This window comes from Lepidochelys olivacea (genome assembly GCF_965140295.1).
Source record: "Lepidochelys olivacea isolate rLepOli2 genome assembly, chromosome: 2".
Classification (NCBI taxonomy): Eukaryota; Metazoa; Chordata; order Testudines; family Cheloniidae; genus Lepidochelys; species Lepidochelys olivacea.
This window is the reverse complement of record NC_140412.1, coordinates 198,047,254-198,191,432: the sequence shown is the minus strand read 5'-3', so window position 1 is coordinate 198,191,432 and position 144,179 is coordinate 198,047,254. Positions and strand designations below refer to the sequence as shown.

Genomic DNA, 144,179 nt, shown 5'->3' with positions numbered 1-144,179 from the left:
CACATTAATTACTGCGGTGGCTGATTGCCACACTACCCTCCTCGGGTCAGTGGGGTGCACCCTCACCCGGAGCTCTTCCACCGACCTAAGAGGGGCAGTGTGGGCAGCTCCCTAACGGGATCCCAGCTGCCCCACAGACTCCCAGCAGGACTGCCCTCCTCCCCCGCATCTCCCTGTTCCCGGTGTGCGGGGGTGGAGAGGAGAGGAGGAAGCCGCTCAGGGCAAGGTCCAGCTCTCCAGGGAACAGGGGCAGCTGGGCTCTACCTGCCCGGCTTTCTTGTCAATTTCATGGCGGAGCCAACAGCCGGTGTAAGGGGCGCAGTGTCTACAAAGACACTACGTCACCCTAACTACACCAGCACAAGCCCTATGCCTCTCATGGAGTTGGTTTTATTATGGTGTGAAACCTGGCATGGATTCCCAAGGGGAATCTACTTTGTTCCTTCCAGCTATTTAATGTTAAAGAGAAATTGAAAAATAAAAATTAAAAATGCAAGCTGGGGAGATACATCGGTGGGAGGAATATTTCAGGGTACACACCTCCATTATTTTTGTCTGTGTAATGTAGACAAGGCCTTAGTTGGAGCCAATAATCATCTCCTTTTCTACTCACTCGTCTGCAAATTACCTAGCACACTTTCGGACCTAAACTAAATAAATATCCAAATCAAACCTGAAATGAAAACCTTTGAAGGTTTTTCTATCACTCTCTGTAACTTCAGTACTCAATCACAGTCAAAGAGGATTAAAAATGGCAAAATTTGGTAAAATATATGCTCAATGGAGTCCTCACATGTAACAGAGAGGGGGAGACTGCCAACCACGGATTAGGGTGGCGGGGGGGACGACGCAGGCCCACCCGCTTCACTGCGTCCCGGCCCAAGGCCCTAGCAGTGGCAGAGTGGTCTGCCACTGGGTCAGCGGGGATCCTGATCGCAACATGCTGACTCAGTCGCTGTCAGCACTGCAGCCAGACAGGGGTCGGCTACTCCTGGACCACTTCCCAGCTCCCCCTCTGGGTGTACCTGGCTCTGTAGAGGTCCTGGTCATCGGGGAAGAAGGCCTCTGTCAGCGCTCCCTTGGGGTCTGCAGCAGCCGCCCAGCTCAGGAGCTCACAGGAGGCATCTGGCTCCTCTGGCGGCTGCTTCCCAACTGAGTTCTCCGGCCCACCTTTGTATTTCCAGTCCCACCCATTAACTTCCAGAGGGAGGATTGAGCATGGCATGACTCTGCCCACCAGGGTTCAATGAGGGACTCCTCTCCCTCCGGGTCTGGGCAGCCAATCCGCCCCACTACACCCCCATAAAATTAACTGCAAAGCTGAACACAGATACAACAGCCAATACAAGCTAAATAAATATGAGACTTTTAAACTGAAAAGAGTGTCTACACAAAGGGATTGCTTCAACTGAGCTAACTCAGTTTCCGAGATGATTTAGTTGCATTGGTACAATTTTCTCATGTAGGCAAAGCCTTATTGTTGTAACTAGCACCAGTCAAAAAATGGGTCTTTGTTTTCCTATGGAAAATTTTGATTTTATGTCGGAAAACTGAAAACCCAAAATGTTTTTGGGAATTTTTTGACCAGCCCTAGTTGTAATCCCATAGGGGTAGATATCCCTCACAGGGACATTACCAAAGAGCATTTTCTCCTGCCCTGGTGGTGCCCAGCCTCTATACAGGATGCAAGGGTCAGTGCGAATGTCCCTTGCACTCTTCCCTCCTTGTTATGAGCTGAACGCAAGTTAAAAGAGGACTATACATTCTACTGTAGACAAACCCTATGTGTTTGTGCAACTTCTAGCACAACAGTTGGGGCCTCTAAGGGCTGGTCTACACTAAAGCTGTAAATCAATCTAAGTTACACTAGTTCAGTTATGTAACTTAAGTCGACTTACAGCAGTGTCTACACTGCACTATGTTGACAAGAGACGCTCTCACATTGACTTAGCATGTCTTCACCAGACCTGCTAAACTGACACTGCTGCATCGATTGCAGCAGTGCCGATTTAGCCAGTAGTGTAGATGTGGCCTAAGTGTTACCACAGTATAAATAAGTCTAACAGAAGGGAAGCGTTAGATGAGCAGTATGGGAATTAGCTCATGATATTGATGTCACAGTGCATTTCTGTTTGCAATAGTATCATTATAGGCTCCAAATTGGTAATACAAAAATAAATTGCAAAAATATTCCCCCACATAAGCAATCAGTGTACACTGTGAGATTAAAGCTGAATAAACGTCTATGCTCCTACTATACTTACACCAGGTTATGGCCAGACATGCCAAACCTGTGAAAAAAATGCAGAAATTGGGCTTGTTTTTGGCTTAATTGGCTTGTGAGTTGCTTGTTGGCTAGTTTTTGGCTTGTAGCTTGTTTGGCTTGTAGCTTGTTGCTTCTCTTTTTGATCGGCTCCCAGCAAGCAGGGGCAAGGAGGGGAGAGAGTCAGGGGTGCACAGTGGGCCCACCACAGTCCCAGACTACATGCCATGGGGATCTAGTTACATAAAGTGTTGGGGTTCTTAGGGACTGGCTTGTTTTGGCCCTGTTTTGAAATGGGATTAGCTTGATTTTTGGCTTATTTTGAAGGTCGGGTTGCTTATTTACCACGTTAAAGTTGGCAACTGTGGTTATGGCCCAGAGTCCACATCATTAGCAGTTTGCTCAAAGCATTCTAAGTGCAGAAGGGGGCCTACACGGGTTTACCAGTCTCTCCCTCTCTTCCAGTAAAAGAATCATTACTGATGACCAACAGAAGGTCACATGCTACACTTGTGCGGGAGAGGGCCCCTAAGGTAATCAGATACTCAAGTGTTATGAAAGCAGACATCTTATAAATAATTATTAAAAAAATCTGTTCCATTCTTTTGCACTGACCCCAGATGGGCAAGTCAAGCCCTCAAAGATGGTTTTTTTTTTATGCTCAGTCATCAATGTTAAGAAACTTAGCATTTAACTAAGAATCTGTTTGCCTTTGCAAAATGCATTTTTAGTTTCTAATCAAAATTAGCTGCTTAATAAAGTGTTTGTGAGCATAAGATCCAAGCCAATCACTAACAACTATCATACAAAAAGGTCATTAATTCTCCTTTAGTTCTCACTGTGCAATCAATGAGTCTTGCCGTAACAGATTATAAGGCCTGGTCTACACTTAAAATTTATGTCGACATAGCTACAGTGCTCAGAGGTGTGAAACATCCATACCCCTTAGTGCTGTAGATATGCTGTAGCAACCCCCAGTGTAGAGGCAGTTATGTCGACAGAAGAATGCTTCTGCTGACCGAGCTACTACCACTCAGGGAGGTGGTGTTCCTACTGTGACAGCAAAACCCCTTCTGTCGCTGTATCTAAACCACGGGCTTATGCCGTCACTACCACACTAGTAGCTATGCCACAATAGCCCCTGGAGTATAACAGATATGGCCTAAGATAAGAAAAGAAAGGGTGAATCACACAGTACGAATTACTACAAGCCAAGTGCATATAGAGTATGGTCATTAACAAATCACTGAGGGCTAGATCCTGCAACTGAATCCCTGCGTGGGTGATTCTATTTGCAGGATCCATCCCTGAGTATTTAGGATTTAATCCTGCAAAGTGCTGAGCACTCCTAACTGACAATGAAGTCAACATTGTTGAAATCCAGGTTGCTCAGCACTTAGCACGATGAACTCAGCAGCCTGTGGTATCAGGCCCTTAAAGGAAAAAGGCTCCCCAAATAGGTGGAAGGCATATTTTCTCACTTGGTATCAAAAGGACTGAGATCAGTTTTTCATTTCTGAATTTTGATTTGTATGTTTTTTAAAAGGTACATTCACCTCACATACCCTGCTGTGGTCTTGCTTTTAGTAGTAGCAATCCTAAACTTTACAGCTAGATTGTAGCATTTATGCATTTGGGGAAGCAGGCATAATCTTTCAAGGGCTGCTCTGGAGAACAAAACATTTAGGCTGCAATTGTGCAGTGGGCTCACATGGGCAGAAGCCTGAGCCTGCATGGAACCCTACTGAAGAATCAGGGTCTTAAACAATAAAGATGTCAGCCTCTTCCAGGAAGAAAGTTACTGAAGGCGAGAGCAGATCCAATGCATGGGATCTACCCAGTTCTGTCTTTCAACCTTGTGAAATTATACTATGGGACAGTTACGAGGCTTGGCTTTGTCAATCTCAAGCACTGCACTGGGCATAAATGATCTCTTAGACTGGCCCAACATAATTTCAGGTTTCATAGTGAAAACTTGATGTTCATTTGCTGCAGTGTGAGTGGCACCCCATGTGCAAACTTTAGAGCACTTGTGTGGCATCATTTCACACTAGCTGCAAGAACTCAGGAGTCTTTGAGAACACAGAACCACAAGTACCTTTTATTTGAGGAAAAATTTTTTGTAAACAATACTAGCAAGGCAAAGACACGTGGAAAATATTTGTTTTATTTATAACTTAGGGGTTAAAAAAAAAACAAATATAGCCCAGCACAGCCATTGTTTTATCACACCATGTTGTACTCACTCTTCTGCCTCTCAAGATGACAGTCCTGGGACCCAGATGCTAACCTGTGGAAGATGGATTTCCAGACAGAGCATCTGGCTCCTTTTGAGAGTCCTGAGGCGGTTGGTTGTGTTGGTGTCTGTGGAGTTGCCTCTGGCTTTGACATGTGGATGGGTTAGTCATTTGACGGGCTTTGCGGCTGTGTTGGCCTCTTGAATGCAGTCTGATTTTGATTCACCTTTCAATCTGTCAGTTTGCACTTTTTTAATGATTTTTTTATACATTGTTCTGTTTATGAAGAATTGTTTTTGCACATGGACACAGTAAAAGTGATAGTATAAGCAGCAGAGAGCACCTGCCTAGCACAAGCTTTTTGCACACCGTGCTGTTCCTAAGCCTATCTTCTACATAGGTTGTCTGTCTTTTTTTTTTTTCTTCCATTTTTGATTTGTGCAGGAAGCATTTGTGAATCATTTCTGCGTAACTGAAAGACCAGTTCCTGCAAACATTCACCCCATGTACCCTTCCCCCTGTGTGAAGTCCCACTGAAGTCAAAGGAACTACACATGGATGTAAAGATAGATATGCAGTATGGAGCCAATGGGACTTACTTGTCTGAGTAAAGCGAGAAGGATTTGGCATGTGTAGTAACTGTCATTTGCTAGTTAGGGTACAGCTCTGGGCAGGGGATGTTGTGATAACTGAGCCTACAAATTTACCCTAATTGTGAGCTCAACTGCAAAAAGTATGTAAGAGTTCATAAGGTGTCACAGTAACCTGTAACAACAAATATTGATCGGAAAAGGTTCAAAAGGGAGACCAAAAAACTGAATTAGTCCAAACGAAAAGGCCTACTGATATAGCTGAAAGACTGTGTTAAAATCATGCTTAGTAAACAAAAAGAGTAATCCAAAAATCAGTAAACCAAAATTAATGTGTCAAAAATTAGGCCTAATGAGTAGACAATGTAATGAGGGGATGGGTTATTCCACCCATCATTTCCTTTGCACGTCTTTAAAGAAAAAGACTTTGGGGAAAACAACTGGCTACTGAAGCGAGCGTCACTATCATAGCAGCCACCCAGCCATCTGCTGGGACACTGGACTTTTTTCATCCTAATTCTGAGAGATGTCCTGACCAGTTTAGACCAGAGACAGAGACCCAGACGACATTACCACTTCTCCTGCCTCCAGCTGAATCCCAACCACCACCTGGGATGAAACCGGATCAGACTTTAATATCAACAGCTCCAGCCCATCTCAACTAGCTTATCCGCTTTTCCCCAAAAGGACAGTTACCATCTTTGATACTATCTAAGAGCCTGTCAAACAAGGGGGTTCTTCTTCTCAAAATTCTCTCCAGTTAAAAACAAAAATAAAAAATGTTGTTAAAATGAGAGCCTTACGTACTATTTTACATTTCAAATGTAACATGTTTGGAAGTGTTGTGGATTAGGATAAATTGTATGATTCAGATTTCTTGTAACTGTGAATATTCTAAGGTACTTAACGAATAGTTGATAGATTAGATAGATAAACTAGATTAGATTGATAAAATTAGACAGACAGACAGGTGTGTGTGTGTGTGCACGTGTATGCGTGTGTAAAATGGGTGAAATCCTGACTCAGTTGAAGGCAATGGCAATACTCCATTCATTTCAGTGGAGCCAGGATTTCACCCAGTATCCTTTTTATCTTTGTTTTTGTTGTGGAGAAAAGATGGGTGAGGACTGTTGGAAAGGAATTATTGAGGGAGGGAGGAGAAAATACCATATATCATTTGTCAAATTCTTTATCATGAAAATATCCACAGATCTCAAGGTACACAGACTAGACAATAGGTACCATGGTAAAAGGTAAAGATAAAATGTACCAAGTATTCCTGAAAAAGGAAATTTAATTCTCCCACCTATGCCTCACCTCATACTTTGGAAGTGACTGGAACATTTATTTCAGGTTTCAGAGTAGCAGCCGTGTTAGTCTGTATCCACAAAAAGAACAGGAGTACTTGTGGCACCTTAGAGACTAACAAATTAAAGCTTATGCTCTAATAAATTTGTTAGTCTCTGAGGTGCCACAAGTACTCCTGTTCTTTTTTTAGAAGATTTATTTGATCTGAGTCAGGAACCCACCTGAGCCAATCACCTGTACAGTAAGTAATGTCACAGACACAAGCAAAAGAGCAAAGTGACAGAGAGGGATACAGGTGGTGCTTAAGGCAAACTTATTGGTACTCTAAAAAAATAAAAATCAGCCACAAGCTGTTGCAACACTGATTGGAAAAGTGACGGGGCGGGTGGGGGCAAAGAGATTGAGCATTCTCTGTGCACTCGCTGCCCACCCATCCACCCCCATTATCTCACATCCTTCCCATCCCAAGACCAGTCAAGAAGAGAAACAGGACGAAGAACAGAAAGAGAAAGCAGGTAAAAACACAAAGATTCAGGGTGGGATTTTCCACAGCACACGTTGTTGACCTAAATTATTATTATCCCCCTGGCGAAGAATCACACTGGGGCTTAAGGGTGAGACAGGACAGGCATCAGATGCCCAGAGTTGTGCACATGTCCAGGGCTGAAATGTAGGCAGCTAGAGGAATTTTTACAGTGAAAATTTGGCACTGAGAAGGTCTAGGCACCTACAGGATTAGGCGGCAACCAAGCAGGGGTTTTGTGGATTGCAGTGGTGCCTAAATCTTGGGTTAGGCACCAAAGTCTGGGCTACTTTAGGCACCTAAGCCACCTCATGGATCTGGCCATAAATGTTTATATGCGTATAAATAAATAGGAGATTTGAAAAATCAAGATCTGTTCATGAACAATTCACAAATAGAAAGAGGGCTATATCTGTCACATTATTTGTGTGCAAGGAATAATTTGATACTTCTCCTTGATAAATACAGTATTGTGAACTATAAGTCTTCAAAAATCAGAGTCAGGCCCCTCAAATCATGAGATTGTCTTAAATATCATGAGATTTTCACATTTTCAAGCTCTTTTCCACAACCATCAGGGCTAGAAACTAACTTGTTTAAAAATAAAAGCTGAGAATCTCGTGTAATCATCTGACTCTGGGAGCAGGAACTCTAATATCTCGAGACTCACAATAACTTCACAAGAGCTGGCAACATTACAATCCAACCCCTAATTCCATTCATTTAAAAAACCTAACCCATTCTCCTAACAAAAAAATAAAATAAAATAAAATTAATGTAATTTAAAAGGAAAGAAAAAATAGAACTAAAATGTACGCAAGAGACTGTCACACCCTCACCTCAGAATGTCAGCTCAGTGAGTACAGTACATATCTATACATCAAAAATAAGCTAGAGATATGATCACTAATAAGGACCAGCACCTTATTTGTAAATTCAATCCATAAAAAGGGTTCCCAATATCCTCAAAAATACCCCTTCTGTTATTTGATCTGAATAATATTTCATAGGAAATGGGACCAGCATGTCTACAGCTCCATTGACTCAGGATGCCATGCTTTATTGTCAAGAGCCGCAATTATCCAATATTATTTATTATTATAATAATTATTGTTATTGCATGGCATTTTACAGAGATATAAAAAGACAAGTTTCCTGTGCCAAGTAATTTACAATCTAAAGCCTTGATCCTGAAAAGAGAATTATACAGGCAGACCTCCATGCCTGCACAGTTAGTATCTAAATCAGACTAATACATAAATCAACCAAGTCTTTTCCTTCACAATCAAGACAGCAGTGTAAGAGTCATAATATAACAAGAGGTTTGGCTCTAAAGAGAGACTGTTTAAAACTGGTATCTTGATACTGTGCAAATCCGCTTCAATTTTGTATTACATGTCAATTTTGTTTTACATTTGCATTGCCAAATCATGTGATTTTATTGCAAGTCTCACAATATTAAAGTCCAACTTCCTGGAGTAAACTGATAATGTGAAGACTTCAGCTTTCATTAAAAATAATAATAAAAAAACCCCTAACCCTCAGCATGCTGAGAAAAAGCCTAAATACATGAGCCACTCACACCCTTAGAAATTAGAAGACATTGAAATTACCCAAATGTATTAAAATCTGATGATTTGGGGGCTTCACTCATGATTTTTAAATATTTGGGGTTGTTATTTTAGTAACAAAAATGGAGTTACTACTTTTCACTACTTAGAAAGCCCAAGTGAGCCAATCCACCTTTGCAAGAGTGAAATAAGTTATCATATAGGGAAGGCCTGCAATTTCTTTCTCCTTGTTTTTGCCTCAGAAATATCAAAAATATTAAGTCCCAATTTTCGTTTGACATCTCATTTTCCATGACTGAAGTATTTATCTTCTGGGCCTTTAACCAGCATAACCGCAGGAAGAAACTGCACATTTGGAGAAAGAAGGAAAAATTTATTTATACAGTAAATTCTTTAGAAGGAAATATTTTTGTGGTAGATTAATTTCAAATATTAAGGCGGCTCTTTGAAACAGTTTAGAGATTTGGAATGTTATAAGAAGGCCCAGAGGAGATGGATTAGTGGCAGAGTGCAGGTGAGGCAGTCAAAGGTGCTCAATAAACGCCATCTTCCTGAAAGTTATCACTACCCCAGATGTGTGGCATGTATTTAGAGTTCCAGGTAAAATCCTGAAATCAATCGGAGCTTTGCTATTTAATTCACTGGAGTCAGGATTTCACCCATAAGGTTTTACTTCTCTAACTTACATTTATTAGCAGAAAATAATAACTCTCGAGTTTTTCAGATTGGGCTTGATCCAAAGCTTATTGATGTTAACGGGGATGTTCCCAATGTCCTAAAACAGCTTTGGATCATGCCCTGTGGGCTTGCTTAGTCTCCTATTGAAGTCAATGGCATAGCTTTCATTGGCTTCCCTGATGCAGGATCAAGCCCAAACAAATAAATTCAATAGTGTTTCTTTAAAGATTCTGCACAAATAAACATACAGTGTAAAAAAGTCTGAGACTATTATGTTTTCAAGTAAAGTACCACTACCTATCATTTTTAAAGAGTGCCTCAGCCACATAATTTTTTAAAAGAAGAATCAGGCATATTCACACTCAGTAATATGATTGCATCTTGCACACCCTGGGTATTTTTGAACTTTTACTGAAAGAAGCCAGGTAATTTCCTATAATCACCAGTCCCAATTATTTCACTAGTATGCTGCATCTCTAGCGTGCCAAATCTCAACCTTTGCTGCTCTGATACCAGAAGTATTTAACTAGATGTTCATGGAGAGAGAGGAATAGTTTGAAAAGCAAACAGCAAAGAACAAAAATATAATAAAGGACAAAAAGATGACAAGTGTTTTGTGCAGAGGCTGAACTGCCTTCAAACCACGGATTGGTGTTAAATCCTGAACTTTAGTAAGCAGGAGATGAACTGGGTTCATCTAATACCAACAAACATGATACAGCTAGGGGGCATTTCACCCTGGTTAAATACCAGATGAATTAAAGGCCGTTGCCGGCAGCTGTGATGAATGTCACTCGGATGCAGTCTGATTGCTCGCTGAGTGCTATGAGTGAAGTATGTCGGCTCCTTCTTCGTTAAGGTCAGCATGTATTTCTAATGGTTCATCTGCAGGGCTTTGCTGGAGGCACCAATGAGAACACAGGTGCTGGAAAATGTCTCTTTCATGCAGCTAGTACTTGAGCAAGCAGGATTGAATAGTGTCAGATGAAACTTAGCATCAACATGTTTGCGGTTTACAAGCGGGACTCTCAAATCCTGGCATTTGAGGAGGGGGCAAACTAACCTCAGAACAACAGACCTTATTTAACAGGCAAAAGCAGATTATTGCCTTCTTCCTACCCCCAGCCACTCCTTTGCCCTCTCTGAAATTCAGCAAGGGTCACACAGTTCTTAGATAAAGGTGTTAAAAATGTCTCTGTTTAAGAAAGCACCAAGGTTTGATTCTCTTCAGTGCAATGGCATTTGGGGAGGGAGATTCAGAAAGTGGGTTCGGCTCTTTTCTAGCCTGGTTCGTCCATTCCAGATCATTTCATAGATTAATCTCCGTGTTCATGTTCTGTTGTCCCTCATTTCTAAAGGCTCAAGTGAAGCTCAGCAATGTGGCATTGTGAAATGTCAGGTCACCCACTTTCCCACTTAGGATAATCCCCACCCACTCTCAGCTCCTTTTCCCTCGTCCCATCTTTACACACTACTAACAGAGGAGCATTTTCCATATCTTACTTGCAGTCAAAACAGTTATATAAGTAGGAACAGCAATGTACCTTATTTCCTCCAAACAAATAAATAACCAGCTTGAAGTGCTCAGTTCCCAGAACCTTTTCATCTACATAGTTATTTAAAGGGAAAAGGTAGGGCTTATGAAACATTCTGGATTGATCATACCACTGAATGAAGCCCTTTGTTTATCCTCAACAGGAACAGCACAGGCATGCCTCCCACTAACCTACTAATAAGCCACAATCCTTTGGTTCAGGGACCACCGCTCCACAATGTGAAGGTGTGTCTGTACCATGGGTAGGCATACCTGTGCTAGCTTTACCCTAGCTAGCCTGGGTAACAACACCAGTGTAAACATGGTGGCATGGGCTTCAGCAGAGACTAGCAACCACAATACGTTCCCAGCCTCCCTAGAGGGCTTGTACTTTGATTGCTAGTCCATGCTAAAACCTGTGCAACCATATCTACACTGCTCTTGTTACCCATGCTAGCTAGACTAAAGCTAACAAGGGCTATGCCTATCCACATTGCAATCACACTTTCACTTGCAATGTAGACGTACCCTCAGGATAAGAGGGTAATTGTCTATACTCTGGAATATCCCTGAGCCACAATCAGTGGCTAGCAACTGCTGTAGTGGCACCAGTGTTGGCCCCTACGTGCAGACAAGAGCAAGCTGGGGTTTGCATTGGTTGAGGTAATCGAGGATCCACGCCACATGAGTCCTTGACCTCTCTGGTGAGACTGTTAAAAAAGGGGCCAATTTTTGTGGCATGCTCACTTGGCCATTAGAAACATTAGAATGAGATCCCTTAGCCCATTTAAAAATTAGCCATCAAGTAGCCATTATACGATAACAACTATAATCTTGTCCACAAATGGCTGCACTGGTGTAAACCCGTAGAATGGACAGGGCAAACCAATATAATCCACCACATAGGTGGGTGAGCTCCACTGGGGCAATTAGCAACTTGGCCTGGCTACACTAGGCATTTGCATTGGTGCAGCAACACCGTTGGCTATAACCCCCAGTATAGACAAGACCTATCAGGATATATCTACTCTGCAATAAAACACCCGTGGCTGGCCTGGGTCAGCTGATTTGGGCTCGAGGGGCTATAAAATTGAGACTTTCAGGCTCAGGCTGGATCCAAGCTCTTGAATCCTCCCCCCGCCCCGCAGTGTCTCAGAGCCCAGGCTCCAGCCTGAGCCCAACTTCTACACTTCAGCTTTACAGTCCCATGGCCCAAGCCCCGTGAATCTGAGTCAGCGGACATGGGGACTTCAATAGGCATATCTACTGTCAACCTCAAATCCCAGATGGTCTTTATATGGGGCCAGCCAGCTGCTCTTCCACACATATTGCACCACAGGAAGCGGCATGAAGCTGCTTTCTGCTTGTGTTTCCAATGTATTTTTTAATGTCTGTCTCACAATGAAAGCAAAAACCACAGCCATTCCCTGTGAGAAAATTAATCAAAAATGGCTTCTTCTACACTTCCTGACCATTTAGTGTACGCACAGCCAATCAAGGATCAAGAACCTATACCAAGTGACTATGTTGACACTGTAAATACTAGAAGCCCCATTCTCCCAGCTGACAACTCTCAATTAAATTCATCTACTGGTGCGGGAGCAGAATCCCAGGATAACAGGCATTTTAGAAATACCGTAGACAGATGTTATCTGGCCTTGTCAAATACAATCTTGCCCCACTCATAACCATTCAGAATGTGGGTAAGAAGATCATTTTCCTAGCCCTGTTGCTTTGACTGTGCCACCCCTTTCTTTGCATCCCTCTGCCAGCTCCTCCTCCTTTACAGCATCAAACATAAGCTGCTTGTGTGTGCTTTCAAGGCCCTTCATGGCCTATTCCCATCCTACCTGTCATTTGCTATTGAGATATTGATGCTTGCCTGCAATTGGTCCATGATGAAACTCCCATTGCCCACTTCTTAAATTTTTAAACAAGTACTTTTGAGCTTTTTCCCATGCTGCCCCTCACACCTGCGAGGAGCTCCCCATAAAGATCTGTGAAGTTACCTCATTATCCACCTTCAAATCCCTATTCAAAACTCTCTTTTGCCATGATGCCTACAAAATGTTGACAAGAATTAGGCTGCTGGTATGCTAAGACCACTCCCTATCATGCTGACTCCTTATAATCCCCTGTCTGTCTATATCCATCTGTTGTCTCTTATCTTAGTCTCTACCCCCAGGAGCTCTAAGAATATCTTTTTGTTCTGTGTTTGTACATCGCCTAGCACAATGGGGTCCCAGTCCTGGTCCGACCAAAATTTATTTCACAAAAAGTCACCATATTTATTTTTAAATTGCTCCAATTACACAAACGTTTTGTAAATTCAAAACTGGGCAAATTTAAATGGAAAAAAACGTAATGGCTCACTTTGTATTGAAAAGGGAACAAAAGGCGAGGCTAAAGTATATTTAGTTAGAAATTGATGACCCACTTTTTCCCCAGTTCACTAAGCTACCTAAGCATATGCCTAGCTTTATGCATGTGAGTAGTCCCATTGAAGTCAATTTAAATACCTTTCTGAATCAGGACCTTCCAGTGAGGAACTATTCCCACTGCATAAAGTTAAGCATGTACCCAAGTCGCAGGAGTAGAGCCCAAAGGCCCAAATCCTGCAGTCCTTAGTCTAGTGAAGCTTTAACTAAAACCAGTGGAAGTTCAGAAAAGAAGTTGAGAGATGCGAAATTCACCTCATGATTCCCTAAGCCAGTCAGTCACCTTTTCTTTCCTAAATTTTGTGTGGCTTTAAAAAGATCATCTTACTTTCAATTTTTCTAATTTAGCACACAATATCTAAGATTTAAGTTTAACCAATTGACCTGGCTACGACAGGAAAATCACGTTAGTAGTTTCTGTAAATGTCTAATCATTTCGATTTATTTTTCAGTGTTTAAAATGGGCATAACTCAGTGAACACACAGCATGGACAAAAATATGCCTTAGTCACATTTTCAAAAGTGTTCTCGAATTTTCAATGTCTAAAGATTTTGGATGTCCAACTTTAGAAACCAGGGCTGGTTTTCAGAGGTGCTGATCACCCATAACTCCAATTCAAGTCAAAGGAAGCTGTGGCTGTTCCACATCCCTATGTGTCAGGCCTCAGGTTTAGGCACTTTGAGTCTAAGCCCTGATCCAAGAAATTCATATATGTGCTGAACTTTAAGCAAGCGTGTATTGCCACTGACTTCAAATTTGACTCCTCACACACTTACTGTTAAACATGTGCTCAAATGCTCTCCTGGGTCAGCTCCAGAAGTGTTCACTCAGGATCAAGCCCATAGTGGGTAAAGCTAAGCACACACATAAGTCTTTGCAGTCTAGGGTCCTTTGTAAATAACACTAGTGTAAACTACAGTGTTTTAGACCTTTATGGTGAAATACATTAGGTTTTAAAAATGAGCTGATATAAGATGCTCCAATCTTGTTCCACTCATATGAGCTCCATCTTGTGCAAAAACATTTTTTGTGCACAAACACAAGTTGGCAAAGTTACCATTTTCTCATTTCCTTGAATTAGGGTGACAAGGTGTCCTGTTTTCGACTGGAACACCCAGTTAAAAAGGGACCCTGGCTGCTCCGGTCAGCACTGCTGACTGGGCCATTAAAAGTCCTGTTGGCAGTGCTGCAGGCTAAGGCAGGCTAGTCCCTACCTGTCCTGGGGCACCGCACTGCGTCCCGGAAGTGGCCAGCAGGTCCAGCTCCTAGGCGAGGGGGGGCCATTGGGCTCCGCATGGTGCCCAAGCAACAGCTCTGCACTCCCATTGAACAGTTCCCGGCCAATGGGAGCTGGGGGGTGTTGTCTGCAGGCGAAAGCAGCATGTGCTGCGGCGCCTCCTGCCCCCCACCCCACCTAGAAGCCGGACCTGATGGCCGCTTCCGGGGCACAGCGCGGAGCCAGGACAGGCAAGCAGCCTGCCTTAGCCCTGCTGACTGTGAGGCGCCCGAGGTAAGCTCGCGCCCCAACCCCTGGCCCAACCCCCTGCCTCAGCCCTGAGCCCCCTCAAACCCAGAGCCCCCTCCTGCACCCCAAACCCCTCATACCCAGCCCAAAGCCCCCTCCCGTCATCCCTGCCCCCCACCAGAGCCAGCACACCAATGCCCTACCCCAGCCCAAAGCCCCCTCCCACACCCCATCATCCCTGGCCCCATCCCAGAGTCAGGATGCCCCCTGCACTCCAACTCCCTGCCCCATCCTGGAGCCCCCTCTCACACTCGAACCCCTCACCTGCATTTTGAGCCCTCACCCCTTCCCACACCCCAACCCCCTGCCCCAGCCCAGTGAAGGTGAGTGAGGGTGGGGGAATGTAGTGAGCAGGGGCGGGGCCGAGAGGAAGGGGCAGGGCTGGGATGTTTGGTTTTGTGTGCTTAGAAAGTTGGCAACCCTACCTTGAATGGCAGGAGGGGGAAAATCACTTTTTATCTGGTGTCCGTTTGGCTGAGCAAAACTACAAATAGTTCATTACAATTAGACAGAGGAGATAAGATTGAAGTTCAAATAAAAGGTCTTGTAAGATGCTGGCTGGTGCTCACATTGCTGGGCCTAAAACCTCCTGCAATCTTCATTCTTGATCTGAATCTTCCTTGTCTGCTAAGCATTGTCAAAAAGGGAAGAGCTGGACAGGGGAAGTAGATCATAGTAATATCAATGAAATTGTCAGAAAGACTCTGGTTCATAAAGTTCCCATGGAACAAAGACCAAAGTTACCTGCTATTTAAGTCATTGTTAGCCACAGAATTATAGTTTCATTTTCTTTTCTCAGTACAGCTCTCTAGTCGCCTGAGTGTTGTAAAGAGAAATACATTAATGACTGTGAAGCACTTGGATAGTATAGTGATGGGGTCAGATAAGAAGATAGATTAGATAGATAAACTAGTTTAGATTAGATAAATAAGATTTGACAGACAGAGTCAGATGAGCATGTAAAATGGGTGAAATCCTGGCTCAATTGAAGTCAATGACAATACTCCCATTCATTTCAGTGGAGCCAGGATTTCACCCAATATCCTTTTTATCTTTGATTTTGTTGTGGAGAAAAGGTGGGTGAGGACTGTTGGAAAGGAATTATTGAGGGAGGGAGTAAGGGAAGGGAGGAGAAAATAAAATACCATATAATTTGTCCAATTCTTTATCATGAAAATATTGACAGATCTCAAGGTACACAGACTAGACAACGGGTACCACAGTAAAAGGTAAAGATAAAATGGACCAAGTATTCCTGAAAAAGGAAATTAGCATTTAATTCTCTCACTATATGCCTCGCCTCATACATTGGGAGTGAGTAGAAGATTTATCTTATCTGAGACCGGAACCCATGTGAGCCAATCACCTCTACAGTAAGTAATGTCACAGACACAAGCAAAAGAGCAAGGTGACAGGGAGGGATACAGGTGGTGCTTGAGGCAAATTTATTGGTACTCTAAAGAAATAAAAATCAGCAGCAAGGTGGTGCAACACTGATTGGAAAAGTGACACGGTGGATGGGGGCAAAGAGATTGAGCATTCTCTGTGCACCCGCTGCCCACCCATCCACCCCCATTATCTCACATCCTTCCCCTCCAAGACTAGTCAAAAGGAGAAACAGGACAAAGAACAGAAAGAGAAAGAAGGTAAAAACAAACGCTAAGAGATTCAGGGTGGGATTTTCCACAGCACACATTGTTGACTTACTTCTGTTCCCATTGAAGTTAATAGTAATACCCTCATTGACTTCAATGAGCAAAGTTTGGCCAATCCTGAGCCCTTTTGAAAACTCAGCCCTCAGAAGAAATCCAAGTAGAAGATAGCTATGGTGGTATGATATTGAGAGTCAGAATTGGAAATAAGCTCAGAAAAAACACTAGTGGCTCAGTTTCCAGGAACTCGATGAGTTACTTGTGTCTTGTGGGGGAACAACTAGGCCCATGAAAGAAGCAGTGGAAGAGGAGGTTCACATTTATGTGGCACAGTTGCTAGGCAGCCCGAAAAGAGAACCACCACCTTTGCTCTGAGACTCTCCAGATTAAAAAGACACTTGCTGCTATCTGCTGATTGTTTTGAGACCGTGCTGCTGGAAGGATATACACTTCCTCTCATGAGGACACCTGCTCCAAGAAGCCATGTTAAATTAAACATGCAAAACATATAAGAAGCATTTGCAGAGTGTGAAGTAAACCACCCAAAAAGCAGTAAAAGAGAGATTGGAAGAGGAAGAGGAAGGAAACAAGACAAAACAACTCAGGACACACAGAAATTTGCCATACTGAACATACAGATCAATATTAAAACTAGTCAAACATTTTCTAACCAAAAATTTTCCCATCAGAAAAAGGCATTTAATTGAATTTTTCCACAGGTAAATGTCAATTTTAATGAAAATTTTCAATTTCCCAAGTGGGTGAATTGAAATGAAAAATTTTGCTGCAGATCAAGATTTCAAAATGAAACAAAGGTTTTCATTTGAAATGTCAAATTTTCATTTCGACTTGTGCAATCATTTCATTTCAATTGAAAATGCTGAAATTTTCCACTGTAACTTTTCCAGTTTGAAGCTTTTCTGAATTGTCCATGACACAAAAAGGTTTGCTATTTCAATTTTTCATCATAGCATCATATTCCACCAAGTCAGAACAGAAAGCAATTTTTTTCTGAAAAAGAAAACTTTTTTGGAATAGCTCTAATCAGAGTACTCCCTGTAGCAGTGATTAGTATCTGGTGCCTGAGCGAAATGGAGTAACACCTATAATGTAGCATGGCTAATGTTGCAATGTTATAATACAGATTTGGGGAGGCTTCAGAGATTTTATAGCCAATCATCTCACACCCTGAAACATGAGATTTAACCAAAGTTATGTACAGAGTGTTCATTTTCTTTGGAATACTTTGTGTGTCCCTTTCCTGTTTGTCACAGCCATAATTAATGTCAGTGGAAGTAGTCTGAGAAGTAAGAGCCCAACACTGTAAAGTGCTAATTATTTTGCCGAAGATACTGAGCATCCTCATCTTTCATTGATTTCAATGGGAATAGAGGGCAGTCAGCTCCTAGCAGGATTGGACTCTAATATTACACATGGGTCTATCTATGACACATGGTACAAACAACAAAGAAGCACAAAGAAGGGGTACACTGCACAATGCTTCTTTGGCCATAACAGGAGTTATTTGTTCCCCATTTTTATGTGCACCACATTCATTCATTTCAAAAATAATGTTTCCTCCACCCAACTCAAGTGCAGACAATCATTTTTACTGGCAGTCTGTTTGTACTTTGGTATGGGAGCTCTAGCCAAATGGCGTCTGCATCAGTCAATCCTCTTGTCTTTATAAACCACTGAAAGAAAACAGCCTCACACGCTAAGGTAAAAAAGTTTCAAACTTGACACCGAAATTTAGAAACCAAAATCTACAGGGAGGAACCTAAATCAGGTCAGGTCTAGACTAGGAACTTTTGTAGATACAGCAACGTTGGTTATGGGGTTGATTTTTTGTGACATTTCTATGCCAGCAAAAACCCTAGTGTAGATGCAGTTTCATTGGCATAAAGTGCTCTTACCAGTATAGCTTATTTCACTTGGGGAACTGGTATAAGCTGTATTTTCACTTGGGGGTTTTCCCAGTAAAGCTCTACTGGCCGAACTTTTAAGTGTAGACTAGGTTTTGGGTCAGTGGCTTGATTGTTACCAGTACTGCTGAGCACTTAAAACTCCTCTTGAAGTCAAGGGGATCTATGGGTAATACATACCTGTGGAAAATCATGCCACTTTTTAGATGCCAAAATATGGATTTTGGTGCCTAACTTTAGGCTCCCAAGGTTGAACAATTTCTCTTAAGCCCTTAGGACTTTAAGTTTATCCACAGTTTAAGTCACTGGAAATATCTTCATTGTATTAAAATAAAGAGGACTAAGGTTGAACCTCCCCTCCCCCCCCCTTTTTTTTTTTTTATTTTGGCTGAGATCCTTTTCCATGTAAGTGTGAAGGAAAGCTACCAACATACCACTTCACATAAACGTCACGTTAAACCCTATTGCTGTCAAGGCTAATTGAAATATACAGGCCTGATACTCCTTGTATTAACCAAAGAACTGTCAGGCTTCATTATTTCCAGAGAGGTCTGACAGTCCTCTCTTAACATTATAAAGTGTCAGCCTGTTTTCCCTTGATGACAAGAAAATAACATCTGCATTTCTCCACCACAAAAAGCTAGGGATGAGTGACTACTATAACTGTGGCCAGTATTTTACTGTTGTCAAGAATAGGAAGGTCTAGTCATTGTAGTGATCAAGAACCTTAAGAAGAAAAAAAGGAAGTAGGTCTGCATATCTTACAATAACTATCTTGAAGTTTAGCTTAACGAATGCTGCAATACCCCCTCAGTAGAAAATGTGTAACATTTCTGTTTAAATAGTGTGTAGAAGAGCCCTTCCTTTCTTCCTTCACAACTGACAGGAAGGGTTGGGGATAGTGGAAATCTGACTTAACAAATTAGTTTTCTTCTCCTGAGATCTAGGTTCAGCTAACAGAGTCGGAATGATGCAAAGGTGATCAACTAGAGGGGGAAAGGGTGAGATGTGGTGAGAGATGCCAGAGCAGTGCTGGAGAGCCAGAGCGGTAGTGAGAGACACCAGAGCAGTGCTGGAGAGCCAGAGCCAGTGAAAGATGCCGGAGCCGTGTCGGAGAGCTGGAGTGGTGGTGAGAGATGCTGGAGCTGTATTTGGAGTTGATGGACTGTTGGGACTTGAAAGAATGAACATACTGGTTGGTCTATGCTGGGGAATTCAGAATTATAGCTGTTGTACTTTTTAATCCTGTAAAGGGCTATACTCTGAGATCTTGCATGGAGTTTACTGAGGACTCCAAAAGGAGGGGAAACTGAGGCAGATGTATCAGCCATGCTGCGGTCTGCCACAGAAGGTGCTCTACGTGGGGCCACTGCCTCACAGAGAGTATTACATATGCAAGTTAAACCCTGCCACATAGTAGTGAAATCCACAGCATGGTTTTATAATACTGTTGTCAGAAAAAAATACCTGTTCAGGTTAACCAAGGAAGCCAGTCTAGAATAGTACAAGCAGCAGCCATGTTTAAACACAGTTTTTTCCAGCACAAGTTTAACTGTAGTGTGGAGTGACTTTATTAGGCGTCTATTTTCAACAACCTTTCACAGAGCTGAACTGAGGGGGCATAATTTCTAGGAGTCAGACTCCACTTCCTGCCACTGGTGCATGAAACTAAGAATACTGGAGGGTGAAACAACATACACATCTTAAAAGCAACCAACCCAAAATAAAATAAAACCTATGAAGTCTGAACAGACATTTGCCCTTTTCTAACAATCAGACGCAGGAACTTTCACATTTGCTTCCTTCTTCCGTTTCCCCCTCTTGTTATTAGCTTCCTCAGCTCACAGCTCTCCTAAGGTTCTAGTTAAGTTGGGCAAGACACAAACTTCCTAGCAGTTTAGATTCAGCATAACAAGAGTTATTGTTGGCTCCAGAAAGTAGCACTCACCTTTAACTCTATGCTATGGCAAGGCAGATGGGGGCTAAACAGCCCATTCTATATCTCACTAATGTCAATTCTCTACACATTGTCTATTGATGGTGTGTACACGAACGACTGATCATTTAAGTAAGTACAGTATATGAAGGCCTCCAATACATGTACCTATGTGTGTGTAGAAAACATTACAATCCAGGGGGCCAATTTATCATCATTTAGTCAGATTACCTGCAATATCAGTTAGATGTAAGTTATTAATTATTAATATGTATTCCAGACTCTGATGCCTAGTTAGAAGTGTTAGTTTAAACATGAGTGGGGTTAGCAACTATTTTCACATTCAGCAGATCAATGACAAAAAGAATTATATTCACTTATGTAATCTTAGCCCAATAGAGCTCATGTCTGTGTTCATAAGCATTTAGAATGTCGATGCTTTCAAGTTTCAAACACTGAAAACTTTCTGAACCAGCAATGGATAAAGGTTCAAGGTAGGAAATTATAAATGATTTGGTGCATCTGAAGGAATATACATGGTGCTCAGCACCCTCCAACCTCATTAACCAGGAATGGAGGATGCTCAGCATCTTGCAGGATTAGGCTCTTAGTCTCTAAAAATCTAATCTAGCTCCCATCAAAACCAATGGCATAATTATTCCCATTTGCTGATGCTGCCTCCACTAGGACCTGGTCTGTACTCCAAAGTTAAGTCAACCTAAATTGAGTTGCTTCAGTGTAGTTGTTGTGTGTCTACACCATAATTTGTCTCCTGCCAATATAATCACCCCATTACAACAATGCAGTAAAACCACCTCCCTGAGTGACAGAATCACAGTCAACCTACTTAGGTTGACACAGTACAAGTGTAGATGCTGCATGATCTGCGTTGACCCTAACAATCCTCCAACAGCTGTCCCACAACTCTCCTGTCCCTACAAAAGTGGCCACTCCAGTTACAATTTTGAACTCCATTTCCCAGGTCACAGAGACCAGAAGCCCATTCCCCTTTTAAAACCCCCTATGTGTTTCTGAAATGCCTTTTCCTGATTGCCCATCTTGGCAAGCACATCTACCAGGCTCACACATAAAGAGAGCTACTAGATACTTTCCTGGCTGGAGCAAAAGGAACTTCACCAGTGCTACCAGAAGGCAAGGTAGGGCAACAAGAAATCTGTTGTCCTGCCAACCTGATGCTTTTATGACAAACTGCATGCCATATTTCACAGGGACTCCACCAGCACCCATATCACTGTGGACTGAGGAGCCCGGGGCTTTACTGTATAGTATAGCAGTATAAGTCTACTGGCAAAGCAGTCCTATCGTAGATGTGGTCTCAGTAACATCCATAATTCACACAACCAAATTTATAAGTGATATACACCATGCTCATTACTGAAGACAATAACTGGAGCTGCAGTGAACTGCCAGATGGTCAAATTCTGGTGAACAAAATTACTTAAAAGTTCTGGGCCTACATTTTTTGTCATCCAAAAGGCTTATAACCTCTAGCAAATCAGAACTTCCTTTTTGGTTGGTGAAAAACATTGCCAAGATAATCAAGCTCAGGAAATGCCACACTCACTCGACAGTCTCTGAACAGCTGAACGTTCCGCTCTGCTATGCCAAATCAGATTAGCTTGTTTCTTTTAAAAACCATCTTTGATAATAAAAATTATCAACATACAGATTTATGCACTAAGGGCCAGATCTGCATTACACTACAAACAGTCCAGTCATAGTCATACAAACATTGACAGTGGATACCTATAAGAGCTCCACTAAAACATGAATAATACCTAGCTCCTATCACTTTTCCTCAGTGATCTCAAAGCACTTTACAAACAGATCATGACGAAGTATCATTAACCCCATTTTTCTGATGGGGAAACTGAGGCATAGTATGATTGCGTGACCTGCACAAGATCGCTCAGCAGACCTGTGGCCGAGCCAGGAACAAAACACCTGAGTCCCAATCCAGTACGCTATCCAGTAGGCCACATTGCAGCACAAGAACATGTAACACAGGTTACATTTCTTCAGCTCTTGGATGTTTGTTAGAGAGTTTATCACAGTCTCAACACTACATAAAGTAAGTCCAGGACTAGGCCAGTACTGTCCTTATCCTTACAGACTTGAGGCTAGGACAAGATTTTGACAGCACAAGTAATTTCAGATAAAATATTAAATTTAAAGGGAGATTTCAATAAAATGAGAATGTTAGTCAAAAAAGGTCCTAAAGTTAAAAATAAAGGAAGTAAAAGTGTTAGAGGTAGCACAGATGCTACTTAAAAAACCAACACCAGTCTCAGAAGACTATTGAACTGATGAATAGAAAAGAAACGAGGGAGGCAAGGAGTCAACCAGTACGGCTAAACGGCAAGGCTCAAGAGGCTATCTGAGCCAAATACAAATCCTTCAGAACCTGGAAATCTGCTCTGAGTGAATCCAACAAATTAGACAAAAATATGTACATTATATAAGCATAAATTATGGAAGGCAATAAGTAAGAGGGAAATTAGAAGGGCCAAAACGGATTTTGAAGAGCAAATAGCTAAACATGTAACAACAGAGAACAAGAGATTCTTTAAGTATATCAGAAGCAGAAAGCCAGTGAGAGAATTAGTGTCAGCTGAATCCCCAGGGGTTAAAGGGAGCAAATAAGGACACAGCTGAGAAACTAAGGCCATGTTTGCACTACGGGTGCTACAGCGGCACAACTATGGTTCTATAGTTATACTGCTCTAGCATCAGTATAGATGCTTCCTACAGCAACAGCCGGAGATTTTCCTGTAGCTAGGTCAACAGAAGCATTCGCATCCCTGTCTTTACTGCCAAGGATGGTGTGGTGTTATGTACTCCAGTCCTGCTCTTTTCTGGTAATAAAGATGAGGTAATCTCAGTGAGTGAGGTACCAGAAGAAGAGGTGCTGAAGCAACTCTGATCATTTAAAAAACAACAAGATTGTATAAGCAATAAGTCACCAGGCTCAGATGGTACACACCCAAGAGTTCTGAAGATCAAATATGCGGTGACTAAGCTGCTATATACAATCACTCATTAAAAACAGTCACTGTGGCTGCTTAAGGAATGGGATACATAATATCATAGAAGATATTATAATGCCATTATATAAATCAATCGTGTAGCTTCATCTGAAATACTGTCTGTAGTATCGGTCACCACATCTCAGAAAGGATATTGCAGAATTAGAGGGGACTCATAAAAGGTTGATGAGAATGATCCAGAGTCTAGGCAAATCTCATATGAAGAGAGACTGAAAATATTGGAATTGTTTATTGTAGAAAGGACATGTATTTGAGGGGGCATGATAAAGGTATATAAAATAAAGAATGGAACAGAGAAGGTAGATCAGGAACTTGTGTTGTGGGATAAGGAGAACACAAGAATAAGAGGGACATTCAACGAAATGAAAAGGTGGCAAATTCAAAACTGATAAAAGGAGATTTTTTTTCACGTAGCATGTGATTGGACTGTGGAACTCAACGGCCCAGAAGACACTAAGGCCAAGAATTTAGCAAGAGTCAAACAAGAATTAGACATTTATATGGATAACAAGAATATCCTGAGTTATTTCAAATTATTTTTAATAATGTTGGCAGGGACATTAAACCTCATGCTTCAGGGAATAAAGCAATCTAACTATGAGAGATCAGGACGAGACCAAATAGGAGGGGTAGATTATACCCTTTCCACCAGGGTTCTTACATCTTCCTTTGAAACATATGTCTGGCATTGTGTACTGTACTTTGTACAGGATATAGAACTAGGTGGACTTTGAATCAATCCATTATGGCAATTCCCATGTTCCTAATGAAGTCAACGATTAAAGGGACCCCCCTCCCCCAAACACATACCATTTATTTTACACCTGACTTTTCACCCTCTCAACAAATAATTTAAACCAATTCAAGTCATGTTGACTTCATGACATGGAATTTTTACCACCCTTTGCATCACCTATGAATTTGGTCCTATTTTTTGACTGACTATGCATCACCAATGATGTTATTGTAAAAGACAAATAATGACTGTGTGGCTAATGCCTATAATTCTGGGAAGACGTAGTTCCCTTGGAATGGATTGCAGGAGAACAGTTACTATGCCCATTGCAAAGCAACACTGTTTAACGACTTAATATAAAAAAAGCAGTAAAAATCACCAACTGCCCTACCAAGGTCTCCAACAGCAAAAAGACTGTACCTGTGCCTGTCTAACTCTTTAGTCTTTCCTAGGCCCCCATCTTCCAAAATATATAACTTGCATCCTGGTGAAACGTTTAGAAGATCTGAAATGAAAAACCACACAGGTTTAGGCTGGCAACTTTATTTTGTAAAAAGCAAAAAGTCTAGGCAGAGGCTGAAGTCTATTTACACTTGAAACAACAGAACAACTGGTCTGGAAAATAGACCCTAATGTGTGATCTGGCAGCTGGCCAACAACCCTAGAAAGATGTTCATTTTCTCTGCTTGCAAACTTCCGAGTTTCTTCCTGCAGGCCACTGTTTAATATGACAGCAAAGGGCTACTCAGCCTAACCTCTCAACAGGTAAAGCTGTTTTGGTTAGGAAAGTGTCCTTAGCTTGGACTCCCCAGATAGGGAGTGCATGTCCTGTTTTTGGCTGCAGAATAGTAAGATCTTTAATTATTGGAGCAAATTGGCTGTGAAACTGCATTTATGTGTCAGTTTTGCCTATCCACCTTCAGATGTCATCCTTTGTCTTGCCTTCACCCTCTTTCTTTTTCTCTCAGTGAAGTGTGTCCCCTCCTCCCACACCTTTCACATGCTTATGTTCTCTGACACTTGATTAGGATTTAAAACCTGATACTGTTCGTAGTATTTCTTTAGCAGTTAACCTGATCTGTGACCTAAGCTTTCCTAACTCCTATTCCTATGAATTTATAATGTGCTCACATTATCGTACATTTTCAGAGTGGTAGTAAACCTATTTGTCATATATATTATACCTACACCTCTTCTGCTAATACAGCATCAAATTAACCTCCTCTTTTACACTATATCTTTTATGTCCCAGGGAGCTATTCATGAAAACTATGTACTGGACAACTAGGTTAACAAGTATTTTCATTCCTGTGGAGTTAAGCTACTCGCCGCTCACAGTGAATTGGCTTCCACTAAAAGTAGAGCAAACATTTGCTGAACTCACCACTCTGAAGATATTAATTTGAGTTCCAGTTGACCTGACCTGGCTAACACCAGCTGAACCCAATAAGCAGCTGCACAGGGCTAAGATCTGTAGCATGCTTTCCTAAAGGACAAGTGAGCATTTAAACACCAGATTATTCACCAGCTCCAGTGGTAGCTGATTACTAGAATAGGTGGTAGAGTTGTATGTGCCAGATTCTTTCCCTCTTCATCTCGTCCTACAGTCTCATATTCTTCTTCTCATCACTCCCTTCATCCTTTTAGGTGGCCACATTTTCAAAGTGAAAGACAAGTACATGAGTGAGCATGGGAGGGGAAGGCTTTTTGTGGGGAGGGTTTTGGAGGTTCTCTCTCTCTTCCCATCCATCACCAATGCCCCCCCCTTTTCCATCCTTAACACCCAACCTGTCCCTCCCTAGCATCCAGTCAACCACATTCCCACTTGGGCATCTGCTCACACTTTCAGTCAAAGCTCATTCACTGAACATCAGGTAAAGTGAATAAGAACAAGAAAATATACCAAAGAGAATGGGAGAGATTTTCTGCTCCTCCCTGCTCAGTGGTGCACAGAGAGTAGAGATCAAGTCTACTGCTGGTGATTCCTCCCACGAGGCAGCCCTTTGTGGGCCCATGGCCCACAGAGCCAGCTCCCTCTCTGCATCCCTCAGAGTATAAGGAATGGAGAGGAGGAATTGCCATAATGTGATGCCCTCTGAAAATCCACAGCAGCTGGATAGTCCTTTGGGGACCGTTGCCAGTTGGGGCATGTTAGAGCAACCCCAGATTGTGCCAACCTGCACCCAGTGCCACACAGAGAATCACAGAACCATAATTGGCTCCCTGACAGGCTCCTGCTATCATCAACCATCTCATTCCCATCCCTTTCCATCAGGTGTCTAATGATATTTGATTAGCTCCAGGATTTATTTGGAAAGCTCTCCATTGACATTAACAAATCAAATAAAATCCTTGATTATTTTAACGTCTTTATTGGCTAAATTACTGCCACTTTTTCCTTGTATATAGGTGCCTGGGTTTATGCTGTCTTACAATAACACCATGCTGGCACAGTAGCTTCATGCTATCGAAAACTCCAACCAACATAGGAACAATGCCTCAGTACTACCACACAGGGGACCATCACTCCTGGGGAGTATGCGTAGCGCCAACACAAGCAGCCAAGTATGGACGCACATGAGCGATATACTAACTGTGGCAGTTTTATGCCAATGTAACTTGCATCGACCAAAGTTTGTAATGTAGACATGGCCTAAGTGACTTGTCCAAAATCATAGAGGAAATCTGTGGCAACAGAGAAACTGAACCCAGATCTTCTGACTCTCAGCCCAGTGCCTTAACCAGAAGGCCTAACTTCCAATGACATAGCGGACAGCAGAACTGATCCCCAATCATGGGTAGAGGAGAGAGGCTGGTGAAGTGAGGGGACAGCTGGGAGGTGTTACAAAGCAGGAGCCAGAATGAATGTGTGTGCTAACTTTTTCTCTTGCCTAAGTTTTAAAATAAATCTCCTGGTAGTTTTGAAAGTATAAGTGATGTGGATGATTACAGGAGATTCAATTGTATTCCCTGAATTGAAGGCTTCAAAATATGTTCTATTTAAATTGCTTTGTGATTGAGCCAGATGTCTGTGGCCTGATCTAGTCAAACACCACCAGGTTAACAGAGAATGGAAGAATTATTCAGCTAAGCACTTGAGCACGTTTTATTTGAAGCACATGAAGCTTACCATTTGAAGACAATCTGAATAGGCATGTGCTTAGCATTACGCAAGTGCTTTGCTGAATCAGGCTCTTAGTGAAGATTTTGATGTATTCAGTTACTGTTTTATTGCATTTTTTTACTAACTTCCCTAAATACTTGAGACATCAGCTCAAGTAGAGACCAGCAACACCTTTAAGTCCAACCGTTATTTAGCAGGAGATTATTTAAAAACATAGTATGTGTCTTGAAAGATCTATTGACAAGATGTTCCCCAGACAGCCTTACACTAACATCAGGCTGGCATGGTAGCATCATGCTATCGAGAGCTCCCACCAACATAGGAACAATACCTTAGTACAACCATGCAGGAGGCTCTGGGGTGACCGTTGAGTGCACTCTGATTTTACAAACTGTCATATGGCGAGATAGTGGTGGGTTTCAATGCTGTCACCTATTCAGTCAGCCCAGATGAACTAGAATCACCATTTCAGTTATATCATAGCTCGGGGCGAGAACATGTCACCCTCTTTATTTCCAGCTCAGAACAAGCTGCTTAGGCAGATGCTAACTGTGGTCCTCCCTGCCATGTTCTGTAGAGTGGCCTTTGTCTGGGTTAATTGAGCCCCCACTCCATTTAATAGGCTGTTGAAGTCTTATTGAAACAGAGCTAGTGCCGCAGGTTAAATACATTGCAGTGCTCTTGTTAATCCCCTCATTAACAGAGCTGTAAAGCTTGTTGAGAGCTGTGAGTTTGCATATATTAACAGAGAGTTCTTCACTCAAGTGCTATCAATAAATTGACAAAGCCAGTTTGCAAATAGTGAAATCAACAGTGACACAAAGCTTGATACCATAAAAAAATAAACAGCTTAATAACTGATAAATCTTATTTTCACACTTGGAGGATAAAAAAAATAGGTTTGAGAGGATGTCTGTTATTGGATGAACTTAAAACATCCAAGCGTGATTTAAATTTTTTTTTTCAAGCAGACAGAGCAAAGCAAGAGCGAAAGGTATCACTTCTTCAGCAGAAGTTAAGGGCTGAGGCTGGGCTGTAGCTTTTTAGAATGATTTAATGAATCATGTAAGCTAGGCTGCAATTATGAGACCCAAAGAAAACAAATGAATCAAAAAAACAAAATAAGATATGAACTTAGATATGAAATACTATGGCTCCTACCGAAAGAGCATAGCATGGGCTCCAAGGAAATAAAGCAAAGTGGGCCATGGAAAAGAAAAGTGCATGGCTACAAAAGGGATCACCTACATCATGGCTTTAACACACCAGCCAGGAGGGGGAGCATAAGAAAGATTTCCTCCAACATGTGCAGAGTAAAAGCTGCCTGGATCTATGGAGCAAGAAAATAGGGAAGGGGAGATCAGGAGAATATACAGGGGGAACTCAAAGAATAGCCCCAAATGAAAATAGAGTCTGTGGAGTCCTAATGGGAGGACCACTTACCAGCCGTAGGGTAAGGGCAAAGCAGGTTTGGGGCCACCCGGTTACCATTAAAGTCAAAGGGAATTTTGCCATCAACTTCACTGGGTCCAGGATTCAGTTTCAAGAGCAGGTTTTTATTATAGATGAACTCAAACAACAAGCAGTCTCTATTACTATATAAGGAAGATACAACTACAAGAAAAGTATTTTGGTTGTGTGTATTTATTTTTAATTTTAAATCTGTATATAAATTTGTTTCATGTTAGTTTGGCCCGCATACTATGGTGACAAATGCCTCAGAGAAGCGCACAAATAAAAATAACCAACAAAAAACCCCCAAATTAAACTGAAGTCCTGGCAAGCTACTAATGTGGCTCTCTGTGGTATAGAATTGGGGGTGGGGATGTGGAAGATTAACAGAAATTTCCCTCTCTGACTCTGAGTAATATCATCATCTTGCATCTTCTCCACCCCCTCAGGTGTTTTAATTTAAGAGAAAAACAAATTAAAGTCTTGAATGGTTTCAACGTGCAAAAGTCTGAATAAAGAATTGTTCTCCAGAAATGTTTGGTCACTGATGAGAAATAAAATTCCTGATGTCTTTCTCCTGCTCATAGAACTATTTGAATGGGAAGGGACACTTCTCATGACAACATGGACTTTAATTTCCTTCTAACCCATCTCTGATAGATGGGTGTGCATAGCTTAGAGAATCTCCAGGGAGGATGAGTTACAAATTTAATAATTAGTTTAATTGCGGAAGTTGTTACACATGGTTTTTGCAATGTGTAACTTGAGTTTTCCCTGTTAGATGACCTGGTCCATGCTCTCTTCATAACATCCCTTTGTTTAGGGTTGCCACCTATCTGGGTTTTACCTGGACAGTCTGGTTTCTGGCTTCTGTGTCCGGGTGCCATGTGTAGCCAGTTATGTTTCTGTTTAGTCCTCTTCTCTCTAGTCTGAATGTGCCCATTTAAAAAAATAAACAAAACAACACTTTACTACATAGGTCTTTTCCTCCAAACTCCAACCCATTACTCATTTTTGTGGCTGCTCCCTGAATTCTCTCCAGTTTGGCTACGTCTTTTTTAAAATGACTTACCCAAAATTAAGCCAACTGAAAAGTGTTCTCTAAAGTGAATGTCTCACCAGTCTTAGAAGCTGTCCATGTTCCTGAATCTTGCACCTTATGCAGCATCATGGTATGTAAAAACAAGCTGTCCAGATGTAGGTGTCTTACTGAGTCACCATGTTATCCTATTATTGTTACCGCTTTCTTCCTCCTTATTTCCTCTTTTCTGTTTAGGATCCTACTTGGGCATGTTGTGTTAAATTTAGACTTTGACTATACTGCTGATTTGCCATGATTACAGTCTTCTGTAGCCAGCCAGAGGTTTAGATGCACTTTTGCAACCCCTAGCATACACAAACAGTCACTATTTGTACCATTTGAACTCGCCCCTGCTTGAAACCATGATAAATCCCACCTATGCAAATAGAGGCTTTACCTGCCTACATTGGAAGTTTGCAGCAATGCAGCTAGTGGCTGGACATTAATTGGTATAATTGAGGCAAATTCCCAATCTATACAAGGCCTTAGGGCAAGGACCACCTCTTGATTTGTTTTGTGAAGTACATAACACAACACAGTTATACAATTAATAACAATTACAATTTACTTCTGTCAAATGAGGCCAACATTTTCATGAGCAAGTAGTGATTTTGGATGCCTCAATTTGTGGGTGCCCAACCTGAAATACTTTGAACAGGCCTGATTTCCAGAAAGCCCTGAGCTCCCTTTCTGAAAATCAGACCCCTCTAAGGTGTTTCAGGTTGGAGACCTAAAACCTGAGGTACCTGAAAAATCACTGGTCATTTTTGCGAATCTTAGACTGAAAGATTTTCTGAGGCATGGATCCATGGGAATGGATGCCATATCCTTCGTGATCACATGTGTAGCTAAAAGGTTTATATGATTATTTTATTCTAGTTTGAGTTTGAAGTTCTTTTTATGTTTGGAAACCACTAAAAGTATTTTCTGGACAGTATGTGAAATGAATATTTTTTCAACCTATTCTCATTATAGTGGTTGTTATAAGCTGACAGTTATCTTACACCGTTATGCTATAGTATGCTGTGTCCAGAGATTGGCAGAAAGTGGTTTTTTTAGCTGTATCTATTTCAGTTCTTCCCTCTTGAATGCCACAGATTGTCTTTACTGTGGTTTTTATTTCCCTTATCTTTAAAGGAACCCTTATAGCAGTGTGAAAAGGAAAAACTTGAGGGTGGGAGTTGGAGGAGACTGACCTTTATATTTATTTATTTCTCATCCTGGAGAGGTACCAGAGCCAAATAATGCTTAGCTCAGGTTAAGGGCATGTCTATGCTTGAGAGCTTACAGCAGCTCAGCAGTACCGATGCAGATGCACCGCTGTAAGCGCTCTAGTGTAGTTGCTATATGTCGATGGAAGAGTGTGACTGGATCCCTGGGGTGCAGCCTGGGACTGTGGGACCGCTGTGCTCTCTTAACTCTCCAGCCTGGGCTGTCTCTCACAATGCTTTGCTAGTAACAAGCAGCAAACCTCTCCAGGCGCTGTTATCACTCAGCAGAACCGCATGTGGCGCTAGATGGCATGAATGCTCCCAGAGCCACTCATGAATCACACAGAGGAAGGCACCAGCCACATCCTCCGAGCTCCCAGTCTTGTACTTCAGGAATATACTGTCTTGCGCTGCTCAAGAGCTTTTCTTTAATTGGTTCACCACTTCATCAATGGAAAGTGGATATATACCAGCCTTTGTAAACTTGGGCAGATTTACCAAGCACTTCAGGCAAACTCAGTGGTAAAGTTAAACAGTAAAACAAGTTTATTGATTACAAAAGATAGATTTTAAGTGATTATAAGTGATAGGCAAAAAGTCAGAGTGATTACCAAAATAAAATAAAATATAAGCACTCAGTCGAACCTTTAACCCTTATCACACTAGACAATATTGAGCTGAAGCAATGTTCTCACCCCACTGGATCTTAGAGTCTTTAATATACAGGTTTGTCTCTTAAACCTGGGCCAGTTTCCTCTGTTGGAGTGTTCAGTCTTCTGAGCATTCTTGTTGCTTGCAGCGTAGATGTGGGGAGGAGAAAAGAGCAAGGAGGGGGCCACTGTGTTCTGTTTTACACCCTTAGTCCATGTGCTTGGAGAACACAAGTCCATGCATGTCTGGTGGGCATTGCTGAGTCACCAGGCAAGGTTGAGCAATTCCCCTGGTATGGCCTTGTGCAAGTGAGTCATTGAATTTATAACTCCCTTGCTGGACAATAGCTGTTGATGGTTGTTCGACACCCACCCGAGCGTTGGTTACCTCTCTTCTTGTTGCCTTGGGGGAGCTAGTATCAGGCACTTCCCAAACCCATAGCATATTTTAGTGACAACCATACAACACAATTCTCATAACTTCATATGCATTCATGATATACATATTTAGATGGAACAATGGGTTTTAGCAGATCATAACCTTTTCCATGATACCTTACATGGCATGGTTTATATGCAATGTCACAATTATACACAAATGATGAATATGGGGATTACAGGGTGTTCCCCTGGGGTGTAGAGTGTCACAGAGAGCTCCCATCGACATAATGAACCCACCCCCAATGAATGGCGGTAGCTATCTTGGTGGGAGAAGCTCTCCTGCCAACATATCACTGTCCACACTGGCACTTATGGTGGTGTAACTTATGTCGCTCAGAGGGATGTTTTTTTCACACCCCCGAGCAGCATAAGTCATCCTGACATTAGTGGTAGTGTAGACAGACACCCATTAACTGTAGTGGGTTTTGGATCACACCTATAAAGGCAAAAGAGATTTTAATATACTGGGTGACTTGGACTGGTGTAATTTATCACAAACAGTTCCGAGGGTGGAGATTCAGAAATACGGATGTATTATTTTCTAATCGGATTGCAATATTATATGTGCTGTAGATTCTACTGTGAGGTTTTTTTTTTCAGTCAAAGTATCAAAAAGTTACCTGTGTCTTCTAGCATCCAGTTGTTTGTGCCCTTCCCTACAGAGGCTCCTCCCTACTTCATATGTAGTTTTGACGCTCAGGCTTTGGTCAATTGCTTTTCTTAACTGCAGGTGCCTTTTCCATTAAATGAATACCTTGAGGCAGACTCTAGCATAATGCTTTCCCATTTAAATATCCAAGCTTCTAGCTCTGTCTCGGGCTGTGAAGGAAGCTTGACACATGAAACAAAATTGGCACAACATTGTCCATTTATGCCAGTTTCACACAAGAGCTTAAAGTAATCACATTTTTTTACTTCGCTTGTAGCAACAACAAAAACAGTAATTTCCCTCCTCCGCAACCAGCTCTGAGCTTATGTTCCCCTCAATACTGTTTATAATCTCATTTATTGTGTCACAGCTAAAATGCAGACTAAGCTCTTTGGGGTATGTTTTCCCTGAAGCATGTAAGATGCTTTGTGGAGCAATAAAGTAAGAAATAATATAATCTCTTTGGGGAAAGGATGCCTTTTTGTTATATGTGTACACAGTGCCTAGCACAATGGGCTCCTGACTGCTGACTAAGGCCACATCCAGTGTGCACTGTTTTTTAATAGAAAAAAAATCAACCATCTCTCTGCTTACATGTTGCATCCCCTTCTCCCACCCTTTATCTGTCTTGTCTGATTAGTTTGTAGGCACTTAGGAGCACATACATCTCATACTGTGTATTTCTACAGTGCCTAGCACAATGGGTCCCCAATTACATTTGGAGCCTCAAGGCAGAAATGTAATACAAATAATCAATTAATAGAATAATATCAGTCCAATATCAATTCAGTCCTCCATATACTCCCTCATTATCAATCTAACACAAGGCAAATAAATTCCTAAAATCATCAAGAATATAATCCTACCACTTCAAAAGCACATAATGGGAGTTGTTTCTATTAAGTGCCTTTGATTATGCACTATCAACACAAAGTAAAAATCAGTTCTCCATATAAACTCCAACCATACAAAGCAAAACAACGGGATAATTAATGAAAGGTTATATAAAACACAAAGAGAAATCCACCACCAAACAGCTGTAAATAACCCCTAATGAAAAACAAAAGCCAACATTTAGTTCAATGATCCACCTACAATTCATCTATGTCAGTTTGGAATCGTGAGTGAGAGAGAGAGAGAGAACATGGGCGTGCTGGCTGCCATCGTGGCCAGCACCACAGACCTTCAGAGCTAGTAGCATGAGTCTCTACTGCATGAGCTGAAGAGCCAGGATTTATAGCTGACAGCTGTAACAGACTAACATCCTCCATGGATCAGGCACAGAGGGGAACATGTGCGCTCTGAGTTTCTGCACTGGGCAGCATGCCAACTGCAGGCAGTGCCAATATAAGTAACAGCCTCAGATGCAGCAGCTTGTCTATCTGTCTACACATGTGTTGCTGCTAGTCCTACTGCATTAAAGGGCTGATTATCATTTACACTACAGGTCTCTTTAAGGCCCCTTTATATGGACAGAATGGTGTAAAGTGTGTACACATTACCTCACCTTGCTTTTATAGAGATTATACAAAATTCATAGGATCATTGAAGATTCAGGTTGGAAGAGACCTCAGGAGGTCATCTAGTCCAACCCCCTGCTCAAAGCAGGACCAACACCAACTAAATCATCCCAGCCAGGGCTTTGCCAAGTTGGGCCTTAAAAACTTATAAGGATGGAGAGTTGACCACCTCCCTAGGTAACCCATTCTAATGCTTATCACCTTCCTAGTTAAAGAGTTTTTCCTAATATCCAACCTAGACCTCCCCCACTGCAATTTGAGATCATTGGTCCTTGTTCTCTCATCTGCCACCACTGAGAACAGCCAAGCTCCATCCTCTTTGGAACCCCCCTTCAGGTAGTTGAAGGCTGCTACCAAATCCCCCCTCACTCTTTTCTGCAGACTAAATAATGCCAGTACCCTCAGCCTCTCCTCATAAGTCATGTGCCCCAGCCCCCTAATAATTTTTGTTGCCCTCCACTGGACTCTCTCCAATTTGTCCACATCCTTTCTGTAGTGGGGGGCCCAAAACTGGACACAATACTCCAGATGTGGCCTCACCAGTGCTGAATAGAGGGGAGTAATCACTTCCCTCAATCTGCTGGCAATGGTCCTACTAATGCAGCCCAGTATGCTGTTAGCCTTCTTGACAACAAGGACACACCGTTGATTCATATCCCACTTCTTGTCCATTGTAATCTCCAGGTCGTTTTCTGCTGAACTGCCACTTAGCCAGTCAGTCCCCAGGCTGTAGCGGTGCATGGGATTCTTCCATCCTAAGTGCAGGACTCTGCACTTGTCCTTGTTGAACCTCATCAGATTTCTTTTGGCCCAATCCTTTAATATGTCTAGGTCACTCTGGACCCTATGCCTACCCTTCAGCATATCTACCTCTCCCCACAGCTTAGGGGCATCTGCAAACTTGCTGAGGGTGCAATGCACCCCATCATCCAGATAATTAATGAAGATGTTGAACAAAACTGGCCCCAGGACCGATCCCTGGGCACTCTGCTTGACACCAGCTGCCAGCTAGACATTGAGCCATTGATCACTACCCGTTGAGCCTGACGATCTAGCCAGCTTTCTATCCACCTTATAGTCCATTCATCCAATCCATACTTCTTTAACTTGCTGGCCAGAATACTGTGGGAGACCATATCAAAAGCTTTGCTAAAGTCAAGGTATATATATTTTCCCTCTATCCACAGAGCTAGTTATCTCATCAGAGAAGGCAATCAGATTGGTCAGGCATGACTTGCCTTTGGTGAATCCATGTTGACTGTTCCTGATCACCTTCCTCTCCTCCAAGTGCTTCAAAATAGATTCCCTGAGGACCTGCTCTATGATTTTTCCAGGGCCTGAGGTGAGGCTGACTGGTCTATAGTTCTCCTTCTTCCCTTTCTAAAAAATGGGTACTATATTAGCCTTTTCCCAATCATCTGGGACCTCTCCCAGTTGCCAGGAGTTTTCAAAGATAATGGCAAATGGCTCTGCAATCACATCAGCCAACTCCCTCAGCACCCTCGGATGCATTGCATCTGGCCCCATAGGCTTGTGTATGTCCAGCTTTTCTAAATAGTCCTTAACCTGTTCTTTAACCACTGAGGGCTGCTCACCTCCTCCCCATATTGTGCTGCCCAGTGCTGCAGTCTAGGAGCTGACCTTGTCTGTGAAGACCGAGGCAAAAAAAGCATTGAGTACTTCAGCTTTTTCCACATCATCTGTCACTAGGTTGCCTCCCCCATTCAGTAAGGGTCCCACACTTTCCCTGACCACCTTCTTGTTGCTAACATACCCATAGAAACCTCTCGTGTTACCCTTCACATCCTTTGCTAGCTGCAACTCCAATTGTGCTTTAGGCTTCCTGATTACAACCCTGCATGCTCGAGCAATATATTTATACTCCTCCCTAGTCATCTGTCCAAGTTTTCACTTCTTGTAAGCTTCCTTTTTGTGTTTAAGCTCACTGAAGATTTTTCTGTTAAGCCAAGCTGGTTGCCTGCCATATTTGCTATTCTTTCTGCACATCAGGATGGTTTATTCCTGCACCCTCAATAAGGCCTCTTTGAAATACAGCCAGCTGTCCTGGACTCCTTTCTCCCTCATATTAGCCTCCCAGGGGATCCTGCCCATCAGTTCCCTGAGGGAGGCAAATTCTGATTTTCTGAAGTCCAGGATCCATATTCTGCTGCTCTCCTTTCTTCCTTTTGTCAGGATCCTGAACTCGACAATCTCATGGTCACTGCTGTCCAGGTTGCCACCCACTTCTACTTCCCCTACCAATTCTTCCCTGTTCGTGAGCAGCAGGTCAAGGGGAGCATGGCCCCCCAGTTGGTTCCTCCAGTCCTTGCACCAGGAAGTTGTCCGCAACACACTTCAAAAACTTCCTGGATTGTCTGTGCACTGCTGTATTGCTCTCCCAGCAGATGTCAGGGTGATTGAAGTCCTGCATAAGAACCAGGGTCTGAGATCTGGAAACTTCTGTTAGTTGTCCGAAGAAAGCCTCATCTACCTCATCCTCCTGGTCTGGTGGTCTATAGCAGAGCTTGTTGCTCTTGCCTCTAAACTTAACCCAAAGACTCTTAACAAACTTTTCTTCAGTTTCATACTGCAGCTCTGAGCAATCATACTGCTCTCTTACAGTGCAACTCCTCCACCTTTTCTCCCCCGCCTTTCCTTCCTGAACAGTTTATACCCATCCATGACAGTGCTCCAGTCATGCGAGTTACCCCACCATGTCTCTGTTATTCCAATTATATCATAGTTCCTTGATTGTGCCAGGACTTCCAATTCTTCCTGCTCATTTCCCAGGCTTTTTGCGTTCATGTACAGGCACCTAAGATAACTAGCAGATTGCCCTACTTTCTCAGTATGAATCAGGAGGCCTCCCCTGTTGCACCTCCCTCCTTGTGTTTCCTCCTGGTATCCCACTTCCCCACTTACCTCAGGGCTTAGGTCTCCATCCCCCAGCGAACCTAACTTAAAACTCTCCTCACTAGGTTAGAAAGCCTGTCTGCGAAGATGCTCTTCCCTCTCTTTGTTAGGTGGATCCCATCTCCTCCTAACAATCCTTCTTCCTAGAACAACATCCCATGGTCGAAGAATCCAAAGCCCTGTCTCTGACACCACCTGCGCAATCACATATTTACCTCCACAATTCGATGGTCCCTACCTGGACTTTTTCCTTCAACAAGGAGGATGGATGAGAACATGACTTGCACCTCAAACTCCTTTATCCTTCTTCCCAGAGCCATGTAATCTGCAGTGACCTGCTCAAGGTCATTCTTGGCCACGTGGAGAAGTAGGAAGGGGTAGCGGTCCGAGGGCTTAATCAGTCTCGGCAGATACTCTGTCACATCCTTAATTCTAGCTTCAAGCAAGCAGCACACTTTGAGTTTCCCAGATGGATGACTCCGTCCCCCTTTGGAGGGAGTCCCTGACCATCACCACCCATCTCCTCCTCATGGGAGTGGTGGTCGTGAAACCCCATCCCTAGGACAATGCATCCCATGCCTTCTGGTCAATGGGGTCTCCTTCTGATCCCTTCCCTCAGATGACTCTTCCAAACCATTCTCCGCTATAGTACCTTGCAGAGAGCATGAAAACGATTTCTTACCTTTATCTGCATTGGGGATACACGGGTTCTCCTCTTTCTTCTTCTGGAGGTCACATGCTGCCAATTTTCTTCCCCGTCCTGCACGGCCGTCTCTGATTCTTCAGCATGCCGTGCCTGCAGTACCAAACGCTGGCTTTTATCCAGAAAGTCTTCCTTTTCTCTGATGCAGCGCAGGGTTGATACTTGGGTCTCTAGTCCTTTAACCTTCCCTTCCAATATGGAGACCAGCTTGCACTTCGAACAGACAAAGTTGATCCTATCCCCTGGGCGAAAGACAATTTCAGCAGGCAAATACTGTAATTGTTATATGAATCACTGAACTGTCACTGTGAGTCAACAGATAAGGAACATTCCCCACAGGGACCACCACAGTCAGGTACTGCAAGGAACTTGTAAATCCACAAGCGTGAGGTACAGGACTATGGCAGCAAAACACTAGTAGCCAATGGTCTCTGACTCTTCCTAAGCACCACCAATACACCGTCCACAACTTCAGAGATCACACAGCTGCTTTTCTAAAGCTGCAGCAAAAGAATGAGAAAGTATATACTATTTACTTGTGTCATACTGTCTGGAGTGGCTCACAACTGTGAGTGCCTACCTCAGGGCAGACTGTCAGAAAACAGGGCAGACATCCCAAGCTGGTGGTGTGTTCTATAATTCGATTTCACCAAGCCACTGACAAATGTGAACTGGATCACTATACCAGTCTTACACAGAGTCACAGACAGTCCCCTTAGACTCTTCAGTCTATCTTGCCACTGAGACAAACTGGACTTTGTGATAAAAGGTCACTTAAACCAAAAATCACACCACATCAGGTTGCTCCCAGTCCCAAGAGACCAGTCACTCACCTCAGATCAATTGGTACTCTAGATCTTACACCAAAGACAATGCTGGTAGCCAATTTTATTGTAAACTAACTAAAGGTTTATTAGCAAAGAAAAGGAAGTGAAAGTTATTGAGAGGTTAAAGCAGGTAAACTATATGTACAGATGAGTCTCAGTTTGTAGTTCCAAATGGTGGGAATAATGTTAATAAGCTGCCAGTTTCCCAAAAGTCTTTTCAGGGACTCAGGTTGTCTCTGGGGATCTCCGCTTTGCATCTTGTACACTTCCTTGTAAGAATCCAAATAGTCCAGAGATCCAGGATCTTTCCTTGAATCTATACTTATAGGTTTTTCTTACAGAAAACAAGCTGACAGGGTCACTACCCATGTGGGATTTTCCTTTGACAGAAAGTGAGGAATGCATTTTGAGTCTTTGACCTCCAATCACCACACACAATGACCACTTGTCAAGGTTGATTCCCCACTCTGGCACTTCAAGTGCAGAAGGTGGGGGCCTGCAAGAATTCTAAAAATTAATAATGGCCACTCCAGGATTGTATTAAACTCCCAAGCTTACAGTTTTTCTCTGACCTTGGCTGGGGAGATGCTGCCACCACCCAAATGGAAAACCCCTTGGAACCCAGGAAGGCACACTTGGGAATTCCTTCCTATGGGGCACCCTCAAGCCCTTTCACACACACCGCCCCACCCCGGGGAAGACCTGAGAAAGGAAAACAAAGAAATTAGCAGTTGCCACCAGTTAATTAAAAAAATATGTGCACAAACCTCTTAGAACACCAAAAATCCAATCCTGTTCTTCAACAAAAATAAAAAATAAGATAAATTTTATTAAAAACAAAAAGAAAGAAAACACATCTGGAACTTAGGCTTTTTGTTAGATCTTAAAAAAATATATATTACGAAAATTAAGCATCAAGATAGCTCTCTTGAGGTTCAGCTTAAAGGTTACAAGCAAACAAAAACATCTGGCGTTAGCACAGAGAAGTTCACAAGCCAATAAGAAATAAAAGAAATAACCCTAATTGTGTCTTCCTAGACATTCCCTGATTTACTTACATATCTGGGGTTTCAGATAGGTATGTTTGAGGTATGATTTGATGTTTTTTCATACCTGGTTTTAAAGCTTTTTACAGTATAGCTCCAGTCCTGTCCTGCTCTGTCCCCTCTCTCCGGAGAACAACAACAAGCACAAAAGGAAAGTGTTTTTCCCATTTTAAAAAAGTTCTAGCCTTCCCACTGGCTCTTTTGGTCAGGTGCCCGCTCCCTTCTTTTACCTGTGGACTTTAACCCTTTACAGGTAAACCAAGTAGAGAACAGCCACCAACAGGGATTTCATAGCTAACTGGTTGGCTGGGTGACCATAAAAGGGAGCTACCCCCACTTCATTTATCACACAACTTGCTTTAAAATTAGCACTTTTCTGTTAATGTTCTTCATTTGCATTCCACAAGGCTTGTTTCTCATTTGATGGGTTATTTAGTTACAGGGGTATACACAATGTACATGTTTTCTACTACATTATAAGGGGCTACAGATAAGTGAAAACAATGTACACTCGTATAAATTTAACAATCACTTTGATCTATACTAATACACAAGTGAATTGGCGTGGGGCTCTGACATGAGTTGGCAGCTGGACTGCTAGTGTCATATCTGGCTGGAATAAAAATGCTTTCCAGAGGCTAATATTTTAGTAACCTTCTGCAAGAAGCCCCTAAAAGTAGTTTCATTTTAGGTATAAAAAATCCACGTTATGGATTCAAAGCTTTTGAGGCCAGAAGGGATCTCTATGATCATCTGGCCCTCAGCCACCAGCTAGAGTGTGGAGGAGCTGTTAGTTTGCCTCCATATCAGCACAACTGGCCTTCTGCCCTACCTCAGGAGCAGACTTTCTGATTTGCCCAGTGGTGCTTGACCCACACTCCACCCTGGCCCTGCGCCACTCCACCCCTTCCCCCAAGGCCCCACCCCCCTCTGCCCCATCTCTTCCCACCCAGTTCCCTCCATCCCCGAACGTGCTCCACTCACTCCGCCTCTTCCTGCCCCGCTCCTCCCCCTAGCACCTCCTGCCTGCTGCTGAACAGCTGATCAGTGGTGGGCGGGAGGGGGAGGAGATGATTGACAGGGCCCCCTGGTGAGTGCTGTGCACTCACTTTTTTTTCCCTGTGGGTGCTTCAGCACTGGAGCACCCACTGAGTCAGTACCTATGCTTTTTTTACCTTAATAAAACAGGCTTGCACATTGCACTGAAAGAACTGTGTGGTACTTATAACTGTTGACAATCACTCTGCTACCAGACTCTGATGAGAATGCAAGTAAACATACTTGGACAACATGTCTTTGCAAAGAATAACACAGTGAAGGCAAGGAGTTGGGCAGCCTGGAAATATCCCGGTCAGAAGGGAGTGAGACATGGTGTCACGGAGTCCCTGGGCGATGCTCTGGAACTGCTCCCCATGAAGCCAGTCAGGACTCTGGGGCAGTCGCCTTTCTGTGAGCAGCCTGTCTTCAGGACACACAGCGCACCCGGCTTCCACCTTCCTGGGTCTGACCTCGGAGCGTTCGGCATCCTCTGCCCCTCCGTGCGCTTCCCACAGCGAGTCCGCCCAGGCGGGGTCCTGGGGAAGCCAGAGGGTCCTGCACCCCAACTCCGCAGTCAGACGTGACTCTCAGCCAGCCAGTAAAACAGAAGGTTTATTAGACGACAGGAACATGGTCTAAAACAGAGCTTGCAGGTGCAGAGAACAGGACCCCTCAGCTGGGTCCATTTTGGGGGGCAGTGAGCCAGACAACCACGTCTGCACTTCACTCCATGTCCCAGCCAGCCCCAAACTGAAAACCCCCTCCAGCCCCTCCTCCTCTGGGCTTTGTTCCTTTCCCGGGCCAGGTGGTCACCTGATTCCTTTGTTCTCCAACCCTTTAGCTCTCACCTCGCAGGGGGGGAAGGGCCCAGGCCATCAGTTGCCAGGAAACAGGGTGTCGGCCATTCTCTGTGTCCAGACTCCTGCACACACCTGCCCTCTAGGGCTCTGCAATGATCATACACCCTTACTCCAACCCCCTAGATACTTAAGAACTGCCTAGGGGAAACTGAGGCACCCCCACACTATTCAGAGGAAACATTAAGAACAGTCCCACTTCGTCACACATGGGTCTCCACATGAGAAAGGCATCTGCTAGAGAGATGGAGGCCTTAGAGTGGTGCCCTTGCTGGACCACTGAGGGACAATACAGGTGCAGTTGCCCTGGACTGTGACAGAGAGTCCTTTGGTGGATTTTGCTGATCAGAACACCCAGGAAAGTAAAAACCCCAGGAGAGGAACTCTGCCAATCTGGTATTTGAGATATTTATTCAGATAAAATTTGAGCAAGATGAACTTTTTAATTATCATTTGCTCACTATCTGACAAACTGACCTGAGATTTTACCAGAAGAGGCATATGTCTTAATCAATTTTAATCAATCAGTTTTAATCAATACATCAGAATAACCTGTTCTACAAGCAACTTGCCACTGAGGCTATGGGCAAGCAAATAACACTGTCTGTTCAGCTTTATCTAAGCTACATTGCCTTTCCGGTCTAGAAAAGCTCATGTGAGATGCTATCACTTGAGTATTATGTTCTGCTGTCATACATAGATGCTTTATTGCTCAGCTTCTACTCACTCACCCAATTAGCCATTGAACACAGTTTCCATAATCTCACAGGTAGACACAGTGCAGCTATATGCACCGCAGTGCTGTCAGCTCAATAATACTCATTAACTAAGCAACAGGAGGCATGTCGTTAGGAGGAAAGGGGCATTTGATCCTTTTTTTTTTTCTTCTTTCAAAGAGCTTAGTAAGCCTCAAAGCCAAGTGAAACCTTTACTAGAAAGAATTGGACTGCAGGAAAATAAACCAACACTTCATTCTATACTTCCCAAATGTAGCCTTTTCAACATCTTTATTCATCTCCTTTTTGGTAGCTCCCTAATTTTCAGCACTACTTCTGTTACACTAGACTTAACTATTATTTCCATTTTAGCAAATCAGGACTACTAGGTCTCATGTAGCTCCCTCACCTCTGAATTTTCAGCAAGTTTCTTCCTAGTGACTATTGGTGCCCTACCTCACCTTCAGCCAGAGATACATATCTGTCCCAGAGCTGGCTTCACCCTATTCATCTCCTGCACTAGAACGGATTGAACAAAAATTCTGTATAAAAGTTGTGGTGGTGGGTAGGGTTCAATTAAAACTTGAAATATTTTTTCAGGAAAATTATTTCTGATTTTCAACTGGCTTCAGCCACAATTTGATTCACTTCCATGTGTTTAAGAGGGAGTCCCACTTACATGCTCAGACACAAGCCCAGAGAGTGAGGGTTTGGATTCATTGTCTTTGGAACCTGGGACGTACCATGTGAGTAAACAGTTCCACTGCTACAGTATTTGTCTAGTCTGTTTTATTCTCCATGGGGCTTTTTTTTTCTTCTTCCAGTTTTGAAGATCATTTGCTTCGAAGAATTGTAAATTGGCTCCAATGCTGACAAAGGCAATGTCATTGTAGGGGTCCAGAGAGCCTCTCCCACACATCAGAGGGAGAGAAAATCCTGTGTTTTATTGAAATTTGCCTCTGCTGTTTATTAAAAAAAATATCTACAGCATCAGCACTGTGATCATTAAAAAACAAACAAACATGGAATAACCTTAATGTAAACCTTTGAAGTTAGAGCAGAGTTACTTCCATAGCCGTCCAGGTACAGCTAAAAGAACATATAGCTCTTTTCAAAATGAGTCGGGGATACCCTTAGTGTCTTGTTCTAAATTCCCTCCTTCAAGAAAAAAAAAACTTCTCATACCCATAGCTGTGTGTGAGCTGAGCACGTGGACTGGGATTTTAGAGGAGATGTAGGTATCCAGATCTCATTGTCTAACTCCTTTGAAATTCCCTTGCCGAACCAGTCCTGGTAATTATTTGCTTTCAAAGCCCTTTAAGTTACTGAAAAGAAATACAGGAAACTATCTCTTCTCTGATATGAAAAGTAAAGTACATTTTTTCATTTAAATTTTCCCTGAATAGCACTAACAAAGGAAACTCACAAATGTGGGTAGGAAAAGGTTTTTCTGGTGGTATTCACAGAGTAAATTCCCATAAATCTTTGTCCAGAGTGAAGAGGAGATGATGCTCAGTAGGAGAACCATTCACTAACACATTGTGCTCTCAGACCAATGCTCTTGTGCTTGTCATCTCTGATCTCTCCATAAAGTCACCAAAGAGTTTTCGCTGGTAAACATTGAAAAGAACAGCTGAAAACAAAATGAAGCAAAGAGAATTAGTGAAGCACCAGGCCTTCACTTCTGATATGCTAGTCACTGACTCTGAAGTACAATCTATGTTGACCACACACACACAGGAGAAGGTCATTGCAAAATTATTTTCCTTGTCACTTTTTGAAGAAGCCATAAAATGATCCATATTGATTGCAGTGCACCAAAAAGGGATAATAAAGTTGGGATTTTAGCTGACAATCCCAGGCTTCTGTCCCTCTTCTGAGAACTGCTGCTGAGTATGTGATTTGACAGTTCTAATAGCCCATGGCCAGGTTCCACTCCAGAAGCCCGTGGGCTCCAGCAGACACTGTTGCATCAGTTTGATGCAAAACATGACAACGCCTCAACCCCTCATCTCTCCATTTCACTTGAGCAAATGTGTTAATAGATCTAACGCCATCTTATTTTCTCACTTTGGTTCGATAAAAGGTGACCAGGCACAAGTGTGAGGCTGCTTTGGAATGAGGAAGATATTGCTGAGGTGAGGGTGACTGAAGAGGCAAGGTGCAGAAGTTCAGGAACTTGCCTGCTGGGAAAACTGAAGTTCACGTTCTGATTTGTATATTTTGATAAGTTTCTGCTAGTGAGTTATGCCTCCACTTTTCAAAGCTATCATCTCTCCCCAGGTCCATGTACAATAGTGGAGTTTTCTTATATTGGATGACCAAAGTTTGCAGTGATATCCTTAGTTATGTTGAGTGGTGGCAGAAATGTATGACAGAGGTGCCAAATGTCACCAGTGCTGTCTTTACTTTTAATACATAGGGCCAACTGAGTGCTCATTGCAGCTGAGGAGGCAGGATGCTCAAATGCCCTTTACACTGTCACAATCCTGGTGTTGCTCTATGCTGGGCTGATCGCCTGTCTCGGGCTCAAGCAGCTAGAAATGGCTCTAACCTGCACCAGCTGCTGACAGCCCCAAGAAGCCAATGCAGCCGCTAGATATGAGTCATGCTCCCTAAGCCAGGAGCAGTTTGGAGTGCACTGAAGACACTATAGAAGTTCTGTGCCACCTGCGATCCTCCAGGGGCTAGATCTGTTTGTTCCAGGAAAGCCTTTCAGCAGTGAAGAAGTTCAAAATGGCCATAGTACAGCCCAGGCTTGAGGCCATGCATTCACAAACTATCATTTTGCATCATCCCAAATGCTATATTTGCATAAGACTGTTTTTTCATCTTATTCCTTGCAGTTTTGCTTAATACACCTTGTTTGCCATTATTTTGGGACCCAGAGGTCCTGCATGGAGGAGTGTGTGCACTGACGTGGTGGGATGGCTTCAGTTCTCCTCCACCCACCTCCTCCGGGAAAGAGCTCTACAACTCTATTTCGCACCTTAGCTGAGATGACAAACCAAACTCTCAACTGGAATTAAACTTTGTGGCTATGCAAATATACACCAGCTGAGGATTTGCCCCTCTTATCTTATTTAAGTCTAAACATTCTTGCAGGCAAGGAGGGAGTCATGAGGGCAGTGCCCAGCCTCCATGAATTAACACCTTGCTATCCCATATGCAGGGGCAGCAAGATAATACCTGCCTTTTTGTGAAAATGGGAGTGCCACAGAGGCAGAACGCCAGATCTTCTGTTGGTGTAAACTGGCATAATTTCACTGAAGTCAATAGAGCCCTGCTGATTTACATTATCAGAAGATCTCTCCCAGAGCGCTTAGTCCTTCTAGTGTGGAAGAGATGAAATGGGTATGTTAGGTTGCTCCCAGTGATCTTTGCTGGATGCAAGAAGCATGTACTGACAAGCTGTATGAGACACGGTTATCAGCCTCCACTGAAAGAAAGCTTGCTATTATGGGAACATAGACAGTTAGGAACAGGATGTAGAAAATTGATTAGACCCCTATTTAGAAGGGAGGATTATAAAAATTTCCATGATTGTGCGTTTCAAAGTACTCCATTGGATACAAATTCTCTGGGAGCACAACTATTGACTTCAGTAAAGTTATGCAGCAGAAAACTTTGCCCTAAAATTTCAGTTTCTGTTGCTAGTAGTAGCCTAAGAGCAGTCCATCTGTTATAAAACTAGTGTCACAGGGAACAGAGGAGTACCTGAGAATCACCAGAAAAGATTACTGTTCAGAGAAACATATCAATGGACTGACTTTTCTCTCACACCAGCGTAAACCAGGAAGTCAACATACACATGGGTAAGAAGAGAATAGGCCTAAAACATTCATTTTTACATTAGTTAGATGCTACTAATACAAAGATAGAACTACATGTTTCTACAGATAATCATACAAGTGTGGTAGATGGTACATCCGTCAGACAGAATATATCATCTTCTTGTCTAGGATGACCAAATCAGCCTCTATAGTGGAGCGATAAAGGATGGGAAATGTGGTACCTACGTGTAATAAAGGTGATAGGAGTGATCCAGGCAATTACAGACAAGTATCTGGGAAATTGCTGAAATGAGAGTTTAAAATGGAATTATAAAGCACCTAGAAGATCATACTATGATGGAGCCCAGTCACCACAGCTTCTGCAAAGGACAATTGTACCTTGCTAATCTGTTAGAATTCTCTGAATGTGTCAATAAAATAGTAGATAGGAGAACCAGTTGACATAATTTATCCTGACTTTCAAAACGACTTTGTCAAAGTACCTCACAAGCAGCTACTAAAGACACTAGTCATGAGGTAAGAAGTAAAGTATTCACATAGATCAGAAACTGGCTAGGAGATAACACAAAGAGCAGGGGAAAATAGTAAATTTTCATCATGGCAAGAGGTTAACAGTTGTGTGCCTGTGACAGGGCACCATCCTGCTCTGATCTTCTGCTCTGCCCACACAGACTCAGAGACCTTGTTAAACACGCCAGTGTAATTTATTTACACTTGCTTTTCCCCACATCTTACTGACCCATACACTATAATTATTTACAGCTTCAGGTTCTCCTCAGTTCTCTGCCAAGGAAAGGAGAGGGAAAAGCTCTCTCTACCCAGAGAGCCTTTCTGATTCCAGGTCTGCTAGCTTGCCTTTTTGTCCTCTGCACTTCCTTCCTGTGCCTTCTCATACTAAAGGGCCAATTTGCTAATTAGTCCTCCCGCCAGCCCATTCTAATCCACCAAGTAGGCCCCATCATATCCATGCTGGGGGGAATTAATTGGTGTTTAAGTAACCAGAATGCTGGCTCAGGTGTTGGTCCCCAGCACTCTGTCACATACCTCTCCCCCCTTGCCTACTGGTCCTATTTTTGATTTACTTTGGCTCTTCCTCCCTTGCTGGAGGGGTTACTCTGTCTGTGTCTCTCCTTACCCCCAGGACAGTTAACTAAGGTCCACCATTCTCCACCCACAGAAATCATATTTGGTGGGCAGAGGTCGCTCTCACAATTCTGTTTCTGCCCACAGGCTACCTAGGGTTCTAGTTTCCCTACCCTAGACCCCTTTGTTGTGGGGTCTGGAGGCTCCTCTCTGCCGCCTGGTCCTCCTATCCCTCCAGACTGTGTCTGGGCTCTTTCCCATTGGTGTTCAGGGGCGAGGGGGGGGGCCTGATGACCCCTCAACCCCAGCTACTAGGCTCAGGGAATTTACATCTTATTTTCCTTTTCCTCCCCCGCCCCCACCATTGATGGCTTGTTGTCCTTGGTCCAGTGTATACCAACTATTTCCTCTCCATGGGTTTTATTTCCTCCTGCATGGGTTTCATGTCCCACTGCTTGGCCACCTCGGCACTATACTGCTTCCCAAATGGGAATGGGCTTCAATCTGTGCTAATACAATGGAGTGAGGCAGCCTGTCTATTACCCAAGCTGTTTCCACCCAAACCTCCTTTGGACCGCCAAGTGTTGGTCACTTCTTAGCCCCATGTATACTCTCCAGTTTTACCTCCCTCCTGGAATCATCCAGTGGGATTTCAGCAGCTCCTGTCAGACAAGTTAGCAGGCCAAGGCTATGTCCACAGGGCCTCTCGACCTCCTCCCCTTCACTGTTACAGGCACGGTTGACAGGTTTTTTTCCTTTCTCTGACCAAGAGGCCTAGAACTCGGCCCAGTCACATTCCATGTATGGGCACTCTTATTATATGCCCCTGATGCCCACACTAGTAGCAGGAACTGGCCCGAGCCCATGCCGTCATTCTCCTGGGCTCTTCCTTTTATCTCCACCAGGCCTTTTCCGATAGCAAGTTCCCCTGATCTGACTCCCTAAATTGTCAGTCCTCTTTCCTGGGGAGGTCTGGCCCTATGCATTCTTCCTTTTAATAGCTATGTGTGGTGTGGCAGGCCTATGTTGCCTGACCCATACTCAGGTGTTCTCATAGAGGCTCTGTAGACAATGTTCAAGGATCACAAAGTGCACAATCTCCTGCAAACTCTGAGTGTCTGACTTTAGCCAGTAGTTGGTTCAGTCCACCAATGTCTGAGCAAAAGCCAGGGGCCAGACTCCTACAGTCCATCTTGCAGTTCAAAATTTCTGTTTATATTCTTTCGTGGATAGCCCCACTGATCCAGGGTTGCCATCTTTACCAACTCAATCTCTTGCTTGCTCGTTTGTTAGAGCCTGTACCAAAGTTGCTTGGAGGGACAAGCAGCCTAGTAGTTGGTGTGCCTGACCTCCAGCCCCTTGCTTCCCTGATCGAGGTGACTCAGTCTTTTAGGTGATGGGGTCCTGGGCTCTCCATCTCCACCAGGTTCCAGCCCAAGGCTCTGTCTGAGTCAACCCCTGGACAGCAGGGAGTCTAAATCCCCTGCCCTGGGATATTTCCTACCACTGTCCCTTCAGTTTGGGGCATGGTCCCTATAGTACAGTTTGCTTGGATGGCTTGCCTCCTGTAGAGCAGCCTGCCACAATCCCAGGCTTCTTTGTGCAGGGCATAAGTTTGGGGAGGTCGAACCCCACAATGTCTCTGGGCTTCAGTCATCCAGTTACCGGAGGTTCCTAGGTCTCCTCTGCAACATCCCTTTGCCAAAAAGACAGAGCTTACTCCCAGGTGGTTGCCTTGGTTGGCAGGCTAGTGACTTCCCCTCTGGTAGTGAGGCAGCTAGCTCCAGCCTCCTCACCAGTCAGCCTCAAACTGAGCCAGGCGCTCTCCTTTTCTCCCCCCTCCAGGCCTGGTATTGGCTGCAGGTATAACTTTGGGCTAGCTGGGCCCAATTGCTCTCTTTAACCCCTGATGTGGTGGTGGGCAGTTTCTCTGCTTCATCACAGAGCCGCATAGGCCACCTGCACATCTCCAGTCAAATAAAGTGCTAGATGCAGCCCACAACGACAGCTATGCTTTCACATGAGCCTAGAACATGTCTGGGTCATCCACAGGGCCCATCTTACACAGACCCATTTCCTGTGCCTGGTTACCATTCCCTGTCATGGGAATTGCCATACTTTGGAGTAGCTACTGCTGCATGCACAATTGCTCCTTTATAAAGTACTATAGTCTCTTTTGTTGCTTGGCCTGCCAGGTGAGCAAAGACTGTCTTTCCAGGAGGTGGGCCTGCTGAAAGGCTTGTATAGGGTGACCATACATCCTGTTTTGGCCGGGACAGTCCCTTTTTTTAAAGCCCTGTCCCAGCAATCCCAACATTTTTGACAAAAGTGGGCATTTGTCCTGTTGTCTCTTGCCAATTTGATCAGTCGACAAGAGCAAATGGGACAAATGCCCACTTTTGTCAAAAAGGTGGGATATGGAGCAGTCGGAGGCATGTGCGGGTTGTGTGTGTGAGTGTGAGCGTGGGCAGAGATGCTAGCCCCCTGTGAGGGGAGAGGCAGGCAGGGCTCGAGCAAGAAGCAATGCCAGCCTCAGCCTTTGGGAAATATGGTCACCCTATCTAGTATGTGCATCGCTGCTTGCCCGAGCCCTGCCTGCTCCTTTTGTGGGGAGAAGGGCTCAGTCGAGTGGCTTAGGCCAGCCCTGTGGAAGTGCAGGGGCTCAGGCCAGCCTGGTGTGGTGTCCCATTTTCTCTTTGGGAATCATGGTCACCACAGGCTTGTAGGGCCTTTTGCATTGCTTTCTGTTGCTCAACCAGCTGTTGAAGGGTCTCCTCTATGGTCCAAGCCACCTAACCTTCACAGACTCCTTCGTGAGATCTTCTGTCTGCACAGATAAAGGCAGCTCCTGGACAACACCCACATGTGATAGGGCAGTATCCCACTCTGGTTTTCTGCTCTGTCTACACAGCCTTGGAGACCTTCAGTTGTTAAACACCCCAGGGCAGTTTATTTACATTTGATCTCCCTCCACCACCACCACCTTACTGACACATGCACCATAATTATTTACATCTTCAGTTTCTCCTCAGTTTTCTGCCTAGAAAAGGAAAGGGAAGAGATGTCTCTACCCAGAGATATTTCCTGATTCTAGCTCTAGAGCCTGCTTCTTTCTCCCCATCTGTGTTAATGGGCCAGTTTGCTCGTTAGTCTTCCCCCAGTCGATTCTAATCCACTAATTAAGCCCGTCAGTTCACCCTGGGGGGAATTAACTGATGTTTAAGTGACCAGAGTGTTGGCTCAGTTGTTGGTCCCCAGCACTCTGTCACAGTACCACAAGGGTATATGTTGTTTAATAACTTTCTTAATGATCTGGAGAAGAGGGAAGGTAGATCTGCAGATGACACTGAATTATCTGAGCTAGTCAACATCAGACAAGACTGTGAAGAACTTCAGAGAGACTTAAGCAAGCTACGTGAATGGACAACATGATAGCTGATTAAACTAATTGTTGACAATTGGAAAGTAATATACATTGCAGAGAATAAAGTGAACTATTCAGACACTTCACTGGGTTTTAATGTAACTGTCAATTCAAGAAAGCTGAACTTCACCATGGCCAGCTCAGTTCAGACCTCTACTCAATGTGCAGCATTAATTATAAAAAAACTAACAAAATGTAAGGATGCCTATGTGACAGTCTATACCTTGGGAGAACGTCCTGTAACCCCCACATTCCTCATTTTTATATGATCTTGATCTTACATATAAAATATGCGTTGTAAGGTAGCCGGGGAAAGGTTATGATATACTGAAAGTAATTTCTCTATGTATGTATATGAAATATGAGAGTTGTGTTGTATGGTTGTCACTAAAACATGCAGTAAGTTGGGGAATCAGCCAGATATTAGCTCCCGAGAGGCAACAGCAAGGAAAGTAACCAACACCCAAGCGGGGTGTCAATCAACCCATCAACAACCACCATCATCCAGCCAGGGAGCTACAGTGCAATGACTCACCTGCATGAGGCCACACCAGAGGACTTGCTCAGCCTTGCCTGGAGACTCAGCAATGCCCACCCAGACATGCCTGAACTTGTGTTTTCCAAGTACATGGACTAAGGGTATAAAACTGAACATGGGGGCCCATGCTGGGCCTTTCTCCTTCACCCGCCTACACTGCAAGCAACAAGGACACTCTGAAGACTCCAACTGAGGGGACTGGCCCAGATTTCAAGGGTGAAATCTGTGTACTATGAACTGCAATATCCAGTAGGGTGACAACAACTGCTTAATCTAGATATCGCTCAGTCTAATAGGGTTGAAAGCTTAGACTACTTGCTTATATATTTTATTTTATTTTGGTAACTAACTCTGACTTTTTGTCTATCACTTAAAATATATCTTTTGTAGTCAATAAATTTGCTTTACTGTTTATCTTTGACAATCAGTCTGTGTGAAGTATGTGTGACAAATCTGCTCAGGTTTTGCAAAGGCTGGCATTCCATGTTCCATTGATGAAGTGGTGAACCAAATAATAAATTTGCAGTGCCCATCTTGAGCAGTGCAAGATGGTATATTCCTGACGTGCATGGCTTGGAGCTGTGGAGATTGGGCTGGTGCCTTTCTCTGGGTGATTCGTGAGTGGCTCTAGGAGCATTCATGCAATATAGCTGGGTGTGGGGCTCCATACACTGTTGTGCTGAATGATAACAGCACCTGGAGGGGTTTGCTGCTGCTCACTAGCAAGGCATTGAGAGAGAGAGAGAGCCCAGGCTAGAGAGTGTTCAGGGAGGCAAAGCAGTCCCAGGCTGCACTTTGGGGATCCTGCCACAGCCTAAGAAATGGGATGGAGAATAGTTACAGAAAATATTGTAATTCATTATGCAAATCAACCGCATGCCCTAACTTGGAATACTACTCATCCCATGTCAAAATTGAATAGCAGAACTAGAGACGACTTGGAGACAGGTGACAAAAATGATTGGCGCATTGAAAGACTCATATGACAAGAAATAGGGACTGTTACCTTAGAGGGGAGTTGAACAAGAGGGAATATGATAAAAGTATGCAAAATAATGAATGTCATATTTATCCTCTCTCATAGTACAAGAGCAAGGAGACATTCAATGACACTGAAAATTTAGTGGTAAATTCAGAAGTGATAAGAGGACACTTACTTTCCTCAAAAAGCAAAATTTGCCCATGGAACTCACTGTCACAAGAAGGATTAGAAAAGGATTAGACATGTATATGGATAATAAGATTATGTAGCATTATAATAGCAAATATTAAATATAGATGTGTGTTTTAGAAGCCTAAAGCAACCTATAACTATTGGGTTTAGAAGTATACCCTTCCCCCTGGGGCAGGTCATTCCATAGTTGCCTAATGCACTGTTTCTTGAACTTTTCTCTGAGCTATGTATTCTGGCCCCTGTTGGAGGCCAGATATTGAACTAGATGGACCACCGTTCTGATTCAGTTTGACAACCCCCTATGGCCAATCAATGGAAATAATACAAATGTATTTACATAGTGGCAATATATATATTGAACTTTCTCCATCATCAGCCACTTATTGAAACACTACTTTAATACTTAGGACAGCTTGTTTATAGCCATCTACTAAAAACAGAAAACATGGAAATTGGTGGCATAAAACTCCCTCCTCCACTCTCATGTTCCTCCTCCACTGTAGGACAAGTACATTAAAAATTATTTCAAGTGTTCCCACAACTAGCTTTTATGCTGCTGTTGCTGCTCTGTAGAAGAGCAGTAATCTCTCTCATTAGGCTACTGACTGCAGAACTTGCAGGGATGGCTCCACCCACTGAGTGACTGGTGCTGTCCAAGGGCTATATCCTTAGCCTGTAATTCTGCATTGGTTTGGTTCTCCAGTATGATTTGTTTTATTTCAGTAATTGAGGAGGATTTCTGAGCAGGAACATTTCTCATTAAAATCTTAATTATATCACTTCCAAACGGCTAGTTAAAGACATAGGGCCCAATTCCGCTATGGCATAAAGCAGATAACCCCACTGACTTCACTGAAGGTGGGTTTGCCTCTGGCAGGGCTGAATTTGACTCAGTGTCTCTAGGCAGCACCATTTTTTTCACTGTACATCAGAAAATGAGCCCAGAATGTATGCCGAGTTATACTGCAGGCAATGTCATTGCTTAGCTCTGGCAGTTCATTCAGCACACTTATGTGAGTCACCATTAGCTCAGTATGGACCTGATTCAACTCCCATTGAAATCAATTTGCAATGATTTAACAGAAGTTGAATTAGGCCCTATGGTCTAAATTCTCTGCTGTGCCTCTTCAGAGATGTAACACAGAAAACAGACCAAGGAGATGGGGAAAATGCGGCTTTATGCCATCTTTGTGCTCTTCAGATTCTGAGCTACTGCAGAGGGTGAAAGGGACCCTGGCATGAATTGCAGTAGCCCTGGAGGCAGTTCCAATTTATAGCTGTCGCTCTGGGGCTGCCCATGGGCTGTGCAGCAGCAGCCTATAATGCCTGTAGATATTAGAACTGAAGTCATACCCCCTTTAGCCCCTTCCCACTGCCAGCCCTAACCCTGGCATGCCCCTATACTAAGGCTTGTGAGTAGGGGCAGCATAAGCCACTTCTGTTGGCTGTGCTCTGTAGCTGCATGGGGGGTAATTCTCCCCAGCCTCTTGTTGCCCCCATGTGGTCCATATACACTGATGAAGTGCTATAAGGGCCTGTAATTGTTGGGATTTCTATGGGCCATTGTATACTAAACAATTTTAAGTCAATTTTCATTCCATGTGGCTACAACGTCATTTAAGGACTATCTGTCACATTATATAGTAGATTTTTTTATTGCAGTGTTTGTGGAATTCAGGAACAACTCATTAATTGAGAATCTTCCACTCTTGTTAAATTTCCTAATACTCTAATTCCTTCCAACCATTTGGAGTACAGGATTGCCATACTACAGCACATCAGACCAAGCCCAAGATCCTGCTCCCAGTAATGTCAAGTTCCAAAATATTTTGTTACCATGCAGAAGCCGTGGGATTTTTGAGGGTCAAATCCCACAGTGCTTTTGCATTCAAAACTCCCATTGACTTTAATGAGAGTGTTTTCTCTGAATGAAGACTTCAGGATATGAACCCAGATGTGAAGACAGCAGCCAAAACGGCCTCCAAACCAGCAGAGACACTGGATTTGCATCTCAAAAGCATAAGGCCTGCTGAGGGAAAGGGAACTACTACAGGGTGCTGTACTGTATTGTGTGAAAAGGTTTGGGTTTGACCGATCTAGCTGAAGATTTAGGCTAAACTTCAGGCCATTTCTTATTCTTCCCGTATCACTGCACTCATTTTTAGCATCTGGCTATGGCTGAAGCTGCAAAAGAAAAGGATCAGAGGGGTAGCCGTGTTAGTCTGGATCTGTAAAAGCGGAAATTTCCAGAGGCAGGTATAAATATGCAAGCAAGAATCAGGCTAGGGATAATGAGGTTAGTTCAATCAGGGAGGATGAGGCCCCCTTCTAGCAGTTGAGGTGTGAACACCAAGGGAGGAGAAACTGCTTTTATAGTTGGCTAGCCATTCACAGAAAAGGAATCACCCTTCCTCACAAAATATAAAAATTTAATCTGCATATTGATAGCCGAAAAGAACTGAAACTGCAGAAAATGGCTCTTAGAATAAGGCACGTCTGTTTCAAGTGACCTGGCTAAATTATTTATGCAAAGTTTTGTTAATGTTGAATCTTTCAAATTTGTGATACTGGCAATCCTACCAAAATAGACTGTTGTCCAGTATGTACTCTCGTATCCAAGGGGGTCACCTCACGTATACATTTAGAGATCACACTGCACTTCTTTGGAAGAACAGTGTAAACTGATAGCAGTCAAGCCACGCTTGGACATGGAACACACCAACTGTCCAATATTTGGTCATCTCCTTGCTCCATACATATAGTTGTGCATTACAAAAACAGAAATCATACTGAAATAAATTAAAATCACTAGCCTTGGTCAAAAATTAAGTTGCCATTTTATTATCTTTTGTCTGTTCCCAGGCTCTCCACACTGCAATTCACCAACTGACGAAGGGCCCAATCTTCAGTGTCCTTCACCTTGTGAAGTCACCTACACCTGTGCAAAGTAACTGCAAATCAGCCTTCTCCATTCACCTACACTCCTGGTAGAATTTTACATCCAGTTTACTCAGGTGTAAATGACTACACAAGACACGAAGCAGTGGAGAATCAGGCCCAAGGTCTCTCTCTCAGCCCACAGGTAGCCACAGAAGTTCACCCTACCTACTTGACTGTAGAAAGCATGTATCTAGTTCAATGTTATAACATGCATATGTACTCCAGTGAAGACAAATGTAATGTTACAGCTTTAAACCCACTAATAGTTCCCCCTTTTGTGAACAAGCTACAGGAGTGAAGAAAAAGAACCAAAACAAATATTCAAAAGCCAGGACTGTCCTGCAATATACTTGAGATGTATTTGAGGAGAAAATCCCAGAAATATGCAAGGACTCAATGAAGCAATTGTCTGGGTCCATCAGGCAACAGGAGACCTAGTGGTCCCCTTTAGGAAATCTACAGATAGTGGGGAAGAATCAGGGGCCTGCAAGTTTGCAGGTGAAGAAGAGAGTGATGCAATCTGCTGAAGTTGCAGACAGGGAAGGACTAGAAATCAGCTAAGGCTGCATGGGAGAGAGAATGCAGGTGTTCTTCTGTGGTCATGTAGAGGGGAAGACTGAAGGACCTGTTGAGGCTGCAGGGACAAGAGAGAGGAAAGGATGCACATCTAAATATCTTTGGCATTGGGGTTCCAGAACAGAGATCTGAAGATTCTGACCTTTGTTCTAATTTGGTATTTATTATCTGGAATCAGGATGTGCCGCTCTAGGGATTTAGAACTCATGGGCAGGAGGAATGTGTGAGTTAGACAGAAACAGAGGCATTCTCAGGATTCCAGTAAAGAGGTTGAAGGTGAAGTGGTGACCAAAAAAGATACACAATATTAGTAGAAGAAATTTGTACCTATAAGATTTCCTGTGCCATGTGAAAATCTGAAGATGTACATATATCAGGCTAGCTAATGGAATCTTTCCTAAGGCACTTGAAAACTGAGAGGAAGAAAAAACTCTCTCTTCACACACACACAGTGGTAGACTTTCACTCCAACTGTGATGCAGTTAATGTCTCCAAATAATCTTTTGATGTAATATTTGAGATGAAACCTATAAAGTCAGAGGCTAAATTGTACAGCACCCATGCAACACAAATACTTGCAAATGATTTTTTCATTTTTTTCCTACCCTCCCCCGGGTTGCAAACACTGTGGCCCTGCTGTTCTTTTAATTCCTAGTGAATAACTCGAAGAAATCAAACCCGAAGGGCACATTTTGTCTTTACCAATGGCTGCTTTAACCAGTGGGTGCCACTGTGTTCCAGACATAAGTACTAAAAAGCAAATAAAAAGAACAAACTGAGAAAAGAGAACAGTAGAAAAAAAAATCTAACCTAGCTAGATAAAATGTATATTTTTATTCTGTTAAATAAATGTTTCAAACTTTTTTTTAAAAAAAGTTAAATCTTTTCTCAGCATCTCTGACAAACAGTGGTCAGCAATCTGTGGGCACTAAACTGTTAGACATTTCAAATGAACACTCCCCACCCATTTCCATTTAAGTATTTTCTTTCATTGGACACCTAGAAAATCAAAACACAGATATACTCATAGAATCATAGAATCATAGAATATCAGGGTTGGAAGGGACCCCAGAAGGTCATCTAGTCCAACCCCCTGCTCGAAGCAGGACCAATTCCCAGTTAAATCATCCCAGCCAGGGCTTTGTCAAGCCTGACCTTAAAAACCTCTAAGGAAGGAGATTCTACCACCTCCCTAGGTAACGCATTCCAGTGTTTCACCACCCTCTTAGTGAAAAAGTTTTTCCTAATATCCAATCTAAACCTCCCCCACTGCAACTTGAGACCATTACTCCTCGTTCTGTCATCTGCTACCATTGAGAACAGTCTAGAGCCATCCTCTTTGGAACCCCCTTTCAGGTAGTTGAAAGCAGCTATCAAATCCCCCCTCATTCTTCTCTTCTGCAGGCTAAACAATCCCAGCTCCCTCAGCCTCTCCTCATAAGTCATGTGTTCCAGACCCCTAATCATTTTTGTTGCCCTTCGCTGGACTCTCTCCAGTTTATCCACATCCTTCTTGTAGTGTGGGGCCCAAAACTGGACACAGTACTCCAGATGAGGCCTCACCAATGTCGAATAGAGGGGAACGATCACGTCCCTCGATCTGCTCGCTATGCCCCTACTTATACATCCCAAAATGCCATTGGCCTTCTTGGCAACAAGGGCACACTGCTGACTCATATCCAGCTTCTTGTCCACTGTCACCCCTAGGTCCTTTTCCGCAGAACTGCTGCCTAGCCATTCGGTCCCTAGTCTGTAGCTGTGCATTGGGTTCTTCCGTCCTAAGTGCAGGACCCTGCACTTATCCTTATTGAACCTCATCAGATTTCTTTTGGCCCAATCCTCCAATTTGTCTAGGTCCTTCTGTATCCTATCCCTCCCCTCCAGCGTATCTACCACTCCTCCCAGTTTAGTATCATCCGCAAATTTGCTGAGAGTGCAATCCACACCATCCTCCAGATCATTTATGAAGATATTGAACAAAACCGGCCCCAGGACCGACCCTTGGGGCACTCCACTTGATACCGGCTGCCAACTAGACATGGAGCCATTGATCACTACCCGTTGAGCCCGACAATCTAGCCAGCTTTCTACCCACCTTATAGTGCATTCATCCAGCCCATACTTCCTTAACTTGCTGACAAGAATACTGTGGGAGACCGTGTCAAAAGCTTTGCTAAAGTCAAGAAACAATACATCTACTGCTTTCCCTTCATCCACAGAACCAGTAATCTCATCATAAAAGGCGATTAGATTAGTCAGGCATGACCTTCCCTTAGTGAATCCATGCTGGCTGTTCCTGATCACTTTCCTCTCATGCAAGTGCTTCAGGATTGATTCTTTGAGGACCTGCTCCATGATTTTTCCAGGGATTGAGGTGAGGCTGACTGGCCTGTAGTTCCCAGGATCCTCCTTCTTCCCTTTTTTAAAGATTGGCACTACATTAGCCTTTTTCCAGTCATCCGGGACTTCCCCGGTTCGCCACGAGTTTTCAAAGATAATGGCCAATGGCTCTGCAATCACAGCCGCCAATTCCTTCAGCACTCTCGGATGCAACTCGTCCGGCCCCATGGACTTGTGCACGTTCAGCTTTTCTAAATAGTCCCTAACCACCTCTATCTCCACAGAGGGCTGGCCATCTCTTCCCCATTTTGTGATGCCCAGCGCAGCAGTCTGGGAGCTGACCTTGTTAGTGAAAACAGAGGCAAAAAAAGCATTGAGTACATTAGCTTTTTCCACATCCTCTGTCACTAGGTTGCCTCCCTCATTCAGTAAGAGGCCCACACTTTCCTTGGCTTTCTTCTTGTTGCCAACATACCTGAAGAAACCCTTCTTGTTACTCTTAACATCTCTGGCTAGCTGCAGCTCCAGGTGCGATTTGGCCCTCCTGATATCATTCCTACATGCCCGAGCAATATTTTTATACTCTTCCCTGGTCATATGTCCAACCTTCCACTTCTTGTAAGCTTCTTTTTTATGTTTAAGATCCGCTAGGATTTCACCATTAAGCCAAGCTGGTTGCCTGCCATATTTACTATTCTTTCGACTCATTGGGATGGTTTGTCCCTGTAACCTCAACAGGGATTCCTTGAAATACAGCCAGCTCTCCTGGACTCCTTTCCCCTTCAAGTTAGTCCCCCAGGGGATCCTGGCCATCCGTTCCCTGAGGGAGTCGAAGTCTGCTTTCCTGAAGTCCAGGGTCCGTATCCTGCTGCTTACCTTTCTTCCCTGCGTCAGGATCCTGAACTCAACCAACTCATGGTCACTGCCTCCCAGATTCCCATCCACTTTTGCTTCCCCCACTAATTCTACCCGGTTTGTGAGCAGCAGGTCAAGAAAAGCGCCCCCCCTAGTTGGCTCCTCTAGCACTTGCGCCAGGAAATTGTCCCCTACGCTTTCCAAAAACTTCCTGGATTGTCTATGCACCGCTGTATTGCTCTCCCAGCAGATATCAGGAAAATTAAAGTCACCCATGAGAATCAGGGCATGCGATCTAGTAGCTTCCGTGAGCTGCCGGAAGAAAGCCTCATCTACCTCATCCCCCTGGTCCAGTGGTCTATAGCAGACTCCCACCACTACATCACTCTTGTTGCACACACTTCTAAACTTAATCCAGAGACACTCAGGTTTTTCTGCAGTTTTGTACCGGAGCTCTGAGCAGTCATACTGCTCCCTTACATACAGTGCGACTCCCCCACCTTTTCTGCCCTGCCTGTCCTTCCTGAACAGTTTATAACCATCCATGACAGTACTCCAGTCATGTGAATTATCCCACCAAGTCTCTGTTATTCCGATCACGTCATAGTTCCTTGACATCACCAGGACCTCCAGTTCTCCCTGCTTGTTTCCAAGGCTTTGTGCATTTGTATATAAGCACTTGAGATAACCTGTGTTTGCTCTGCAGATTTTAATAAGCTCCAGTGCAGATCATGTCAAATATGGACATAATTCAAAGAGTGAAAAAATATCACATTTGATCAGGACTACCAGGAAAGTAGTGTGGGGGTGGGAGGTATGCTACTCAAAAGTTGTTGGAACAAAATTACATGTACATGTACATGCACGTGGCTTTAAAAGGCCAGATTATGATCTCAGTTGAACTGGTATAAATCCAGAGCAATTCCATGGACTTTAATCTAGAGAAACTGAAATCAAAATCTGCCCAAGTTCTTTTTTGTAATTTGTAGGGGATCATTGGTTGCAGTTAGTTACTTAGGGTATGTCTACACTGCAATTACACAGTTGTGACAAAGGGGCTGTTTAACTGCCGTATAGATTCAGGCTCTAGGACCCTGCGAGGTGGGAGGGTCCCAGAGCCCGGACTACAGCCCAAGTCCAAATGTCTACAGCACAATTAAACAGCCCTGAGAGCCTGAGCCCCATGAGACCAAGTAGCTGGCATGAGCCAGCCCTGAGTTTTTAATTGCAGTGTAGACAGACCCTGAGGACCAGATTCTGGTGTCAGATACACTGCGAAAAAATCAGGGAATAAATCCATTTGCTTCAGTGGAATTATTATTTAGACCCATGTAAATGAGATCAGAATGCTGTTCTTAGAATTACAAACATATCTGCCAAAACTCTTTGGCTGGCAGTGAAATGGAGTCTGATTCATCAAGGTCAGATTCTGACCTCAGTTGCAATAGGATAAATCTGGAATAACTCCACTCAAATCCGTAGAATTAGTCCAAATTTACAATAGCGTAATTGAGATCAGATGCAGGCTTTCAGCATTTCCCAGAGCACATTAGCATCAAAAAGATATACTTACACTTTAACTTTAAAGGGCAATCCGTTACAATGGTCTAAGCTCAGAACAGTGCATCCTATGCCATCCACATCCCAGGCACGGGTGCAGTGGGTGTGGTCAGGGCATCAGTCTATTCAGATAGTTCCCAGCTATCCAAATGACCCCTTAGCATAAAAAAAAAAGAACATTCAGGCTATGGCCTCCAGCTGCCTCTGGGATCAGGAAAGCATAAAGGTGTCTTGGAGTCACTTCTGTTCCCCACACACCTCTCTCCCTACCCCACCGATGCTACACTGAGCACAGACCCTCAAATCACAGAATCTGACCCTTTATCTTTATATGTTTAAATCAAGGCAATATCTGCTGACTTAAAGAGTTTATTTTCCATCTACAACAACCTATTCAAAAATTGCTGTCCACAACTTTAACAAGGTGACTGGAATACATATGAATAAATCTGCACATGTAACTATGTAAACCCACTGAAAATACCATTATTGGTACAGTATACAGTATAGTTGTAACTGTCAGTCCCAGGATATTGGAGACACATGGTGGGTGAGGTAATATCTTTCAGTGGCCCAGCTTCTGACTGTTGGGGAGAGAGACAAGCTTTTGAGCCACACAGAGCTTGTCTCTTGCACCAACAGTCAGAAATTGGTCCACTGAAAGATATTACTTCATTCACCTTGTCTCTCTAATCATCAGTACGGCAAAGGTAAAGTAATTCATTCTTCCACCCCTAATTTAATTACAATTAGGGAACACTACGTCAAAGCAGTCATCAACTTCTAACATTAAATTTCTGTTTTTCCTATTTTCATTCATGCCATAGATGTAATGACTAACAAGTGTCTAAACTTGCGCTCCTAGTGGCATTTAATTTTCTTGGCTTACTGGTCAGCTGCATCAAAACTGCGGTAAAACCATCTTTCACTAGTTACTGCTTTCAGTGGGATTCCATCTATCATATCATTAAAGAATTGAATAGGATCTAATCAAATCAAACTAATCCAGAGATAGAACTTGTTTCTCTCGGATGACTCCAAACTCATGTTTTAAGCAACAACAAAACTGATACATCCACTGACACTTCCTTAAAATCCTTGAATATACTTCATTACCTAGAAAAGTAAAGTTATATCCTACTGTTTAACGGAGAACTCTTCTGAACTGTCCTCTGTCTTTGACACCTTTTTCTTTTATACAAATAAGCAGCTTTTCCCTATTTTTATTTTAAAAAGTAGCTGTGATTATGACTACTGATATCTTTCCCACCCTGCACATTGAGATTTAGAGCATTTCATCACACTTCTAAAGTCTCTAGGGCATATCCTTATCAATAAGTAATCTCATCCATTTGGTCCTGGAGCAGACAGAGACCTTGCTCTGCTTACCACATTGGAACCCCAGTCCACGTGGATTCTTCTACAATAAAATCACATGGACATCTATTTTCTATACCTGGGTTGTGAGTTTGATTTTCTCTGCTTTTTATAGTCTCTCAAGGGTACTTCTGTTCCTGTATCACTTTTTTCTTCCCCTTAAATATTTCACCATAGTTTTCCTGTAGCGAGGAAAGTGTGGCTCAGGGCCTCTCTTTTCTGTATCATCTTCATACGTACAAACATCTTCTTAGAGATCTTAATCTCTCTGCTATATCTACAAAATGAACTCAGATTTGTTCATCAGCCATCTTTATTCCATTGCTTCTGATCCAGCCTCACCCACAGGTGGCTGTATAGCATTGCATCTCCTCACTTCAGCATTTAAACACTATGTTACAAATTGTTTTTCATTTATATTAGCTGGAATGCCCTAACAGTAACATTTAAACTAGTTTGTAAATCAAATCACACATTAAAAGTGCTTTCTTTGCTTTTTATTATTGTTCTGGTCTTTTATTGTCACAAAGAGAGAAGTACCACAAACAATTTTTAACACATAAAGATGTAGGGGTTTTTTTTGTTGTTGATTTGTTTTCACATTACGAGCGAATGTAATTTATTCCCAGGTAGGTGTTTAAAGCCAGACTGCAAATAATAAATACAGTCTCAGGGGCTGATTCTCCTTTGGCTTTCACCTTGTTAAATCCTTTACCGTAGTGAAAAATGGTGGCAGTTAGAATTCCCCAAGCTATCAACCACTCAGGACACCTCCACCATGCAAGACTTTGGAGGAACTCTGATAAGGATAAAGAAATCCTTCTTTATCTCCAACACAACAATGGCACATGATCTTAAAAAATTGAATGCCACAATTGGTCGGACTCAGCATGAGATTCCTGTCCATTGTTGGCTTCTGAAGTCCTTGTTTATACTTGTGCTATCATTGATATAACTTTTGGTCATGGTTTCCTAGATAAATTCTTGCAGAAGAAAGGATTTTAATCTGTATTAAACATATCCGGTGTACATAGGACTATGAATGATAACTGTCATCCTGATAGTAAAATGAAACCTAATGAAACCAATTTCTCTATAAAGTCAGTATTACATCTCTGATTGCTCACCCTTTGACACTCTGCACCTTCTCCCCAGCACTGCTGTTCCTTTCATTTGTCTGAGTCATAAGTTGTGGGCGATGCTTTGCATACAAAAGTACCTTCAGTATCACAGCATCTACAACATGAAACCACAAATATGCCCCCCAAACTTCCCCCTGGTTAATTTTTACTTGGTGCATATTGGTCTATGTGACAAAATCTGAGGGAACATAAAGCCTGGTAATTTTACAGTGCTTTAGCACATTTATAAAATAATACTGTCTTTCAGCTGCAATGAGTCTTTTAAAATTCCTTTTATTTTCTATCAGGTTTTGTACTTGTCAATGATGTTAAAGAACATTCATATAGTTCTCCACTTACCAAGCACCAATGGCATGCAATAGGTAGTAGTTAAATAAGGAACCAAGCAAAGAAAAAAGTTCTTGGCATATCCAACTGAAAAGCATTTCCTTTGAGCTGCTTCTAATTTCGAAGAAGGCCAAGCACAAATTATGAAGGACTAACTGAATCTGAATATCAACAACATGTATTACAGCTAAGGAGGAGTTTAATGTCTCGCTAATGCAAGATGCTATCACATTTGTGACCAGGAGGTAACAGAGGCTGACTCCCTACTTGGGTCACATCCACCACACCACATGGCAAATGCACATTTTCAAACCAGGTGGGTTTACCATGTGCCAGCCTTTCTAGTAAGAAAGTCATAAATATCCAGCTCACATCATATAGTCAAAAGCTTCTCTCATGCCTTCCCAAATGACGGGGATGACAGGAGGAAAGCTCAATGCCTAAACACAGATGCAGGGTCTCACTGCTGCATAATTCAGTGAGGCAAGGTAGAGGGATACACACTTCTACATCGGGAGCCATCTTCTTTTTGGGCACCATGTCATACTTCCATATCTCTCAGGAAGATTTCTGAGCTCTTCCACTTCTAGGAAATTAAGCATGATCATTAATAAACTCAGAGGATGCAGCACTGAACCACCAAACAGATCATCCCTGGAAAAGTCCGCACTGTGGAGACACTGGGATTGGTATGAAATATCCTTAAGTTTGTGTGGCACAGTAGCAGGGAGGGTCTTGACAACCCACAACCCTATGAGCCAGCAGCTGAGGCAGTATAGTACAGCTTGCCCCGATTTCCCCTGAATGCATGAATACCAAACAGGGCTGTCTGGCACAGGCAGCGTGGACAGCCATACACAGCTGACGCAAGGCTGTGATAGGTGTAACACCCTAAAGCATATTTGCTACAAGTCGGCCAAATGAGTGTGTCAGAACGCAGGCTTTCACCTGTATTGTAGAGACTACTAAAGAAAAGGAGTTCAAAAACATTTTCTACACATACATGGCTGGATGTGGCTATGAAGTCCCACTTTTATTAATGGACGGATCAGTGGTGAAATCCTGCAACCAATGAAATCAATTTGCTGTGGACTTCAAAGGAGCCAACATTTCACCTGAGAATATTTTCTTTCTTGAAAGTTTTGTTGAAATCCAAGTACAGCAGAGGTTTTTAGGCCCAAGCTCGTTCTCTCAAAACTTTGTTTTCGTTCTGCAATAAGTTAGACCTGGTCTTGTGAAGGATCGCAGCCGAGGCACGCTGTTGGCAGCCGCACACTGCAATTTCTCACTCTGTTCCACTGATAATCTAAAGAGACCAATTCAATAAAACATTGCTCAACAATTACATAGGTTTCTAAGGAATTTACTTGGAAAAGGTGTGAATTGCACAAACAACAAGTCAAGACCATGGTTGTGCTATTCACAAACGTCTTTCCCATGTGCTGGCTCGGCTTCATTCTGTATTGCATTAGCAAAAGAGAAATTAATCTTCACTGCACTGTTTTCTAAATATAAACTTGCCCTATATCCTTTCATTTTAATTTATGTCTGTGGAACTCGCACTACAACAAGGCAGCGAGGCAATGCAGTCGGAGAAATATGAGGCTCTTTTTCCATTTGCAAGGTGAATCCAAATATGCAGTTTTCTGATATTAATTTTATCTTAATAGGACACTCAATGATTTTAGAACTTTATTTATATAGAATACTTTATGTTAGCAGGATCACTTTTTCAGGAAATGATGTCAGCATCTTTTTGGTGTCCTTGTGTCAAGAACATGGAATATATATATATTTTTAAATCCTGTGATCTTTTGTGTGAGCACACTGCTGTTTTTATGTAATGTGAATCCACATAATAAATAATAATAATAAAGAATTACATTGCACTCAGCAATTATACAATGCTTTATATTTTGAAAGTGCTATGCAAACATTAATTTGGGCTGCATGATCATCAGATTTTTCACAAGTTAAGCAGGGTCATGGCTGGTGAGTACTTGGAAGGAAAGGAAAACCCAGAGGAAAACCTAGATTGCAGCAGTAAGTTATTTTGCTGATTCAAAAGATGGCACTGGTTTAAAAAAAAAAAAAAAAAAAAGGGAAAGTGGGGGAAAAATGATCTCTCAAAAACTTCAAAATTTCAAAGATATTTGCATTAGGGCTTGGAATGGATCCTATTTTCCCCATTTTTCGCAATATTTTTATCATATTTTTGAAGTCTTTACTGAAATGTTTAGTTTACAAAATAAAACATGTTTTCTTACTGAAAACTGGGGTTTCAGTACATGAAACAGTTCAATAATTTTGAAAATGATTGATAAAAAGTTAATAAAATATTGATCAAAATGGGGAAAATGGAAAAGTCAGTAATGTCAAAAAATCGTTGTGATCCTCTGCGTGGCTTGGTCCTCCAGCCATGTCACTGTCTGTTTTCCCCTCTTCCAGCAGATGTTTAACTCCTCAATAGTCCTAGGTAGCCTTCCCACTCACTGTCCCTGTGCCACTCACCCAGTGGCTGGTAGGGGAACCCGGATCCACCCTCTTCTCCAGGTTCCAGCCCAGGGACCCTCAGCTCAGCAGTCTGGGCCTTCTCTCTCTGGTGTCACTGCTCTATCCCTAGGCTTCTTCCTACCACTAGTTCCCCTTTTCTTCCTGGACCTACCAGTTCCTAAAGCCTCCTCCCTCTTTCCAGGAAGCGGCTGCAGTCTCCACTCACGCCTCCCTGTCTCCTGGGAATGTCTACCTATTCCCAGCCACCCCTTCTCCTTGCACCTCCTGTGCTTTATAGTCCCCACCTATTCCTGCCTAGCTGAGCCTCCTTAATCAGCTGCCTAATGGCTTAATTGACCCATCTGGCTTGCATTAAACCCTGCAGTGTGAATGGGGGTAGTCACCCCATCACACACCCCTTAGTCATCCCTTTTCTAAAATGAACAGTCCCAGTCTTTTTAATCTCTCCTTTTGTGGAAGATGTTCCATACTCCTAATAATTTCTGTTGCCCTTTTCTGTACTTTTTCCAGTTCTAATATAATCTTATTTGAGATGGGGAGACTAGAACTACATGCAGTATTCAAGGTATGGGTGTACCATGGATGTATATAGTGGCATTATGGTATTTTCTGTGTTATTATCTCTCTCTTTCCTAATGATTCCTAACATTGTTGGCTTTTCTGACTGCTGCTACATGCTGAGCAGATGTTTCCAGAGAACTATCCACAATGACTCCAAGATTTCTTTCTTGGATGGTAACAGCTAATTCAGACCCCATCATTTTGTATGTATAGTTGGGATTATGTTTTCCAATGTGCATTACTTTGCATTTATCAACACTGAACTTCATCTGCCATTTTCTTGCTCAGTCACCCAATTTTGTGAGATCCCTTTGTAACTCTTCACAGTCTGCTTTGGTCTTAACTATCTTGAGTAGTTTTGTATCATCTCCAGACTTTCCCATCTCACTGCTTACCCCTTTTTCCAGATTATTTATGAGTATGTTGAACAGCACTGGTCACAGTACATATCCTTGGGGGTTGGCTATTTACCTCTCTTTACTCTGAAAACTGACTGTTTATTCCTACCCATTGTTTCTTATCTTTTAACCAGTTACTGATCCATGAGAAGACCTTCCCTCTTATCCCATGACTGCTTACTTTGCTTAAGAGCCTTTGGTGAAGGACCTTGTCAAAGGCTTTCTGGAAGTTCAAGTACACTATAACCACTAGATCATCCTTGTCCACATGTTTGTTGATCCCCTCAAACAATTCTAACAGATTGGTGAGGCAAGAGTTTCCTTTACAAAAGCTGTGTTGTCTCTTCCCCAGCAAATCGTGTTCATTTATATGTCTGAGAATTCCTTTCTTTACTATACTTTTAACCAATTTGCCTAGTACTAAAGTTAGGTTTACCAGCCTGTAATTTCCAGGATCGCTTCTGGAATGTTTTTTAAAATCAGCATTATGTTAGTTATCTGTCTGTCACCTGATATGGGGCTGATTTAAGTGATAGGTTACACACCACGGTTAGTAGCTCTGCAATTTCATATCTAAGTTCCTTCAGAACACTTGGGTGAGTACTATCTGGTCCTGGTGATTTATTAATGTTCAATTTAGAAAAGAATTTCAAAGGTTCCTTTTACAACTATAAAAGCTATAAATGTAAGGCCTCTTTATTTCATTCTATAAGTGTAAAGGGACCTTATTGCAAATGAGAATTAGGCCTTGAGGATTGGCTTTTATTTCAAAGAAAGCTTAAATTCTGGAGCACAGATGGCAACTTAAAAAAAGTACCAGTTTGCCAATCAACTTCCAGCCCGCCCATTTCAATTCTTGGAAACAGTCATTTTAAACTGTTTTCTAGTGTTGCTGTGTACTGTTAACAGCTGCTACGTTCCACATGAGAGGTGGCTGAATTTCATTTTGTGCACTGGGTATAATTTTCAAAATGCCCTGAGATTCTTCAGGACGAAAGGTGCTATATAAATATAAACTATTATGCCTGGAGTGTCCTAGATGTTGCAGGTTTTATTTGGTTAAGTATGTGGCTGCTGCAAGGACCAAAAGAACATCCTGACTAACCTACAACATGAAGAATGCTCCCTAGTAAATAGCTTAGGGGTGTAAAATCCTTGAGAGCATCCCTTTAATTTCATTTATATAATTTTATACTGTCACACTATTAAAAACAAAATGGCACTAAAGGAATATACAAATTATTCACCTCCTTCGAAAATCTGAAATAAGAAATGCCAAATTCTACAATCCTTACTCTATTGTTACCCATTCAATACTCTCAAAGCTCAGTTTTTGCCTTGCTTCAAAAAGCCTGACTTGTCTGAATCACTTGCAGTCATTAAGTTTTCTAACATGGATCTCTGGGAAACTAAAGTGCTTTTAGCAGCTGTGTCCCAAGCTAAGAACATAGGTCTCTGCATACCCTCTCAGCCCTGAGGAGGGAACCAGGGGCCTCAACATTTTGGCTAGATTTTATATTGTTTGTCTTTTACTGTCACAGAGGCGGCTGCTGCTGTTGCTAAGGATGACATCTGATGTTGACATAGGGGATCAGACATAGGGGAGATAGGTATTGAAAGTCTCTTCTGTGTTCTGTCAGTGGGAGAAAAAGCAGTGATAAGAACCTCACAAATGGCAATAAACTACACCTCAAACAATGGAAAAATCTTTAGAAGAGGGCATGCAATTCAGTACCTGAAGAAGGTTATAATGATCCCTCTCACCCTACCTTTAATTCCTCCATACTCTACTTTACATGAGATGCTTGACAAACAAACCAGGTTATGTAAGAAAATAACTTAAATTCTGCAAGAAATATCTATTGTAGTCCCTGTAAGGACCTCTGTTGAGACTTGCCTCTGGCAGCCACATGGCAATTTCTCATTCTGTCCCACTGACAAGCCATCCCACAAGAATACAATGTCCCTTAAAACCTTGTCAGTTTTTTAAAAAAAAAAAAAAGGAGTACTTGTGGCACCTTAGAGACTAACCAATTTATTTAAGCATAAGATTTCGTGAGCTACAGCTCACTTCATCGGATGCATACCGTGGAAACTGCAGTAGACATTATATACACACAGAGACCATGAAACAATACCCCCTCCCACCCCACTGTCCTGCTGATAATAGCTTATCTAAAGTGATCATCAAGTTGGGCCATTTCCAGCACAAATCCAGGTTTTCTCACCCCCCCCCCCCCAAACTCACTCTCCTGCTGGTAATAGCCCATCCAAAGTGACCACTCTCTTCACAATGTGTATGATAATCAAGGTGGGCCATTTCCTGCACAAATCCAGGTTCTCTCACCCCACTCCAAAAAACACACACACAAACTCAATCTCCTGCTGGTAATACCTTATCCAAAGTGACCACTCTCCCTACAATGTGCATGGTAATCAAGGTGGGTCATTTCCAGCACAGATCCAGGCTTTCTCAGCCCCCCGCCCCGGGGACACACACACACATAAACTCACTCTCCTGCTGGCAATAGCTCATCCAAACTGACCACTCTCCAAGTTTAAATCCAAGTTTAACCAGAATGTCTGGGGGGGGGGTAGGAAAAAGCAAGGGGAAATAGGCTACCTTGCATAATGACTTAGCCACTCCCAGTCTCTATTTAAGCCAAAATAATAGTATCCAATTTGCAAATGAATTCCAATTCAGCAGTTTCTCGCTGAAGTCTGGATTTGAAGTTTTTTTGTTGTAAGATAGTGACCTTCATGTCTGTGATTGCGTGACCAGAGAGATTGAAGTGTTCTCCGACTGGTTTATGAATGTTATAATTCTTGACATCTGATTTGTGTCCATTTATTCTTTTACGTAGAGACTGTCCAGTTTGACCAATGTACATGGCAGAGGGGCATTGCTGGCACATGATGGCATATATCACATTGGTGGATGTGCAGGTGAACGAGCCTCTGATAGTGTGGCTGATGTTATTAGGCCCTGTGATGGTGTCCCCTGAATAGATATGTGGGCACAGTTGGCAACGGGCTTTGTTGCAAGGATAGGTTCCTGGGCTAGTGGTTCTGTTGTGTGGTATGTGGTTGTTGGTGAGTATTTGCTTCAGGTTGCGGGGCTGTCTGTAGGCAAGGACTGGCCTGTCTCCCAAGATTTGTGAGAGTGTTGGGTCATCCTTCAGGATAGGTTGTAGATCCTTAATAATGCGTTGGAGGGGTTTTAGTTGCGGGCTGAAGGTGACGGCTAGTGGCGTTCTGTTATTTTCTTTGTTAGGCCTGTCCTGTAGTAGGTGACTTCTGGGAACTCTTCTGGCTCTATCAATCTGTTTCTTCACTTCAGCAGGTGGGTATTGTAGTTGTAAGAAAGCTTGATAGAGATCTCGTAGGTGTTTGTCTCTGTCTGAGGGGTTGGAGCAAATGCGGTTGTATCGCAGAGCTTGGCTGTAGACGACGGATCGTGTGGTGTGGTCAGGGTGAAAGCTGGAGGCATGTAGGTAGAAATGGCCCAACTTGATGATCACTTTAGATAAGCTATTACCAGCAGGACAGTGGGGTGGGAGGGGATATTGTTTCATGGTCTCTGTGTGTATATAATGTCTACTGCAGTTCCCACGGTATGCATCCGATGAAGTGAGCTGTAGCTCACGAAAGCTCATGCTCAAATAAATTGGTTAGTCTCTAAGGCGCCACAAGTACTCCTTTTCTTTTTGCAAAGACAGACTAACACGGCTGTTACTCTGAAACCTGTCAGTTTTAACTAAGTTAAGTAGATGGCTACCTCTATATTTCCTTGTACTCCCCTACACTTCTCATAGGAAATGCCTATAGTATGTCTCCAACAAATTCTGGAGTTACCTAGCTTCACATACTTACCAAGAGCCTCACTCTTCAATCCTTACTCATGTATCAACCCTACTCAGATGAGTAGCCCAAATGAGGGCTAGAGGCTACTTGCATGACTGCTGTTCAACATAAAGGTGGCTGATTTAATTGATCTGTTATCCCTTAATAAGTCAAGGCAATCAGAAAGTTTTTCTAAAGAGCAATCATTGTAAAATGCCTGCTTTAATTTACTAAATATTATTTATGTAATTAGATTTAAAATGACAAAAAGATGCATCTCTTTAGGCGCCCTGCACTTTCCTTGAGTATACAACATAATGCGATCCCAGCAGCATTGCAATAATCATCCTAACAGGAACTAAGCCAGTTGGATACCCACAGAAACTCATTTCTACTCCTTTATCATTATGAGAAGCATACCTGCAGCAATCTCCAAAGACCCTTAATATGGGCTACTTGGCAAAGATAAGCCACTGCTGGCTGAGCTTTTATTTGGATTTCAAAGTTATGTCAGTGGCACCCATAAACTGGGATAGGTAATATTTTTATGGACATAAATTGAAACAAAGTAGTATATCAATATTTTAAATTACTAAACTTTCCCCATCTTTATAAAGGGTTAGACGAGTTTCAGCAATGGGCAAATGTTCAAGTCTGGTCAGATTTTGTCCAAACTAATCCATCTCTCAGTCAGCAATGGCACATATATTGTTGTTCAAGTCTGGTACACAAGAGCCTGATGATGTTGAGTTTTCTAGGCAGACAAGGTCAATTTTTTCTGAGGCATCTCCACTGTTTTTCAGAAAGTGCAGGAATTGAAAGGGGAGTCCACTAATCTCCCTTCACAATTAGTTCAGCGCTTGAGTTACTATAGCACTTTCACTTTCCCACTCCTACCCCAATCACTCAAATCTGAGTCATAACAACATACCTAACCTTCTGTGCATCTGAGTGGGAGGTTGTTTTGGTTGGAGGCAAAGCACAGCTACTGTGTGACACATAGTGCCTTTGTGGTGACATCTACATGTCTTTTAAAGCTGTATTTATACCATTTGTTAATATTATGTAATAACAGAAGATGACAAGATTGTGAACCTTGTGTTATTCAATATTCATAGTATCAGAACAATTAGAGAGAGAAAAGTCTATCAAATTTCTAACCTAATCTTCTGCCAATGTTGACTTGTTCCTTACGGTTTCTTTTTCCAGAGCTCCATCCATAAATTAAAATATTATTATAACAGAGTGGCCAATCCTTGGAGTAAGGTCATCTGTTAAGACGCTTGAATCCTGCATGAGGACACTGTAGAGTTATAGCTGAATCATGCTAGCAAGTGGATTCAGTTAGCGCCAAATTGGATATAAAAAGGGTCAGAGACATTCTCAGGAATGAAGGGAACTAGAATCCAGGCCAGAGAGTTTCTGTAGGGATAAATCTAGGAATCCTAAGTTTGTGAAGAAAGTTTAGTCTGAAGTTTATGTTTGCTTGTAATTTAACTTACCAGTAAATCCAAAACCCAGGAGAGGGAAATTCTGGATGATCTATGATATGTTCTGCTCAGAGTAGGGGGGGGAATGACACCTGTGGATTTCAGCCTAGGGAAAAAAAGGGACATTTAATACTTTCACAATCCAAGCTTCTTATGGACTTATTACGCATATGCAGTCACATCATTTATTTTCCACACAGGTAGAGAGCTCATCAAGCAATTTTGAACCTTTAGAAAGCTCCTGTTCAAGAATGGGCTAAGATGCTGTAAGGAGAAGAAATCTTGTTTTCCAAAACTGGAATACCCATCCTGTTGAGTAAGATGCTAAGCATGGTAAAATTAGGAAATAAACAGGAGGCATTATTCCACCTTATTCTGTTCTACCTTCTCATTTATGGAAAATTGGTCATTAACTAATTGGAAGATCTTCTAACACAGCTGCTATTTTTAAATTTCTTTGGAATCTGTACCAACAATCCTCTTGAAAATAGTTCACACCTGGTTTGTTAGCTAATGTACCAAGCTGAGACCAATTATTGCTTATGTAGTTATCTATTAAATACACTAGTTTATATTAAAACATAATTCTAAAATCATGTTTTCTAAACCCATATATTTATTGTTTCCTTTTACTAGCATTGTCTCAAAGCAAGTGCAACATTTGTAACTTGAGTAATTAGAACCAGGGCAGTTCTTTCTAAATTGTAAGTGAATATCTCTGTGCCGTCCTTTTGCTTTGCATCCAATTAATGCTAATGCATACTGTCCTACAAGAATCTGCAAGCTGTACTGAGAAAAAATGCAGTGTTAGTTTTGTAATTTAGTGCACAGAGTACATTTGTGTAAAAGCTTTGTAAACTGGGCCCATGGTCAAAAGGAGCAATTAGCACTTTGTTAGTATGCAATGATGTACTAATCTGCACAGTCCCCAAAAGCAATTGTCTATTCCATTTTGCCCTCATGTGCAAATTTTCTACAGCATGTACAGCGCTGCTTCCAAAATAACCCGTCATAGTGTTATAAATTGGGTTCCCTATGATTAGTACCTACATATCAATTAGAAATTATTTGTTTGAAAAACTCACACTGTACTGTTAACCCTTCTGAGTGGGTCAGGATGTGGGGAGAAGAGACCTTATTCATAGTTTACTGAAAATGGTAAGCAACTCTAACTCTTCTGTCAGGTGTTTCAGTGAGTAATGAAGGTTAAGTTCAGGTGACATAATATTCCCTTCTGATCAACCTTTAAAGATACCTCCTCGCTACATTTTAAAATAGACCCTTGCAAGCAGTGACAAGGTGGGTGAGGTAATATCTTCTACTGGACAGACTCCTGTTGGTGAGAGAGACAAGCTTTGGAGCTTAGAGCTCTTCTTCAGGTCCTTGCAAGTAGTGTCCTCCAAGAAAATAAGAAAGCCTAGGTCACTGTATGGGTACTTCCCAATTCTATAAGTCATGGACCTCATGTTAAATGCGGTCTTGTAATAAAAATCAGAGGGTTTACCAATAAGAGTGACAATTATAAGAAATAGTGCACATACAACATACTGTTCCATGCTGGGAGTGGATGGGTCACTGCAAAAACTAATTTCCCCCTGCTTATATTCACACCTTCTTGTCAACTGTTTGAAATGGGCCACCTTGATTACATTAACCTCATTAGCACTACAAAAGTGATTTTTCCTCCCTTGGGATTCACCCCTTCTTGTCAACTGTTGAGAATAGCCCACTTCCACCTTAACTGAATTGGCTCATTAGCACTGACCCCCCACTCGGTAAGGCAACTCCCATCTTTTCATGAGCTGTGTATTTTTACCTGCCTACTGTATTTTCCACTTCATGCATCTGATGAAGTGGGTTTTTGCCCAAGAAAGCTTATGCCCAAATAAATTTGTTAGTATCTAAGGTGCCACAAGGACTCCTCATTGTTTTTGCTGATACAAACTAACACGGCTACCACTCTAAAACCTGTTCCATGCATATTACACATCCCCCTCTAGTGGCCGTTCCACGGAGGATGTGAGTCTAATACAACTACTAAACAGTAGAGTTACTCCTTTAACTTAAGTGGTAGAGATTCATGCTTTTAGTGCTGGAGGTCTTGGGTTCAGTCCATAGTGATGATCAAAGGTGGGGATTGTTACACATGGAAACGATTAAAAGAGGGATACAGTCAAACATATAACCAGTATTTTCAAAAGTGACTAGTGTGTGTGGCTCTCAAACTTGAGTCACCTTGCTGAAAAACTGGCCCCTTAAAAGGTGTCTCAAGTTGAGCACCCAAAAACTGAGGTACTCACAATCACTAGCAAATTTTGAAAATCTTGGCAGTGGAGCCAGGTTGTGGTTGGCTCTTTGCATGTTCATAAAGTTAGGGAAGGTACAAGCAGCTCTCTCCCCTATGCCTTCTGTCAAAGGATCAACCATAGTTGCAGACTTGTGCTCCCCTAGAACAAGGGTTGTTTAGCATTATACCCCCTGTCAAGGATTGGCATTTCCAAAAGGGGTATGAAGGATAATGGAGTGGCACAGTGGCTGCCCCACCTCAGAGTTTACAGAGACATTCTTCCTCACTGATGCCTTCTGGAACTCCCACTGGGGAAAAGCAGCTCTGCAATATCACCTTTATGGCAAAACCTGGATAATATTCACCAGCAACTCCAAAGCTGTAATCCAGTTGGATACTATAAAAAATCCAATCCCTGGAAAAAAGAAAGTCCCTTAAGTTGACAGTACAGTTGGTGAATGTGATGAAACTATCTTTCATGGGGTCCTTTGAATAGAAAGACTGTTGTTTATAGTTGCTGCCCTCGTAACTGTCTCTAACAGTGAGCAAGACAAATTCACCCCATCCAGACAGGATCTGGATGTTGGCAGTAGCAACTGGGAAACAATGAAAGAAGGTGGGTGCAGCAGTAAGAATCTGACAGCACAAGATGCTCCTCTCCTCTCCAGTTTACATCTGCGACTGGCATAGTAGATGGCTAATTTTTTAGTGTAGTGGGAGGATGCAGTTGTTGGAAGAGGTGGAGGCAGTGCACCAAACAGGACCCTTTCCCTTTTTGCAAGAGCCAACTGGAAAGTGGAAAATCCTTTTCATTAAAATCTTCAAAGTCATTTTTATTCCAAACGTTTCAAAAATGAACAATTGCTTTTAATAAAAAATGTCAACAAAAGTTTGATCAGAACTTTTCATTTCCCCTCCTCCCCATTTAGCCAGCTCACAGTGTAAGGAATTTCCATCTGGCCTCTTTGTGGAATAGAAGAGCAATAGGCCTTAAAATAGTTCTTGTCGCTTCCAATTTAAGGGGAGCTACCAAACACATGGCCCCAAGATGGACTTTTAGTTTTTTGTTGCTCCTCCCACTGTAATTTTTGAAACCTTTGTGTTTCTCAGTATCTGCCATTTTAGTGACAGCGACTGAACACTGACTACTGTTTTTCAACAGCAAAGCTACTCTGACAAGCTGTTAAAAACACTGTTTAACTACTTTCAACTGTTTAACTGCTTTTCTCTAATTTTCTCTTCTTTTCATAACGTGGTAAATTATAAACAGAGCAATAAACAGAGCTGGTGTGATGACTGCTTGGCTGGCTGAAAGCGAGGAATGGAAGATGGTAGTTGGAGAGGAGCTGAGCTCCTTATAACTGTGCATGTAAATATTTGGATCTATGGTTTCTGTGTATGTATTCCCTAATAGTTTTATTACTAATAATGGCTCCTGTGGCATAGCAATATGAATCTGCAGAGGCAATTCCACCTACTTGCTCTCCTCATCCACTTCCTTACACAAGCAGGAATACTTAATTCAGTTGCTTGCCTCCATCTGTCTTTCCATTTTCCTTATTCATCTATCCAGGGCATCACATTTTGCAAAGAACACTTTAAATGGGTTCTGAAAGGAACACAGAGTTGCTTGGATGCTACCCAACCTGGTAAGGCACATACAGCGTTTGAGAGTTGTAGTTAGCTTATAGTAACGTGGATGTAGCTGTCTGAAGTATTTGTAAAGATACTTGGTTACCTCTCAGATAGTTCATTTAGATTTAACTGTCAATGAATTCTGTACACAGAGCTGTGGTAGGTGATCAGTGGCTAATATGCTAACCGGAAGGCTGTTTCTGTCCCTACTTAGTCTTAGCACCTGCCACTTGGGAATCCCTCCAAGATTTGCTTTCTGTTATTGAGACTATGAAAAGTGACCAAGAAATGTTATGATAACTCTAGATTTGCCTATCTATGCTTACATTTTCAGACTTTGCAAATGAATAAACCACAAAATAAGTGCATACAAACTGTAAAATGTTGTGAGATATTATCCAAACTAGACGGATATAGTCTCCCAAAGATACGGGATTTCTGCAGAATACTCAATATTTGTCTATTGTATAAGATTAACAGCAGAAAGATTTTTTTCCAAAAAAGAGCTTAAATATTACTTAGCTGAAAATTATAAACTACTGATATGTTATTTTAACCTAAAAGAATCCATTTATGCATATTTTAAAATATACGTTGCTGTCATGTTGCTATAAACATTGGCAATGATTAGCACTGAAAAAATATTCAAAATGTAAACTGTTTCACCATCTGTGCTGTTTGTTTATTTTTCATATTTCACTCAAGTTGGACAGTGAAACTTGATTAGTCTGTTTAGCTCTCATGCGCTAGCCCAAGGATGCAGCGTTTCTGTGGCAAGCATCACTGGGGAACATTTACATCCAACCCTCCCATCCCTAGTCACTGTGTTTTCACTGAAACATTATTTAAAATTACTTATTTTTTAAAAAAATAAAACCTAAATAACTTGACCTTGTAAAAATTATTGGATAATTATTCCATGCTCACAATTTCAGATGTTAATTATTCCCTTGGCCATAACACTGTCTTACCCTGGACTTTACTCTGCTGAGGATGAACCCTGTTAAGTTTGACAAATGTGCACCTTGCAGTAAAAAGATATTGATCACCAGCTAGCATAAAAGGTGCCTGAAATACCTTGATAAGGAGCACTCAACTCTGGGTAATGCAGTTGATGCTACTTTTATGCTGTAGGCTAGGCACAAGTGTGTATATTTTTTATAGGTCATCCTCACATAAAAAGTCTTGTCCACTTGACTCTCTAAATTTACAAGCATCAAAGTTCAAAGTAATTGAAGATGACATTGAGGTTAGATTGTATGATTTAGTTTCACCTTTGAAGATGTTAGATCCATCTGCATGATCTCATTAGAATTCTGCGAATCCTTGATGCTTCTTTCTTCTTTATTAAAAAGGAAGAAAGATCTGAAGCAACTGAGTTCTAAGGTATGGAAATAGTCTTCTAACTCGAGATATTTGGGACTGCTTTCTATTCCTAACAGAGAGTTCTGGAGCTGGGTATATCTCAAGGTGATTTGGTCTCTCAGTATTTGACAGTAGGGGCATCCTCACTATTGGGACACTCAGATTAGTGCTTCAACACCAAGAATAAAAGTTTGGTTTGCACCACCAGAGCCCTTGGAACGGACACCTCATTTGTTCCATTGAAGGGATATCTGTAGGTACTAGAGGAAGAACTGACCTCGGGCTCAGTGTAATCTGCAGGTCTGAGTAAATCCTAGGTAATTCTCTAATTAGAGGGCTTTGGAGAGAGCTAATATAAGCAACCTATTTATTGGCTCCAAGTCAGATCTACAAATCTGATAGTCTTCAGATATGAATGACAAAGATGCCTTAGCTCCAGTTCTGAGATCCATATTTCTTCTCCCAGCAAACATCCATCAAATAAGGAACAACTTCAGCCAAGGCTGCTAAATTTCCTTACCTCTTGGTGGCGACTGCTCCTAGCAGTGGATTCCCACATTCTAGGCCACCACTCCCACTAGTGCTCACTTTCTGTGTTTCTTCTGATATTCCAGGGCACACAAAATGTTCACTATTTGGTGAAAGGATAGTTCAAAAAAAGAAGAGCGTTAAAACAATTATCTCCACATCACCTCTCCTTTTCTAAATTCTTAGCAATTTGCCCTCTGCTAACAAGAGTGCGGCACATGAACAAGATGCATCAGGAAGTCAAAGAATAAGAGAAAATGGATGAGAGAAGATAAGGATGAAGACAGTTAGCAAGCAGCTGTGGTGCTGGGTAACATTCTTTGTGAGAAGTTTTATTTTGAAATAACACTGGTGAATGGCAAGAAGGAAAAATTGCAGAAATAGGTTATTATAGAAGTATTTTGATAATGCCACTAGGAGAGCTGAGCAGAGAAAGAAAGAGCTCAGAAAGAAAATAGCTCAGGAACAAAGAAAAAAATCAGCAAATCAGAATGAAAGTGTTAAAGGTCTTGCAGAAAAATAGAGAATTGGCGAGGTTTGGAGGGAAAGGAGATAAAAGTCATAAAACCTGAGACATTTTTTCATATGAAAAAATGGAGAATATATATAAGCAAATGGGGTTTGTCCACCATAGAAGCCTGACCAGATAGATTTGTTGTTTTTATTTTCCTTTTTATTTGTCCTCTAATTTTGTCAAGCATTCCCTTACATGCAAACTGCCTGACACTTGACGTGGCTGTGATACAATATACATGACAGTCATCTACAACAGTAGTTCTCCATTCTTATTTTTCAAGTATAAAAATGTCACACTTGTTGGAGACATAATTTTCTTATTCATTTTCTCACATAGGATTAAAATATTAAGTCCTTTATTCTGTAACTTTGAATCCGGAATGGATTGTGAATGTGGTATCACAAATTGGCAGAAAGATCACATTTTGTCTGAATTTTTACATCAATCACTCTCAAAGACAGACTAATCAAGCCTGTCAATCTTATGAAGACTGACATGGCCAACAAGTGTGCCACTGCACTGTAACCGGTCAGACTTTATAGAATCATAGAAGATTAGGATTGGAAGAGACCTCAGGAGGTCATCTAGTCCAACCCCCTCCTCAAAGCAGGATCAACACCAACTAAATCATCCCAGCCAGGGCTTTGTCAAGCCGGGCCTTAAAAACCTCTAAGGATGGAGATTTCACCATCTCCCTAGGGAACCCAGCCCAGTGCTTCACCACACTCCTAGTGAAATAGTGTTTCCTAATATCCAAACTAGACCTCCCCTACTGCAACTTGCTCCTTGTTCTGTCATCTGCTACTACTGAGAACAGCCAAGCTCCATCCTCTTTGGAACCCCCCTTCAGGTAGTTCAATGCTGCTATCAAATCCCCCCTCACTCTTCTCTTCTGCAGACTAAACAAGCCCAGTTCCCCCAGCCTCTCCTCATAAGCCATGTGCCCCAGCCCCCTGATCATTTTTGTTGCCCTCCGCTGGACTGTCCAATTTGTCCACATCCTTTCTGTAGTGGGGGCCCCAAAACTGGACGCAATACTCCAGATGTGGCCTCACCAGTGCTGAATAGAGGGGAATAATCACTTCCCTCGATCTGCTGGCAATGCTCCTACTAAGGCAGCCATATATGCCATTAGCCTTCTTGGCAATAAGGGCACACTGCTGACACACATCCAGCTTCTCATCCACTGTAATCCCCAGGTCCTTTTCTGCAGAACTGCTGCTTAGCCAGTCGGTCCCCAGCCTGTAGCGGTGAATGGAATTTTTCCGTCCTAAGTGCAGGACTCTGCACTTGTTGAACCTCACCAGATTTCTTTTGCCCCAATCCACCAATTTGTCTAAGTCACTCTGGACCCTATCCCTACCCTTCAGCATATCTACCTCTCCCCCCAGCTTGGTTTCATCCGCAAACTTGCTGAGGGTGAAATCTATCCCATCGTCCAGATCAGTAATAAAGATGTTGAACAAAACTGGCCCTAGGACCAACCCCTGGGGCACTCCGCTTGATATCGCCTGCCAACTAGACATCGAGACTTAGCAACTCCTACCATAAAAGCATTTGGAAATTTGGATTTTGTATTGATCCCAATTTGGCTTTGCTACACAATGACTTCTGTAGCTGCACTGCATCAATACTTCACGGAGAAAGGTTACCCTGCATGAGTCGATCATGTAAAATTTACAGATATGTTGACATGACAACATGTGAATTATTTGAAACTTTATTGCTATCAATGGTAAGTGATGCATTTGCTGATGTCAAGGCAGCTCTGAAAGTGCTGAGGTAAAGGTAAAGGTAGAAGCCATTTATCTATCTTTCTACAACAGCTTTTAAATAACATTTTCATTCCCTGGGGGCAGTCCCTTATGCTTAAAAGGTCACATTTCTGCCTAACTCCTCCATTTTTGGTGACTGATATTTACAAAAACAATGATTTAATATTCTGAAAATTAATACGACAAAAGGAGTGATGTTTTTCCCTTCATCTGCACAGGGACTCCTTATAACCTTATGCAACCCTGACAAAGTGGCCAACATCTCTCAGCCCTAATGATCCAAGACAATAAGCTGTTAGAAATGGCTTTCACCCAGTGTCTTTCATTCTGGCCCACCTGTTTTGTTCCTTGTGGATCCCCTATTCTCCCTCCTCTCTGTGAATGTTGCACTCCAACTATGGAACTTCTGCCCACAATACAGCTAGTCATCTGTATGGCAAACATCTTTCTGATCCCTTCACTCTGGGACTAATGGGGAGATTTTTAAAGGAGCCTAAGGGAGTTAGTCACCCAAGTCTCACTGGAATTCAATAGGACTTGGGCACCTAAGTCCCTTATCTCCTCTGAAAATCACAGCCTCCAGGCCAAATCCTAAAATCCTTACTCTGAAAATACTCCTGTTAATCTCATTGGGAGTTTTGCCTCAGTAAGGACTGCAGGACTGGGCCTTTAATGTTTCAGCCTTACTTAAATCCAAGGTGTATCAGACTTGTTCAAAGGTCTTTTTTATTACATGCTACTTTCCAATTATAGCTAAAGCATGATAAATGCTGCTGTGAAAGGTAAACATCTTTAATGGCACAGAGGCTCATGAAGTGTCTTTGCGTATGAAGGCTATAACAACATTTAAAAGCTGAAGGTTTGACTCAGTCTGGTCAAGTGCCTCAAAAACAAAAACAAAAAGATCCCTCTTTTTTCCTCAGCTGTGGTGCAGCACCTGCCATTAGCTGTGGTGGTTCCTATTTTCATATTGTCTGACAGTAGCAGTTGGACTGAGCCAGAGCCAGTGAGGCTGAGCGGCAGACTCCCTGCTTCCACAAAGCTGAATTTAATAAGATGAGAACAGTATGCCAAGATGGTGAGCTCCCTCCCTAGCACTTATCATGACACTAGTCACTCAGCAGGGCCCTTATTGCAGCAGTAATCTGGGTGAGCCTGGCAGAGCGTCCTGCTTACAAGTTCAATATAATAGAACAGCAGGGCACTGGGGGTCTGGCAGAAAAGCTTAGCAAAGTTAAAGCCTATTACTCTATGCTTGAAAAAAAAATGGCTCTCAAAATATTATATGCCGAGTACAAAACCAAGCCATGTCAAGTGCAGTGATATGCTCAGCCTTATCCATAATGGTGCATTCTTTAGTCTATAGACACAGGAAACATGGGTTTAAATATCCATAATTCTGATGGAAATGTATATGCAAATTTGTAATGTTCTTTTGCTCTTTTTACCTATTAAATACAATGCTACCACATAATATATAGATAGCTAAAAGAAAATAACTTTAATCTGCTTTTAGGTGTATGAATTGGTGAGAGGTTGGAAAAATCTATCACTTTCATTTTATTCCTTTCCTCTCCTGCATCCTTGTATTTTTCCAAGTGACAAGAATCAGTTGGAGCAATAGCACAGCTTACTGTCTTTTCCCTGTAGGTGAACATACCTATCTAGGCCTAGCCTTTGACAAGGATGGTAGCACGAAAGTTGGTAAGGTTTAGCTTGTAAGAATTAACAGTCAAGGAAAGGGAAGCTTTAATTCTGGTCTGCCTACAATAGTCTAAGATATCTTTAAAAAAAGTTGGATTTTTTTCATATGGATAATTAGTTATCTGAGTTGAACATCTTAAAAATACACTTTCCTCCCCTCTACACATCAAGCTTCAGCAGGCGTCTCTTATTGTGTGGACTTGAGTTCAAAACAGTAGTGTGCTGATTTATCCATAAAACAGCATCAGTTACTGCTATGACCAGCAATTTTGAAGGCACATTTTACCTGTTGGCCACTGTCAGCAAAGACTTTCCTATCCATTTGGGAGGCCACAATGTTAGATTTCTTGGAAGGCAATCCTAAAATCATAGATCAGGTAACAGGACATATGGAAGAAAAAAAGAGAAGCAGCAATCTTCCCTATTTCACTGAATATGCTACACTTATTATGTGTCTAGATGTCACCTGGATGGATGCCAGAGTCAGCTTTTGACTGTGTGCTTTAGGACAGTGGTTCTCAACCAGGGGTACACATACCCCTGGGGGTATGCACGCAGAGGTCTTCCAGGGGGTACAGCAACTCATCTAGATCAGTGTTTCTCAACATGGGGGTTGTGGGATGGGTTTAGGAGGGATCACTAGTGGAGGGCTGGCATTAGAGTGTGGCAAGCAGGACAATTGTCAGGGGCCCTATGTCACAGGGGCCCAGCAAAGCTAAGTTACATGCTTCAGACCCAGATGGTGGGGCTCGGGCTTCAGACAAGGCTCACAAGTGAAATTTAAGTACAATATTTATATTCCAATTGATTAATGTTATAATTATATGGTAAAAAGAAGAACGTAAACAATTTTTCAGTAATAGTGTGCTGTGACACTTCTGTATTTTTATGTCTGATTTTGTAAGCAAGTAGTTTTTAAGTGAGGTGAAACGGGGAGTACACAAGACAAATCAGACTCCTGAAAGGGATACAGTAGTCTGGAAAGGTTGAGAACCACTGCTTTTTTGTTTTTGTTTTTTTGTTTGGTGTGTGTGTGTGTGTGTGTGTGTGATGTGTTTCTGATCTCCTCCTACTGGTCTGTAGCATTTCAGTGACAATCCCAACTAGATAGATGGAAACTCAAACACTGAATTCTCCATTCTCTTGTCTCTGTGGACAGGCCTGGATACTTTTGACACCTGTTTTGTTCTGGGAAGAAAAGTCTTTCTGTGTAAATAAAAGCTCATCCAACTTTCTGTTCAAAGCTCATCCAACAAAACCAAGCTGAAAAAAGACATAGTTGTGACACAAACCCATTAAAACAAAGGGAATGCATTTAAATATAACCAGCACCTAGCGTGTAGCAGAAAGCTGTGAATGTTAAAGTGACACCCCACTTCAAATGGATATAGAGGGTTTAGTCCAATTGTGTTGACTTTTGAATTTGTCTTATAATTATAAGGTTCTTTAAATGTACAGGGTCAAATTCTGCTCTGATTACCTCCAGTTCAACTCCATTGATTTCACTGGGATTGCACTGGTTGTAAAATGACGCAGAATCTGGCCCAAATTTTTTCATTAATTTCATTATTTTGTTATCTATAGAAAACTCATCACAGTTCATTCAAGAATGTCCTTAAGGAAATATCTGTGCTTCTATATAAAGCTAGTATTATTAATTTTGAAGTGCCATGGCTTTGCATGGCACTTTACAAACAAAAGGCCTGATTCTTCTAGGTACTATGCATCTTCAGGAGTTGAGGGTGCTGCTCAGGTCTTCCTGGATCAGTAGCAAACAAAGACAGCTACCTGTCCTGAGGACCTTACATTCAGAGGATCCAACCGATTATATGCTGAGCCCTCATTGTGAAACAGTGAGAGCACTTGAACAAAGTTGAGGGTTATGAGCCACTGTCAGTGATGAATAAATGTGGGAACCTTTTAGAGACCTAAACTGGTTTAGTTTCAGTACTTCTCCAGAGCTTACATGAATTTTTCAAGCTCTTTGGTATGGAAATTGTGCTAAGAAATCTTATGGGAAAAGGCTTTTCTTTGAGATTTCTCGTACTTCTTGGGTCCATTCTGGCCACCAATCCCATGAGCATGGCTCTTATGCAATTGCAGTACTGATACTTCACAGGAAGGACAGAAAAAAATAAAAGTGAAAATGAACGCTGAATTTACAGAAACATTTATTTTGTGTTAGGGGAAGGATGGACTTGTGGTTACAACACAGGCCTGGGACTTAAGAGATCTTCCCTTTCTCTACCTGAGCTGTGCCATAGACCTTAGGCTAGCAACTCAATCTCTCTGACTCAATTTCCACATCTGTAAAATGGCAACAATACATAGATACCTAACAGGGATGATGTGAGGCTTAATTTGGAAGTACAAAGTATTATATTATTATTTATTGAGCAACAGCAGTGCTTTTCAAAACTAAAGCTGGTCCTTCTCCCAAGGAAATTACAATTAGTCTGAATTTCAAGCTTTGGGCTGATTCTTATTTTATCCAGTTCAATTCATCCATCTCTTGCCATAAGCCTGATGTTTTCAAGTTGCACCAAAGACAAATTGGAGAAACTATTAGCGGATTTCACACTTACCACTTCAGACAGGTGAAAAGTCAATGACTTATAATAACTGTACTTAGACAGCTCCTTATTGGCCACACAATGCTGGGTCACATGCACAACTTATTGTGGGGCAGACTGGCTGTAATTTATACTAACTAAATTGGCTTCAAAACAAATCCATTCTGTCTTCCCCAATCAGTAGAATATGAATGTATTAATTTTGCTAAATCTTACTACTTTTAATCTATTCACTGCCCTCTTTGGAGATCTGCCATCACAAATGTGGGACTGTTTTGTAGGAAAGAAGAATACCACTCAATCAACAGATAAATGTGGAGCACCCCTTCAAATTCCAGAGGCCAGCAATTGAGAATTGAAGGCAGAATTAAACTGCTCAATCAAAAAAGAGAGCCAAAAATCAAAAGTGGCCTGAATAACCTGGGCATGATAAAGTGCTGAGGATCCCAAGAAGCATACAGCACCACGCTTATTCAGTATCGTCTAAAAATTAAGAAGCAAGCTCTACTGCTAGCCCAGAATAAGAAAAGATACACCATCTTAGTAGGGGTATCATAAAATGTGACAAGGAAAACTTAAAAAGTGTTAACTGAGTGACCCTGAATCCCATTATCAGTGAGGTCCATTGGAGCTGGTGATATGGGACTATTTAAAAACTGGAACGTAATGTCTCTACAGTGCCTAACGTGATGAGGTCCAAAAGAAAAAATAATCAATCTGTCAATGATGTCAACTAGTTGGGTTGGTGGAATGTGGAAGCTCAAATGGCATGTACTAAGGATCAGACAGCAGGAAAAAGAAATAAAAAAGCCAGAGGCAAATTAGCTACAGCATCAGCCAAAAGTACAAGACAACTGGAAACTTTTCTGAAGTTAAAAACGTTGGCACCCTAGGAGGCCACCTGGAATCCATTCACTTGAGCATGTCTCATCAGCTCACACCAACATTTTAGCATAAATAAACGTAGACAGAGTTTGCTCCTCACAAAGGGAAAATTTGTCACTGATTTGTCACATATATAATGATCACAAAGGACTTTCCTCCAGTGGAAGAGTTTTTGCAACCAAAAACAAAATTCTGACAAATTAAAAGTTTATTCCTTCCCTCACAGTGTGTGCAGTAACTGCAAGCCAAACTCAACAAATAAATTGGTAGCTAGCACTTTAGATGATGTGAAGGTTGGCCATATGGTTCCCACAAAAGAGAAGAGTAGTGAGTTAGTGGTAGTCCCTCCCCCTCTGGGTCAGTGGGAGGCCACTCCGCCTCACTACATCACTGGGTGTCACCCACAGTTTGGGTATTAGCTGAGCAACACACAGCCTATGGCTTTGGCCAACAGTTCGGGCAGAGCAGTAGTTAGCTAGGGGCTCTAGCCTGCATTCAGGGCAGTGGAGCAGACAGTTATGGGTCCAGGCCCGCAGTCAGGGTGGGGCAGTAAAGAGTCTGTGGCCCAGGCCTGTACTCAGGGCAGAGCATCAAACAAACAGTTATTAAGCCAAGCCCTTGATCAGGGTGGGGCAGTCGAGGGGCTATGGCTCAGGCCTCTATTCAGGGCCAAGTAGCAAGAGGGTCGGGCATCCTAGCTCTGGTGGATGGCTGAAAAACGCTGGCGCCGTGGCCTAGAGAGGGAGGACTGCCACCCCAGGGGTGGGATGGCAGTGGTAGGGGGATGTGGACCCTCCCAACTTCACCATGTCCCAGCCCAGGGCCCTAACAGCGGTGAAGTATTGCACAACTGGGTCAGTGGAGAATCCAGAAACACGCTGACTGGGTCTCCACCAATCTAATGAGGAGAGGACTTCTTGCAGGTCCTTCATCTTCTTGTCTTGCCTGGTGGATATACTGATTTCAACACCCTTGCATGGAGCACAGGTGAAGTCTGACATGCTGAGTGACATAGGTGCAGTAGGCCATGTGATCCAAGAATCTGAGACATGAGACATCTCTGGATGAGCTTGCAGATGACTGATGAGACTCATTATGGTCTGGAACCTCTTCTGTGGTAGATAAGACCTTATTGACCTTGAATCTAACACAGCTGCTATGAATCCTGTACTCAGAAATGCAAAAGTGTGGATTTTTTTCTCTGTTGATCTTGAATCCCAGTGGTGTAAAGAGCTGTAGATCACTTGAATCAAGCTGGTCATCTGTTGAGGAGATTTCACCTGGAGCAGGCAGTTGGATATACCTCAAGGACAATGCTGTGTCCTCTTAAGTGGGCTCCTAAAGCAGTCTGTAGCGTTATTCAGGCTACTAACTGTCCTTCAGATACTATAGGTTTTAGCTAAGTTCCTGTGAGAGCTTTTCTATACATTATGACACCTTATCCCAGTTGCGATAGTCATATTTCAGCAGAAGCACCTGATAATTTGAAATGCGCATCTGGAGACTCTCAGAGGAATAAATATTTCTGACAAACAAGTCAAGCTTTTTAGGGTTCTTCTCCATTGGCACCATCTTTGGAGGCCCTTGTTATTTGGATCTTTCATGCCCTTCTGCCACCACTGGTAATTCTTGGAGTGATTGGGTGTAGAAATATTCAAATCCCTTTAAGGGAATTTGAATATTGTCTATTCGCTTTCTTAGATGTGGATGCCACAGACGCTGGAGTCTGCCACAGAATTTTAACCAGTTCAAACAACTTCTCATTGATAGTTCAAGAAATATTCTTGTAGGCTCACCACACTTATCTCCATTGGAATTTCCAAGGTATCTGTCATGCAACATAAAAGGTCTTGGAAAATCCTACCATCATCCTGCTGGCTAGAAGCAGAAGGGATGATTCCTTGTTGCGTGAGGAGGAAGAGACTGCTGCTGGAATAAATCAATCTTCCCTTTCCTGCAGATGGACATTCTTGCCATTGTGCTCTTGCAGGTGCAGGCTCAGAGACTCTAGACACTGACCCTTTTGAACATGCACATGATATCTATGATGTCTTCTAGGAGAGCAGATATAATTCAAGGGCGAGGGGGCGGTAGAGAAAGTTTTCTAGGTGGTTGCATACCCCAGGTCACCCAATAAGCCACGATTTTATCTTGTTAAGGTAACGGGCTTAAGCCACGAGGGCACTATCAGACCACTATTACTCACAAGGGTAAGAGTGAGGGGAATGGATGGGGAATGCTGCTATGTTCAGCACAGAAGGAAAAAAAATAATTAACTTCATCCAACATGGGAACCACCCTGTCTATTGAGCCAGGGAAGCCGTTCTCAGGCTTCATTACACTGCGATCCCCTTCTGACAACAAAAATTACTACACAACCCCAGGAGAGGGGACCAAAGCCAAAGCCTGAGCCTCACTGCCCTGGGGGAGGGAGGGGTCAAAGCCAAAGCACGAGGGCTTCAGCCCAGGTGGGGGGCCTGTAACTTGAGCCTCGCTGCCCAGGGCTGAAGCCCTGGGGCTTCGGCTTTGGCCCCGGGTGGTGGGGCTCAGGCTTCGGCTTTGGCCCTGGGCCCCAGCAAGTCTAACGCCAGCCCTGGCCACCCCATTAAAACGGGGTCGCAGCCCCCTTTGGGGTCCTGACCCACAGTTTGAGAACCGCTGAGCTAGGGCACTGTCAAATCCCATATACACTTGAGCAAAGAGCTCACTGGTACTGAGGCAGAAGCACCTCTAGCAACAGACGAGGAGAGCTAGGGTAACACTGGTTGTGCGGTCACTGTGAGATCACTCAGTACTGAGAATTTCTTGAGTAACAAGAACCTTGGTGCCACAAATGTCTGCACCATGGATGTCACTATTGGAGTCATGGGCACCAAGGTTATCTGCACCAAGTGCACCGGAGCTGACACAGCACCAAGAAGTCAGTACCAGGGGAAGTACAGACTGCAGTTTAAGGCAATACCACTGGCCAGTGACCAGCCAGTCTGGGGCACCACAGGGACCAAATCTGGGCCATAGCCTACCTTTCAGCTGAGGCACATAAGCTGATACAGAGGCATGATGAAACTTTTGTCTCATTTTACTAAACACTGGAGAGGGTGGCTTATGCATAAGCTCATCCTGGGAACAATGCTTCTTCCTACCCCCTTCTGATGACTGGGTGGAAGAGGTCTTGAGTGCTCTGCCTGACTCAGAAGTCAAAGGGTTCAATCTCTTCAATGAAGAATGAGTTTGGAATAGGACCACTGCTTACTGGAGCACTAGCCAAAAGTGATAGTTCACGCTTGACAGGATCTTTTGTCTTGGGCTCTGAAGAAGCCCTTATTGAGCACTCCAGAAGAGCTTTCTATGCCCTCTTGGAGACGGAGCAACAGATCAAGCATCTGTCGGGGATGTGCCCCTCATCAAAGCAAAAAGGCACCTGGAGTGATCATCACTGAGCCGCTACCAGCCTCACAAAAGGAGCAAGTTTTAAATCCTGGGGACATAGATTCAGCCAAAGGAGCTTGGGTGCTGGTAATGGGGACATCCCCAACCTATTAAAAAGTTGGTTAGTTTGTTTGCCAGTGGACTACCTATACTAACCTCACTAATTATATTCACTACTACTACTAACTATCCTAAGAAGAGCTTGCACTGTGCACACACAGTAAGCAGACACTGCAGAGGTTCTGTCTCGCAGACATAGGCGAGAAGAAGAAATTGAAGGATGGTTGGGTGGGCCTGCTCTGCCTGTTATGCCACCAAAGGGTGGGGAGGGAGGAAGGGATGCAAGGACATCTATGGCACAGACACAGCCCAAATGGACATTGCTGACCAAAAAGAATCTGATCTCGTGCACAAGGGCCACATGTGTACCAAAAGTGGAATCCACGTGAGAAATCACTCCAAGAATAACTCTGAATTTCCTAGGTTTAATATTCTTAGTTTTGGGATACTTGTAACATCCCTATAATATTTTGTACCAGTAAGTCACCGATACATGTTCTCAACTATGACTAGATTTCAATGCATTTTCTTTGTCTTAGAATATATATGTATTATATTTGGCTTTTTTCTAGTATGGAACAAGGCAGATAGTTGATAGACCTCATGCCTGTGGAGTAGAAGATTATTGGTTCAAGACCTACCCTAACATCTGGACTAATACACAGTGTTGACAGTTTTTGGGGTAGGGAGTATATTATACTTTTAAAGGTAATGTCTTTCAAGTGAGACTGTAAGCCAAGATACCTTCTTTCCACTGCCAACTGATGCCAAGGAATAAGGTGGCAATACGATGGCCCCTTGCAAAAAGAACAGACTAACAAGCTCCATATGCTGGCAACAGTCCCCTCTTTGTGAAATACAAGGAGTTGCACCCGCATAAAAGTGGAGTAATGAGCAGGCCTCTGGACTTAACATTTTCAGTGTGGATAGAAATTGTTCCCCATTCCATTCTCCTTCTAGACACACTACACTCATATCCCTCCAAGATATATCACCTACACACATCTTCTATGGCCCTGTGAAAGTCTGCACAACGCAAGCCCTGCATTGGTGGGCCTCTGAAGACGGAATGGAACATGGCTCCCTGCTATGCATCTTATATATCTTACAGAGCTGGGAGAAACACAGAACTACCCAAACAAAAAAGTATTGAAGAGCTGAAAGTTCATTTCAACAGAGACCAGCAGACACCTCAAAAAATTACTGTCTTTAAAAGCATCCTGCTCCATTACAAATCCAAACATTAAAAGTCTGGGAATGAACAGAAAAGGATCCAGCCAGTTGCCTATTGTTATAATAGTCTTTATCACCTACTATCACACGATACAACCAAACTCAATTTAGGCCCCAATCTTGCACACATGTACGCATGTACTTAACTTCACTATCTTGAATGTCCTATTGCAGGGTCAGGGCCCGAGTCACTTGAAAATGTCAAAAATATATGCCAAAGTAAAACAAATTGATTAGGAGATTAGAAAATTCAATTTCTAATGCAGTGGGTCCATTTCCAAACTATGGGCAATATTGACTGATACACTCTGCCTGTTTATGAGAACAATACTAGTGAAAAATAGGCAACTTTACAAACATTCAAAAAATCCAACTTTTAAAAAAATTATTATTTTGCCTACGAACTTTGGATTTGGAAATTGAAATTTGGCAGGGGGCTAAACCCTAAAGTCAGAACCAAATTCACCCAGATTTGGAATAGTTATAAGCCTTTGAGAATCAGCAGCAAAACATGCACATCATGTTAGAGGCTTGCAGATAAAATCTCTGAACATTCGATCTGCACAGTGTATACTCCAGTCTTACACAATACGTACATTTGAGTTTATAACTGAGTTTATATCTCTGTGTGTTAGTCTTTCATTTTAAAGATAACAGTAATAAATGCATATCTCTGGTAGTACTATACTGCCTCTAAAAATCCCACTGTACCTTCAGAGATAAATACATCAAATAGAAATTTAGGTCCAAATTCTGTTCTTACAATCTGACTGATGTTCATAGGAGATGTGCAGCTACATTAGGGCAGAATTTGACTCACAAATAAGAGTACAAAATTGTAACATGTAATTGTATTTTTATTATATTTCTATGTATCTGTGTTTGACTCGGATATAAATCTGATTAATCTCTGACCTTTATTTCACAGACTTGAGAGGAATGTCTGTCAACATAGATCATAAAATGTAAAACCAGGTAAACAGCTAATGGCCCTTGGTAGAATGACTACTGGTTCCTGGGTACATGGGGCTATAGCAGCTGCCTGAGCCAATTTACCCATTTGCTCATCTTTTTTCACATAGCAGGTTTACGCTGGAAAAGCTCTTGAGTAAAAGTTTAATATATAAAGAAACCAGTACCCAGAAAAATTCCATCAATCTGCTTGCCCTCTCATATATAAGAAAGACTGATGAGTATGAAAAGCTTGGTGTTGACAGTCTGGAAAAAACAAGTTCAAATTAGGCTGAGGTCAAATTGAAGACCTGAGCATGAAAATTTATTACAATTGTAACATTATGCTTTTAGAATGAAAAATATTGAATATTTAATACTGCAAATTAGTAGTGATGTAGAATTATGCCTGAGGGCTCTCTTGCTATGTTGGGCGGAATTTAATTTAGAAGGGCTGATGAAATTGTATAGAGTATATACTTCTTCCAGATTTTCAACCAGTTGTTGTTACTGTCGTTGTAATGAGGCAAAATGGATAATGGATCTAAGAGAATCTGAGCACAATAGTTTTATAACATGCATACACACAAATATATAATAATACAGACAAGGCAGACTTAATCTCCTCAGTTTAGAGAAGGACCCTTGAACATATATTTGTTATGCCTACCCAAAACAGAAATTGTTTCTCAATACACCTGTGAAAGAAAAAGAAAACAACAAAAATAATCTTTGATTTAATCTTTTTCACTAATTTTGTGTGCTTTTATTACACTTGACAACTAAAACCACAGTACAGAATTTTGGGATTCCACAGAAGTCCCAACCAATGTAGAAGCTTTCAGGAAGCCAGCTGTTTCAGCCAACCTTTGCTATTTTTAGTTGTTACTGTACTTGAACTTGGTACCACTGAGAGGGCACAAATCCTTTTAGCATCCATCTATGCAATAATAATGCACTAAAGCTAAATGTTTGGGCTGCAGGACATAAGGAACAAATTTTCAAGTATTCCTTCACAAAAAGATGTTGTGTCATGTTTGCACACCATGGATTATTTTGCTTATATAATCATACACTCTACATATGTATTAAAATTAGTACAGCGTGAGACTTGTGCCAAACCCAATTGTTGGGTTTTTTAAAAACTCTTCTCAAAAGATTTGTACTACTTTAAATTTTACCACATATGTTTAAAGGAACCCTTATGCAGAACTGGACTGCCAACATAAATTGGTTTTGCTGTGGGTCTCCCACTCCATGTAATTAATATGGGGTTAAATAACTTCTGGGTGTTCAAATGACCACTCACTTAACTTCACTTAAAATCCCTATGCCTCAATTACTCAAACAGCAAAATGGGGAGAATTAATTTTTCTGAGGCCACAGGGATATTGTAAGGGATAATTAGTTTGTACAGCACTTTTGAAATGCAAAGCTAAATGCTAAGTATCTGTATTAATTCAGACAAAAATAAGGAACCTAACACAATATGCAATTTATTATGTGCTTAATCAACACTGGTCCATTGGTGTCAATCTATATAAATAGACTTTCTGTCTACACTTGCATGATATCTGTTTAGGCATCAGAGACAGACAGAAAGGAATAGTGATATACTTTAAGCTACCCACCTATTGTATATCTAGAAATTTCAGCAATATAGGGCATATTTAAAAATGGTATTTCTCTTAAGTAAATTTTAAATGTCATACTTTATTTCACTTTTATGTAGCTGATTTTTATAAGTCCTTAAATGTCTCTTATTGGTGACATATTAATGCAATGTTTCACTGTATGCAATTAGATACTTACACCATTATGCCAGATACCTGAGGCCTGATGAAATGCTGTGTATTCTCTATTGTGTGGCATAGACCCTTGGGCATTTTCCTCTAGATTTATAGTGAAACTTTGTTATGGAGGTGAATTGCATATATGATTTGAATGGGCTTGAGGCAGATGCTCAAATTTATCCTGAAAACATAAAGGCTTCAGGAAAACATCATCCCCTGGTGATCACAAAAGCACTATTAGCATGTTTCCACATGGAATAGCCTTAGAACCTTGTTCAAAAAGCTCAGAGAGAACTGAGAAGCAAAGCTGAGTGGTTCTAGTGCCCAAAGGATTTCTGAGATAATACTCATAATCATGAGGGCCATGTTCCCTGCATACAAAGAACTGTGTTATAAATAAAGGGGGACATGTAACTACTCTTCAAGGCTAGACAATGCTCAGATCTAGGGTTTCAGTGTGGCCCATAATAAGTATTAAGGCCAGCCATAAAATTCACATGTGACTCTGTGTTTGAATTGAAAAGCCTCAAAGAGTTGAGTGTCTTCAAATCAAGGACTTTGATTCAGGCTCATCTCTATTTAAGAGTTATATGTGCTTTTGAGGAAAACAAATGCATTTAGCTATGAAAACAAAAGGCTATATTTATTTTAAAAATAGTAATAGGTGGTGTAATGCATAGTTTTGCTTGTAAATTTGGAACACAGAGTTTGTTGTTGTTTTGTGGGGGAAATGTAGTGTTCAACAAAATTATTTATCATCAATCATCATCATCTAACATCTATTAGTAAGAGGATATCATCATACCTATCATGACCATAACAGAATGTATTAAACATAGGGAAATGCAAGCAGATTTATTTTTTAAAAATTTTTAGTTGTGCTCAGAATGAGTTTCTAACACTTACTAGCTTTTGTACATAGACCAAGTTGCGATAGAGCCAGACTTAAAAACCCTGTTCTTGTCTTGATCTTTAGCCAATGAATCCAGGACCCACAAGCTCCCTTATTCAACATACTTCCATTGATGAAGTCCAATGTCCTGGTTTGTGGTTAGCTGGATGTTTCCTATGCACTTAGAATACATTAAGTTTTTAATTATCTATTAAGATTTCTGTCTTTTAACACTTCATAGCTCAGCAATGGATGGATTCTGTCTGGCCTTCAAATTTGTCGGTCCTGAGATGGTCTCAATTTTAGATCCATTGTTTTGACAGTATTTTGATTTTCTTTCTTCTTCCCTTTTCCTCCCTGAAGATGTATGTCTGTTTCTAACAATCTTCATTTGTAATCACAGAGGCAAAGAATTCATGACAGTTTTATTAAAGTTCACCTGTCATTAAATGTATCCTCCTTATCTCTTGGAGGGTCAGCTTCACTGAGCTTCCCCCTTCCTACACCCCACATTGCTAAGCACTTTGAAGCTATCTAAATACACTCAAATATTTGTATTCATCATGAGAAGTCCATGAGTTCTCCTCTGTGTATGTTATTATATAATGTGCATTCCCTTTTCCTATTTTCTTTGTCATACTTCTTAACTGGCACTTTAAAAACATTCCCTGCATGTGACCTTCCAATTGTTTGTGGCTCTAGCCTTATCTCATGAGTTTTTTTCCTTTACATTTTCTTTTTCTGTAGGTGTGATGCATGTTTCAGTACTTAATATTATTTTCCCGTCTACCCATCTGCTTATTTTAGCTGATTCTTTCTCTCTGATAGATAAAGTTCCCATCCCCCCATCCACTCCTTTAAACTCTCCCCCATAGCTCTGTCTATCCTCTCAGTCAGTGCATTTGTGACCCTTCTGTTCAGATGGAACCTATCCCACCTATATAGGCTCCATCTGTTCTAAAACATCCCACAAACCTAAAAGGGGACAGAGGAAATTCTCTCTACAGAATTGACGTCACTAGGTGGAATTCTCCTGGGGTTTTTGCCTTGGAGAATAAGTAGCATGTAAGAAAAATAAGAGACATCTCACTGAAAGCAATTCCTGTTAATGTTGTTTCCAGAACATTTACCTGTTTGCTCCATTGCACAACGTAGTCACTTGGGGCCTGATCGAAAGTCCATATAAGTCAGTGGGAATCTTTCCATTGACTCAATGGACTTTGCATCAGGCCCTCATTATGTCTGTACAGGAGAGAAGTTTTCAGAGGACAGATTTAAAAATTGAGAACCTTCTCCCAAGATGGAGACGTTTAATAACTCTAGAACATTTTTGTTTACTCAAGAGCATGGCACATCTAGGAAATAAACATGCTTCACAGACACTTCAGTGTAAAATCACTTTGAACAAATATATCTATACTTGTGATGAGTGGGATGAAATTCTCTAATATCTCATGCAGCCTGCTGCTAAAGAAAGGACTTTTTTTTCCATTCTCAAAATGTACATCAAAATCTGAAGAATTTAAAGTAGTAAAATATGTTTGTGATTTGCTTCAAGGGACAAGAAGCAAATAAAAGCAAAACACTACCTAAAATAAGACCTACTTTCAGCCTTGAGAAAAACTTCGCCTTAGATTTTTTTTTCTTTATAGCCTAAGGAGAAAAGTTCTATTAGTTTAGACTGTGAGGCAAATACTTTGTGTAAAAAAAAATGGCTGCTAAATATAATTTACATGTGTATATTTAATTTCACTGAACAAATAATACAATTGGGAAGAAAAAGGTTGAAATCAATTCTTGACAATTATTTCTCTTTTAGATATCTAAAACAATGATTTAAAGTATTTCAAAATGCTAACAGGCAAGTCATAGAACAGCTGAATACTTTATCTGTAAATAAGACTCCTTCGTATGATGGTCTCTCCCAGCTTTTTGCAAGGTACAGTAGCTGCAGCTTTGTTTATCTGGCCCCTACACAATATTGTCAGGATGAATTTCCATTTTCCAAGTGACTGCTGCCACTGTGCCACAATCTGTGCTCATTTCTCGAGCAGCTAAACCCTTTGACACTGTGGTTTTTAATTAAAATTACATTAAAGTTAATCAGCCAGAAAGAGGCTGCTGTAGAAGGCAGGTTTGATTGCAACCTGCAAAGGGCACTGGCGCTGCCAACTTGCTAAAGATGTGCCGGCAGATGCTAAGCTGCTTGTGTGAGCCCCATGGTTACAGAAATGCTAGAAGAGGTCAGTTCTGTCTTCACTTTTTCTAGCACTTTCTCAAAACTATAATATACAATGATGGTTGATAAAGCTCAAAGAAGAGCAACACAATTTTAATGCACTCAACGCAATTTTTAAAAATCAGGGTTATTGCAGAAGTGTGTTTCAGAAACAGTTTTATGCTTGATTCTGAAAATATTAAACTAGATGGGATTACCTGCATGTCTGTGATTGAGGCATAAACGATGGTTTACAATTTTGGGTCTTGTGACTTTAAACAGCCCATGATATCCTCAAGGATTCCCTTGCAGCTACTCAGTCCAACACCACCACCCCAACAACAACAAAAACGCGAGGAATAAATGAGTGTTAGATTGCCAGAACTTCTTTGAAGAACTAAATTAGATGATGACTTCATTGTCTACATGAGTGAAGCCAGTTTCCACAAATGGAAGTAAAGTTTGAGGTACATGACTTGCAACACCAAATTTAGCCTTTATTATATAATTTAATGGGAAAGTCATGAGGACACAAAGAAACTATGGAGCTTTTTAAACTTGGCAGGGTATTAAGATTGCTAAAATACTCCCAACCCAGCTACACCTGTCAGTGAGAGGAAACTGTACATAAAATAGTGTTGGGTTTGCACCAAGATACAAACAGATGTAAAAACCAAAAATGTCCCAAACAATATAAAGTCCAAGAGAAGCTCTCACTGTATTACATTTGCTCCAAACTGGATTGAGTTAAGGTCTCTATGTGTAACAAGTATCACCTGAACTCCGCATTTCACTGTTTTCCAACAGCTGAGTTTGGGATTTGAAACTCACATTCAGAAAGAGCATGGTGATGCCAAGACAACACTGTTTGCCTGCAACTTTACCTCCACCTTAATAAAGTTTTTCATGTTGGAATTCTGTTGCATCTAATTTACCTGTGTGGATTAAAAAAAACAAAACAGGAAATTTGAAAATTCTGAATTTCAACTTAAGAACTGCTCATTGATTATCCTAGAAGGGATTTAGTGGAATTCCCTCGGGAGAACAAAGCAGATCTATCACTTCAAAAAGCTATGTTAAAGACAGAGGAAGTGCTCTCCATTACATAGAAAACTTCCACACACCCTGAGCTGCACAGATGGGGGGACAGAGAAAGAAGATTCCATTGACCTCCTTCCGTTTTAGCACTGCTCCCTTATAAACTGTGTTGTCATGGGATCCCCACAGTCACCTCCAAATCCCACAAGAACAGATGGTCATGCAACAGGTTTGCACACAAGAGAATACTATGAAGAATGACCATTCGCTGCCTTCAGCCCCCTCTGCTTCAACTACACCCCATGAAACCCACAGACAAGGCTGTTAAGGGCGTTAGCAGAGGAAGGATGTCCTAAAATCATTCCATGTTTCCGTTATTCCATGTTTCCTTGCCAGAGCTGAAGCTTGTGCAGCTCTGGCTCTTCTACGTGCAGAGAGTGATCCAGTTGTTTTTTGATTTTTTGTTGTGAGGATTTGCTTTTCTTTATATATTAGGGTAGCTGTATTTATGATGCTTAATCTACTGAAAGGAGACAGAATTAGTTTAATAATTGTAAATGATGATGAGAATACAGTATTTCATATACAAATACCAGCTGATGAGGACCACCACTGTTTGTCTGGAATTATATTTAATGCAACCTGGAAAAACAAAAACAATTTGTGCTCAGTGATGGAGGAAAGATAATTTTAAGAGCTAAGGAGTAGGAATGAAATCTACAAAAGCCTAGTACTGTATATGATTAGCAAGGCAGAGACAACTTAAAAAAAAAAAGAAGAAGAATGTTAAACATTAGAAAATGTGTTTTCCAGAGTGAGAGGGGGAGAAGCACACAGAATATGTGAAGAATTCAGAAAAGTCAGGTTTTCACTTCATATGAAAAATCACTCATTTTAAATTGTTCATTTACCATTTTGAATCAATATTTTGATATTTACCCTTGCAGATACTTATATTCTTGAATGCTGACCTCCTTATTCCTATGTTTACAGCCTGCTCAAACATATCTATGTCAATTAGCCTTCCATGTTACCACCTCTGTGTTTTTTTTCATATGCAGTTTTTTTGTTATTGAATGTATTTGTTTTTTTAACTTTAGTAATACTTTTGTTTAATCTCTTCCCTGTTTTTGCTGGTCATCTCCTTGAAGGATCCTGGGAGCTGGAGTTACCAACCTTGGAGTACAGTATGTTTTCCAGGAGAAAAAAAAAGGTCTAAAAGCAAGCGGGGGAGACAAATTTCTTCCCTTTTCAAGTCACAGTTAAAGACCTTGCTCTAGATCACACAAGATGGCTGTGGCAGAAGTAGGACTAGAACTCCTGATCGATTTTACATATATCTTCTTTTGCAATAGTGAAGCACAGCAGTATTAAAAAATAAAAAGACATATCAGAAACAACTCTGATTTATTAATTTGCCTATTTGCCATACTCTTAAAGTTATCTGAGTGTAAGTTTTGTGAGTTTATGTGAATAAATATCAGATAGTGATTGAACAGGTTTATAACTAGGGTGATGTATAGTACATAGCAAGCAAACTATACTGAGTATAGTATGTTACTGACCTCTCTTCCCCCTAGGAGAAATGAGGGACGGAAAGTGATGTGCAATATATGATGGGATAAAGATGGCACACATGGATAAGGGGAATTTGATACAAAGAATTTCTACCTCCTGTATAATTAAGAAACCTTGGAGGTGTGACTGAATGAAGACAGAGGTGATGGATATAACAAATGATGGCTTCTTAAACTAATGTGTAGGGAACTCTGCCAGGAATGGTTCATGTCTAGATCTTGTTAACCAATAACCAGGCAGTAGAAGCAAATTAGAGTTGAGTCCCTGGGGGGGGTCAAGTGACCATAATCTGATTAAATTTATTATAATGTAGAAACCAAAACCAATTAAACCAAATATAAGAAGTATGATTTCCGACTGACCAGTTCTGGAGCCCTGGTGAAAGAGAAGGACCCAAGTTAAATGTATACAGGCACTGCAGAAGGCCCGTCAGCTCAGGAGAACTGATATAAACCTATACTATTAGGAATGTGTAAGACAAAGTTATATTTTGCCCTGTTTAAACATAATAGCAGTATTTCAAAAGAGGGATAATTAATACTCTTTTCGAGAAATAACAGTCTCGACAATTTTTTATTTATTACATGCAAAGTTACAAATAAAGGCAAAGGCAGAAGCTTATATGCACATTAACTGCCTTCATTTTAAAGATGTGGAAGATATCCAAACCTAACAAGTTTCAGATGAGGTGGATAATAATATAATTTATTTGGATTAATAATATATGAATACAAGCAATCCAAAGCAAATAACAATATGATAGGGAAACATATTACAAATGGCATTAGACTATATCTGTAGAGTATGGTCCCGTCCCTCCCTTGGGGGGCAGGCAATGCCCAAAATGCAATAGAAGCACAATGCTTCCTCTGCATGGGACACACACAATAACCCTCTATGTGACAGAATGGCTCTATGAAGGACTATGGCGAGTGTTGTGGGTGTGCTGCAGCAGAATCCATTCATAGCCAAGCCTGTGGGACAAGGATAAAGAGGGCCATAGTGGTCACTCTTGCCCACAGGCTATTAGTACCTACATCCAAGTGTATGATGTCTCAGGCCCTACATTTAGGTTGGTAAGAGAATTCTTTTACTCATGACCACCTTTTCTCTTTAGCTTTGCACAGGTGACCAGGATTTGGCCCTATAAAACAATTCAAATAGAGAAGTATCACGGTGTTGGATGAACATATGGGTAACAGACATCTAAAGTTCAGCAATGTAATGTAATGCTGGCTTTTAAGGTTACCAGACTTGGTGCTTCAATAGAAAGACGTTTAAAATTTAAGTTGTAGTTTTAAAATGACAGTTTCTCCTTAAAATTTGTGATCTATTTCAGTTGCAATAATTTTCAATAGGGGCAATCCCCTTTTACACTATAGCACTGTAATAAATGTCATTTTCTGAGATTTTCATTAGGAGTAGGAGAAAAACAACCAATTTTTCACTTTTTATCCATAAATACTATGGTAATGGGTGCCCTAGGGCTATTCAGCTGGCTTCACAATAGCCTAATATATGTTGTTCCTAAGACTTTGCTTCTAAACACCAGAATTAGTTATCTCACTATTAAAACGCACCCCCTCCTTCCCAGTACCTTTGGGTCAGTGAAGACAAAGCCTTTGTAACTTGATCACAACTTTCATAAGACTACATTCTGCCTTTCTTTCTATATGTGCTTAGTACCTTACTAGATGAGTAATCCCATTGATTTCAGTGGAATTTGACGACAGAATAATGCACTGGTCAGTGTAAGTAAGGTAGCAGCATCTGGCCTTGATACACTTGAGTAGTAACACTCCAGTGGCTGACTGATCTTTTGACAACCCTTTCCAAGACAACAGGAAGCAAAGAACACATGATGATAATATGTTCTTCTCTGTACACATTGGTGCAGATTTCTTATTTCTTAGATTTAGAAAGTTAGTGATATAGGCCTAGGCATAAGTAACTTGTCATAAGTGACTTGCGTCATGTTTCAGTGGGCATGTTTGGGAAGGTACATGAATCAATAGGCTAGAGACAGAATGTCTGTACTATCTGAGATAAGGGGAAACACTCTGACAACAGGGACAATGAACAAGATAAACTTGAAATATGAACAGCGCATGGACAGAGCATGCTGTACAGGGATTGGTTCCTGAAAAATAACCAAGCCAAAAATGAAGCGTGTGATATAATGCATAGTTAGGAATGCACATATTCTTAGTGTTGGTAAAAATGTATGCAAGGAAAAGTTTTGCCATGTAACTTTGGATGTGGGGTACACCCTATAGCCACTGCTGATGTTTGACTTTGATCAACTCAGAACTTTGCTGTATGCCAAATAAAGGAACCTAAAAGATGAGATTGGAGTTGAACTGAGTTCTTAGGGAATCAAGTGGAAGAGGTTTTCGGGGAACCCCAACAAAAGATAGAATCCCAATAGCAGAAATATCCTGCCCGGAAGTTAAAATGTAAGATACCAGGTATCACAAAACAAACTGAACTAATGGATACTGCAGAAAAAAGTACAGAAAATGCTTAAAGTCTGATGATAGCTTGTATTTCTTCACCTTTCCTATCTTATTATTTAAATATGTATCCCTACTTGGTCTCATGGTTTTGAGATCTTTCTTTTAAACCTGGTAAGTGCCATGATCTGAGAGTAGGTATGGGATTACGTACGATGTAGGAGTTGTCTCAGAATATATATTTTGAGGTTTTGTGACAGTGTAGAAATAGTGAAAAGAACTAGATAGAACATGAGAAATATTTACTGTTATTTTCTGGAATTTTATTCCTCTATTTGTGGGAAGTTAAAGCTTCTGACAAGAAGAAAAATTAAGCTTCTGAAATGTGGTGCTGTCAAATACCTTTGTTGTGCATCTCCAGGATGGAAAAAAAGACATGCTTATATTGGAAGTATTATTGGAGAGAAACAGACCCTGATGTCCGAAATCAAAAGATGCTAATTTACATACTTTGGATCCATAAGTGTAGAGATGGACATAATCTTGGGAATGTTATTATGGAGGGAATGGTAGAAAGTAATTGTAATACCGGACAACCACAAAAGAGATGGATGGATAGTATGCAGCAGACCACTGGAATGTCACTGCTGAGTGCTCAAAGTTAGCAATTTATGGTGAAGACTTCCAAAAATTCTGCTATGATGTCACTAATATTAAAACATGTACTTATTTCAGTTTAAATTGTTCTAATCTCTTCCTTGACTGCTCTTTTGCTTTTGTATTATAAAAGGTCTTATTTTTCAAGTGTTTTAAGTGGCTATAGTTATGCATTTAAAATGTTGTGTTTAACCTTTAAATACCCAGAGACATCTTTTGCATCCAACAAAGGAACACTTGTCTGCACCTATGACTGTACTCTATATATCACCACCGATTAGGGAGCATGAGGGTCTATATTACCAGACATGTCCCTGGCAGCACTGGGTCATTGGACTCAAAGGGTTAACTGATGGCATTTATTGTACTTATCTGGGTAAAGAGTTTCAAGGCTGGAAAATACTTCCCCTCGTATTACCACTTGGTCAATTAGCAACCTTTAGGCCACAAATTTATGTGCATATTCTGTTGTTATCCTGTCAGCATTCCTTACTCATTCACCAGTAATAGAGTCCTGTGACTAAAACCTTTTTTGGCCAGGGTAGCTGAAAGACCAGTGTCTGATTCCTCACAGAAACTCTCCTATAGGCAATAAAACAGCAGTTATATCGCAACTGCTCAAATGGCAAATGTGAAGTGACTGCTCTAGTATAAGATGCTGTCTGAAAAAAAAGATGGGGGTAGCTCATTTGACAGAGCTGTTCACACTTTCTCTGCACAGCTGGGAGACATTAGCTTGATTTCCCAAGATTGGTGTGTTTTCCAGCACAGTGAGTTAAAAAAAACCAAACAGCCTCCAAGATAAACTGGGGTTCTACCATATATGTTTCGAAGCTCAGTCACCAAGAGCCACTTTTAAACTCATGGAAAGCTGGATGTTTTTGTGAGGTCAATAGTTCAATTAAAGTAAACCAAGAAAAAAGAAGAAATACAAAACCCTCCCCAACCTTTTGTAGCCCACCTTTCCCATAAAGCTGCCCACACCAGCTCAAAATTATAGGCATGATTTTAAAGAGACTGGGCCAAATTAATCCCTGTTGTCATTCCAGTGAAATCAACGAAGATACACACAGAATGAAAATATTTGATGATGAGTGGATGCAATTGCAGTGAAAAAGTATTTCCAGAAATATTTTGACTTGTTAGCTGTTTATCTGACCATGATGCTCACTTATAATTCTAACTAGACAAGCTGTCCCCTGATTTATGCTACGCTATGATTTACTACTGTCTGGCCTTTTTTTCTCTAAAGGCATCTTTACCACTTGGCTGCTATAAAAGTATGGTTATGCATGAGGCCTGAGGTTCTTTTCAAATGATGTGCTGGATTCTATTCAGATTTTATTTATTTAAGACTTTGGCACAGCAAGAGAATCTCACGAGATATAACACCTCACCTCAGCTCACTTCCTTGATGAGCCTAGGCGAGGGGAGGCAATTCATACACAGTAAATATCATTTACACTATTTTAACAGATTCGTATGATTCTTCACTCTCAAAAAAACTTACTGATATCTTCTCTAACAATTTCAAAATAGATTAAAATCATCAAAATGTTCTGATGATTTGATAAACCTGGAAGAACTGAATTTAATGCCTATTTACATATGTAGGCAAGATCTTCATTTTTAAATAATTGTTCTCAGACTATTATAAAAAAAGGATAGACTTAAGTATATTATATATAAATGGGTCTTTTAAATTACTGATTACCCTAGTCCTTCCAGGAGCAGTTTGTAGGCATTAACATCAGTGGGGCTGTGCATGCATGCAGGAGTCCACTGTACAGAGCTCCTTGGATGATTGAGGCCATCATAGATGTCCAGATTTGCGCATAGTATACTCTGGCTCTCAGGCTGGTAGAAGCTTAAGTTGAAGAATGGAGTAACAAGGGCAGGGGCTGTAACATGTGGAAAACATCACTGCTGGCCAGTCTTCTTATGACACTTTCTAAGTCTGGTCCAAAGTAAGGTTCTGATTCAGTTGAGTACTTAGATACGTGCCTAATCTGAAGCACACGAATAGTCCCATTGAAACCAAGCATCGCTGAAGTCTCTCTATAGACCCATTGAAACCAGGGGAACCACTCATGTTTTTAAAGTTAATTATGAACAGCAACAAGTAAATATATGTGTAAGCCTCTCTCTCTCTTAATGGAGATATCCCACTGCAAACATTTGCAATCAACAATATTACACGGATTTGGATCACACGATGGAGGATTTTAACTTCCATGTGAAATGTTGGCAGCTTGTGGCAGACAGGTATTATTACATTAGATTAATTGATATTAGAGCCTGTGTAATAATTCTGCTCCCAGATATTTAATGCAGTTTAAAGAGGAAATATTTTCCTTGGATCCACATGCTGAAAATTCAAAAGATAAGTCACTCTCAGCCTGAACAAACAACAACAAAAAAACCAACCACCATAATAATAGAATATCACAGATTTTTTAAGAGTTTCCCATCCTAAGGTAAAATCCTGATGTCACTGCAGTGCGTCAATGGGGCTAAGATTTCACCCCTTGTGGATAGACTCATAGACTTTATGGTCAGATGGGATCATTATGATCGTCTAGTCTGACATCCTGCACAAAGCAGGCCACAGAATCTCACCCCACCCACTCCTGTAATAAACCCCTAACCTATGTCTGAGCTATTGAAGTCCTCAAATCATGGTTTAAAGACTTCAAGGTGCAGAGAATCCTCCAGCAAGTTACCTGTGCCCCACACTGCAGAGGAAGGCGAAAAACCCCCAGGGCCTCTGCCAATCTGCCCTGGAGGAAAATTGCTTCCCGACCCCAGATATGGTGATCAGCTAACCCCTGAACATGTGGGCAAGACTCACCAGCTAGACATCCAGGAAAGAATTCTCTGTAGTAACTCAGATCCCACCCCATCTAACATCCCATCATAGGCCATTGGGCGTATTCACTGCTAATAGTCAAAGATCAATTTATTGCCAGAATTAGGCTATCCCCTCATACCATCCCCTCCATAAACTTATAAAGCTTAGTCTTGAAGCCAGATAGATCTTTTGTCCCCACTTCTCCCCTTGGAAGGCTGTTTCAGAACTTCACTCCTCTGATGGTTAGAAACCTTCATCTAATTTCAAGTCTAAACTTCCCAATGACCAGTTTATATCCATTTGTTCTTGTGTCCACATTGGTACTGAGTTTAAATAACTCCTCTCCCTCCCTGGTATTTATCCCTCTGATATATTCATAAAGAGCTATCATATCTCCCCTCAGCCTTCTTTTGGTTAGGCTAAACATGCCAAGCTCTTTGAGTCTCCTTTCATAACACAGGTTTTCCATTCCTCAGATCATCCTAATAGCCCTTCTCTGTACCTGTTCCAGTTTGAATTCATCCTTCTTAAACATGGGAGACCAGAACTGCACACAGTATTCCAGGTGAGGTCTCACCAGTGCCTTGTATAATGGTACTAACACCTCCTTATCTCTACTGGAAATACCTCGCCTGATGCATCCCAAGACCACATTAGCTTTTTTCATGGCCATATCTCATTGGCGGCTCATAGTCATCCTGTGATCAACCAATACTCCAAGGTCCTTCTCCTCCTCTGTTGCTTTCAACTGATGAGTCCCCAGTTTATAACAAAAATGCTTGTTATTAATCCCTAAATGCATGACCTTGCACTTTTCACTATTAAATTTCATCCTATTACTATTACTCCAGTTTACAAGGTCATCCAGATCTTCCTAATGATATCCCGGTCCTTCTCTGTATTGGCAATACCTCCCAGCTTTGTGTCATCCGCAAACTTTATTAACACACCCACTTTTTGTGCCAAGGTCCGTAATAAAAAGATTAAATAAGATTGGTCCCAAAACCGATCCCTGAGGAACTCCACTAGTAATCTCCCTCCAGCCTGACAGTTCACCTTTCAGTATGACTCATTATAGTTTCCCCTTTAACCAGTTCCTTATCCACCTTTCAATCTTCATATTGATCCCCATCTTTTCCAATTTAACTAATAATTCCCCATGTGGAACCGTATCAGATGCCTTACTGAAATTGAGGTAAATTAGATCCACTGCATTTCCTTTGTCTAAAAAAATCTGTTTCCTTCTCAAAGAAGGAGATCAGGTTGGTTTGGCATGATCTACCTTCTGTAAAATCATGTTGTATTTTGTCCCAATTACCACTGACCTCGATGTTCTTAACTACTTTCTCCTTCAAAATTTTTTCCAAGACCTTGCATACTACAGATATCAAACTAACAGGCTTCTAGTGTTGGATCATATTAAAGAAGTTCTGTATTAAAATCACAAATGAGTTTGATTCCCCAGAGTTTAAATTCCAGGGTATTACTAATTAAGAGGTCTCTTGGTTTTTGGTACTGTTTCTCTCCCTCTATGTATGAAACTTGCAAGCTGCTAATTGTGTTAGTACATTCTAAGACAGAGTCTGTTCTCAAAGCAATTCACAGAGAGAGAGACTCAAAGCAATACTCTAACAACAGAAACAGCACCCAGAGACTCCCCACCCTTTTGTTGTATTAACCATTGTGATTAAAATAGAGATAGAGGATGTATGTGGATGGATGCTTGGTGTGGATAATAACTGAATGATCAGGGAGGTGCCAGCCTAAGAATCCAGTGTCCATCGGCTGAAGAAGGCGTCAAGTGGAAATAACCAGAGGACCCCACCCGGAGGGCAGACTGGAATCCACCCAACAACCTCAAGGATGGGAGAACCAAAGAACAAGATAACATCTTGGAGCCCTCAGGAATGTGCTATCTGCTGATTGATTCAGCAACAGCATGATGAAGCAATTCCCATAGACTGGCATAGGAAGAAATTCCTATAAAAATAGACTCTAAAAAGTGAGAACTTTGGGGTCTGATTCTGCAAACCAACTTCCAGGAGCATCAGATGAGCATCTGACAAGGCCCTGCTCCCTCCTCATGTCCAGGCCACCTGGCCAGTGGCTTGGCATGAGCAACTCTAAGGCTGGTAACTATGATAACAACCTTGCAGAACCTGTGTGTGTGGGTGTGTATGTGTGTGTGTGTGTGTGTGTGTTTGTATGAATGAATGTGTGAATAAATATGAAATTGAATGGAATGTTATAGCTATAACTAACTGCTTACTATGATTCTTTCTGTATTCACAATAAATGTGGTATTTTGCCTTTTTCCCTTTAATAAGATCCTGCTGGTTTTTATTTTATTGGTACAACACTAGTTACCCTGGTCATTTTTTTCCCCTTTCTTAAAAATTGGAACTGTGTTAGCAATTCTCCAGTCATACGGTACAACCCCTGAGTTTACAGATTCATTAAAAATTCTTGCTAATGGGCTTGCAATTTCATGTGCCAGTTCCTTTAATATTCTTGGATGAAGTTTATCTGGGCCCCCCAGTTTAGTCCCATTAAGCTGTTCGAGTTTGGCTTCTACCTCGGATGTGGTAATATCTACCTCCATATCCTCATTCCCATTTGTCATCCTGCCATTATCCCATTTGTCATCCTGCCATTATCCTCATTAACCTCATTAAAGACTGAGGCAAAGTATTTGTTTAGATATTGGGCAATGCCTAGATTATCCTTAACCTCCACTCCATCCTCAGTGTTTAGCGGTCCCACTTCTTCTTTCTTTGTTTTCTTCTTATTTATATGGCTATAGAACCTTTTACTATTGGTTTTAATTCCCTTTGCAAGGTCCAACTCTACGTGGCTTTTGGCCTTTCTCACTTTATCCCTACATGTTCTGACCTCAATAAGGTAGCTTTCCTTGCTGATCCCTCCCATCTTCCACTCCTTGTAGGCTTTCTGCTTTTTTCTGAATCACCTCTCTGAGATGCTTGCTCATCCAGCTTGGTCTACAATTCCTGCCTATGAATTTTTTCACAACAATTGAGGATATTGACACCCTATTAAGGGAAATATTAGCTGAAATAAATGGTCAAAAGATGAAAGAGCCTTCGACTGATATCAAAACATCTCAGAAAATAATATCTGCTATCATGAGATTATAGATGGGGCACACTGCAGGAATTAAAATCATCAGAGAGAAGTCTAAGATGTATCCACTCTGCAAGATGTGTCAGGAGCAGGCTTTAACACTTGCCCATGCTTTTGAATGTAATATCATAAGGAAAGGGATGCTTTTCAGATTGGACACCTTGTATCAAGCTCTTGCAGAGGCCCCAGTACGAACTGCCGAATTCATTCTTGAACTCCATGGCCTAATATGATAACCGTGAGACAAGACAACAACAACATAAATCTGGCATAAATCTGCTTCACTGGAGCTATTTAGGATTTGTACTGTTGTAATAGTAGCAAATGGGATCCTATTTGCTGATTTTAACACTTAAAAATTAATATAGTTATATAAGTCTGGGATAAATGCTCCTTTCACTTACATTTGTGCAATTTTTTTTACTGTGGTCATAAACAAACAATAAAACTGAGATCGCATATGAGAAAAAGAAAATATCAAGGTAATGTGTGTGTGTGTGTGTGTGTGTGTGTGAGAGAGAGAGAGAGGTGGCTCACAAACAAACAGTATAATGTAAAACATCATCATATAAAACAAATGGGAATTCATAGGATCTTAACAGAGTGCTGACTTTTTAATCCCATTACACGTTCAAATATCCATCATATGACTTATTCTTATGGCTAGTCTCTTTTTCCAAGTCAATACGGTTGAGGCAGTGCAACAGAGATGAATGTGAGCCACTCTTTGTACAGGGCCACATTTTGCCACCCTAACGTTGGTTTCAATTGGATTATTTGGGTAATAAGGAGGAAGAAACATGACCAAGTGAGTTGTTTGCATATTGCACAATATAAATTACAGCAATTTAAAAAAAAAAAGTGTGTGGGGGGAAAGGAATCAAAAATTGTTTCAACAGAAAACAGGGAGAAAAAAGACATACATTTCTGGAGAAAAGTAATTTAATTTTTTTCAACCAGTATAAATAGATATAAATACACCTACACGCACACACACTGCCCTCAGTAAATCTGTATAGCCTCACAGCCTTCACTGGTTGTCAGCAAGGGCACAATTTGGCCAACAATGTCATATTTCAAATAAAATATATTTAATCGATTCCCATTTACATCCATTTGGGTGTAGAGTAATTGATACTCAAATTTCCTATTTTATTTTTCCAGCTTTCAAGTAATTTTATATAGTGCATACAAAGTTATTGTCTGTGTTTATATTTAACAAATTATGTTGTTTGTCTTTGAAGCCTATCGCCTGGGGAAAAGGATTGGTCAACAACAGGAAATTACAACGAAGTACTGCAATTACTTTAGGAGAAAATAGAAGCTGACTAGATTCATCTACTGAATACTTTACTCATGTTCATTAAAAACAGATATGCACATAGTACAGAAAAAAAAATTCCATAAAGAGTCAATAGGAGATGCAGGCTTTTAAACATTTCAAGTGCTTATTTAAAGCCAGCCTTTGTTTTACTGAGAAACTCTGCAGCGATCAGTGATACCAAGTTAGTGACAATGGTGATCACAGCAGGAAGTAAGTTTAAAAAGGAAATAACAATGAAAAGCCCTCTCTCCCAATCAATATGGCTGATAATGCAGGCCTATATTTTTTTCGTATTGACTGAAAGCTCTGAGCATGCTGACCTGGGTCTGAACCCAATGCCCTGCAAACTAAATGTATCATTTACTCTGAGCGCTAATTGGTTCATGGACTTAACGCATGGAGAGGTGAAACATCTTGCAATGCTCAGTCACAGCAGGATAAGACCACAAGAAGACATTTACAGTAACAGAGGAGGAAGACTACACGAGAACAAGAGTGAAATAGTGTCTCTCTCTCGGGGGCACAAAGGATGAGAAAGACTGAGTAAGTAAGAACCACTTTCCCAGCTCTGCTATGGAGAAGCATAGTCTTTGTATCCCACACGCCAATAACAAAAACATGCTCCATTTTCGAATTTGTTATATGGAATACAGACCACGTTAATTCTCTATCCTGGTGCTTCACATCACATTGACAAGCACAGTAAAAATTCAGAGAGAGAGAGAGAGAGAGAGAGGTCTTGATGCTTCCCCAATTTTTCTTTCATTTCACACTGATTTAAAGATACATCGGTATTTTAAAACAATTATATAGCACATACAGTATTTGCAACTGTTTGACTTTTTAACAGCAAAATTTTACCGAACTCCTAAATTCTTGCAGTTTCAGCAAGATGCCCAAAAGTTGTTCTTACCTCACCTAGCTCCTGTGCTAGATTTCATGATTAAGGACCAGATTCTGCCACTCTTGCTCCTGTTGAGTAGTACCTTCCTCATTGAACACAGTTCCTCCTGTTAAAATAGATACATTTGATTAATCCAGTGGAATTTATACATTCAATTCATTTTTTCCTGAGAATATATTACTCAGAAGCAGAGTTCCACAATAACGGGAATTGCAATTTGCACAATTAAACCATTCAGGAATTTCATTCTATTTTTTGAAGTGTGTGCAGGCTGCTTTGGTTGAAGGTACAAATCCACAATTGGGCAATTCAGTTCTTAGCTAGGCATGCTTCTGGATTCCTCATGACAGTAAGCTCTCAGACAGCAGTATCCATGAGTAATGCTTTCTATCATCTCATGCTAGCTAGGAGACTCCATCCCATTCTCATGAACAATGACCTGGCTTCAGTTATTCATGTCTTTATTACCTCTTGGCTGGTTTATAGCAATGCAATATTCCTAGGCACAAAGTCTTCAACATTTAAGTAACTCCAGCTAGCACATAATACGGCAGCATGTCTCTTCAGTAATGCTGGGTACTGTGAGCCATACTGGGTTTACTATGGTGCCAATGGCCCCAGCGCCAGGACTGTAGCCCCGCCCCCCACTCTGCCTGCACTCTGCCCCAAGGCCCCGCCCCCACTTGGCCTCTTTTCCCCAAGGCCTTACCTTCTTCTCCACCCTCTTCCTCCTGTGTGAGTGGCAGGTAGGGCCTTGGGGGGAAGAGGCTGAGTGGGGGGTGGGAGGGGGCGAGGGCGGCGTTGGGGCAGGGTGCAGGTGGGGCCACAGTCTGAGCACCAGGGCCCACAAAAGATTAATCCGGCACTGACTGTGATCACATCACATCTGTCCTCCACTCCCTACACTGACTTTGAATCAAGTTCAGAATCTTGGTTCTTAACTTCAAGGCACTCAAACAGCCTGGATTCAAGATCTCTGAAAATTTAATAAAGCTCCAGGTCAACTACTTTGCTATTCTGGCACAATGGGACTTTCTACAATAAGGCTAAAGTTTGTCTGTGCAGGAGATGGATCGTTCTCGGGGGTCAGCCTAAAACTGTGGAATGAAGTCAAGTATCTAAGGAACAAAGGACCACCACAAACCTCACCATCTAAGTGCAAGGTGCATTTCTTTGACCTTGCCTTCTCTAACAAATATATACACAGACATGTTAATTATATATATAAAACATTCCACTGCACACATTTCTTCCCCTGGGGAGAGGATGACAGAACAAACATGGGACAGATGTTAGTCACATTGCTTAATGCAGTACTGGAAGGTGCTCAGATACTGTGGTGATGAGCACAGTACAAAAACCTCAACAGAACAGAGTAGAACAGAATATAGTACTTCAGTATAGATTTTCACTATGAATGAGCTGGAAGTGGGTTAATACTGTGCAAGGTGAAGACAGAGGAAAAGATAAATTCAAACCCTCAGTGTTGTGCACAGTAGAGAACAGAAAGAAAAGGAGGACTTGTGGCACCTTAGAGACTAACCAATTTACTTGAGCATAAGCTTTCGTGAGCTACAGCTCACTGCATCGGATGCATTCAGTGGAAAATACAGTGAGGAGATTTATATACACACAGACCATGAAAACAGAGAACAGATTAATGTAAAGCACAGTCAGTCACTGAAATAGAAAGTGGTGATAGTTCCTGTAATACTTGTGAACTTTTCACATAACCATTAAAAGCAATACAATGCAATACACACTGCATTTGAAAAAGAGGTGAAGCACTTTAGAAACGTAAAAAAAAAAAAAAAAATTAAAATCAGCAGTAATGATGAATTTTCCCGATTTACATTTAAAAATGAAAGAGAAATGTCAACCTGGAGAAGACTGTGCAAAGGTGGAGCCTAATTAGAAAAAGCTACAAAACTGAGGCAATAAGGAGGAAGTTATTAGTGTCACCCCATGGATTCCAAGGACTCTTACTAAAAGAACAGAGAATAAAGAAAAGGAGGACTTGTGGCACCTTAGAGACTAACCAATTTATTTGAGCATAAGCTTTCGTGAGCTACAGCTCACTTCATCGGAAGCTCATGAAAGCTTATGCTCAAATAAATTTGTTAGGTGCCACAAGTCCTCCTTTTCTTTTTTGCGGATGCAGACTAACATGGCTGCTACTCTGAGAACAGAATATGTAAACTTTAAGCAGGCCTCCTGAAAGCAACACTGAATGTGAAAAGACACAGTTTAGGTTACTCCACACAGAAGTACCAATGAAAGCACATACTGTAAAACATGCAGAATATTTATGCACAGACATGAGTTCAGGTTGGTAATCACACTTCATGTGTATTCTAAGAACTATGATGCCTACCATAATCCTTCGCTTTGTTTATCTAACTGGATTGTTTCTTGTGTATTGTGTGGATTCGGATGTTGACTACATTAAAAATAAAACAGTCCTCAGAGAATTTCATTTTGAGATGATCTGTTGGATTGCATAACCCCTAAAATAGGAGCACCACTCAGGCAGGGGAGTATTTCAGAGGAGGTCTGCACAGCCCCTGATGAGAGGGATCATCTTGCATTACTTTGTCATGATCGCTTGGCTGAGCTAAGCAGAGGCACTGATGGGTTCTGATGTGAATTCCATACAGCCCTTAATAGACAAAGATCACAGCAATGTGAACCCTTAAAGAGGGTGTGGGAGAAATATTAAGTCCTCTGAGTATGAGTGGTGATAGAAGGAATTGGGCTATTGGTAAGGTGGGTATCTTAATATTCAGAAACTTCACACCTCAGGAGGAGTGAGGCTAGCACCCAAACTAACAGAGTAGGAATGTTAAAGATTTCCCACTGGCTTAACCACTTCCAGCACTGTGGTGTTAAAAATATCTCACAACTCTGCTGGCAGACATTTCAGATGGTCTTTGGCTGTGAGAAAGGCAACTTTTCTAATAGGGTATCAGGTAAAAAAAGAACCACCAACACATCACAACAACAAACAGTTGGCAAAACCATAACGAAAAATTAACCAATTTATTTTGATAAAGGGGTTGGGGGTTGTGAGAAAAGAGTTTTTCCAAATTCTGCAGTTAGCTGTCTGGATTGAAGAGAAGCTCGTCCAAAAGAAGGAAAAGGGAGTGAAAAATGAAAATACATTAACAGCAGCTTAAAACCACAATGGGCTCATTTTGTTATTGAATGAGAAGGAAAGTTCTAAGATTTCTTGCTTTTTGAGATTCACTACAGTGTAATCAGTAGTGTAGCATTTCATCGCACTGTGTTAGCTCTGTGCAGAGGATAGCTTAGGACAAGGAAATTTGTTTTATGTATTTCACTACTTTTTGTAGCAATTCTACAAGACCAGATTTTATCCTTATCCCAGCTCTTTCTTCATTGTCATTTTTAAATGTGGTGTTGCTGTCTAAAGTCAGTGGGCATGTATTTAAGTTCATTACACCAAACCTACCTTTCTGAACTAGCATATACACCTAAGCTAAAATAACTACCAATAGCTGTGTAATCTGATATGCTGACACATTTTTGTTTTGTATCTCAGCTATGTCTCATCTTACCAACTCATTGCCATAGGCTACAAACAAATCTCATTCCCGGATATGTCATACATAATTAAAACATGGAAAATTATGGAAAAGAAAGCTCCCCATAGCCATTGGACAGGCCATTCCACTTTGCTCCCTATCCTACTCTGTTTTGTAATGTTGATGTGAATTGTGTCATCCCAAAAGTAGCTGCATTTCAGTGATACCTGAAATGTTTCTTGTACACAGAAAGTGAGATTTTCAAACTACTGGATGCACAAATATGAAGGTGAAATGCAGTTGAATTTGCTTCTCTAAATTGCAAATATATTCAGTCAGGTGGATGTGCAATTGACAATTACCAACCTACACCATCAATTGAACAAGTAGTTGCAATAAATGCATACTCATTTAAAGCATTCAAATGCATGCACATTTTTGCAAACTTGTTCATGGAACAGTCTGAAAATCTGTCTCATTTTTGTAAATCACTACAGTATCCATAGGCAGGGATGGCACAATATGCACCTAAGATACATTATTAATTATTATTATTATTAATTTAATGCTCCTATTTTCATAGGAGCTATGTCAGATGGAGTCATCAACCAAACCTAAGTTGGAGAAAACAGCCCATCAGAATAACACCTTCTGTCCAGCAGCATTGTGTTTAATATATGGGGCTACTCTTGTAAGTGAGATTAACACACATACTTGACTATTTTCAGAGTTGGGCCCATAGTCTGCTTGAACACCATTCGAACTCCACCTTGCATTGGGGTGTGATGTTGCAGGAATCAGTGTCTCTAGCACCAACTGCAAGTAGTCTGTGTCTGTGTGCAATTCAGCCCTCCAGCTGAGACGTGTTTCAGGCCACATCTATACTACGGGGACTAGAATGTCATAGCTACAGTGCCATAGACATACCACTGTAAACCTGTAGTGTCAACACAGACTACAGCAATGGAAAGAGTTTTTATTACTGTTGGAACTCCATCTTTCCAAGCAACGGTAGCTAGGATGATGGAAGCATTATTATGTTGATCTAGCTGCATCTACAACAGGGATTAGGTCAGCACAGTTATGGCACTCAGGGGTGTGGATTTTTCATTCCCCTTGGTGCCATAGCTAATGTCAATTTAAGATTTAAGTGTAGGCCAGGCCTAGAGTCTAATCTCTTTTAGGGCAACAAAAGCTCAAAACTAGTAATCAGAGTCTCTCAACAAATCTACCCTTCTCTGGGCTCTGTCTTTAACCTCCTTCGTCAGCTACTCTGGAGTCTTCTCCCCTGCTGGGCATTGAGCACTAGCCCCTCAGTATGAGTGTCTGAGCTGTTCACTCTCCTGCACACACAGGAGTCCCTCTGCTCCCTATGGTTCTCCCTTTCAGACTGAACTCTCCTGTCCTTTCACGAGACCAAGGTGTCCATTAAGTTATCCCCTTATGCCTTGCCGTCCTTCCCTTCCAGCTGAGAAGCACCTGATTAGGTACCTCGTTTGCATCAGTACTGTAATTAGGTAATTAACCTTTTCCAACCTGTGATAGGTTTTGCATTCCACCACAGACCCTCTGCCTCTTCCTCCTCCACTTAACTAATGGTTAAAAGATCAGGACCCAGAGATACTGTAGAACTACTAACAACGGCTGGTACTACTTGTGACTATCTAATACCAATGCAAAAATAATTTTCTACCCAGAAGTGGAGAAGAGAATCTGATTCAAAATCATGGGGAGAGGGGTGAAAATTATGATTCAAGCTCAAGCACTGAGTCTGCTATGCAGGTTGATTGTAATTAATGCTAAAGACACGGAAAAGTCTCCCTCTCTCTTTGTGAAATACCCTGTGGATAACCACCTCCCTCTGTGACAAGGATAAATCTGTCTCCTCGATGGTTAGTTAGAAAATAAAGCTCAGTTGCTTCCCAGTTGCTCCTTCTCAGGTGTGTTGGGAGATAAATCCAGAACCGAGCTCTCAGAATCATTTTTATCTGCTCCCTTCGCTTTTGTTTTTGTTTCTTCATTTTTGTTGCCTTACTGACACTTTTCCGCTGGTTCTGAATACTGATGAAACAAAGCTTATTGCAATCCCTTGGCACCATTAGAAGAGTCTAAATACAGGAAGTGAAAACCCAGTTCATACTTTGAGCACCAGCTAGGTAAAGTTATCTAACTCGCTGAAGATATCTTACAGGTGACAGTGTGTGCTAGACAGTTTAGATTATTTTTAATAAGTGAAACTGGATTTACCAATGCAGTAGACTCATCATTGAACAAACCTAGGGAGAGTGAAGCCTCACAAAACACTGAGACAGAAGTTCAGCATTTCCAAGAGACACTCCCAGCTATTGTGGAAGCTAATAGTGCTTCTCTGGATTCTGTATTAGCCAGCAGAAGACCATCCGACTGACCAAAAGGAGCCTACTCTCCAACAAGAGACCTTAAAGGAAACGGATTCCAGTTAGAAGGAAAAGGAGCAGCACTATCTAAGGTGTTCACACACAGTCCGTCTCTGCTGTTCACACACAGTGAGAAATCACATTCTATCTCTGCAGAATGACTTGTGTTTTGTCTTCTTTGGGTGAAATTCCAAATGAATACACAATGGACAGGGCATGGTAGCTGAATTTTAATAGTACTGTACAGAATATTAATGGCATTGTTTCACTGGAAAAAAGTAGGCAATTTCTAACTGTTTTGGGAATTCTCTTCTACAGTCGACAAGGGAAGGGTTTTACTGGAAGCTCAGCAGGGCTGTGGCCACACTATACAGTGGCAACCTATTCTTTTTTTTTTGCAAAATATTACTGTCTCAGATAAATTGCTAAATTGGGAAAAGAATTAAAGTAATCAACTGATTACACACTCTCAATGTAATTTTTAATTAAAAATTAATGAAAAAAATAAAAAAAAGAAAGAAAGCCCATGCTTCAAAATCAGAGCAAAGTTAGTAATTCTTGACTTGCGTTTATTCCAGTCCAAGTTCAATTAAAATCCAAGCAGAAACAATTGGATGTTTCTATAACTATCACTCATTTTCATTTATTTTACAGAAACAAATGATCATACGTAGTCCAGGATGAAAATAATCATTGGACTGATTGTTCTTTTTTAGCTTACAATAGAAACAGCAAAAAAGTTAAACAGTCTTGAGAACCAAATTTATCAGTTTCCTCCATTAATACAGTTCCACTTTCCACATCAGAATGGATTCTCATCTCTTTATTGACAGCAGGTATTTAAGCTGAAATCATAGAATCATAGAATATTAGGCTTTGAAGAGACCTCAGGAGGTCATCTAGTCCAACCGCCTGCTCAAAGCCGGACCAACAACTAAATCATCCCAACCAGGGCTTGTCAAGCTGGGCCTTAAAAACCTCTAAAGATGGAGTGAATCATTATTCCTTTGATGTGTGAGGTACCATGCTGCATTACACCACTGACAAGGTTAGTTGGCTGGGATGATTTAGTTGGGGATTGGTCCTGCTTTGAGCAGGGGGTTGGACTAGATGACCTCCTGAGGTCCCTTCCAACTCTGATATTCTATGATTCTATGATTCCTTCCCCATTCTGAACTCTAGGGCACAGATGTGGGGACCTGCATGAAAGACCCCCTAAACTTATTCTTACCAGCTTAGGTTAAAAATTTCCTCAAGGTACAAACTTAGCCTTGTCCTTGAACACTATGCTGCCACCACCAAGCGTTTTAAACAAAGATCAGGGAAAGAGACCACTTGGAGACGTCTTCCCCCAAAATGTCCCCCCCAAGCCCTACACCCGCTTTCCTGGGGAAGGCTTGATAAGAATCCTCACCAATTGGTACAGGTGAACACAGACCCAAACCCTTGGATCTTAAGAACAATGAAAAATCAATCAGATTCTTAAAAGAAGAATTTTAATTAAAGAAAAGGTAAAAGAATCACCTCTGTAAAATCAGGATGGTAAATACCTTACAGGGTAATCAGATTCAAAACATAGAGAATCCCTCTAGTCAAAACCTTAAGTTAGAAAAAGACACAAAAACAGGAATATACATTGTCTCCGGCACAGCTTATTTTACCAGCCGTTAAACCAAAGAAAATCTAATGCATTTTCTAACTAGATTACTTGCTAATTTAACAGGAGTTGTAAGGCTGCATTCCTGATCTGTTCCTGGCAAAAGCACCACACAGACAAACCCTTTTCTCCCCTCCTCCCCGCTCTAGATTAGAAAGTATCTTGTCCCCTCATTGGTCATTTTGGGTCAGGTGCCAGCGAGGTTACTTTAGCTTCTTAACCCTTTACAGGTGAAAGGGTTTTGCCTGTGGCCAGGAGGGATTTTATAGCACTGTATACGGAAAGGTGGTTACTCTTCCCTTTATATTTATGACAGCCACCATGTCAGCTAAGATGAAGGAAGGGAACAAGATATGATGTGACAGAAAACATACTACAATGTAGCATAAAACATAAAACACAGCTTGCAATGCGGTACATCACAATTAAATACCCAACTTAACAAAGATGTAGCTGCTGAAAAAGCAAGTTTCAAACTGACTGAGGATTGTATCAGTAACAGACTACATTTGTATTTTAGAATTTCTTCACTGCATGACTCAGAAGACAGCTTCTACCTGTACCTAACTGTTGCATTCCATACTATTGATACACTAAAATATATCTCTGATTAAGAGACTACGCACTGGCAAAAGTAGAAAAGGGAATAGAATGATGTAAAATGAATTATTGTTCCCTCTGTGGGGAGAAAAGGGATTGAAAAATGATTCCAGCACAGCCTCCTATAATATGTGCCAATCTTTACTCCAAGAAATCTAACTAGGACAAAGAGCATAGCATTTCAACAAAAGAAAAGTTGTAGTATAGTTTGTACAATTTTTTTTGCTAGCTTTGATTTAAGGCTGTCTCGCCAACACAAAACATAAAAAGCAAAGGAATAAGCTTTCAATATATTTAACGTGCCATCTATACTCTTCTCATCAATTTTGCTACTCAACCACCTCCTTTGCAACACCTACAGCACAGATATCTTCTCCCTCATCCTGAATAACCAACAAGCAGGTAAATATAATACCCCAGTACACATACATATGCAGCTGATGAGTGGGTAACAGAGCTGGTCACTCCCTGGGAAGAGGGAGGAGTGTTTAAGGGCTACTGCCAGGAAAGGCTGCAAGGAGGTAGGTTGCAGTCATTTCCTGAGTGGAGGGAGTTGGAGGCTGGCAAACCCAGAAAGGTTGGGAGCCAGTGATACAGGAAGAAGCCCATGGAAACAGCAGCAAGGTATAGGTCTGCACAGGGACTATGGCCGCTTGTTATAGGGTCTCTAAGCTGGAGTGTAAGGACTGGCCTGGGTTCCCCTACGAGCCACTGAAGAACGACAAAAGGTGTTGGAGACACCAGACATATAGCAGTCCCTGGAATGGGACAACTTTAGTCACCTGGCTGGAGAGCCAAGCCATGATGAGGAGACTGCAGATCTGGGAGTGAGCAGGGCTGCAAAATGAGAAAGGTTCGGGAAAGACATCACCAGAGGATGTCTAGGTAAAAAGCTGTGTAAAAAGCTGTCTAGGTGTAAAAGCTGGCAGTATTAATCCCCAGGATGACTGGCAGAAGGTGCTGCAAGCAGTGAGTGCACCCTGTCACATAGAGAACAAACAACTGAATTACTTGGAGGAGCTACATTAAGCTATTCAGTGTTGTGGTACCATATTGGGTCATCTTAGCAACAATAAATGTAGAAAATCTTGTAGTCAGTGAGATAAAAGGGCCAAGGAAACTAGAGTAGTGGCTGCAGACCAAGCATGGAGACAGTTATGAAAAATTAGTGCCAAGAGAATACTCTCCTGTCTGTGGGACACCTGTGGACGAATCTTCCAACACAATGAAAGCTGCTGGCTAGTTGGCAGTCAAGTTAAAACATCTGAGCACTAGATATGTGTATTTTGCTGGTCCATCTGCAGTATGCATCATATGCCAGCTTCTTTACTTAAGATGAAGAGAAAAGAAACTAAGCGTACACTACATTTAAGAAACGTTTTCAAAGAGATGTATCGAGCGTTTTGTTACCTGTCTTATTCCAGCCAAAATGAACTGGTCTTAGATAGAGTCAAATTATGGCACAGAGATTTAAAAATCTATGGAAGATCATACAGTTTCATGTAAGGGAAGAAGAGGTCTTCAAATTACCATACATATGAATTGGCAGTTAGTAGTAAATTACATGTCCATTACAGCCTGCTGGATTATCTGCCAGTTTGATATTCCTACCTTGCCTAGCTCTAAAATCAGGACTAACAATACAGTACTCTGTGGAAAAGGATCTCCATCTGATGTGGAAACCGTTACAGTGGAGAGTGGCTTAGAGCCATTTCTCTGAGTCCTCTGTTTTATTTTAATGAGACAATGATGCCAATATATATACATAGAGAGAAAAATCACCATTATTATACACAGCACTGATGATACACTGATTAAATTCATTTACACGTGACATAACTCAAGAGAGCAGGGATACTGAAAATTCACTGAATATAGCTAATTCTGGACAGACACAGTAGCACTACAAAGACTCTTCATTAGTGAAATGATGTAGCTCATGCATGTCATGACCAGGTTGTGGGCAGCCAGACCTAGTAGTCAGAGCCCCACTCAGGAGTCAGTATACTAGCAAGACAGAAGCAGGAGACAAACTATGGCTAATAACCACGAGTCAGGCCAGGTCAGGATACCAGGGGGTCAGAGTCAGGAGACCACCAATTAGACTGGAGGGACAGAGCCTCAAACAGAGGCCGGGCTTCATGGGTACTAGGTGAGTCAGCACCAGCAGGCTGCCAAATAGAGGGCTGGAGTATGGCTGCTCCTAGAAACCCTAAAGCTCCATGTTTGAGACCTGTGGGTCGTGACAATGTAGTTGTTAATACCATTCACTAACTTCTTTTGTCCAGCTCCAGAGAGCAGGTCAGACAAATGCATAAAGCATTATATATTTCTCACAGGTCTTTGATGTTATTTTATTGTTGGTTGCCTGCAATCAATTGCAGCTACAACAGCAAAAGAAGTAGTAATAGCATCAAAGTTCCCCAAAGCTAGTGGCTCATCTGGGTGACACAGTTAAGGACATCAGTTTCATAGCCAATAGTATACAAGGGAGTGCTGTGCCCAGCATCAAGTCTGACCACCTTTGACTGCCCTAACCCAATGGATCAGGTACCCATTGTGCAGCGGGGTAAACTAGAGGTGATTTTTAGTGTGAGATCACACAACACTCAAACCCACAACCTTGGTTATTATAATCAAACACCTTAACCACTCAGCCACCACACCTCAAGCAAGAGCATTACAATCAGCAAAAATATTGTTAGGCAAGTGGCACCAAGTCCTGAAGTTACACACAGCATTTCAAGTTCTTAGCATGTGAACATATTTTTAGACTTGGAAGACATACTGTTGATATTAGTTTTTATGTAGGAGAAGCTGTGTGAGGAGCAGGAGAGTTTGTTCTCTGCCTTGGTCTCTGATTAGTTCCTGAGGCAGAGTTCTTCTGTGGGAGTCCGACACTGGTGTTGAGCTGAGATTCCTGAAAGAATGGACTGCCTTCCATGCTGTTTGAACACCTTGTTCCAGCACTGGTGTACGTGTGTAAATAAAGCAAGTTACATTTAGAATATACCCATATGCCACAATTTTGATTTCTCCTCCACTGGGATTACAGGGTTGCCAACTTTCTAATGGCACAAAACCGAACACCCTTGCCCTGCCTCTTTCCCGAGGCTTCACTCCCCCACTCATTGCATCCCCCTTCCCTCTGTGCTCACTCTCCCCAACCCTCACTCACTTGCTCATTTTCATCAGGCTGGGGTAGGGGGTTGAGGTGCGGGAAGGGGAAAGGGCTCTGGCTGGGGGTGTGGGCTTCAGGGTGGGTCCACAAATGAGGGGTTCAAGGTGTGTGAGGGGGCACCAGGATGGGTGGGGGGATTGAGGCGCGGGGGGACAAGGTGAAGGCTCTGGCTGCAGGTGTGGGCTCTGGGCCAGGGATGAGGAGTTCAGAGTGTAGAAGGGGGCTCAGGGCTGGGGCAGGGTGTTGGGGTTCTGGAGGGTGTTTGGGGTGTAGGCTCCAGGAGGGAGTTTGGGTGTGGGAGGGGCTCAGGATTGGGGCAGGGGGTTGGGGTGCGGGAGGGGATTTGGGTTGCAGGCTCCAGATGGCACTTACCTCGGGCAGCTCCCTGGAAGCGGCAACATGTCCCTTGGCTCCTAGGCACAGGGGCAGCCAGGCAACTCTGCGCACTGCCTCCACCCAAAGGTGGTGCCCCCACAGCTCCCACTGGCCACAGTTCCCGGCCAATGGGAGCTGCGGAGCTGGTGCTCGGGGCGGGGACAGTGCGTGGTCGCACCTATGCCTAGGAGCCGAGGGACATGTCACCGCTTCCTGGGAGCCGTGCGGAGCCATGTACGGAGCCTGCCAGGCCTGTGCCAACTAGACTTTTAATGGCCCGATCAGTGGTGCTGACCGGAGCCACCCGGATCCCTTTTCAACTGAGTGTTCCAGTCAAAAACTGGACACATGGCAACCCTGACTGGGAAGCAGACTTGAAAAGCCCAAGACATCTGTCAAACTACTCACAGAAGGGCAACATCAGAATCAGAACAAGACACTGGTGTTGAATGAAAGCATAACAATATGCTGGTGCAATTATGTAGGCTGAAATGTTGATTCATATGCAAGGAGGACACCACAAACTTTCAGTCTGAATGATTTCTTTTAGACTCAGAGGAAACAAACCGAAAACAAACAAAGGTAATGAGAGAACACTCTATAACAGTGTATCCAAACAGAACACAAAATGGCAGATGCCTCTAGCAGACGTCTAGAAATTTAAAAGCACTGTATACAAAAAATCTTCATAGCCATAACATAGCTACATATATTGCATTTTGTCATCTCTCCAGAGCACGATGGCATTATATCAGCAATGTCAGTCTGTATTCACATTAGTCGAAGAATATTCCAAGTTGGAAGGTCTACAGGTATAATAAAAGACCTTGTAATGTATTTAGGATTGACAAGTGGGCTGCATCTAACACAGGGGAGTGCAGGGGTATGTGTGTGTGGGTGTGTGTGTGTGAAATGTCTACACCAGTCATACTGAACCCAGGCTTTTAACGTTTCATCCCAAAGCATCCACATACAGTAAACTTTATGACAGTTTCAGAGTAGCAGCCGTGTTAGTCTGTATCCGCAAAAAAGAAAAGGAGTACTTGTGGCACCTTAGAGACTAACAAATTTATTTGAGCATAAGCTTTCGTGAGCAACAGCTCACTTCATCGGATGCATTCAGTGGAAAATATAGTGGGGAGATTTATATACACAGAGAACATGAAACAATGGGTGTTACCATACACACTGTAACCAGAGTGATCACTTAAGGTGAGCTATTACAGCAGGAGAGCAGGGAGGAAAAAAACTTTTGTAGTGATAATCAAGGTGGGCCATTTCCAGCAGTTGACAAGAACATCTGAGGAACAGTGGGGTGGGGGGAAAATAAACATGGGGAAATAGTTTTACTTTGTGTAATGACCCATCCACTCCCAGTCTTTATTCAAGCCTAAGTTAATTGTATCCAGTTTGCAAATTAATTCCAATTCAGCAGTCTCTCCTTGGAGTCTGTTTTTGAAGTTTTTTTGTTGAAGAATTGCCACTTTTAGGTCTGTAATCGAGTGACCAAAGAGATTGAAGTGTTCTCCAACTGGTTTTTGGATGTTATAATTCTTGACGTCTGATTTGTGTCCATTTATTCTTTTACGTAGAGACTGTCCAGTTTGGCCAATGTACATGGCAGAGGGGCATTGCTGGCACATGATGGCATATATCACATTGGTAGATGTGCAGGTGAACGAACCTCTGATAGTGTGGCTGATGTGATTAGGCTCTATGATGGTGTCCCCTGAATAGATATGTGGACAGAGTTGGCAATGGGCTTTGTTGCAAGGACAGGTTCCTGGGTTAGTGGTTCTGTTGTGTGGTGTGTGGTTGCTGGTGAGTATTTGCTTCAGGTGGGAGGCTGTCTGTAAGCAAGGACTGACCTGTCTCCCAAGATCTGTGAGAGTGATGGGTCGTCCTTCAGGATAGGTTGTAGATCCTTGATGATGCGTTGGAGAGGTTTTAGTTGGGGGCTGAAGGTGATGGCTAGTGGCGTTCTGTTATTTTCTTTGTTGGGCCTGCCCTAATGCCCCTACTCTACTTGTGCTACATTGATGACATCTTCCTCATCTGGACCCATGGAAAAGAAGCCCTTGAGGAATTCCACCATGATTTCAACAATTTCCATCCCACCATCAACCTCAGCCTGGACCAATCCACGCAAGAGATCCACTTCCTGGACACTACGGTGCTAATAAGTGATGGTCACATAAACACCACCCTATACCGGAAACCTACTGACCACTATACTTACCTACATGCCTCCTGCTTTCATCGAGACCACACCACACAATCCATTGTTTATAGCCAAGCTCTACGATACAACCGCATTTGCTCCAACCCCTCTGACAGAGACAAACACCTACAAGATCTCTATCAAGTGTTCTTACAACTACAATACCCACCAGCTGAAGTGAAGAAACAGATTGACAGAGCCAGAAGAATACCCAGAAATTACCTACTACTGGACAGGCCCAACAAAGAAAATAACAGAATGCCACAAGCCGTCACCTTCAGCCCCCAACTAAAAACTCTCCAAAGCATCATCAAGGATCTACAGCCTATCCTGATGGACGACCCATCACAAGTTGCCAAAAGTACTCCTTTCCTATCAGAGGCTCGTTCACCTGCACATCTATCAATGTGATATATGCCATCATGTTCCAGCAATGCCCCTCTGCCATGTACATTGGCCAAACTGGACAGTCTCTACGTAAAAGAATAAATGGACACAAATCAGACATCAAGAATTATAACAGTCAAAAACCAGTCGGAGAACACTTCAATCTCTTTGGTCACTCGATTACAGACCTAAAAGTGGCAATTCTTCAACAAAAAAACTTCAAAAACAGACTCCAAGGAGATACTGCTGAATTGGAATTAATCTTTGCAAACTGGATACAATTAACTTAGGCTTGAATAAAGACTGGGAGTGGATGGGTCGTAACACAAAGTAAAACTATTTCTCCATGTTTATTCCCCCCCACCCCACTGTTCCTCAGACATTCTTGTCAACTGCTGGAAATGGCCCACCTTGATTATCACTACAAAAGTTTCCCCGCCCGACCCGCCCCCACTCTCCTGCTGGTAATAGCTCACCTTACCTGATCAGTCTCGTTACAGTGTGTATGACAACACCCATTGTTTCATGTTCTCTGTGTATATAAATCTTCCCACTGTATTTTCCACTGAATGCATCTGATGAAGTGAGCTGTAGCTCACGAAAGCTTATGCTCAGATAAATTTATTAGTCTCTAAGGTGCCACAAGTCCTCCTTTTCTTTTTGAGTAAACTTTATGAAACTCAATTTCTCTGTTACAGAAGAAGTTGAACTAGAGTCTAGGCATCACATATTAGACATGTGAACTAAGGTATCTGTACATAAGTCCCATAGCAGAGTCATCTGTATTACATACCAATTTCTTGACAAATAGTGGGTGAGGTAGGGGATCCAAAATATGGTAGGAGAGAAAATTCACATGGTTAAGAACTAGAAACTTGATTCAAAGCTTATCAAAGTTTGACAGAACAAGAAGCAATGATTTCAAGTTGCAGTGGGGGAGGTCTAGGTTGGCTATTAGGAAAAACTATTTCACTAGGAAGGTGGTGAAGCACTAGAATGGGTTACCTAGGGAGGTGGTGGACTTTCCATCCTTACAGGTTTTTAAGGTCTGGCTTGACAAAGCCCTGGCTGAGATGATTTAGTTGGGGTTGGTCCTGCTTTGAGCAGGGGATTGGACTAGATGACCTCCCGAGGTCTCTTCCAACCCTAATCATCTATGATTCTATGAAAGTTAACAAGACTATTTTCATTGATTTCTATAGGCTTTGGATCAGGCCCTATGTTTTTCTTCTGTCTATCCTTTTATCTTCTCTCCCTTTCAGGTTTTTTTTTTTTCCCCTCCTTTATTTCTTACAAGAGCAGTAGTGACTGCTGAATCAGACAATGCTTGGCTGACAGTTGTTCTCAGATAATTAGACGGAGTCTCAAACACCTGCCCTGCACATCTCTGGATACCAACCAGACCAAAGTACCAATTACTCAGGAGTATTCAGGGGAAGGGTGGGAGGAGGAGCAAATGATTTGACTCTTGAACTCCTATCTGGCTGATGCTGTACATGCTGCTTCTTTCCCCCAGCTTTTAAGACCCAATGAGAGATCAAAGGACAAATCCTGTCTGAGCTAGCACACAATTTCTTCATACTGCTTGAGATTGTTGACCTTTAGAAAGTCTGCAGCATTCATAATTATATCTAAAGCAGGTCTGATGGTGTCCCCTTCTATAAAGGATTCAGAGACATGAATAAAACTCCTTAATTTTCAAGTATTACTTTTTTCTTTCAGATATTAATTTTAAAAAAGAATCTTGCTAAGAAAAAAACTTTTTTTTAGGGTTTTAGCACTTGAATAGGAGGATATAGTTTGGTGGCTCTCTTGTTAAAAATGTTCTAGTACCCATCTGATGCCCACTTATTTATGGATTTTAGACTAAAAGCTCTTTTTTGCCAGTTTTCTTCACAAGCACTTATCTCAACATCCTCATTAGATGGTTTTTCTCTTTTCTTTTTTTCAAGGCCTATCCATGCCCTTGGTACTTTCCTTTGTTCCATTCTGCAAAAGGAATGGTTTTAAAGGATCTCTCTCCAGCAGTTCCAACTTTTTTTTTCTTTTGTAATTAGCCTTATTTGAGGACTAGGAAAGTAGAAGACTTGGGAGGAGGGGAAGGGAAATCATCTGTTGAACAAAGGAGATGTTCTTCACTTCAGCCATATGCTGTACAGCCTGGGTCAGATAACTTGCGTATCTGCTTTTAAAATTGTTTTTGAAAGAATCTGAGTCTCACAGTAGCCACATAGATGTAAATGGGGATGGAGGAAATTCTACAGCTAAGGGAGAGAAATATTTTATATAATTGTTAAATAATTCCAAAATAGTAATAGCTAACAATTTTAATTAAATAATATTTTGAATTATTTCTGAGAGTGGTATTTTTCTTGACATGAAAGACTTTATGAACAGCTGCTATGAAAGAAAATATTAACAGTATTAACTGATGTGTGTATAAATATGGATATTTACAAGACAGACTGGAAAACTGGCAGAGATGGCACCAAGCTATGTATTATTTCAACAACACAGTTTCACTTCCTCATATCATTACTCCCTCTAATGTTAATTTTTGGCAAAAAATAGTTGGTAAAATGTTTAACTTTTATATTTTCTTTGTTATTTAATTTTAAATGAAGATAAACATCCAGAAAATACTGGAGGTCCTGAAGGATCCTAAAACCTGTAAGTTTTTACAGCACACCTGCAGCTTCTATGGAGAGAGCATGTATCTGAAGCGGAGATGGCTCAGGGATTTGCTTTAATGGTGAATTACAAAGGAAGAAAAATACTTTTGTGCCCTCCTTTGCTGATGTTTTATTCATTATGGAAGTTTGTTTAGTTGTTTTTACATTTTTCTGGCTTTTTTATTTACCTTACTCAATCTTGCCTTCCTCTTTTTGCTGAAGGTCTGCTTGGAGGACGAGAGCACGGGCAGAGGGAGAATTCTCTACCATCAACTGAAGGGTGTTTGGTACTTTGGCAGCACTTTTCTACCAAATGTTTGTCAAATACTTGAACTAAATAGGTTTAAATAATTTTACACAGATCCTGTCTTCTTACTAATCGCGGTCTAGATTTCAGAAATTCTTAACTTTTTCTGTCAAATGTTTAAAGGATATTTGACTACGAGTGTCACTATAATTAAATGCATTAAAAATATTTTGACTGCAACCAACAAGTATATGCAACCTCCACATATTGAAAGATGAGATTGAAGATTGTGGACCAAATTCATGCCTTCAGTAAAGTCACTGATTTGAGTGTTTAAATTGAACTGAGTGGAATTAAATCAGAGGTGAATTTCCCCCATATTTTGTAATCTTCTCAAATATATACTGTAGGGAGAATCTTGCACAGATATGGAATGGACCAGATTATTTATTTTGTGTTTACATTTCTAATTTTTATGATGCTATCCAAAACTAGGAAATAATAGTGACAGATGCTTCTCAGAAAATTCTTCTGTTCAGTTCAGTTAAACACTCTGGAGCTAAGGCGTTTCTGTAAACTTCATTCAACCTGCATAAACCGCTTGGATCTATAAAACTGGATTGAAATCTGTATGGGAACGGGCATTCTAACAAGACTGCAAGTAGTTCCTGCTTCTGTTGAAGTCAGACATATTACAAGAACAGCTTTGCTTCCACTTCCAATCCTGACCAGATCTAAGAAAAGTTATATGAAATTAAAAGTTTAATTTTAAAAGATTGGCATATATTTTTTGAACCTCAAAATTTTTTGGTTCAGGTTTACTTTTCATTTTGGGCAAGGATTTCAGACATGTTAACTACATAGGTTCATCTTTCCCTGCTCTTCATACCATAAACCCAATCAACCCACTGATTTTATGCATCCTCAGGATGAGCAGTTCCATACTTCTAAAATGTGGGCTGATTTATCAGTGTGTGTGCTGTTTCACACGCAAAGTCTAAGGTGGCTAAACCTCACATAGATTTATCTCTGTAACACAGTCAGATATCTTCCTGTGGTCTCTGCTCATTTACAAAACTGTTTGCTTCAGTTTATGCATTATGTAATCCATTTGCATAGAAAAACTCTCAGATTTAGAAGTTTGTGGCTTCTATTGTTGAAGAAAACATGTACATTACAATGTATTAGTTACATCAAATATATATTTATTAAATGCTTTTCAGAAAAAAACAAAAATCAAGGAAGTTTTAAAGCTGTCAACCACAACAACAAAAAGAATGCACCATAAATTAACAAAAACCTCAGTCATAAGAAAGGAAAAGCATTCTAGAAAACAGAGCTGTTCAGATCTCAAAGTTTAATGTGAACAGGTCAAGTTTGGATAAAATTAAATTAAAATGAATTCCTGAAGGAGAGGTTTCCTTGGAAAGAAAGGGAAAAAAGGAATTAAGGCTATATGATATTTATTCAAATTAGGCAATTTTGTCTCATTTGTTTATTGGGAAAGGACATTATTTAAATGGAGACAGATGTTCAAAACCGATACACTGGGTGCAAAGATTTTTATATGGCAGATGAATCATGGAAAAGACATTTGCATTTGGAAGACAACTTAAGAACATAAAATCATAGAATTGGCTATGTCAGAACAAGTCAACAAATAGTGTATTTCTGACATTAGCTAATAATGAATGCTTAAGACACCTGATTGCACAATACTATAGCAAGTAAAACACTTCCTTCCTTGCCCTATATGGAGAATGAGGGAGTTAATAATAAAAAATATTATAGCTATTGTATGTGCCTCAGTTTACCTGCTCAATTTTGTACAGCTATCTATCCACACTTAAAGGGTTAAATCAGACCCGAACTGGGTCTGGCCATATGCAGGAAGTGCAGACAATGAGCTTAGATAAGCTCAATCATTATATTGTAAATACAATACACATGAATTCTTTTGAAGTTCACCTCCAGCTGAAGTCTGGCAGACAACCCCAGAGGCTATGGAAAATCCCTCTAAGGCAGAGGAATAAACCAGTTCTGCCCAGACCAAAAGCAAACCACAGGACTTGAAGGGTGGAGTCTTGGAAATAAGGAACAAATGTTTGAAATGGATAAAAGGTGGGTCCCTGGCATATGGGAAAAAGAGAGACTCAGAGGGACACAGAGAGTATGCTGCAGGAGAGCAGTCTGCATTGCCCGCTCAGAGATGGAGGTAACCGGTCTGAGTGGGAGTCAATAAAGCTGGCAAAGAAACATTAAGGTTCAAAGGAAGAGGAAATATGTGTACAGACCTTTATTGTTTTTACCTGTTGCTCTGTGTGCTATGTACCTTTGTGTGAATAAGTAACACTTTGTTTTGAAGAAGCTGTGTTTAAGCCACTTCAATCATCTCACTGGTCACAGATACCAGCAGGAAAAGGGTTTTCAGGTGCCAAATCCAGTTAGGTCTGTCGCATTAGCATGGTTGGTAAACTGGGGGGCTGCAGCCCAGAGATGCAGTCAAACAGTGGGAGGACCACATGGTTCTACCCAGAGAAGGTTAAAGGTAGTGAAACCTTTTCCCAAAATGTGCACTCAGGAGACACAGTAACCATAACCATAGCACTGTATTATCTCATATTTTGAAGTATGAGGTTTAGCTACCTTAGAGACTAACCAATTTATTTGAGCATAAGCTTTCGTGAGCTACAGCTCACTTCATCGGATGTATACTGTGGAAAGTGTGCATCCGATGAAGTATGCATCCGATGAAGTGAGCTGTAGCTCACGGAAGCTTATGCTCAAATAAATTGGTTAGTCTCTAAGGTGCCACAAGTACTCCTTTTCTTTTTGCGAATAAAGACTAACATGGCTGTTACTCTGAAACCTGAGGTTTAGCTAGAGCATTGTAAATTTATCCTGGAAACATAACAGGATAGGACTTATTCCCATGACTGTGTAATTTAAGTCACTTCAGTTATATGTCACAAATAAACATCCAGTGGTAATGAATTTGTTCCCCTACTTAATATGTTGCATAAAAAGTATTTTTATTCATTTTATTAATTGACTTGCTTCTAATTTCTTTCAATGGTGCCTTTTGTATAATGGAAGAGGGGAAACACCAGATCAACCTTTTTAACAACATATTTATATCACTAAAAGAAAAGGAGTACTTGTGGCACCTTAGAGACTAACCAATTTATTAGAGCATAAGCTTTCGTGAGCTACAGCTCACTTCATCAGATGCATATCGTGGAAACTGCAGCAGACTTTATATATACAGACTTTCATATATACGAAAGCTTATGCTCTAATAAATTGGTTAGTCTCTAAGGTGCCACAAGTACTCCTTTTCTTTTTGCGAATACAGACTAACACGGCTGTTACTCTGAAACCTGTCATTTATATCACTATCGCATCGTTCTTACTCGCCTCCTTTCCAAACTCTAGTTCTAGTTTTCCTTCAGATATATAATTAGGACATTGGAGAGAGCAAGTAAAAAGCAGTATCAAAAATCAATTCCTTGGTAAACTACGATACTTCAAAGTACTCAATAAAAATCAGTTACATGGGAAAGGTTTAGGTGAAAGCATTTTATAATCAGAATCTGAAGACATTTGCTCAGTAACATACAACTTCAATTTGTGCACATATTCATATGCTATATAAAAGCATTCAGAGGTTATATTATACACCATCTAAGAAACAGAATAGATTTCATAAAGAACCTAAATTGCCCTGAGTGTACAACGAATCAACACCACTATTATACACTCTCTGGAGCTGAGCATATTTAAAGAAGTTTGGATTAAGAAATCATGCAGCTATTGCAGCTATTTGACAAAAACAAGATCAACACATTCCCTGTTTGAAATTTAGTAGGATTTAATAATAATTCCATGCTAAAAAACTAGTGTCAGTGCACAGAGATCCCACTCAAGCTGCCAAGGGTTGGACACTGGGGATAGGATTTGCTTCTTGATGAAGCAAGAAACCAACATTATCTTTTTGTTTCTTTTTTTCAATGTAGAATAGAAAGCACTCATTCTGCACACCCTATCAACTATTTAAAATATCAAAGAAAAAATGTAATCATCCCTTATAGCCAGCGCCAGCACATAATCAAATACTTATCAAGCTAGACCAACATTCCTAGTTGTTTATATTATTTATAAATACGTAGTATTTAATGTGTAAAAATGTAGATGTGGACCGTAAAGCAGCAGGGAAGATAGAATTCTGCTCCTCAGTTTTGTTGTGGGGCTGACTGAGAAGAGGTGGAGGGCTATTCATTGCCCAGTATAGTCAGTGCCTATCAGTTTCAACTTCAGCCCTGGGTGTTAGGTACCATTGGTTCCGAGTACTATATATATTACTGAGAAATCCTTAATGCCAGCTACGTTGTCATTATCAAGAAACTGGAATGGAGTAAACCATGTGCAAGAAGGTTGAGATGAAGATGGCCATTACCAATTGGAGCTCACCCCAACTTTACAAACCTGGTAGGCATTTAAAAGGTTTACTTCGAATCTTCCTCCCAGTAAATAAAATATTTGTTAAAAGGGTTTTGGGGATCCTCAGGGCATTCCAGTATTGCTAGTAAGATGCTTTATCCTACCTAGTAGAGAAATACATAACAATGTTCTTTAAAAATTAAAAATTTAACAGAATCTGAATATATGCACCCTGTCGATCCTCTAGGATGGCATCATGTTAGTCTCGGGTGCACCATCAGAGTGAATTCATTTTGAAATGTCTACATAGCCTGTGGAAAAGCTATTTGTGTGTACAAGGTACAGCACATAATGAAGATTACACTTGCTTTTCATTTGTCCTGGGGAAGACACCCTTTTAGAATTAGTGTATCTGTCAGTGTTACTAGTCAGAGTATGCAGCCAAGTAACTAATGACTTCATCTCCTATTCTAAGGCTAGAACAAAGATTTGAATTAAAAAGGGATGCTGTCAAAGTTGATGGACCCAAATTTTAGTCATCCATCCCCATACAAATTATTTGTTAAATCTGTTCTTCAGATAAAGGAATTAACAGGTTAACCACTGTTTTTATTCCAGTTGCACACCAGGACAAACCATAAACTCAGGTTTTTATTCTATTTTGAGTACATGCATATGTCATGTCCTATTCTCCCTTGCTGCTCTGACCTTATGAGCCAATGGGGATCAAGCTGAGAGGGATCCAGTTTTCTGAAGCACTCAAAGAGCCAAACTGAGCCTTCAGTTACATGTTTGCAACATGGAATTTCTAACTGAGGGTTGAATTTAGCTGAAAGAGAGCAAGAGTCTTGTCTATTTCAATACCTCATGGTTCTTAAGAATAGAAGAAGCAAAGAAAATGGAAGCATGGCACAATTTACATGCATATTGTAATGCAATTTTCATAAGCATGTGTGAACTACAATTTTCAGAAACTTATTATGTGACCAACATTGGGTGAATATTTTTACAGGCACAACACATCCCTGGTGACAGGGTGATCCCCCTGCCAAATTTCAAGTCCCTGCTCCAAAATATGGAGGCACTGGAACTTAGTGAAACAGCAGTAAAGATTTTTTTTAACATGGACAAAACATTTTTTTCTCTCTAACCTCATTCTAGAGCAGCTAGACTGGTTTTGCTAACATTTTAAAAATAAATAAATAAAAATCAGCCAGAGGCAGGCACCCGGCACAGAAAATTTCAGCAGGAATGGTTTAAGTTTGGCAAATTTATAAACAACTGAAAACAAAGTCTTATAATACAAACTGTCAGGCAACCTTAACTATAGACATCACTATCAGTGTAAACAGTGTACAGCACGTAGCATAATAGAGCCACAATGGAACCTCTTGGCACCATTGTATTATAAATAACAATGACAAGAACTTCAAAGACCAGATAGAGAATACTACAATTCAGATTCAATATGGAAAAATACCAAGTTATTTTTGGGGACAAGAGTGTAGCCATTTAAAATGTGAATGCATTCTATCAGATACATTGTCCCCTTCTTCAGTATGGTCAGCCTCCCAATGTAGATGTGTCATGAATTTGTTCCCAGTGGGGAGATAACTTCCATTATTAGCATAGATTCAAATAGATTTTAAGGTCAGAAGGCACTATTTTGATCATCTAGTCTGACCTCCTCCATGATATGTGCCCCAAGTATGCTCTAGTTCAAACAGGAATTATTTTGGGTAAGTTCTATGGCCTGTGTTATACAGCAGGTCAGATTAGATGACCACAGTGGTCCCTTCTGGCCTTAGAATCTATAACACAGGCCATAACACAGGTTGAGCTGGAGAATATTGCCTAGAAAGACTTACAGTTTTGATTTAAATACCAAGACTATGTTTATACCACAAGCACTACGGTGGCGGAGCTGTAGCGTAGATGCTTCCTACATCCACAGAAGGGGGTTTTCTGTAGATGCAGATTGGGGAGGGCAAACTATGACCCGCGGCCAGATCTGGCCTGTCAGGGCTTTGAATCGGGCCCATGGGATTGCCAGCCCCGTGGCGCAGCAGGGCTAAGGCAGGTTCCCTGCCTGCCCTGGCCCTGTGCCGCTCCCGGAAGTGGCCGGCACCACGTCCCTGCAAACCCGGGGTCGGGGGGGGAGAGGGCTCCATGCACTGCCCTCATCTGTAGGCATCATCCCCTGTAGCTCCCATTGGCCAGTAACGGGGAACCGCAGACAATGGGAGCTTCGGGGGTGGTACTACAGGCAAGGGCAGCATGCAGCGGAGCTGCCTGTCCCACCCCATCCCCAGGAGCCACTGCCGGACATGTTGGCCACTTCTGGGAGTGGCGTAGGGCCAGGGCAGGCAGGGAGCCTGCCTTAGCCCCGCTGCATGCCACAGCCACCCCAGAGCCACTCGAGGTAAGTGGCGCCAAGCCAGAGCCCGCACCCTGAACTCCTCCTGCACCCCACACCCCAACCCCCTGCCCTGAGCCTGCTAATCCCCTGCCTTGAGCCCCCTGCCACACCCCTCCTGCACCCCAACCCCCTGCCAAGCCCCCCCACATTCTGCACCCCAACCCTCTGCCCTGAGCCCCCTGTCGCACCCCACATCCTTCCTGCACACCGCACCCCCTCCCACAACCTGCACTCCCTCCTGCACCCCAACCCTACATTCATGGCCCTGCATACAGTTCCCCACCCAGATGTGACCCTCGGGCCAAAAAGTTTGCCCACCCCAATGTAAATAGTCCATCTCTCCGAGAAGCAATAGCTAGGTTAATGGAAGAAAGCGGCCTTCTACCCCAGGGATCGTTCAGCCTAACCATGGCACAACATTTTTCACAGTCCTAAGCAACATTGCTAATTAATCTAATTTTTAAATGTAGACAAGCCCTAAGTGATGGGAAAAAAAGACCACTTTCCTTGGTAAATTGTTCCAGTAATTACTTACCCTTACTATTAAAATGTGAGCCTTATTTCCAGTTTAAATTTGTCCAGTTTCAACTTACAGTCACTGGATCTTGTTCTGCATGTATCTGCTAAAGTAACAAGCTCTCTCGCATCAGATACTTTCTCCCCATATAGGCATGTACAAGCCATGATTAAACCACCTGTTACCTCTTCTTTTGATAAACTAAACTGATTGAGCTTCTTAAGACTCTCATTGTAAAGCAAGTTTTCCTCACCTCAATTCATTCCTGTGACTCTATCCAATTTTTCAACAATCTTTTAAAAGCAGTGACACCAGAACTGGACACAGTATTCTCGTAATGCTCTCAACAATACCAAGAACACCACTTCCCTACTCCTACTAAATATTCCCTGTTTAAACATCATTGAAGGATTGTGTTAGACAACCCATGTGAACTCATATTCAGTTGCTTATCCACCATGATCCCTAAATCCATTTCAGATTCAGGAGTAAGGATTCTAGGATTTGCCTCAATGTGATTTTCTAACTGGATTGCTATGGTAGCAGAGATATTGGGCCAGATTCTGATTCCTGCTCCATCCTCTATTTGCCACCCTGGTTTTAAAATTAAGGCAGGGAAATATAACCCAAGAAATTCCTTCCACTCTTTACTTCTACGAATATATTATCTTGATCTATTTATTTCAAGCTTTTACTTTTTGCTCCCCCCTGTTTTGTGACTGCTTCTTAGCAGACAGTGAGCAGGAGGAGGTGGTTTCCCAGAACTCAGGATAAAACTGACGAGAGATCAAAATTTCCCCATATATCTTCATGCAGCAATCTGGCTGTATAATGTATGCTTTATTCAGAAACAACTTTTCAGGTGATATTTTCCTTCTTAACACGCTTGGACATAAAAATCAGAAGCAACACAAGAGTCAGTATAAGAGTTACAGAGCGTTTTAAAAATGGATTATAAACATTCCAAAAAGTGTAAGAGGTTTTGAATAAAGAATGTTATCTTTAAATAATCCCCAGCTCATAACTTTATCATCTTGATGTTGCTGTTTGCAGTGTTAATACTAGTTCCATAAAAAGGATAATTCCAAACTGAGGGGCAGGAAGTAGGGAGGGAGAGGAAATTACTTTTCATGAGCCAAATGATCCTCTCTGATTTTGTGGGAAGAGCGAATGAAATCTCAGAGAGACCTGTGCTGGGGAACTGCAAAAGAAGATTGTTCCACTAGTTTTGGAGTCAAACTCCCATCTTGTAATTCCTCTGCAAGGGACGAAATTGAAGTAATTATCAAGGGTATGTCTACACTATGAAATTAGGTTGATTTTATAGAAGTCGATTTTTAGAAATTGATTTCATACAGTCGATTGTGTATGTCCCCACTAAGCGCATTCAGTCGGCGGAGTGCGTCCTCACTACCGTGGCTAGCATCGACTCATAGATCGGTGCACTGTGGGAAGCTATCCCACAGTTCCTGCAGTCTCTGCTGCACATTGGAATTCTGGGTTAAGCTCCCAATGCCTGATGGGGCAAAAACATTGTTGCAGGTGGTTTTGGGTACATATTGTCAGTCTCCCTTCCCTCCATGAAAGCAACTCCAGACAATCATTTTGAGCCTTTTTTCCTGGGTTACCTGTGCAGATGCCATAGCAGGGCAAGCACGGAGCCCGCTCAGCTCTCCGCTGCTGTTGCGAGCATTGTAAACACCTCGCACATTATACTACAGTATGTTCAGAACCTGACTAAGACGGCAGCATGAGGATGACTGTGAGGAGGACATGAACACAGACATTCCTGAAAGCACGGGATGTGGCAATTAGGACATCATGGTGGCAGTAGGGCTGGCTGATACAGTGGAACGCCGATTTTGGGCCCGGCAAACAAGCACAGACTGGTGGGACCGCATAGTTTTGCTCATATGGGATGATTCCCAGTGGCTGCAAAACTTTTGCATGTGTAAGGCTGCTTTCCCGGAATTCTGTGAGTTGTTTTCCCCTGCCCTTCAGGGCAGGAATACCAAGATGAGAGCTGCCCTGACAGTTGAGAAGCAAGTGGCAATAGCCCTGTGGAAGCTTGCAATGCCTGACTGCTACCGGTCAGTCAGGAACCAATTTGGAGTGGACAAATCTACTGTGGGGACTGCTGTGATTCAAGTAGCCAATGCAATCACTGACCTTCTGCTATCAAGGGTAGTGACTCTGGGAAATGTGCAGGTCATAGTGGATGGCTTTGCTGCAATGGGTTTCCCTAACTGTGGTGGGATGATAGACAGAACCCATATCCTTATCTTGGCACCAGACCACCTTGCCAACCAGTACATAAACCGCAAAGGGTACTTCTCAATGGTGCTGGTGGATCACAGGGGATGTTTCACCGACATCAACGTGGGATGGCCGGGAAAGGTGCATGACACTTGCATCTTTAGGAACTCCAGGCTGTTTGAGCAACTGCAAGAAGGGACTTACTTCCCAGACCAGAAAATTATTGTTGGGGATGTTGGAATGCCAATAGTTATCCCTGGAGACCGAGCCTAGCCCTTGCTCCCATGGCTCATAAATCCATACACAGGCAGCCTGGACAGTAGTAAGGAGCAGCTCAATTATAGGCTGAGCAAGTGCAGAATGCTGGTAGAATGTGCCTTTCGACGTTGAAAAGCTCACTGGTGCTGTTTGCAGACTAGATTAGACATCAGCGTGAACAATACTCCCATTATTATTGCTTGCTGTGTGCTCCGGAATATCTGTGAGAGTAAGGGAGAGAGGTTTATGGCTGGGTGGGAGGTTGAGGCAAATCGCCTGGCTGCCAATTTTGAACATCCAGACCCCAGGGTGACTAGAAGAGCACAGGTAGCGCACTGTGCATCAGAGGCTTTGAAAACCAGTTTCATGACTAGCCAGGCTATGGTGTGACAGTTGTGTGTGTTTCTCCTTGATCCAAACCCAGATCCTTTGTTGATTTTAATTCCCTGTAAGCCAACCACATTCTCCCCCTTCAATCACAGCTCGCAAAGGAAAAAAAGTCACTGTTTTGAAACCATGCGTTCTTTCTTTATTAATTAAAGAAAAGGGAGATAACTGATGAGGTAGCCTGGGTGGGGTGGGGTGGGGAAGGATGGAAGGACAAGTCCACATTGCTTATTGTAGCCACACTACAAATGAGAACTGTTCGAATGCCAGCCTTCTGTTGCTTGGGCCATCCTCTGGGTGGAGTGGCTGGGTGCCCGGAGCCTCCCCACCACGTTTTTGGACATCTGGGTGAGGAGGCTATGGAACCTGGGGAGGAGGGCAGGTGGTTGTACAGTGGCTGCAGCGGCGGTCTGTGCTCTTGTTGGCTTTCCTGCAGCTCCACCAGATGCCTGAGCATGCCCGTTTGCTCCCCCATTTGCCTCAGCATTGCATCCTACCTCTTCTCATTGCACTCACTTAATGCTTTCCTGGACTCTGCCACTGAATGCCTCCATGAATTCAGCTGTGCCCTATCAGGGCAGGAGGACTGCATGAGCTCGGAAAACATATCGCGAGTGCGTTTTTTTTTTTGCCTTCTAATCTGCAATAACCTCAGGGACAGATGATAGGGGGAGCATAGAAGCATTTGCACCTGCAGGGGGATAAAAGAGGGAGAGTAAGATGATTTAAGATGATACATTTCTGAGAACAAAGGGAGACTCTTTCACAGTGAATCAAGCAATTCACAGCAGACAGCACATGTGCTTTAGGTACAAGGTTGCATTTTGCTTTTTATATTGAGCACCTGCCGGTATGGTGACACATCACACACGGCTGGGCAACAGAATTCGGTTTCCATGCAGCCATGGTAAGCCAAAGGGTACGCGGGTTTGGCTTCTAACGCCTTCATAACACGTGGGAATGTTTTCAAACTGCAGCGTCCTCCTTTGCCATAGCAAGCAATACTGGTTGGGTTTGCCATTTAAAAGGAGGGGCTGTGGTTTTCGGGTGGATGTGTAGCACACACCTTCCCCCACTGCTCTGCATGGCTATTTGGGATTATCCCTTCACCCCTCCCCCTGCCACATGGCTATGGGATGATCCCTTTTAGCCAAGAGCAAACAGCCCAGAATGAACGGGGTCCTTTTACTGCTCCCTTACAAAAATTCCCTTATTTCAACCAGGTGACCATGAATGATAGATATCACTCTCCTGAGGCTAACACAGAAAGATAAAGACCAAATGTTGCTTGAATGTGATCAAAACCCAGGACCATTCGCCGCCATGCTTTGTGCTGCAATGATTCCAGACTACTTGCTACTGGCTTGGTGTGGTAAAGTGTCCTACTGTGGAGGACAAAATAAGGCAGCCCTCCCGAGAAACCTTCTGCAAAGGCTTTCAGAGTACCTCCAGGAGAGCTTCATAGAGATGTCCCTGGAGGATTCCCGCTCCATCCCCAGACACATTAACAGACTTTTCCAGTAGCTGTACTGGCCATGAATGCATTCCAAGTCTTCGGGGCAAATCAAACATTAAACACTATTGCTTTTAAACCCTGTACTGTAGTTACAAATGTATACTCAGAGGTGCCTTCTCTGCCTTCAGGGTCAGGGGTCCTGCCTTGGGAGGGTATTGGCTCCAGGGTAATGGAGCTGCTGGGGAGAATGGATTCACTGCTTGCCTGCTGTGCATTCTTCTCCTCATCCAAAAAATCCTCCTCCATGTTGCATGAGACTCCCCCTTGCAGGTATCCATGGACAGTGGTGGGGTAGTGGTAGGGTCCCCCCCAAGAATGCCATGCAGCTGATCGTAGATGAAGCATATATGGGGCTCTGACCCAGAGCGACCGTTTGCCTCCTTTGTCTTTTGGTAGGCTTGCCTGAGCTCCTTGACTTTCACATGGCACTACTGTGTGTCCCTGTTGTAGCTTCTGTCCATCATGCCCTGTGTGATTTTGGCATATATATATTAGCATTTCTTCTTTGATCGGAGTTCTATCTGCAGATTCTTCTCCCCGTACAGCAATCAGATCCAGTGTCTCCCGTTCGCTCAATGCTGGAGCTTGTTTGCGATTTTGGGGGGACTGTCTGGTCACCTGTGCTGCCGAGTTTGCCACGCTGACCAAACAGGGAATGAAATTCAAAAGTTCCCAGGGCTTTTCCTGTGTACCTGGCTAGTGCATCGGAGTTGAAAGAGCTGTCCAGAGCAGTCACATTGGAGCACTCCGGGATAGCTCCCGGAGGCCAATAACATCAATTTGCTTTCGCAGTACCCCAAATTCGACCCAGCAAGGTCAATTTTAGTGCTACTCCCCTCGCCAGGGAGGAGTACAGAAGTCAATTTGAAGAGCCCTTTAGGTCGACGGAACAGGGTTGCTTGTGTAGACGCATTCAATTACAAAAGCGACCTAATGCGGCTAAATTCGACCTAACCCTGTAGTTTAGACCAGGGCTCAGTCATCATCAGGTCTAAGTCTATGAGCCTGATTCTGAGCTCACTTACACCAGCGTAACTCCAATGACTTCAGTGGAATAACTCCTGATTCACACTTGTGAGAGAGAAGAATCAGGCCAAAAGTGATTAAATGTTAGCATATGCACACTCACCCACGCACATTTTATAAATCTGGAATTCCTCCTAGAGTACTTTATGAGTATAAGTTAGTGGTTTTTGGGTTATTCCCATGCAAGGGAGAGCTGAGACCCGAGAAAAGACCTCAAGATTTAGAACCAATTCAAGAGAGTACTTATGCCTGTGCTTGATTTGGACAAGGCTGCTGAGACTGCTGCCTGTCACGCTAACCAATACTGTCTTGTTTTGTTGCACACTCTGACTCTATCCATTTCTTGTGTCCTGTCTTATACTTAGAGGGTAAGCTCTTTAGGGCAGGGACTATCTTTTTGTTCTGTGATTGTATAGCACCTAGGACAATGGGGTCCTAGGCACTATGGTAACACAAATAGTAAATGATAATAAATAATAGTAGTACTTAAGTACATGCTTAAGCAGTGTCCTGAACAGGGATTCTTTCTTGAATCAGGGCATCTGTTCCCAGACAGTAAGGCCAGCAGTTGAAAAAGTTGATAGACTTACAGCAGATTTAAACAAAATTTCAGAATGTTTTTTAAAAAACAAAATTCAAGTTTAATTATCCACTTTGGGGGGAATAGTCTGAAAAACCAGTGTAGTTCAATATATTTGGAACTTCATGCAGGCAGAAGAAAACTTGAGACAATACCTCTTCCTGAGCTTATAAAAAGTGAAGGGTTAATGTCTGATTTTGAACTATAGCTATATACTTTAGCAGATCTGAGGACATGGCTTGATAAACTGGAATATTTATCCAGACTAAAATAGTCACTCATCTGTGCTTTAGTGCCATTTTCTGTCGCACCAGCATGACAGCACTAAGTGTTTAGTTCAAATAAGTGGTTCCATGTCCTCTGATAATACAACATAGTTCCAGCATTCTGTTCACTACAATTTCAGCTCCATTGGGGTGGCATAAGGCAGCTCAGTATTCCCAGAGATTTTCAAACCATAGTGCATGTGTTCTATTATGCACTCAACCCGTCTGGTCCATTTGGACTGGATTCAACAGGGAATACAATTAGCTGGTCATTTTATTTACACACTGTAGCCTGCCAATTGGTTTTGAGTCTCAATTATTTTGATTCCCCCCCACCCTTCCTGTGATTTAAAATTATTTCTAATTTGGTATTTAGCTATAGTCTGGATTTTTTGCACTTCACACTCGTGTATAATATAGCCAACGGTCTCAATACGAGTCTTCAACAATTAGATTCTTAAAATAATTACAAGTTATTTACTGAACAAGAAAAAGCCCATTTTCATTACAAACGAGCCGTCAGTCATGGCCTTCATATTATCCTCTGAAAATACAAATAAAGAATGTGGAATGAAATAATACAGTGGGGTTCTGCTGCTGTAACGGAGAGCAGAATGTGACCCAGCGTGTTTGTCATTTTGGGACATAAGGCTAATGATTCAAAGAACCGTTTAGAAAGCAACTTGTCCCAGAACAGTTCAACATTTATAATAAGGCTCAGCATGCATCATAGAACCTTCTTTGATCTTGACCACACTTAAAGTATGTGGGCACAGTAATATTTCACATCAAGAACTGTCGATGAATACAGCCACGTGACATACACAAAGGTCATCCTTGTTAAATGCCATATATTTCAAACAATTGTAAACCTAAAACATTTTGTGCCTATCAAGATTGAGACAAATATTATCAGTCTTAGCATGCTGGATGTCATCTGTTTCCAATGCCTTCATTATTTGTGGTATACCCTCACAAGCTTTTTGTCCTTCCTCATTTATTTTTCCTTGAGAAAAGTTTACCGGTTGAGAGTCTATGAAAAGATGTTTTCTGTCTGAATTTCACCCTTAGTTGGCTAGTACAATAAGGTACTGTAAACAAATTCACTCACCCCTATGCAGCACCCTCCTCACACGCGCACCTCTTGGTGGCCAGGTATGGTATAGCCCAGGAGTGGGCAAACAGCCCATGGGCCAAATCTGGCCCACCAGACATTTTAAGCTGGCCCTCAAGCTCCTAGTGGGGAGTGGGATCTGGGGCTTGCCCCACTCCGACACTCCAGCTGGGGCTCAGGGGCCACTCCATGCAGCTCCCAAAAGCCATGGGCATGGCCCCCCACCAGTGCTCCAGCCAGGGAGGAGGGTTGGGGGCTGCTCCACGCAGCTCCTGGAAGCAGCAGCATGGCCCCCCTCCAATGGCCCCCTCTGGTGCTTCCATGGGAGCTGTAGGGGCGATGCCTGCGGATGGAGTAGCATGCAGCGCCATCTGGCCACACCTCCGCATGGGAGTCGGAGAAGGGAAACTTCTGGGAGCTGCTAGAGGTAAGCTCTGCCCGGAGCCTGCACCCCTGAGCTTCTCCACACGCCTCAACCCCCTGCCCTGATCCCCCTCCTGCCCTCCAAGCCCCTCAATCCCAGCCTGGAGCATCCTACTGCATCCCAAACCACTCATCTCCAGCCCCACCCCGGAGCCTGCACCCCAACATGCTGCCCCAGCCCTGATCCCCCTCCCACCCTTTGAACCCCTCAGTCCCAGTCCAGAGCACCCTCCTACATCCCTAACTCCTCATCCCCAGCCCCACCCCAGAGCCCGCACCCCCCACACACACACCTCTGCCCCAGCCCGGAGCCCCCTCCCACACCCTGAACTCCTCATTTCTGTCCCCACCCCAGAGCTCGCATCTGCAGCCAGAGCCTTCACCCCCTCCCCCAATCTCAATTCTGTGAGCATTCAGGGCCCGCCATACAATTTCTATTCCCAGATGTGGCCCTTGGGCCACAAAGTTTTCCCATGCCTTGTGTAGCAGTTCTTTTGGTGGCTAGTGCCCCCTGTTGACAGACACTCCGGAGGTTCCTCTTCCGGTGACTCAGCCCTCCAGCTGAGTCACCATCTTAAATCCACCACTTCCAGGGTCACCATTATCTAAACTCAAAGTCCCCAAAATATCTTTAACACAAATACAAATCTTCCCCCTGTTCTGGGGCTATTCCTCAGCTTGTCTTAGTTCAGCCTCTACCTCCCTTACTGGGCTTGATAACCCTTGAGGTGGGTTTGTATGCCCCCTTCCTTGGGGTTGGAAAGGAAACCCAGTCCCACCCACTCCTACTCTGGGTGCTGGCCCAGGGCCCATACTGAACAGCTATGCTGCAGTTTTCCCGGGCAGCCCTATTCAGCCTCATAAGTTCCCCCTCTGGGTCCATCTCTTCCCAGTATTAGACAGGGTCTCTCCCAGGCCTCTCTGCCTGCAGAGGTTTTCAATCCCCTCTCCACTTAGACAGGGACTCTCTCTCAGGCCCCACTACCTGGACATCTTTCCTTCCAGGTTCTCTCTCCAGCTTTTTCCCCAGCTGGGTTTTCTCACCACTTAAACCAGGCTCTCCACCTTCACTGCAGCCACCTTCTGCTCTTTATGGGAAATTACCTGATGCCTCTCAGCTGGGATTTATTCTGTAATCAGGTTGGCTTAGCATCAGGCTCTTCAGCTGTCAGGGTAACCCGCCCTGTTACAGGTATTGTCAATGTTCCCCACTTGGAAGGTATATTTCACAAGGATAAAGGCCCAGAGGCAATGGGTGAGGGAGTATGCGGGGTCATGTCATTCCCTCCTGATTTGCTTCTTGGCTTGTACTGAGCATGCTCACAAGGACTGAGCATGGTCAGTAACATCTGCTGAGTTTGCTGTTCTCACTCTGCCTGCTCCCACCCCAAGCTATCTGCAGGTACAGGTCATCTCTGGCCCATCTCTTCATAAGAGTAATGAGACACACATCAGGAAAAAGTGTGTGTTCCCATAAGAGAGGTTTTTTCTCCTGTGTTGTTTTCAACATAAGGAGTCTGGTTTACTAATAATCTTCCTAATTAACCAGATTGTATTATCCAAAATAGCCTACCTCTGCGCAAGTCCATAAAATACATTTTAAACAACCCTCCTGCCAAAAGTCCCTCCAACAAGCTTTGCTAGTTAATTAATTCTGTGCTATTTAATTAGATTTTGATAAGGTGCTCGGATGCCTTTGGCCATATGAGACTGAGCAATACAACTTATTAAAATTATATTAATTATTATGTAGTAC

General features: G+C 41.9%; 1 long non-coding RNA gene across 1 annotated transcript; it reads right to left on the bottom strand.

Moving 5' to 3' along the window:
- Positions 1-64,464: 64,464 nt before the first annotated feature.
- On the bottom strand, positions 64,465-110,036 carry LOC311515954. Its single transcript, XR_014710273.1, has 4 exons — positions 109,950-110,036; positions 77,957-78,067; positions 72,162-72,255; positions 64,465-64,649 (listed from the first exon to the last, which is right to left on the bottom strand). It is a non-coding gene; the product is annotated as an uncharacterized lncRNA (long non-coding RNA).
- Between the last annotated feature and the right edge of the window lie 34,143 nt (positions 110,037-144,179).